The 144,179-nt window shown below is 41.0% G+C and overlaps 1 protein-coding gene across 1 annotated transcript; it reads right to left on the bottom strand.

Moving 5' to 3' along the window:
• Positions 1-8,732: 8,732 nt before the first annotated feature.
• celsr3 (cadherin, EGF LAG seven-pass G-type receptor 3) lies at positions 8,733-90,272 on the bottom strand. Its single transcript, XM_036532664.1, is given in 40 exon segments — positions 8,733-9,505; positions 9,853-10,747; positions 10,834-11,028; positions 13,840-14,013; positions 15,577-15,671; positions 15,898-15,995; positions 16,251-16,370; positions 18,763-18,889; positions 19,327-19,406; positions 19,773-19,885; positions 20,881-21,055; positions 21,274-21,480; positions 44,135-44,261; positions 48,523-48,690; positions 49,929-50,103; positions 50,293-50,442; positions 50,925-51,111; positions 51,939-52,148; positions 53,332-53,426; positions 53,548-53,649; positions 55,887-55,950; positions 55,952-55,984; positions 55,986-56,054; positions 56,056-56,076; positions 58,108-58,234; positions 58,476-58,498; positions 58,500-58,612; positions 59,858-60,026; positions 60,564-60,674; positions 64,622-64,807; positions 65,485-65,654; positions 67,861-67,986; positions 68,187-68,350; positions 71,098-71,255; positions 71,370-71,458; positions 71,657-71,772; positions 74,515-74,737; positions 81,159-81,447; positions 84,205-84,542; positions 85,785-90,272. Coding segments are annotated over 40 exon segments (10,428 nt in total). The 5' UTR covers positions 90,103-90,272; the 3' UTR covers positions 8,733-9,477.
• Positions 90,273-144,179: the final 53,907 nt, after the last annotated feature.

Below are 144,179 nucleotides of genomic sequence, written 5' to 3' on the forward strand. Positions count from 1 at the left end.
ATGGTTCCATCGATAATGGCAAGTCGCCCAGGTCCTGAAGCAGCAAAGCAAGCCCAGATCATCACACTTCCACCACCATATTTCACTGTTGGCACAATGTTCTTTTTATCAAATGCAGTGTTCTTTTTGCGCCAGATGTAACGGGATGCATTTCTCCCAAAAAGTTCAACTTTAGTTTCGTCAGTCCAGAGGACATTTTCCCAAAAGCTTTGGGGATGATCAAGATGCTTCTTGGCAAAAGTGAGTCGGGCCTTGATATTCTTTTTGGTCAACAGTGGCTTTTGCCTCGGAACTCTTCCATGGATGCCATTTTTGCCTAGTGTCTTTCTGATGGTGGAGTCATGAACATTGACATTAACTGTGGCAAGTGAGTCTTGCAGTTGTTTAGACGTGGTTCTTGGATCCTTTTGGACTTCTGCAGCTAGTCTGCGCCGTGCTCTTGGAGTAATTTTGCTAGGTCGGCCACTCCTGGGAAGGGTCACCACTGTGCCATGCCTTCTTCATTTATGGATAATGGCTCTGACAGTGCTCCGCTGGAGTCCCAAACATTTCTCATAATCTTCTTTCTTGTTTGCTCTTGAAGCTCACTGGAACGCGGCATGATGATGTGTGTTCAGTATGGCCTACCTCATCTTGTCAGACAGGTTTTATGTTAGTGGTCTCCTGATTGGAAATGTCTGGCAGCAATCAGGCCTGGGTGTGACCATGAAATTGAACTCAGCATTCCCCAATAATAGGATTTATCACAATTACCTCACATTTTAACAAGGGGTCAATTACTTTTTCACAGAGGATCATGTAGGTTTGGATAGGATTTTTCACTTAACAAATAAAATCACAACAGGACAACTGCATTTTTTTAATACTTGGGTTATCTTTGTGTAATGTTTGAATTTGTTTGATGATCTGAGAAGGTTAAGTGGGACAAAGGTGCAAAAAGGTAAAAAATCAGTAAGGGGGCAAAAACTTTTGCACAGCACTGTAGGTACTACACTGCCATGTTTCCAGTCATCTGGTATTTCTCAAGGGATTGCTTAAAATAACTGTCAGAGGCTTGTAAACCACCTCTGCTAGTTCTCTGAGAACTCTTGGATATATTCCATCAGGGCCTGCTGCCTTATTTGTTTTAAGTTTTTGAAGTTTATCTAGTATTTCTACATCATTTAAATAAATTTCCTCTATAAGTCTCTGAGAACTGACTGCACCTGAAGGCATATGCGAAAACACTTCACTAGTGAAACTCTCCACAAAGTAACTGTTTAGTGTATCAGCAATAGCTTTGTTATCGTAAACCATAACCCCATCCTTATTTTTTATACCTCTTATTTCATCCTTAACTATCCTTGTTTGACCATAATATTGAAAACAAACGTTTAGCGTTCTTTGCATCTAGTGCAATCTGTCTTTCAAAACACCTTTTAGCTTCCCTTATTTTTTTCTTAACTTGAGCTCGCATATTACTGTATTCAATCTTATTACTATCTGAGCTCTCCAACTTGTATTTTCTAAATAATTTCCTTTTTTGTTTCAAACTGTTCCGTAGTGACTTATTCATCCACTGTGGATGCTTCTTTTTCAGCTTCCCTTTTCTCACTTGTGGAATGAATTTACGCTGTACATCCAGAATAATCGTTTTAAATATGCACCACATTTCTTTGACAGTTTTACCTCCTAGAAGAGGTACCCAGTTTTTATTCCTTGTATAATCACGCATCTTAATAAAGTCAGCTTGCCTAAAGTTGAATACTCTAGCATTGGAGAATGCAGACTTAAATTGCCAAAAAACTTCAAATGTAATTGAACTATGGTCACTTGTACCGAGTGGTTCCCCTACCTCAATACTGCCGATTCTATCAGGATTATTACACAGAACTAGATCTAGGATTGTGTTCTCTCTCGTGGGTTGAGTAACAGACTGTATCAAAAAACAGTCATTTACAACATCCAAAAACTCTTCCTCATATTTACCTTGACCTGACACAGCTTCCCAATTAATTGAAGGGTAAGTGAAGTCCCCCATTACTATTGTCTCACCCTCCTGACATGCTAGTTTAATGTTATCAAAGAGCATACTACTGACATTGCTGTCTGAGGCTAGTGGCCTATAGCATACTCCAACATTCAGACCTTTTTCATTTTCCCCCAATATCTTAATCCATATGTCTTCACTAACACCAAGGGGCTTCATTCCTGGTATTTCCTGAATATTAAGATTATCCTTTACATAGAGAGCTACGCTTCCTCCTCTTCTATTGATTCTATCTTTTCTTAGCAGCTTGTATACCTTTATGTTGTACTCATCCCCATCCCCTGCACCAAGCCACGTCTCTGTAATCCCAACCAAAGTTACTCATAACGGTTTCCAGATCGAGAATGTTATTTTTTATGCTTCTAACATTTAAACAGAGGAATTTCAGGGTACCACGTGTGCCTCTCCTGCCCTTCACCCCCACCCCCAACTGCTCAGAACCACCTCTATTACAGTGCTGCTCTGACTGATTCCTACACCAGGTTTGTAGCCACGTGTTAAACCTCCATACAAAGGCTTGCTTCCCTTTGCTTGCACGTGGCACTGGTAGAATTCCAGAGAAGACTACCGTGGAGGATCTGCTCCTAATCTTCCCCATTAGCTCAATAATTTTTTCTTGCAGAATCCCAAACCTATCCTTTCCTATGTCATTGGCTCTAACATGGACCATGACCACTGGATCCTCCCCCGCTCTGGCCAGGAGCTTGTCCGCGCTCTCCAGGAGGTCCAGGCAGGCAACAGACCATACGAGACTCCTTGTCGCGCGAACACACTATGCTATCTACCCCTCTAATGATTGAATCCCCCACTATCACCAACTCCCTTTTCTTGGAGGATGAGGCCACCTAGGTGCCCTGGGGCTCTTCAGTCCTCCCACTTTCAGGATCGTGGGCCAACTCGTCCTGCAGTGGCACGAAACGGTTGGTCACTGCAATCTCTGGAGATGCCGTCCCTCTTGGAATTTTGTGCCCCTTTCTATGCCTATGCCCTACTGTAACCCTCACCCTAGCTGGTCTTGGGTGAGCACACTATCTCTCTATAGGGCGTACTAATCAGTTCCTGGAACTCTAACAATTCAGGATTACAACTATTAGTGAAGTATCCCCAATGTGAAAAGCTGGCTGACACTAAAGGAGATACGACAGCCAGTACATTGCCTACTATACAGTAATTTTCATTGTTTTTTTTTGGATTATCACACTGACTGTATTATAATCTTACTAACATTAGTCTTAACTTACTAACTATCCAAACCTTTGGTCAGAAAATTGGTTTGAAGTCTTGATTTGTTCAGCTTAGCTGGCTAGCTAGCTTCCAACATAGCTATCATACAGCTTTCTTACGTTAAGCATTCAATATGGTAGAAAATACATGGTGGTAATCTGTAGCAGCAGATACCGGCCATTCATTGGATGTGAAGGAGCTTCTGCATGCTGTAGCATGGTCATCTAGTAATGGCCTTTAGAAATGATATTTGCTGGGGTGGATTGATGGTGTACCAGTTAAAATGCATGCCTCCAGACCTGTGTACTTCCCTTTGTGGTGAAAGTCATGGCTCTGAATCCCACAGGAGCTACACATTTCTGATCCCTCTGCTCTCTCTCTAGCATCCTTCATTCCCTATGAAAGAAAAGTCCATGTTCTATGTACATGTCCTATGTTTAACAGAAGTATTGCCTTTTGAAAACACAGTTCTGCTACAGATTGTGAAACCTACAATGCAGACACAGAAGGGAAGCCTGACAATCTGAGGAGCATTTCCATTATAGATTTAAAAATTTTCAGGCCATTTCATTGCCATTTTTGGGTGTTTCATAAAAAATTGGCTTTGAAATTTAAAGACCCAGGTAAGCTGAAAAGATAGCTCACTGTATACTACTTCAGATAATGTTGCACTGGATGCAAATCGAGGGTCAAAGGGTGATTTTTTTCCTGGTTATATATGAAACACCACTGTCAATTGTACTGTCAATTTGTTGGTGTCATTTAATCTACTGAAATCTGAATGCTGAGTGTTGTTCAAAGCTGGGAACAGAGTTTTTGGGCTCTGAGTGACTCCAAAAACCTTTTCAGGCATTCTCCTTTAAATTGAATGCTGAGTGATGTTGAAAACGTGGGGATCGCATTTTTGGGCTATGAGAGTGTTGCAAATTGTGTTTCTGATATGACTTTATGGTCCACTATTTTTAATGAAACAATTGCTCCAATGTTTCTGTTTATCACTTATTTAAACATCATGATTAATGATGTAATACACTTACATTAGACCACTCTTAATTTAATACTATTGAAAAGGGGGTGGGGAGGTGTCCCATTTTTCACCCAGCCAGGTAATTTGTGGGAAATATTTCTGTCTCCAGTGGCTGCTGAGGGGCACAGCTGGTTTATGAGTTAATAATTGTCCTGGATCATAGGGTTGATTCCCCAGCTTGTACCCTGGTATCAATTCAATTCAATTAAATTCAATTTTATTTGTATAGCGCTTTTTACAACACAAGTTGTCACAAAGCAGATTTACATTGTTACCAGGCCTGAGACTCCCTGAGAGCAAGCCTAAGGCAACAGTGGCAAGGAAAAACTCCCTAATTAACAGGAAGAAACCTTGAGCAGAACCAGGCTCAGAGGGGGAGCTCATCTGCTTCTGGCCGGCACTGGGCAGATAGAATTACAGAGAATACTTAAGTTGTATAATGTACTTTAAGACATTTGAGTTTGATAGACAGTAGTAATTAACAATAGAGTAATTATAAAATGTAATCCTAGAATGTCAGGTTCTTGGCACACAGTTGGCTTGATAGGCAGGGCAGCAAGGTAGCTGAACTGGAAATCGGGATGTGACAGTTGAGCTACAGCTCCAGGCAGGAGCCTGGAGCCGGGACAGGAAACAAATAGAAAACAGTGATTAGTGGATGTTAATTGCAGGAATGAAAACATAAAGGCATAAAGGCAAGCGGGGGGAGCAGAGGGGGGAAGAGAGATGCATATGTGTAATAAGGAAAAGTCCCGGCAGATAAGCAATATGAAAGCATACCTCGAGGACGAGAAGCCAGAGGTCAGCACAATCATGAGGGTGACCCTAAGGCAGTCAACACCAGACCACAGCCGGATCACCTGAACATAGAGTAACCAGGCCATGATGTAGTGACAGCAATGAACACCTAGTCCACCAGACACTAAAAGGCGGAGAGAGAGTCTGCTCCCCGAACTTTGGTGGGTTAATTGTTTCACAAAAGAAGGGCTCGGTACAAAAAGGCTCTACCGCCTAAAGTACTTTTACCCACTCTTGGGACAATGAGAAGTCCCGTGCTTTGGGAACGTAGAGTTCATTTTGGAGAATATGGGTGAAGAAGGTCCTTAAGACTTAAATGTAAGGAGAAGTATTTTGAAATCAATGCGGTATTTGATAGGTAGCCAGTGGAGAGAGACTAATACTAGGGTGATGTGCTCAAAGCGCTTTGTTCTAGTTAGAATATGAGCAGCTGCATTTTGAACCATCTGAAGGAGCTTTAGGGAGGCATATGCACATCCTGACAAGAGGGCTGTAATGTAGTCCAATCTGGATGTAACAAAAATGTGGAGTAGCTTTTCAGCGCTGTGTATTGATAAAAATTTTCCTGATTTTGGCTACATTCCTCAAATGAAAGAAAGCAGTCCTGGAGGATTTTTTTTATATGTGTTTCAAAAGAGAGCTCAGGTTGTTATTGTGACACCAAGGTCTTTAATGGTTGCACTTGAGGCCAGCGAGACACCATCAAGATTTAATGTAATATTGGTCAGTTTGCTCCTGATAGACTTTGGGCCAACAACCAATATTTCTGTTTTGTCCAAATTTAGGAGGAAATTATGGGCCATCCATGTCTTCATGTCTTTGAGGCAGGCTTCCATGTTTGATATTTCCAAGGAGACATCAGATTTGGCCGATATGTATAAATGGGCATCATTTCATCAGCAGTGGAAATTAATGTTTACCAATAATGTTTCCAAGAGACACCATGTATAACGAAAACAGCAAAGGTCCAAGCATGAATCCTTGTGGTATTCCATGCCTTACTCTGGAGCATTTGGAAGACTTATTGTTAATGAAGACAAAGTGATGTCGCTCTGACAGATAAGCCCTGAACCAGGATAGAGCCTTTCCGATGGTATTGAAGGCTGTACTTAGGTATAGGAGCACAAGTAGGGAGACACAGCCATTGTCATAGAAGAGAAGTAGGTCATTAAGCACTTTAAGGAGAGTGGTTTCTGTGCTGTGATGCGGTCTAAACCAAGACTGAAAGACTTCCAGAATATTATTGGACTGTAAAAAGGAGCAATGTTGCTTTGTTACCACTTTTTCTAAGATTTTCGAAAGGAATGGGAGATTTGAAATGGGCCTGTAGTTCGACAGGTCATTCAGGTCTAGAGTACCAGAGTGGGACCTGCAGCCCAGAGCAACATGACTGGCTGGCAACAACTGGCTGCATTCTAAGGGAAAGTGACACCGACAGTCACTCAATAGCAACATCTGCTGCCAATGGACACTTGTAGAGTTGTGGTTAAATTCAGGGAAAAGCACTTTCCTCCAAGTGTGTTACATTGTTATATTGGTAAATGTTTTAGTCTTCACACTCTTTTCATTTCATTCGAACACCCATGTTTTTCTCAGATTACTGAATAGTGTCTGATGCTGTTTCAAAAAGCATTTAAAACAAAGTCAACAATATATAATAGAAAAGGTTTATTACAATGAATAGCATTCTATGTATCCTTTCACCCTCCATATAATCCTTGTAGAACTCTTTCTTCCAGAAGGAGTTCTTCAAATGTAAAGGGTTTTTGATGGAACCTTTTGTCTTACAAAGAACCCCTGAAGAACGCTTTCTTCAACAAAGGGTTCTTTGAATGAAAATGGTTCTAGATAGAACCTTACCCCTGCAAGTAGAACCATTTTTCTAAAAGTGTGCAGAATCATATACCTGTAGAGCAGTTCTTTATCTCTTTGGGTTCACAGATCGCTTTGATAATGGAAGCTATGGACCCCCTCCTCAGAAAGATGCACATAAACACATTAGTATGTAATTAGTATGGAAAAGACTAAATTTTTACCGTAACATTTACCATGACCCGATGATTATACATTATTTGACAGTGTATAAGTAGTATTCCATACCATTGTACACTTTTTGGAGTGAAATATCTTAATAACATGATTTGATATTAAGATTTTTTTTCCGCAAAGGATATTTTCGAGGAAGGAAACTGAAGATGGTATAATTTTTAGCACCTAGTTCATTGAACCCGCGAGGCCCCTCCAGGGACCCCTTAAAAACCCTACAGTTGACGGACATTTTGGTTTAAGAGGGGATTGAGTGGAGTTGTACAAAGGGCCATGAGGAGGATTAGAATTCATTTCCTACATTTTACAAAGTTGATGAACTTTGTAAAAAAATAATGTATAACAAATCTATAAAAATGTTTTCAGTGTTAGAGTTACAATTAAGACATAGTTATCAAAAAGTTACTTTCTATGTGTAATGGGAATGCTATCATCCTGCTGTTCTGTTCATTTTAATCACTGAAAGCCTCAGGTAAAGTTTTCAGCCACATAATATTAAGAGTCAGCCATATAATATTAATGCAAGCAAATCCTACATCATGTATTGGACATGCTGAAAAATGTTCAGTTTTGGTTTGAGAAAAAATGAAAAGAAATATTCCATATTCCATTCCATATTCCACAGATGATGAAGACATTTTAATACATATAAATTAAGTAAACTTGTCTGTACACAATAAAGATAGTGGAATATACAGCTCCATCCTGAAGAACAATGTAGCAGTAGATGGACAAGGAGTTTTTTGGAAAAATGTAACATTTGTCATTTCATTACTTAAACTAAAACATTTACCAAATGTTTACTGGCCTCTTCAGTTTCTCCCATTCTATCCTTTCTTTGACTTTTCATTCACACTCATTCTTCCTCCATTCTGTTTCTCACCACAGTTTTTTCCTCAGACCCATCTTAATAAAACCCTTTACTCCTTCCTTTTTTTTCTACAAAATCTTTTATGTTTACACAGAATAAATACATAGGTATTTGAAGTTGTTTAAGACACATGAACAGAAGGACAGGATCTATAGGGTGGAGTGATATTCCCATGTTGTCTGTAGTATTTGATATGAATATAAATACTCAGCTGAGGTGGGGCTAACACTGGAGATACCCCAACCAAACCCCTTTCTCCATAGTTGCCCCTAACATGCAAAATTCAAAGCAATGTTCCCCTCAGATTGCAACCCAGCCTTTAAAGAGACAAGGCCTATTAAGCTGTTTAAAGTAGTGTACAGTATTAAGTATTTCAAAAAACAGAATGCCACATATAAGACAACAGTGTTTCGTTATTACTAAATAGTTTCACAAACTGCATTCTTGCATCTCTGCATCACAGTTGCCAGCTTGGTAATAGAAATGAAAATGCAGTTCTGTAGTCCAAATGCATCATATCTGCTTGTGTAAAATGACAATATCATCACAAACATAAGTTTTTAAATATTACAGCATCATTTTGCTTAATAGAATTGTTTTATTTTCCATATTTTTAAACTCTTTTTATAATGGATTTGTACTGAATACCCACTCTAACTTTGATTGCATTCAGACCAGAATTATGGATGAAAGTACAAATTAACAAAACATCCATACTGTCTAGGTATTTACATGCACAGTATTTATTCCAAATGCACCTCGTTTGTTCAATCTAAGGTTATGTGACAGCAGTGCTTTCACTCTCATACACGAAAAATGGAAACCACCACCCCAAGGCATTTGTTTGGCTCCAAAGACGTCATTGCTACGCTTGTTAGAAAGAGAGTGACATTAGCAATTACCGGCAAATCATTGCAAACACACACACACACAGTCCACAGTGCTGCCCTGGTGACAATGAGATCAGCTATACAGAGATGTAGTCAATAGATGGTTGTGCTGAGGTTACAGAAGGGTTATGCTTAAACAGCCATAATATGGTTACAGAGTCAGTGTAATGATTTTTAATAGAGGAAGCAGATGCCATAACATGCCTCTCTCACACCCTCATCTGGACAATTTCTTCAGATTTAAAAACAACACAATAGAAATGATTTTTTTCTCTGATGAAAAAGATACAAAATTTATATAAAAAACATATTTACATGTTTGTCTAAACTGATACCCATTTCCTTCCTGTCTGAAGCTCCAGGTCAAAAGTCACTAAGCTGAAGATGGTACCTCCCTCCTATCTTTTATTTTTCTATTTCTCAAAGCCAAACCCCCATCCGCATTCCTTGCTCCTTAATGCTCACTTCCTTTCAGTTGTGGTGCCCAGATGTCCTCCTAAATCGCAGAATGCTTAAGTAGTCTTGTGAGCTCTTCAGGCCCTGTCCTGCTTGTCACTTTGCTGTGCTTCTCACTGGGATACAAAGTGTGTCATCAAGACTGTGCTTCACTTCTGTTGACTCTGGACAAAGACAGAAAGACAGCAAGTCACTTACACAGGTGTCCAAGACATATGCAAGGATACAGAACATATATATTTACAACATAATTATGTTCGCATACATCGATCCAATAATAAACATACAACACCACACCACACATCCACACCCACCCACACATCCACCCACACACACAGAGGCACAGGCACAGACACATAACCAATTTCAGCTACTGGGTTCTATAAATACTTTTTATTAGAATATCCAACACAGGTGGTTGAAACAGGGTTTCAGAGGAACAGATGAAGCAAATAAGAACAGGAAACAAAGGATGAAGAGACATGGAAGAGTGAGTGGGAGCTGAACTTACTCAGAGTCCGGAGACATTTCGGAGATGCTGTGGGAGGTAGCAGAGTGAGGGGGAGAGGGGGAGGGTCCGAGTGGGGGGGGTGTGAGGGGCACGAGCACAGAGGAGCTGAAGGAGGCCAGGATGGAGGAGAGGATGTCCAGGTGCTCATTTGATGGGTGTCGACTGGGCGGGGCAGGTGAAGGATACCTACAGGGAGGGGCAGAGTCCAGCCTGCCACGTCGAGGGGGAGGGTCCTGAGGCTCCAGCTGTTCTGCAATGGGGGGTGGGGGAGAGGGGGGATGGGGCTGTTCAGGGTGTGAGACCTGGCGGGGGGGTAGAGTGCGGAGCCACTCTCTGCACGGAGCTGCCCCCCCACCTCCATTAGTCTCCAGCTGCTCCCGAGATCGATTGCTCCCCAGTGCCCCCCCCAAGTTTTCCCGTGAGGTCTGCCGTTGTGTGAGAGTGTGAAGCTGTGGGTGCACCACCTCCAGGTCCTCACGGGATGCATACATGGAGCAATCCAGTTTGTCCCGAGAGCTTGTGAGATTCTCCCGGGATGCTCGCTCCACACCTAGCTCACGTCTCCGTGGCAGCAGGTCAATGTTATCCCGTGAGCCGTGTTGACTAGGAAGGGCGTGCTCTAGGCGATCCCGCGACCCACCCCCTGTCTGTCTGCCAAGAGGGTCACGAGAGATCTGACGCCTTGTCAATGTATCTAAATGTTCGCGGGAGGAATAGCGGGAGGCAGGCTGAGATAGAGAGCCTGTTCCAGAGTACATGCGTCCATATGAGGCAGCTGGCACTGCCCGGTGACCCAGTGTAGAGGTTCTGTACCAGGAGAGCTCACTCGGGACACGGCCCATGGAGGAAAGACCCTGTAGAGCTGGGGGGCAGCCCAAACGATTCTTCAGAATCCCTAGAGGTACAGAAAAGGGAGTTACACACTGTGTGTGTGTGCGTGTGTGTGTGTGTGTGTGTGTGTGTGTGTGTGTGTGTGTGTACCCTTGCGGTGCCGGTGGGGCTGTGTTAGCCCACTCTCATCTCCACTGGTCAGAGCTGCATCAGGCTGGTTGTTGTTAGCAGCGTCCTTGCTGTAGTCAGCTCCTAGGCGGCGTTCTGATCCCCACTTCTGTAGTGAGTGAGCCTCACACTCCTCTAGTGCTGGCCAATAGGAGAGTAGGTCATTCCCATCTAGATCTTATACCCCCAGAAAGAAAAAAAAACTCTCTGGATCAAAAGTCATTGAACTCCAAGCAAATAATACAAGAACCATATTCGATTCATTCAATTTGTTGATAAGAAAATGCTATGAAAATGGTCACAGCACCTATTTGTTTATGAAGCAATCAAATGGTGAATACTAAATAGACCAAAAAATATGCTTAGCTTATGGCTTCACAAGAACATATACACTCAGTGACCACTTTATTAGGTACACCTGTACACCTGTTTGCATCATTGATGCAAATATCTAATTAGCCAATCGTCTGGCACCAACTCAATGCATAAAATCATGAAGACTGAGTCAAGAGATTCAGTTGCTGTTCAGACCAAACATCAGAATGGGTAGGAAATCTGATTTAAGTGACCGTGTGATGATTGTTGGTGCCAGACAGGGTGGTTTGAGTATCTCAGAAACTGCTCATCTCCTGGGATTTTTCACGCACAACAGTCTGTAGAGTGTATAGTGATTGGTGCGAAAAACAAAAAAAACTAGTGAGCAGCAGTTCTGTGGGCAAAAACGCCTTGTTAATGACAGAGGTCAGAGGAGAATGGCCAGACTGGTCCAAGCTGACAGGAAAGCAACAGTAACCCAAACAACCACACGTTACAACAGTGCTATGCAGAAAAGCATTTCTGAAAATACGACACGTCAAACATTGAGGTGGATGGGCTACAGCAGCAGAAGACCCCTCCGGGTACCATTCCTGTCAGCTAAGAACAGGAAACTGAGGCTAAAGTGGGCACAGGCTCACCAAAACTGGATGGTAGTATTGGAAAAACATCACCTGGTCTCATGAATCTCAATTTCTACTGCGACATGCAGATGGTAGGGTCAGAATTTGGCATAAACAACATGAATCCATGGATTCATCCTGCCTTGTGTCAACGGTTCAGGCTGCAGGTGGTGTAATGGTGTGGGGAACATTTTCTTGGCACACATTAGGCACCTTAATACCAACTGAGGATTGTTTAAATGACAGAGCGTACCTGAGTATTGTTGCTGACCATGTGCATCCCTTTATAATCACAGTCTACCCATCTTCTAATGGCTACTTCCACCAGGATAATGCGCCATGCCACAAAGCACACGTCATCTCAAACTGGTTCCAGGAACATGACAATGAGTTCAGTGTACTCCAGTGGCCTGCACAGTCACCAGATCTCAATCCAATAGAGCACCTTTGGGATGTGGTGGAACGGGACATTCGCAGCATGAGTGTGCAGCTGTCAAATCTGCAGCAACTGCATGATGCTATCATGTCAGCATGGAGCAGAATCTCTAAGGAATCTTTCTAGCATCTTGTTGAATCCATGCCACAAAGAATTCAGGCCGTTCTGGGGACAAAGGGGCGTCCTACCCAGTATTAGAGAGATGTACCTAATAAAGTGGTCACTGAGTGTATAGTTTGAAATACATACCATACCATAAATACCATGTAATAGTAGAAAAAACATACTTATTGTACAATTTTCATCATTTTTTCTGCTTAAGGAAGTACTGCATTGAAGCATTTCAGATTGTTCACAAATAAGGGATTCCAGAAAACATAAGGGTCACATTTATTCACATCCCTGTAATAATTTTGTAAATCCTATTCTGGAATGAATTGCACCAGATGCATCCGTTAGTGTTTTATAAGACCATTTGACCATTCCCCCGGCAGGTTTCTCTATGTTCTTCTGCTCTTTTGGTTTTTGTTTGTGAGCTGCTTTCTTAAATTTAAACATAAACATTTCATTGAACTCATTGAGTTTGAACTGTGTGGCAGAGGGAACCAAGTTTGGCTTAGTATATCGTCTGTTCCATGTTGGGAGTTCATAACTCCTTTTATCTTATCAAGGGTTCCAGGACCCACAGATGCAAAACAATCTCAAAATATAATAACCCCTCCACAATATTTCATAGAAGAAATGAGTTATTTTCTTATATTTCTTATACTTCTCCTTATTATGTCAAACTAAAAAGCTAAGGAGCACATCCACTATCACTATTTCCATGCTTCCCATTGTCATTCAGAGACAGAGTGGCAAAATTTCATTTATTTTCACATTGAGTCAATTCGCACAAGGTCTTATCTAGAGCAACATACAAAAGTACGTACAAGAAGGTTAAGTTAAGAGCAGCAACAATATTAAATCACTCAACCCAATAGTAAGAGTCACAACACAACATGTCATGTTCTGTTAGGTGCAACAGCAGGTGCAAGAGGAAGTTTGATGATATAACAAAAGTATTTGAGGATCTAGCATGAATGTTCAGTGTTGAGGTGGGTTTTCAGGCTGTGAGGTAAGATGGACAGTGATTCAGCAATTATGACTGTTGTGGGGAGCTTACTCCACTACTGGGGGACTGAGTACAGAACAGATGTGACTGAGAAGGTGGACCTTTCGGATAGGGATGGCAAGTTGACCAGAGGTTGCAGAAATTAAGAGTGTAACAATTTGTAGTGTGTTTTTTCTTGAGAAAAGCCTTCTCCTTGAAACTCTTAGACACTTTGCCTGTTTCTTTTTGACAATTTGTAACCTGAAGATGCCATTTTTTGGAACCACTCATTTCACAGCTGATGGTGGAAAGATAGACATGTATTCTCTTTCTGGAAGAGGCTAGCCTTAAGAGTAGCATTACCTTTCATCATAATGAATACTCCAGTAAAATGTGGTACATTTAAGCTTTTTGTGAATTCTTTTATAGCCACCTTCCTGCTTGTGGAGGTCAATACACGTGTGTGCGAGAGTCTGTGTGTGTTTTTGTGTTTGTGGGAGAGAATGAATCTTTGAGTGTACCTTTGGTGCCATTATGGGTGGGTTCTGTGAGCAGCCTCTCACTGTGATTGGAACGTTTGAACTTTCTTTGAATGCGACCACGGAGACGAACATTGTCCTCACTTTCAGAGGATGGAATGGACAGACTATGCTCCTCATCCTGAGAGAGGTCAGAGTCTGAGTCGGAGTCCTCACCTGAAGGAGGGGGGGGGGGGGGTGATAGGGAGCAAGGAAGGGTGGGGTAAAACATTTTCAACTCATTCATTCACTCACAATGTGAGTGGGTAATGTGAGTGAAGCACTGATTAGATAAAGTGTAAAGGCATGCAAACAAATGATGTAGGGCACCAAGCAGTTACAGCATCTATTTCTAGCTTTTTTAAACTCCAACAATATCTTATCAATAACAATATCATGACTTTCACTTGTCCCAAAAAACCTGTAGCACCATGGTAAATTTTGTGTTCAACCTTGACTGTCTTTCAGCCATCCAGAACATACTTACAACTAACAGGTTGGGGTTACAGTGGGTCAGGATGTCTCCTTTGATGTTGGTGGTTACAAAAATAGAAAAAAAACAAAGCTGGTGGTAGAGATTTTTCACACCTCTTTCATGGAACAGCCTATTGTCATATGCCAAATTATGTATTTTATTATGTGTTTTTCATGCTTTTTCCCTTTTATTTTTTGGAATGGTCAGTCAGACAATGTCATCTCCCACTGTGGCAAATATTGTATTCATGCAGGAGCATAAGGTGTTGTGAATGCAATCCTCTGATACATTCAAACACTGATACATTCAATTTGTTATATCACTGTGGGCTCCCGGTCATCATCAGCTGATGACATGGCTTGGATAAACTCCAGGCCATACAGTTCAGCTTGAATTTAAAGCAAAAAGCTATTTGGGAGCCCCACAATCTCAGCTTTTCAGTCTGGATTGAAAACCTGTCTTTCTAGTAGGTCTACACTCAAGATGAATGTTGAGGAGGAGTAGAGTGTCTTGAGGCTATGGTAAACTCCTTTTGTATGCTTCCAAAGATTATCTTTGCTGTGGCTACAGTATTGCGCTGAATTACATACGTCACCCAAATGGTTAACCTATCCTGGTTAACCTATTCTAACCACAACCTTCTCTCCACCTCTCCAGCCAGCAACTCCTTCTGCAACCTTGCCCCCAGCTTATTAATATTTACAGGGTTCAAAACATAAGATGTCTGGCCCATTGCTGCACTGTAAAACTCAGGACATCCCTGCCCTGGCTACTGCTGAATAGAGGGTCCCGCTGATGGCTTGAGCTGACCATGCCCTCCCTCATCAATCAACTGCCTCTAGATTTGGAATGAACCAATGAACTGATGCATTTTTCATGCCATTCCACCATTAACATTTCATTGTTTGCTAGTTGTGTCTCAACTGCATTTTTCTAGGGCCTTGCAATAATTTCCCTTTTTTCACAATTGGCCCTGGGTTTGCAGGTTTTTGATTACCTCTGGAAAATGTACTATAGACTACGTTCAGCACTTTGTGATAATATCCATTCTAAAAATGCACTATAACAAATTCAAATTGATTGATTGATTATACTGAGAATAGTTCATTGGAATTGTTGATACCAATCTAAATCAATGCAGCTTACTCAAATTTTCAAAATTTGACAATGGAAGAATATCACTGTCTTCTTACCTTCCATGTGGATTTATGGATAGTAAGTTAGTATTGTATTGTGTGTTTATCTTTACATGTGTATGCAAGTACCTCCATCCCGGTGGAACATGGCCACATCGAGGTCAGTGGCACCAGTGTGACTCAGCAGGTTCTGCTCCAGGGTCTGTCTGGCCAGAAGATTCTCTCTGCAAAGTGGGATTCAAAGGAATCAAAGCGTTGCAATTATCCCTCTGTGCCATTTATTTTTCTTTTCCACCCCTACCCTACCCCATATGCCTTAGGTGTAGATTTAATGGAGTAACATGTGAGTGAAGTGAAGACAGATTTCCTTCCCAATCAACCCCGCTCCATCTTAAAGCCATTCTGTACTAAGAGCATCATGTAACCTCAGCACCATTCCTGAGGACTCACCTTGCACTGCTGACTGAGGATATAGTGGAGGTTCCTAAGGTGATGCGATGCAATCCACTCTGTTCCAGCAAGGAAGCACTATTGTAGGGGTTTGGACCCTGGACATTTACAAGGGTGGCAGAGAAAGGGAGAAAGGGAAAGAGTGTTTGCCTCAGTGACCTGTTTTTCGAAGCTGGGAAAGTTGTGAGCATTAAGTTGACTGAAAGGAAGAAACACCTTTCAAAACATCAGATTACTTCATTGATGATGGGCAAATGAGCTGTGGTCAAAGCAAATGCAAAGTGGAATACAGGTTTATAAGGTGCATTGTGTGATGTAGATGGGGTGAAGTGTACTGTTGGATGCCAGCTCACAGTGATCTGGGTGGTGTGGGGTGGATCCTCAGTTGGACTCTTCTTTCCCATACACGAGAGTTTCCAAGCCTCTTGCACCTCTGCATTCAGCAGGCAGAACACCAGGAGAACCACCACACCCTGGAGACAAGACAAAGCATCACCACTCACACACACACACCCCTGCAGCACCATCATACCCTGGAGATAAGACAAAGTATCACCACTCACACACACACACTACAGCAGAACCATCACACCCTGGAGAAAAGACACAAACATCACCACACAGACACACATAACCACACTAAGAGATCTCCAACAGAATAAAATAGTTATAGATGAAGGAACTTCCTCCCTCCCTAGAGAAGAAGCACTGTATGAATCAGAGGACAGCCATGAACACTCTCTCCATGCCACACAAAGGTGATGCAAACCCCAAATGACTTGAACAAGGCACAGTGACACCCACATGAGTTCCAGGGTGTTGAGAGCAGAGTGATGTCAGCTCCCACTAATTTTCACTGAATGCCATGGATAGTTTCAAACCTGGGCTATAGGGCTCAGTCTGTGTTTGAAGCCACACTGCAAGCATGAAGAGGGAGTAATTTATGCAGTCTCATTTATGTAATTTATGACTCCAATGATGTGTAAGATGGTGTATGGAAGGACTCCAATAGTATGAGTCTCAAGATAAGGGGACAAAACAGAACCCTTAAGGAAAGATTTAAGAGGAAGGTGTTGAAGGGTCTCCAAACTTCAAATATGAATCATGTGCAAAGAACCTCTGAAGTTCATTTACATGCTATGGCAAACAAAAAAGCCATCTTAAGGGAGCACAGTTTTTAGTCTGAGCTCATGTAGAGGCTCAGAACAACAGCACTTTCAGTGCACACAGATACGGTTACTCACAGGCACAAAGCACACATTGTTCACATCAGTACACGTTTACAAAAGCTCCACCACTCTGAGTAAGGATATCAATAAGAGGCCATCTTACAATGAACAAAATTTACCCTGATCAGTTCAAAGAAAAAAAGCTCAAGATGGCGGCACGCACAGACACAGTGACTATGGGCGGCAGTGTAGCACAGTGGTAAAGGAGCAGGACTTGTAACCAAAAGGTTGCTGGTTTGATTCCCCACGGGGGCACCACTGCTGTACCCTTGAGCTACTTAACCCACAACTGCCTCAGTAAATATCCAGCTGTATAAATGGATAACACTGTAAAAAAAAAAAAACTGTAATTGATGTAAGTCGCTCTGGATGAGAGCGTCTGCTAAATGCCAATAATGTAATGTAATGGCTTCGAGCTCCCTGTGCTGTAACTTGTTTGAACAATGAACAATGACAATAAAGCTTTCTTATCTTATTAATTTTTCACTAATCTGTATACATGAAATTCACACACTGCATTTTAATTTGTTTATTTCATGTGTTGAGCTGCAAACAACTGTCTGTATTTTGCTTTAGAAAACTTTTTATATATGCTTGTGCAGGTTATGTTACCTTCAATATTTCCTCACCCCTGCAAACAAAGAAAAACTATGGTGACCTTCATAGCTTATGACTTTTACGTGTTTTCCATAAAACACAGTTAGATATTATTGATTACAGATATTATTGGGTACAGATATTGATTGGGTTAACTACCTTGCTCAATGGTACAACAGCAGTTGTCAACCTGGGAAGCAAACCTGCAATCTTTGAAGCCATGCTTCTTATGACTATGCAACATTACCACATGACACTGATCATGTACCATTATAGCAGTCTCTCTTTTTATCACTTTTGAAATGATTGCATCACTTTTAAACAGAATTTTACCTGTTCAAATGTGGGGGACAGAGGCTGGGTTGCATCTCATATTAACTAAATCAGACTTGAGTGTTTGACACTACAAAAGAGCTACTGACATGGAGTAAATATTATACTTTATTTATATCTATGGATTATATATCATATCTATATTTACTGAAGTCTTTTCAGCACAGACATGTTTTTCATAAAATGTAATTTTTCATGTTCTTTGAACAGCTGTAGTTCATTATAAATACAAACTATGAGTGGAATGTGGAACCTCTAGGTAGCTAAGGGTCTTCTGATTCACATGAGACATAAAATTTGATGCTGCAAAAGATGAGTGTAGAAAAGAAAACTGAGTTAAGACAATTTTTACAGGTTTTTACATTTCCAAAAATGATTAATAAAGTGGACAGCTAAAGCTATTTCAAGCCAAGTTCTATCAGAAGAAAAAGGGGTAAAGGTGAACATTAATGTAAAATTTTACAATGAGACTAGGAATGAATTTTTACACTTTTAGTTATTGCGTAATTTAATCGTTATTACTAGCATTTGTCTCAGAAGAAACCCTTATTTCAAGTATTCAAGGCATGACATAACGGTTGATACACTCTATGATCATACAGAAGATGCACACACACACATACATACCACCACCATCACCAGTACTGCCACATCTTTTAAACAAGACATACAGTCTCCATGCTCACACATTCATCCATCAAAGTACCTGCAGGCAACACAGCACAGTGTAGAGATAGTGGAAGGCCAGAACACTGTTATTGACAGCCATGAGACCAAAAAACCAGGTGGAGCTGGCTAGGAGAAGTAGTATTATGGCGCTGCGTATAGTGGGACTGTGGAGAGAGAAAAAGTGAGTGGGGGAGAAAGAAGATTAAAAAGGAGGGAGCAGAAAAATGGATACAGAGGAAAACTGACAGATGGATTAAAACAGCTGGAGAAAGAAGACAGGAATTTGTTTAAAATAATATCTGAAACAAAGCAAAGATATAAGATATTCAATATTTGCCAATTTAACAATGCCAATTTAAATACAATGGCAATTTAATTAGTTTACTGACAAACTAAAAACCAACACTGCATTAATTGCATAAACTATTAAATATGTTTCCTCTTTGCAGACAGCTGGATATGAATGTATTTAGAATGCAGTTCTGTATTCATTCTGCATGTACTGTATCAGTAGTTTTACAGAAGTAATTTCAGAAAGTTTAGGTTATGCGGTACAAAGATTATGTACACTTACTCTTATCTCTCCCTCTAAAATACTCACAAAACTGACTGTTTCTTGGTCTCCTTCTGTGTAGGACTGCAGGACATGCGCGCAACAATCAAAAACATCCCGCCATTCATCTGCAACACAAAGGGCAGCACTGAGACAGACCAACAGGGAGACAGAGGGCAGCACTGACACTAAGTAGTAGACAGACAGGGCAGCTCTGAGACAGAGCAGCAGACAGACAGAGAGCAACACTGAGACAGAGCAGCAGACAGATGAGGGCATCGCTGAGACAGAGAAGCAGGGAGACAGAGGGCAGCACAGACAGTGAGTAGTAGACAGACAGGGCAGTACTGAGACAGAGCAGCAGACAGAGAGCAGCAGGGAGACAGAGGGCAGCACTGACACTGTGTAGTAGACAGACAGAGGACAGCATAGGTAAGTTAACAAAAAACAGATGGAAAGACAACGAAACAAGCAGCCAGACAGACTAGCAGTACCACAATAACAATGCCAACGGGTCCAGCGAAGCTCCAGATGAGCTTGTCATGGATGGAAATCCAGCAGAAATCAGGGTTCCCATACCCCTCTGGATCTAGGCCCACAGCCAGACCTGGAGAGAGGAGGTGGTCACTTACTATCAGGCAGGCATGGTCCATGGTTGTATATTATGTATCTTGCTACCATTCGTTGAAAGTAACCAGCCATAATTGCATAATATTGGGGATGATTTTCCAGGAGTTTCTCTTCCACCTTTTCCTGGGGGCAGGGAATAATTTTCCCAACTGGCTGTGGGTTTTCTGCTTTGTTGAATACATCTAGAAAATCCATTATGCTACATGTACAGTTTTGTGACAATCTTGATTGTAAAAATGCTCTATAACAAATAAAATTTGACTGGCTGATTAAAGATTATCTATCAATATAAGCAATTAGTAACAGCTGCTTTGATCTTTTAAAGTATATTAAAAACTCAAAGACAAAATGTATGGACTATTAAGAGTAAACATATCATAAGGAGCAAAGAAGACTGAAAACACATGAGTTATCAGTCATTCAATAGACCAACATTTTAAAGAAAAGAAATGTTAAAAACACACACACCCAAATCAGTTAGGAAAAATGTTTTGCTCTTTGTATTAAGTTGCCACTACAAAGTACAGATCATCTAGTTTGCTAATATCTTCTGTATATTTTGAAGAGCATGATGCCAGAACATAACCAATAGCTCAGGTTTAGTACAACCACCACTGTGTTTCAAAATTGCTGAGCCAAGGCACAAAGCACCCTACACTGAGACAGACATCTGTGGACTTGGCAGTTGCTTCTTGATTATTGATGAAACTTATGGGCATCTGCAATGAATGTTTCAATGTGCCTTTATTTCACTGTGACTCAGTAAAAGCTGCATGTCTCAGTGTCAGTGGGACTATTTAGGCAAATAAAACCCTGACACTAGCACTGCTGTCAAAAAGGTTTGAATAAATGTTACCTTTTTAAAAGAACTGGCACCATTAGAATTAGGCCCAGTGTATTACATTGCATTTCTGAGTCAGTGTGTCTCAGAGTGTCTCAGGAGAAATATTTCTGGGAGTGTCATTTTAATACCTGTGATGATGGCTGGCACACCCCATCCTATAGCATGGTAGAACCTCATAGTTCCGTAGTTGATGTTACGTGCTTCCGTCTGCATGCGGTAGATGTGCAGCCCTTCCACAAACAACCAGGCAAAGGTGGCCATGAAGAAGTAATGAAGCAGGATTGCAATAACAGTGCAGAGGAACTGAGAGAGAGAGAAACACCAGTCAGCACGCAGTAACTACAACAGACACCAATCAGTTCACAGCTATACAGGGAGAGAGCTATACACCAGTCAACACACAAGAATGGACAGAATGACACGATGATCATTTCATTAACTTCTCACATAAATACACACACAACAGGCATAGAGACAACACACACACACACACACACACACACGCACAGACATACACAGACCTGCTGCTCTGTCTGGTTGATGCCTAACAAGAAGACGAGCTCAGAGAGGAAGATGGCAGCAGCCATGTTGGAGTGGATGCTGCGGGTGTTGGACTTCAGACCTCGGAGGCAGGAGAGGACTATCACCGTTAGCAGCAAAGCCAGCAGGGACACCGAGAGGGATGAGTATGTCACAACTGCCAGCGTCTCCAAATCCCCCTCCAACTGCTACTTATCGGGATAAAGAGAAGGGAGAGGGACAGAGTTATGGTGTATAGAGTGACAAATGTGGGGTTTATATAGTAACAGGTGTATGCGTTGATGGGTGTTAAGGTGCATAGATCAATGGGGTTACAGTGCATATTGTACCAGGTCTGGGTGGGTCTTGGAGAGTATACAGTGAAAGGGGTCAGGGTGCATACAGTGGAAGCTATTGGGAGTATTGAAAAAGGGGAATAAAGTTGCATTCAAATGTCTGAATCCTGAAGACTTCTTCAGAATATTTCTTTTTTGACTGCAGCACCTCCATGACAAAATCATCAAATGGCTTATTGGAATCTTTTCCAATCCCATTAAGGCCTGCAATCTTGGCATTCACCCAATCCTTGTTACAATTCTAAACCAAAGTCAATAGTTGGAAAAATATGAAAATGACAGGAAGTTCACCTCAGCTCTTAACTTAACCTGTATACTTACAGGAATATCACAATTTGAATACCTGTCTCAGTGTTGTAGCTATGTTGGTCTACTATACCTCAAACTACATGCACTCAGTGTTGTGCAAGTTCACACTTCACAAGAGGTAGCTCAAAGTTCAGTTCACACAGATTAAAATGAACAAGTTCACGTTCATAGTTCACAATTTTGAATTTTGAACAAGTTCACAGTCCCAGTTCATTTCTTGCATTTTTTAAATGAGCTGGTCCAGGATCTATTTTATGTGTACGTCTACATGCGCAGTGATTGTTACGTGGGATATGGGCAGTTGGTTGCGAGCTGTCAAGGTGTCTATCTGATGAGTTGCACTAACAAAAACATCTCAAGTATGGAATAATGCCATCCATGTTTATTCATCAAGCAATAACTTTAAAACAACCAAGGATTCCGAATCTCATGCAAACCTGAACAAGCTCAAGTTCACATTCTTTAGTTGCAAACGGTTATGTTCAAGTTCACCGTTCACCGAAAAAATGAGCATGTTCAATGAACGCGCTCTTTTAATGCATTCATGCACAACACTGCATGCACTCACTACTGAGCAGGTTGCTGAGGATCCAAACATTCTCTCTAACTGCCATATAGATACTCTAGGAAAAGGTTTCCTGTCATCCATATCAATGATCAATTCACCAACCACAGTAACATTTTCCATAAAAATATCCTTTTATGGAAATAAAGTTGCCAGCGTTGCTTGGCTGGATTAATTTGGTCCACCCCCACATTGGAGGTAATCTATATTCTCATGCTGTAATAAACAACTTAATCATACAGATGTATTCAGACAACAAAGGTTACAATTGTTTCCCTTCTGTACCCCGGTGATTTTATGATTTATCCATCCTGTTGTTATTCCATGTATGTTGCTGCTCTGCCAAATGGATTATGCTTAAGGTTTGATAAATAGTAATAATAGTAGAGGTGACAGGGGATATCCTTGTGTAGTGAGGGTGAATGGTTTGATATTGTCCTATTTGTAGTAACAAAAGCAAATGGGGAGTTATAGTTATAGAGGCTTTTGATCCAATTGATGGAAGTTCTGCCCAAAACAAAAATCTTTCAAGGCACAGAAAGGACAAGATGTTTTCATAGGGGATGGCTGCCTTAAATAAAACCAGTTTGATTAAGGCTGATTATTGTAGGAATAGCTATTGCTTTGCAGTTGATGTTAAGGTCAGAGTTTAAAAGACAGGGTAGCTACAGTAGAGTGATTTGTCCTTGTGTTTTTTTAAATGACAGTAATAAGTGCAGTGTTCATGTGATGGGGGAGTATAGACATTTCTCTAACATTGGCAACCACTCTGAAAATGTTAGTAAATCTGTACCGGTCTAATCCTAGAGATTATTTGGGATTCTCATCCCATTTGGCATGAGATTGGCCACATTTGAGTTTTTGGAGAGTAAGTGGAGCATATAAAGTAACAGGGTTCTTTTGTTAGGATGGGGAGGTCAATATTATTCACAAAAAAGTTCATAGTGTTTGTATCAGGAGAGTTCAACCGTTTGTATAAAACAGAGTATTATTCCTTGAATATTCCATTGATTACCTGTAAAATGGTAAATGGTAAATGAACTGCATTTATATAGCGCTTTTCTACTCATTTGAGTACTCAAAGCACTAGTGGCAGAGGCTGCTATACAGGCTTACCAACTGGCCACTGGGAGCTGTTGGGGGTTCAGTGTCTTGCTCAAGGACACTTCGACACTCTGCCAGGATGAGCCAGATTCGAACCAGGGACCTTCCAATCCCCAGTCGACTGCTCTATCTCCTGAGCCACTGTCGCCCCTGTAGGCTGCACATTATTGTTCTTTTGGCCCTTAGTTAAATTAATAGCTGTTTTTTCCATGTTGTTCTTTAATTGTTTAGTTTTTCCCCTAGCTCAAAATGTTTTTGTTTGGATTTGGTCAAGAACAGAGTTTCTTCCAATATGTACTCATTTAATTCATATTTGGCCTGGAGGAGATTTTTGTAGTTTTCATTGCTTCTGTTACTGATGATGATAACTCGCGGTCTTTAACTTGATCCTCACCATTTAGTGTAGTCCTTTGTTTTTTGCTGTGAATATTATGTGGCCTCTCATAAAGTTTTTACCTGCCTCCCAAAACACAGATGGAGTGCAGTCTTCAGTATCATTAAATTCTAAGAACACCTCCCATGCCTTTTGTACATGGTTAGTGAATGTATCATTTGTTAATAGAGAGGTATCAAGGTGCTATTGTGGGTGAAGGCCGTATGGTCATAACCTGTTATCAGATCATTTTTAGGGGTAATGATCTTAATGAGTTGTGAAGGGTAACTTGTTAAGAAATAATGCAAAATGAGGTTGGATTAGCTTTCTAACTAAAGAGTCTTTTAGTTTCCAGGTGCCTAGCCACACACTGAGCAATTACCTATTAGCTAGCTATAACATGATGAGTTATCTAGCTATTTATCAAGCTGCCTATCGATTAACTGATATTGAACTATCTGGTTAAAATAACTTGATACCTAGCCGTAATGCATGGCTGCCTACCTGGCTATTTACCTACCTACATAATGATGTAATAGTCAGACTGACTGCAATAACCAGCTATCTCACTTTTAATAATGACGTAGCTATAATGTATTGATTGCTTAGCTGATGAGCAATTTTCTCTCTTAAAATGCTTACAGTGACCAGCAACCAACATGTAACAGATTTGAGCAGTGCCTTTTCTCTCAAACTATTTTGTAACAGAATGCCATCGCTGACACACACTGAATACAGATGCATGGGGTCCCAAAGTGAACATTTTAAAACTCCCACCTCTCCCCCTTACTGTTTGTCAACTCACTGGCCAACTTGGTGATGGGAGAAAAAGTTCACAGCAAACAGCTTAGCTAGCATACGTTTACAAATCATACTTGAGGTTACTTAAACGGCCTACAACAATGACACTTTTATTATGTCTTCCCAGCTAGAGTTTGTATACCTTTAATTCGAAGGCACAACTTCACCCACATATGTACCTTTTTACAGGTAATAAGGGGTTTATTCACTGCAATCCACCACAGTATCCCTCTCAGTAGAGTTCTCGGCAGGCTGCCTACTCATGACCTAGATTAATATTTGTAGTCAACTGATTCAGAGTTGCTCATCTGTTTTGCCTTCCATCGTGAAGCAACACATAGACAGCACAGTTGAGGAGTATGCACTTTTGGCCACAGTTGTCCCTAGTTGATGAAGTCTTTCCCTCAGTGCCAACATCACCTCACGACAGCAGTCTTTGTCATCGAACTTCTTGCCAAATGTGCCCCAAGAACCAACCCTTTCTCAATGTCACTGAATTTTCTTCCTCTAGTCATATTAGCCAAAATAAAAGGCAGCTGGGCCTTCTCAGCATTTTTACACATGATGTTAAGCATGATTGGATATTAACTGCTCAATTAGCTACAGAGCCACACCTATCTGAAAGCATCTACTTTCAATATACTTTGCATCCCCCATTTACTCAAGTGTCTCATTCATTTTGGCAGTTACCTATACATGGCTTGTCAACCTGCATTTGTTTCCTTAAAAGTATATTGAGGGAGGAAGCATGCTAAGACTCCACATCTGAATGCAATGTAAGAGTGGGGCAAATAATATGACCCAGTTTCTTTGTCATGTAATTGTGCAGAATTGCACAAACAGTGACCACTTTACTAGGTACACCTGTACACCTGCTCAGTGATGCAAATATCTAATCAGCCAATCATCTGGCAGCAACTCAATGCATAAAATCACGAAGACCTAGTCAAGAGGTTCAGTTGCTGTTCAGACCAAACATCAGAATGGGTAGGAAATCTGATTTAAGTGACCGTGGGATGATTGTTGCAGCAGCTGTTCTGTGGGCGAAAACGCCTTGTTAATGACAGAGGTCAGAGGAGAATGGCCAGACTGGTCCAAGCTGACAGGAAGCCGACAGTAACCCAAATTAGGGCTGAATGGTATGGCCTAAAATTTATATCACGGTATAATTTGAAGCATGGACGGTAATTGTATATATCACAGTATATTCGTTTTTCTTAAAATTTCAATATAAATGCTTATAAAAGGGTAAAGCACTGGTGTGGCAACTGCATGGCAGCTACTACTGTACTCTTAACTCTTATATTTCATATATGTGTATTTTAAGTAGTATTAGTAAGAAGTATTTTAAGAATATTTATTGTGCAAAACTGCAATAATAAATAGAAAAAAATACAAAACCTTTTCTCAAGTAACTTCCATCTCTGAAAAACACTTTTTCATGAAATACAATAAAATCAAGCTGCACAAAGTGAAAATAAAAACTGACTCAGGGATTAAAGTTCTCCGTCGCTATGACGGATTTCCATCTGGATTCCAGAGAGGCCATGTATGAGATGAGTGTAGATCCGAATGGGAAAAAAGGCAAGGGGAGAGGGGGTGTTATGAGACTTAGGAATCACGCTACCAGGTGATAGGTAGCCGATTTGTATAGGCATACAATCTACGGTAAAATCAGTCTGTAATATATATATATATATATATATATATATATATATTATACTGACAAAAAAGGACAAAAGCATTTAGGACAATGCTATGCTTCCAACTTTGTGGCAACAGTTTAAGGAAGGCACTTTTCTATTCAACATGACTGTGCCCCAGTGCACAAAGCAAGGACTATAAAGACATGGTTTGATGAGTTCGGTGTGGAAGAACTTGACTGGCCTGCACAGAGCCCTGACCTCAACCCCATTGAGCACCTTTGGGATGAACTGGAACGGAGATTGTGAGCCAGGCCTTCTCGTCCAACATCAGTGCCTGACCTCATAAATGCTCTACAGAATGAATGGGCACAAATTCCCACAGAAACACTCCAAAATCTTGTGGAAAGCCTTCCAAGAAGAGTGGAAGCTGTTATAGCTGCAAAAGGGGGACCAACTCCATATTAAAGTATATAAGAACATATGATGACGAGAACAGGCCATTCGGCCCAACTAAGCTCGCCATTTCTTAATTAAAGAGTATCCAAAACTGCATCAAGTCTAGACTTGAACACAGCAAGGGTCTCTGCCTCAACTACATGACCTGGCAACCTATTCCATGTATTGATAACTCTTTGTGTAAAATAATATTTCCTTATATCAGTGCGGAACTTACTCTTAACTAGTTTCCATTTATGTCCTCTTGTTTTACAGACTGAACTCACCCTAAAGAATCTATTATAGTTAACCTTATTGATTCCTTTTATAAATTTAAATACCTCAATTAAATCACCTCTAAGCGTCCTCTCACTTAGTCTAAATAGGTTAAGTGACTTGAGTCTTTCCTCATAGCATTTATATTTCATGCCAGGAACTAATTTAGTTGCCCTTCTTTGAACCTTTTCTAGAGCTTCGGTATCTTTTTTATAGTGCGGTGCCCAGAACTGCACACAGTATTCCAGGTGCGGTCTGACTAAGGCAGTGTATAATTTCAATATAACCTCTTTAGATTTATACTCAATACTTTTGGCTATATATCCCAGCATCCTGTTGGCCTTTTTTACTGCTACAGCACACTGCCTAGATCCTGTTAAGCTTGGGTCAACCATTACTCCCAAGTCCTTTTCAAATTGAGCACATTCTAGTTTTTTTCCACCCATGAAGTAGTCTTGTCTAAGGTTCTTATTTCCTACATGCAAGACTTTACATTTATGTAAATTGAAAGTCATCTGCCAAGTATCTGCCCACTTTTGGATGCTGTTTAGGTCTTCCTGTATTACCTTAAATATGTATTTGAATGCAATGTCATTACAGTCCCTGTTGGTGTAATGGTCAGGCGTCTGATTACTTTTGTCCATATAGTGTATATATAGCCTATTGAAACAATCTGAGATGATAATATAGCCCCATGGTGTATTTAAGTAGGCTAATCAATTAATCACATCTCGGCGGACGCGCGCACATTCAACTTTAGTCTACACACAAGCCAACGTTAGATTAACACCAAAATATACATTTATAAACCCCCCAAACCCCCAAAGTACGAGAGTCTTAATGTCCAGCGAGCAATAGAAATAGTTCAAATACGAATCAAGTTAATCAAGATTGCAATCAAAGTCAAAGTTTGTGACGAAGACAGAGCGAGAAGTCACAGTTCAAAAAGGAGCAACCTGCAATCTCACCATTTCGACAAACGAGAAAAAAGCAATCCTTTTGCAACCACTCACATCTTCTGACTGAGAATAATCCACAAGGAAAGTTTATTCCAGCTGCTAAGAATCGTGAACCCGAACACTGTGTTCACCTGCATGTTCACAGTAATTTCCCCTCATCCCTAGCACTTGGCCTGTGAGGATGTCTTATCCATCTTCATTACACAATATCATAATAATCAGCTCATAGCACACACAATGTATAGCATAATTCAATAGTAATGGAAATAGAATAACACATTATTATTAAAAGAAAATAACATGCAGATAGACTTTTAGTGGGTAGCCATTACAGTGAGACATGGGGTTTTGAAGGGTTTTGTCACGTCGTTGTATGTAGGCTACATTTTGGGAGGTTAGGCTATTGCATTATGTGTGTGTGTGTGAGCGAGAGAGAATGGGTGCGCGTCTGACAGTAGCGCAAGCTCACGGTGTCCTGTAGCCTATACAGCCACCGGGCTCATGGTGTCCCAGACAACATTTTAATGCTTCAGAAAAGATTAATCTCTGTCAGGTCAGCAAAGATTTGTGTATGTAGATAAAGCTTAGTATCGTGCCTTTCTGATGAAGTTACACCTAGATGTGTGAGGGCTCTACTGGTTAGCACGGTATAGTCAAAATTCATACCGTAGTGCAAATTCATACTGGTGTACTTTCTATATCGTTTATACCGCCCACCCCTAACCCAAATAACCACATGTTACAACAGTGCTATGCAGAAAAGCATTTCTGAAAATACGACACATCAAAAATTGAGGTGGATGGGCTACAGCAACAGAGGACCCCTCCGGGTACCACTCCTGTCAGCTAAGAACAGGAAACTGAGGCTACAGTGGACACAGGCTCACCAAAACTGGATGGTAGACGATTGGAAAAACATCGCCTGGTCTCATGAATTTCAATTTCTGCTGCGACATGCAGATGGTAGGGTCAGAATTTGGCATAAACACGAATCCATGGATTCATCCTGCCTTGTGTCAACGGTTCAGGCTGCAGGGGAACATTTTCTTGGCACACATTAGGCACCTTAATACCAATTGAGCATCGTTTAAATGCCAGAGCTTACCTGAGTATTGTTGCTGACCATGTGCATCCTTTTATGACCACGGTCTACCCATCTTCTAATGGTTACTTCCACCAGGATAATGCGCCATGCCACAAAGCACACGTCATCTCAAACTGGTTCCAGGAACATGATAACGAGTTCAGTATACTTCAACGGTCTCCACAGTCACCAGATCTCAATACAATAGAGCACCTTTGGGATGTGGTGGACTGGGATATTCGCAGCATGAATGTGCGGCCAACAAATCTGCAGCAACTGCGTGATGCTATCATGCCAGCATGGAGCAGAATCTCTACGGAATGTTTCTAACACCTTGTTGAATCCATATCATGAAGAATTCAGGCCGTTCTGGGGGCAAAGGGGGTCCTACCCAGTATTAGAGAGGTGTACCTAATAAAGTGGTCACTGAGTGTATGCTTAGTTGTATTAATAAGAAAGCAGGGAGAAAGTGTTCACTAAACTATTAGTATCTGTGGTCCCTAAACAATTGCTGTGTGTTGTAGTATTTAATGTGAGTTGTATCTGGCACACAGGGCAAAGTTTCTTGTGTAGCAGGTGTGTGGCTGAGTTTCATGGAAAGAGAACCTTGGGGTATGTTTAATAATAATATTTAAATTATAAATGACATGAATTTGTAATTGCTGTTTTATTGATAAATAACTGAGAATGATGCAAGTCCAACATACAGGTATCCTTTATTCACTCATGATTGGCCCTTCTACTGAGCATTGTACTATGGAATTGTGGGTATATAATGCAGAATATGTAAGGCTTTGGGAGCAGTTTACATTGAGAAATTTTATTATGGCAGAAACTAAAGGTAAGGAAATAAAAGGATTGCCAGCCTTTTTTGGGAATTGCGTGTGAATGTTGTGTGAAACACAAGTAAAAATTGTTAGCATTGTAGTACTGGATAGATTAGATCATTTTCAATGCACTTTCTTGTTTTTGTTTTATTTTCTTTTGCTATTTATTTTTCTGGTTTCCCCTCTTTAACTAACCCTACTTTGCAATTACTCATCATACAGTCATTAGGCTCATCTCACCATGACGACCTCTAGACAATGGCAGAAGCACTTAGGCGAGATGAAAGCAATCCTCCCTTGCACTCACACACAGCCAGTTGCAATTTTTCACATTACCAGCCACACAGTGCAGTACAGCAGGTGAGCACACATTGGAGGATAGGTGCTATGCTGACATCTGAGCAACTCACAGGTTCTGGAAGAGTCACAGAGTGCTTGGGAATGATGAAGCAAGGACACTTTATTAGACCTTCTCTCTCCTGTCTCTGGCAGAATCCCCAAAGCTGCTGTGGGCTCCCAGTCATTGTCAGGAAACTGACAAGGCTGGGATCGCACCCAAACCAGCTTGTACTCAAAGCATGTGCCTTAGCCACTGAATTACTCTGGAGCCTATTTTCATTGCTCTAGAATTTGTCTGTTTGATTGTTTTTTTTATTGTTTTTTGTCTTTGATACAGTTTGTACTGACCTTAATAATACAATACTCTTTCATATTTTGCAAAGACTTTAAAGGCATGATCCTTATTAGCACTTCATTAGACCACAAGAAAGGGAAGCATACCAACCTGTTGCAATCTAACAAAATATCATTGTCACATGTGATTACCACTGAACAGTTTTTTGTTTAGTGATTTTAGTTTATATTTTTTCTTGTCTGAATATTTAAATGTATAAATCCCTATTTTTAATATTAACTACCTATGCACTGGACATCTATATACACCTAAGGATATGGTTTTTATATGTATTTGGGTTTAGAGTATTTAAACTGAGTATAGGTATTACAATGATGGATGACACACCACATGAAAAACAAAGGAACAGAATTCTTCAGAATTCAATAAAATCAAATTATATATTTTCATTAAAAATGTAAAACCAACCAGGCCTGAGGACACAACCACAGCAGAAGTTACTAATTCTGCTTTCCAGCCACACAGGACAGTACCGTATTCTAATCTTACTGAGTTTGCAAAGTACTCAAGGGAAGAATTAGTAGTTTGGCTTCAGTATTGTGTCATCTGAAGTTAAATAGTTACAGTCGCTAGGGTTATTATGGGCTATTCCACATAAGAGGATAGCCAAAGATAACCAAACTGTGAAGTTCATAGAAGCACATGAAATTCAGTGTCAAATATAAGGCATACCTACATCTTCCATCTTAAAAAACAGGGAAAAGACTTTTTCCCTGACAAAACATAAGGAAAAGGAATCTTTGAAAACATCTATCAGAAAAAAATCTGAAAAGGTTTTAGAAATGTATCGAAACACAATAATGTTCAAGTACAGACCTCTGCCAAATAATACCAACAGCTTTCTGGCTTTTCTGGCTTCTCTAAGATTAAGAAACATTGTCTAGCGTCCTATTATTGTATTACCAAAAAACCCCATATATTTAATACGGTATTTTCTAATTTCATTCCCTCATGAGGAGGGAAAATAAGCATAGGTGGACTTACCAAGCAGCTGTAGTGTTTTCACTAACATGAATTTTGTTTAAGAACTATTAAGTGATTCAATCTCATAATTCTGTTACAAATTTGGTAACAGAATTACCAAAACAACTAGAATTGTTGGAATTATTGCAAATAACTGGCTACAATGGAACACCATAGTAGTCACAAACCATAGTAGTCACAATGGTTAGTAATGGCCACTGAGAATGATGACATAGATGTTGTATACTTCTACTGGAAAAATAAGAAAGGATTTGTCTTCATCATTTAAGAGTGCACTGACATATATGGTGTGGTGTTCCTAAGACCCTAGGGTACTTCCAACACAGGTTGCAGACAATAAAAACATTTTCATTTTGCAGAAGCTATTCCTGATGCAAATTAGGATGAGAGTGGATGTCTGCACATGACATAGGACTAAGCATTTTTAACCAATTCTGTTTCATTTTTTGTGGCAAAAGAGTAGGCCATTTTTGTATCATAATGAATAAAAAGACATTGACAACCACACATATTTTGCTAACCCACTGGAAATCACATGATGGAGGATTGGGATGGATGAATTTAAAATGTGACATCATGTGAAATCAGGCCAAGATGACTTGAATTTTGCACTTAAATTTTGTTTGAGGTGTTTGGTAAGAAATGTTTTTAGTTTTATAATTGGTGTGAAAATGATTCAAATGTTCTATTCCTCTGCAAAAATGTCAAGACTTTTGAGAGCATGGACATCAGTTTGCAGAAATGTATCGAAATAAACTGTGAAAAACTAAATGATGAGTTTCCAAGGCAGATTCATGTTTCTTGAGTTTTACAAATTACCATGTCAATGTTTATTTTCATACTGGATGTTAAAGGAAGACATTACCTTGATGAGGGCATATGGTATATACTAGGCATGTGCAGACAGCCCAGTATTTGTATTTGTATCTGTATTTGTTGAGGAAGCAAAATTATCTGTATTTGTATTTGTATTTGAATAAAAGTGGAAATAGGCGTAACAATTCTGTTTTTGTTTTTATTACACTTCTAATTTTAGGATATTAAAGTGTTAATATAAGTGTTCTTGAGTCTGTCAAACTATAGATCTTGCTGTCTGAAAAAAGGAGAGTAGCCTAACAGGCTATGCAAATATCTCAATCCATGTCAAGTAGGGTTGGGCCGATGGACGATGGCTGACAGACATCATGGCACACCCTGCCACACACACACCTCCTTGGCTTTGTATTTCAAGGAGTGTCAGCCAGAGAGCGCAAAAATGAAGGATAGGTTTATTCTAATTATTATATTAGCTCCTTGCGCCTGATTTAACGGAAAAAATATCTAATTTAATCACACTATACTGCCCAGTGAAAGCACGTTTTAATTTAGGCGCAAACATAAAAATTATTTTTAAATCTACCCGGTTTGCACCTACCTCAGTAAATCAGGGGGTGAGTCTTTATTTGTATTGCAAAACCGAGGATTAAAACTTACCTACAGGGCGAACTCTCCCATTCTCTGCTATACCTGTCTTAAAAAAATAATTCCTAATCGTTATATTGTTATTAACCCTTTTTCACCATGTCTCATCTCACACATTTAACTATATTTCATGTTTAGGAAAAATATAATCAATGAATTATTAATATTATAATGACTACAGTCTGACTCTTGGTGATTTATGTTTTCATTAGCGTTATTAAGCTTCTCATAGTTTTCAGTTAGCATTTGCTATATTTTCTAACATTAAATCGCTGTTTCCTCAAAGATAAAATTAGCTAGAATTTTTCCAATCTAGTGTTCTAAACGCACCAGTTTTAGCATACACGCTAAACGGTAAATCACACCGGTGTGACCGTATGCACGAAAAAAACTTTGTCTTTTTAACAGTGGATTTACTTGAACTTTAAATATAATTCAACTGAAAAACAAATAAATAAAGTAAATCCACTTCACTTACTGTAGTTTATCAACTAAAAGAGACTTTTTCAAGTCATGTCTAACACTCCATTCTTTTTGCAGACATCCTTGAATCTTAATTTGGAGCAGCTATTTAACACAATTTTTGGAAAACATGCTTATGTGAAAAATTGAGTGAAAGTTTACTGTCACTCTGTTATCAAACTTTGCATCTGCACAGCTCTTTACGCTTTGTGCAATGTGCCATAACTACATACTTGAGAACAGATGGGAAGAGCGTTGCTTGCCAGGAGGTGTCTGCCAGCTTCTCAGAACCTGAGAAAACATGAAAACTTCTAGGGGTGCCAAGGGTGAAAAAAGTCTACAAAAACATGTGTATGGTAAAATCTTTATTTACAATATTATGAAGCTACTACTATCTTTTGATGAGAGAGAGGAAATGGCAAGCTGTAATGGTGATGGTGGCAAATTTGTTTTCGATTGGGATAGCGACAGCGAGGAGGAATTTTATAGCTTTGACAATGAAGAGCTGGAGGGGGTTGTACAGGGAATTGTGGGTGAGGATGAAGAGGAAGCAAGAGAGAGATAGAAGGCATGGTGTGAGGATGAAGGAAACCAGCAGACAAGGAGAGTGGAGTAGAATGTCTAGCCTGAGATGTTCTGAAAGAACATTGTGGGACTTCGCTAAAATCCCTTGACCTGGTAACTGGTGTATTGATGATCCTACAGATTACTTCTGTGGATGTTTTGGTGGAAACCACCCGACTTCAACAAGATATGTTTCTGTTGATTCAGATCAACCTGAGCCTCATGAAGAAGCCTAAAAATGTCAGACTACTGGAGCTCTGTCAACAAGTTATGACCTGGATGCCCATTTTTTCCCGTATGATGTCCCAGAATTGTTACCAAATGATTAAGATCATGCATTAATTTTAGTGACAATGCTTTATGAGTGGAAAGAGGTGAAGAAGGATACAACCCAGTGTCCTGTCTAACTTCAAGAATGAGCACTACCTGAAACTGAAAAGTTTTCAATCAACAAGTCAATGGTATCCTATCATGGCAGACTTTTTTCCAGGCACTATATCCCTGGCAAGTGCCACACGTTTGACAAGAAAAACTTTGTGTAGAGTGGAATTACATGTATCTGTGGGACATATTTAGATAGTGGTGGGGATAGTTGGGCATAGCACGGTTGTTGGCCTTCTGAGGAATGCAGCTGTGACGAGTTGTTTTTACCCACAATTTTTGTACTTTGCCTGCATGCAATAAACACTGTGTTGATTGCATGGAATGGCTGTCAATTTGATGAATTTGAAACTAAAGCAGGCAGAATCCCCAGTGTGTTATGAACGAGCTCTTGTGGTCTCTTTTTCAGGATATAGGCATAGTGACACCACCAAGCATAACAGCTCCACGACGACCAAGAGAGTGTGTTGTAAGGACCTCACTGGCCTTAGGGCTGTGAACAAGTCCCAACGTGTGGAAGATTACAGTCATTACATGGGTGGAGTGGACTAGGCCAATCAACATGCCAACAATGTGGATGTATTGTTGCAATAGCTTATTTGAAATACAGTAGCTTACTTGAATTATTACAAATCTATACAAATGACCAGGGGTCACGTTTATGGTTCTTTTTTTCAAATCCATACACACCAGAACCCATATTTAGACTTAAAGATTTAAACTAGATTTAAACACATTTTTACAAATTCAGCTGACCAGAGGTTATATTTTTCATACTCAACCCTGATGAAACTTCTTAGGCTGAAATAGCACTTGATTGTTTATATGTAAAATGGCACTTTTCCAAATTTGACAACCTATCATCACAGTTTTCCATTTTTTTCTTGATAGAGAGATACCTTGTAATAGTTACAGTTCTAACCTCTGCAATTTCCTGCACAATAGCAGAGTGCAACAATCTGATATTTACTTAGTACAGCAAACTGGATTTGTGTTCTCTACTTTTGGGGCTCTTGTTACTACATTCATATCGACAGTGAAACTGACACAATACAAAGCACTAATTGTTTGCTTTAGAAGTATATACATCTAGAGTTTATATCCTTTGTTTGTCTTGCAAACCTAACACAATTCACAATTCAGAGAGAATACGCAACCTGGACTTCAAGGAGTACATTGCTCGCACGTCACAGGCTGCCGATTCCTCCTCCACACCATCAGGAGGATTCGTCCGTTCCTGACAACATACGCGACGCAGCTCCTTATCCAGGCCACAGTTCTCCCTCGACTAGACTACTGCAACGCTCTCTTCGCAGGCCTCCCAGCCTGTACCACCCAGCCTCTCCAGCTCATCCAGAATGCAGCTGCCCGACTAATCTTCAACCTCCCCAAATTCTCCCATGTTACTCCCCTGCTTAAACCCCTCCACTGGCTTCCTGTCGCTGCCAGGAACAGATTCAAGACCCTGACCCTCACCTTCTCTGCAATCAACAGGACAGCCCCTACTTACCTCCAAGAACTCATCCAGCCCTACACACCAGCCTGACCCCTGCGCTCAGCAGCAACTGGACGCCTCGCTCCTTGCACGGTCAAGGCAGGAGGTGCTCGTTCTGCCAGACATCGGCATTTTGCCTACATCGCTCTCCAGTGGTGGAACGAACTCCCTGTCCTGCTACGGACAGCTCCTTCACCCCATTCCTTCAGACGGGGCCTGAAGACGCACCTCTTCAGACTCCACCTGGACTGACCCAGCACACAATTGCTGCCCCCCCCCAATCAGTGCTGTCGTAAATTGCTGTGCTTTTTAAATTGTTTCTTGTTGCCACCTTTACCCTGATGCTCATTGCGCCATTTGAAGTTGTTGAAGTTTGCTGTTTGAAGGTGTATCGTATTAGTTGCCCTATATGCTGTAGTTATACAAATCTGATAGTACTGTGTCCTCAAACAGACCTTGCTCTCAGCTGAGAACTGTCTCATTGTGGAACTGTACACATCCTGTCCCCGTACTGTCGCTATACTTACTGTATGCACTTTTGTAAGTCGCTTTGGATAAAAGCGTCTGCTAAATAAATAAATGTAAATGTAAAATGCATTGTGTATTTATTGTCCAGGTCTGTGCAACTCTCCCGAGTGGATATTGTTTGTTTTCCAAATTTGTTTACAGAATAGCATGAATGAATTTGTACACTCTTTGTTTTAATCTCTGCAATTTTCTGCACCATAGCAGAGTGCACATTGTTCATTCTTCATTTTACAAAATTGTAGAGTTTTATTTTCACCCATCTGCTTAGTCCTTATTTGTCAATGTTTGTCTGTCACAGCCAGAATCATCCAGTTGTAAATTTTCATTGTCTCAAGAGATCATTACAATGGGAGAAAATTTGTCAGTGTCAGATATCATCAATATAACCACATTCTTGTTCAGTTTAACTGAAAGCACTGAGTAGTAATTATTTTTGTTACAAATAATAACATTATTTGACTTTGTGTTTTACTGATAACAAGGGAAATGCTTTTTCACAAACAATGTACTGGCAGTTTTCAAACTGTTTATTACTGTCATAATGTGGTTATATTAAGAGGCATATGCCTTTTAGAGGTCTTGTTTCATGTTAACCAAAAAAATCACAAAAAATTGTGAATCATAAATATAAACATAACAAACATAAATATAAATAATAAATTATAAAGATGTTTTCATATTTACATTTAGAATGTTGGCACTGTCTGGGATGAGTTTTTCAGAACTCTCTGGCAGGTAGTGACATAATACTTCTAAATCATCTAGAGAAATGCCTTGTAAAACCTCAGTGTTAGTGAAAATATGGCTATTGAATATTAGGTCATTATCCACCAAGTCTAATGGTTGAATGAAATTTTTTACAGAGTACAGAAACCTGGACTTGTATTCTCTACCTTTGAAGTTCTTGTTAATACTTTCATTCAGAATGACTGCCATTTCAAAAACGTGCTGCCATTTAAACTCCTAAATGTTTACAGACCACACATAGTTTATAAGCCAAGTTTCTGAATGGCTGAGGTAGGATCGCATGGGATTTTAATATTCATATTGACAGTAAAACCGATCAAAACCAATGAAAATGGCCTTTATGTCTATTTTTGACTGTTGGTTTTATCCAGCACACAGCTGAGTCAGTCCCTTGTTGGAAACACGTTTGATCTCACTACCTCTCTTGGAATGGACTTGAATGAGTATTTTTCTGCATAATGTGGATTTTTCTGACTGTGATTGTTATAACGTTTGAAATTCTCTTCAAGTCTTTTACTACGCCACTCCAAAAGTTTAATTTTGCTTCTTTTTAGCCATTCAGATGTGGACTTGCTTCTGTGTTTTGGATCATCATCCTGACCTGTCCTGTGAACTTCAGGCTGCCTTCAAATCTCCCTTATTTAGCAAAAATTTTGAAAAAATTATGCCACAAGATGCAAAAACTAGTTTATGTATTTATTACCATGCAATTCCCTTTTTCTAGATGCTTGAACACCACCTTACATCCCTTGCAGCTCATTCAAAATACTGCTTCAAGAATCCTTACACTACTCCAGTGTTAGCAGCATGTCACTGGTAACCAGTTAAATTTCTGACTCCTTTCAAATTACTGCTCCATACTTATAAAGCTTTAAATTGACTTGTACTCATTCACCTGCATGATCTATTAATTCTATAACTCACTCAGATTACTCCATTCACAAGAGGCTGGCTTGCTAGCGGTTCCAAAAGTAGAAAAAAATTAATCTGGTGAAAGTGTGTTTACACACAGAGCTAAACAATTATGGAACAGCCTGCCGAATTGTGTTTGGGAATTGGACTCAATTTGTAAGACAATATTGAAACCTTTACAGAAAGTCGTATGGTCACACTGGGCATTGGGGAGGGGTGTGGCTCATGTCACATCCTCAGGTCCCTATCTGGTTCCTGTTCTTAACGGGGTGGGACAGTCTCAAATCACCTTCAGGGATTCTAACCTTTCTGCTCACCACCCCTCTGTTTGCTGCCATGGTTTCTCTTTGCTGAGGCTAAGTAATGTTACACTGCCTCATAAGTTACTGCATGCAAATTCTCTGGTCATCCCATTCAAACCACTTCATTCTCTCTTTTCTTGCTGTGTGCCCTCCCATCTGAGCAACAAGCCCTTTGGTAGCACAGCTACCAACTGTAACTGCCACTTTGTGCCTGTATTGTTACTGCATCATATCCTCACAGAAGGAGGGTCCCCATTCATGCCAGAGGCTAGTATTTCAATCCCCTGTCCACTTCATTGGCTGTGGAATGGAACTGTTCTGATAAACTCTCGAGATGAACTGATAAAAACTTCTTATGGACTATGCCAATGGCTTCCTTTTCATTATTATTGTACAGGAGTCTCTCGACCACCTTTTCCTGGGGTTAGGGAATCATTTTTGATTTTGAGAGGAGCAGTTTAGTGCAAATCAGGCAAAATGTGAATTGGGACGCAGTCAATAAGTGCCCATGATCTTAATAAGCTACTACATGAATTTTTCTGAAACAAAAAGAACCACATCAGGAGAAATATTGTGTCTGGTTTCAAAGCACTGAAATCTGAGCAAGCTTTAAAATTGTTGATGATGCAGAGTTTAACTAACTTAGCGACATAGAGGTGGTTCTGAGCAGTTGGGGGCGGGGGTGAAGGGCCGGAGAGGCACACGTGGTACCCTGAAATTCCTCTGTTTAAATGCTACAAGCATAAAAAATAAAATTCTCGATCTGGAAACCGTTATGAGTAATAGTAACTTTGATGTTGTTGGGATTACAGAGACGTGGCTTGGTGCAGGGGATGGGGATGAGTACAACGTAGAGGGATACAAGCTGCTAAGAAAAGACAGAATCAATAGAAGAGGAGGAGGCGTAGCTCTCTATGTAAAGCTGTGTCAGGCCAAGGTAAATGTGAGGAAGAGTTTTTGGATGTTGTAAATGACTGTTTTATTATACAGTCTGTTGCTCAACCCACGAGAGAGAACACAATCCTAGATCTGGTTCTGTGTAATAATCCTGATAGAATCGGCAGTATTGAGTAGGGGAACCACTCGGTACAAGTGACCATAGTTCAATTACATTTGAAGTTTTTTGGCAAGTTAAGTCTGCATTCTCCAATGCTAGAGTATTCAACTTTAGGCAAGCTGACTTTATTAAGATGGTGGTAAAACTGTCAAAGAAATGTGGTGCATATGTAAAACGATTATTCTGGATGTACAGCGTAAATTCATTCCGCAAGTGAGAAAAGGAAAGCTGAAAAAGAAGCATCCACAGTGGATGAATAAGTCGCTACGGAACAGTTTGAAACAAAAAAGGAAATTATTTAGAAAATACAAGTTGGAGAGCTCAGATAGTAATAAGATTGAATACAGTAATATGCGAGCTCAAGTTAAGAAAAAAATAAGGGAAGCTAAAACGTGTTTTGAAAGACAGATGCAAAGAGCAACTCTAAACGTTTTTTTCAATATTACGGTCAAACAAGGATAGTTAAGGATGAAATAAGAGGTATAAAAAATAAGGACGGGGTTATGGTTTACGATAACAAAGCTATTGCTGATACACTAAACAGTTACTTTGTGGAGAGTTTCACTAGTGAAGTGTTTTCGCATTTGCCTTCAGGTGCAGTCAGTTCTCAGAGACTTATAAAGGAAATTGATTTAAATGTTGCAGAAGTACTAGATAAACTTCAAAAACTTAAAACAAATAAGGCAGCAGGCCCTGATGGAATATATCCAAGAGTTCTCAGAGAACTAGCAGAGGTGGTTTACAAGCCTCTGACAGTTATTTTAAGCAATCCCTTAAAATTGGAGAAATACCAGATGACTGGAAACATGGCAGTGTAGTACCTATCTACAAGAAAGGAGGCCGGACTGAACCAGGAAATTATAAGCCTGTCAGCTTAACTTGTATCACATGCAAAATACTGGAACCCATCATTAGGGATAATTTGGAATTATTCCTGGAACGGAATGGTGTTCTAAATGATAGCTAACACGACTACTTCATGGGTGGAAAAAAACTAGAATGTGCTCAATTTGAAAAGGACTTGGGAGTAATGGTTGACCCAAGCTTAACAGGATCTAGGCAGTGTGCTGTAGCAGTAAAAAAGGCCAACAGGATGTTGGGATATATAGCCAAAAGTACTGAGTATAAATCTAAAGAGGTTATATTGAAATTATACAATGCCTTAGTCAGACCGCACCTGGAATACTGTGTGCAGTTCTGGGCACCGCACTATAAAAAAGATATCGAAGCTCTAGAAAAGGTTCAAAGAAGGGCAACTAAATTAGTTCCTGGCATGAAATATAAAAGCTACGAGGAAAGACTCAAGTTACTTAACCTATTTAGACTAAGCGAGAGGACGCTTAGGGGTGATTTAATTAATCAATAAGGTTAATCAATAAGGTATAAAACTATAATAGATTATTTAGGGTGAGTTCAGTCTGTAAAACAAGAGGACATAAATGCAAACTAGTTAAGAGTACGTTCCGCACTGATATAAGGAAATATTATTTTACACAAAGAGTTATCAATACATGGAATAGGTTGCCAGGTCATGTAGTTGAGGCAGAGACCCTTGCTGTGTTCAAGTCTAGACTTGATGCAGTTTTGGATACTCTTTAATTAAGAAATGGCAAGCTTAGTTGGGCCGAATGGCCTGTTCTCGTCATCATATGTTCTTATATTCCTATCAGAACCAAAAAGTCCGGGGAAGAAGGAGGAAGCATGCAGAAACATCATCCTCATATTTATGATGAAAATCTGTAGCAAATTTCATAAAGTGCAATTCAAAATTAATCTCAAGTTGGTTACATCAGGGAGAAAGACAAACTGTGAGCTGTCATAGACCTCCTTCACTGTCAAGATGGATGTGCAGTGGCATAATAGTAACTGTCTTTCTGCCTGAGCCAACAACAGCATATCCTTGGGGTTTATTTAACTGAGCTGTTAAGTGCCCTGTGCTGAGGACACTTAAGTCTTGCAGACAAATATGTCTCCAAGTGTCTACCGGGATTAACTGCCTTTTACCTCACCAGACTCAACAAAGATATCTTGCACTTGCAGGTACAGTGCTGTCCACAGATAGATTCGTTCATCTTATTTGTTCAACTTTTATGGACAGTAATATAAATCGCTTTTAATGTGAAACACGATCTCACAGGAAGTGATGTTGCAGTTTCACAACCTCTCACCCAACCAAGGACAGCTATAGTAAACAGGAAATGCCCCCCCCCCCCCCCCCCCCCCCGCAGTGATGCTAGTAAAAACTAGGTGCATTCCGTTGCTATCTCTCTTGCTACATACGTCCAAAGAAGACGGATGTATCTCCCTCTTGTTCCCTGAAGGCCACACCACGTGGACAGGACACAGACAGCTGAGCTGAAGGCCCTGTCCTGGCTTTGATTCTCCAGGATAGCGACGAATTGCTAGCGGAGATCAATAAAGCAAGAGCCGAGTTTCAGCGCCAGCGATCAGAGCAGCGCAAACTTGTTACCAGCTGGAGACAAAGGTGCGACCAGATCCATCTCAACGTGTTTCCCATGGAGAAAGAAACCCTCATCAGTGCCCTGGCTCCCCGACGACGGAACCGCCAACGAACCTGCCCACGGAACTGAAAGATTTGGACCTCATTTCATGAGCTACAGTAGACTGACTGTTAGCTACATTTATGAATGTTTGTACCTGCATGTGATTCAGATCATTATGAGGAATGTAACTATGTTTCGTTGATCCTAGCTGATTTGTCACACAGTATTCACCGTGCAGTGTTAGTTAAGATACCACACAGAGACATAGGGTCTTTGCATGTGTATCCTCTTGCTAACCCGTGGTACCTTTTAACCCGCACAGAATAACCCCGCGGTTATCAATCGTCTGAACATATCCTGTACCAGACAGACGTTATGTTCGCTAACACATGCACAAAGGCAACTCAAACTCACCGCCACACGCATGTTCTTTTGTTCTCTTTGAACACGTATGTTCTGGGAGCATGCACGCATATGTGCATGCGCATACAACTCACGACTCAGAACAAAGAAATGCACACCCTATGACGCGCTCACACACTACTTCAGTCATTGTATATAAATGTATTGCATTACTATTTTGATTTTATATTTCAATAAATGCATTATTTTTCCAAGGTTGTCTGTTGTAATGTTACACATGGAATGAATATCGCCAACCTCTGCTGATCAGAATTCTAAATACCTTCACCTCTTCAGTGTTATTGGTTTAGTTGGCTAAATAGATAATATTGTGATTTGATTAAGATTAACTATTGATGTGGTAATTTTGATTACGATCATTAATTTAATTATTGAAGAATTGAACTATTAATTCCAAATTAATAGTTTAGTATATTTTATGATACTGATATACAAAACGAAATTGAGACTGATATTTTCTTTTTACCACTATGGTAGATGCCAGCACACTCCTGTAAACCTATGGGAGTGAACACACTGGGGAACACGGTTTCCTGGATTTGTCAAACAGCTTGTGTCTGTGTGACTTGCATCCATTGAGGTAATGTCAATCACTGGGCATAATTCAGACAGCAGTCTGCATAGCTACTGGTCTCCCTCTGAGATAAACCTGACATTGGATCTGAGATTAGAGGTGGGTTCTCTGGATTAAAGGAGGGAGCTTGCAAGACAGTGCCTACCACTACAATGTCTGTTGCAATGTCGTACCTATGAAAAATGCTATTCATGTGGGGAGAGGGGGAAAAGGCATTAATAAAATATGAATATGGCTGGCAAAGCTTCTCTTGATTTGGCAAAACATTTCAAAATGTAATTTTAGATCACTGAGAAAGTACACTGATATGCTATCCCGCATGTCCCACAGACCATTTTCTTCATCTGAATATCCATCATGAATAACTGTAAACTCCCTAAAATTTCCTTCTGAAGGGTAGCTTTAAATATTAATACGACTGAACATTTTTCAAATTTCATATTTTATACATCTGAAAAACTATCAGGTTAAGTAACTAGCAACCATATTTACATTTTGTCAGTAGACGCTCCTAACCGGCACAACGTAGAAGATGAGTAGCTACATATTTATTTACACTGTTGACAGCAAGTAGATGCTCTTATCCAGCACAATTCCAAAAGTGAAGCACAAAGGGCATCCAGCAAAATGACACAAAATGTTACACAGACATGGAAACCATCATCCACACATGAACACGAGTCAGTGTCAAACACACAGGCTGAGACCATAAATGCAAACACAATGTACTCCTCAGGAGTGTACCATTCCAACACAACACCAACAAATTTCCCTGTGCTAGTAGCACATAATAATTATGTTATAATTTATGTTCTCCCTAGAGACTCCCACAGATAGATTACCAACTAGCAAATTAAGATCAGATATATGGTCAAAACAATTCACATAAAGCTGAACCTTTCATTGTCATTATGATTATTAATACATTCTAGGATACAAAACAGAACCACCCAGAGACTGATGCACTGATGTGTAAATTATGACAGGTGTTGTGGTGTATAGAATAAAGGTGGTTACAGTGTATATTGTGATGATCATACCTCACGCTGGGAGCTGTCCATCAGTACCCCAAAGGTGCCAAGCCTCTGACACTGGCAGCGCACATGAGTTGTGTTTCTGTATACAACACTGCAGTCCCTGACTGTCCAGCAACCCCCTACTTCCAACCTGCAGAGGGGGAAAGAGTAACATGAGCACATACACTGTATATTTTAGATATACACTCAATTTACACACAGTATATATGCAGGTACACACACATGCTCATATATTTACACGCACATGCTGTATAATGCATTGAGTCTCCTCAATATTTTTCCTACCCCTTATTAAATGGGAAAAAGAAACATGATAACAGAAAATATACATATGTTGGACATTTTCTTGTCCTCAAAAGTCCATTTGTAGGTCTGCATACTGATACCAGACAGCAGTCCCAGTTCCCAGCTTCGCTCTCTGTTCGCATGCAACAGACACCCAACACCTATGCTCTTCCATTTATTTTACATATCATGCATGACTACAGGTATACCGGCATTTTAATGTATGACCGTAACTATGTTTATTCAACCAAATTCTGACCAAATTCTTCTGTGCATTACAGCCGGGAAACATCCAGAAGCTTCCAGTAGCTTGTTAGATTTTTATTTAAAAATTAAAATATCATATTGGAAATGTTAAGCACATGTTAGGCACAGGAAAATGATTTGATAAGTACATTCTTTTTTGTCTTATATTTTTCTGTTATATCAAGTTTTTGTGGTGTGGATGAACATGGAAGAAAATATGTGAATGCAAACACCTACATACAAATATTTACAAACACAAGGGACACAAAAAATCACAATATAATGTTGATACATGCTGCACACAGAGACACACAGACAGTGTGTGTCGATAGACACAATCAATCCATCCGCTGGACCCCACAGCACGTTTTACTTCATCTTTTAGTTTGTTTTGATTGCATAAAAACAAAAAAAACACATAAAAATAACACAAATAACACCAAAACACCTACTGTTATCTGGCTGGGTAACAGAAGTGGCAGAAAATGTACATAATGGCGAGATAAGCAGTTAATCACCACCATGGGTAACTAAGATTTGTGACTAAACAAAAATCCCATTCCACAACATTGGTAAGCCCCAAGGCAGCATGAAAAATACTGAAAGGTTACCCTCGGTACCCTTCAAAAGACTACAACAGTGTGTTTTTTTTAAATTGTATTCCCACAATGTCCACACACTAATGACATAGTCTTGTGGTGAAACAGTAGTGTAGGGGGAACGTTAGTCTTCCTCACACGGGGTACCAATTATGTAGGGGACATGCCTATCACCACAGAGGCACCGGCCATTTTGGTGAGGATAGTTAACATTCCTCAGCGAACATAATAATTAATAAAATGAGGTCTTTTAAGCCTATTAGAACCCAGTTTGTCAATACAAAATTCAGATGAGAAGACGATGTAATTAATAAAACAAGTTTATTAACACAATGCAAACACTGACGAAACAACATAAACTAGAATATCTAAACAAACAGAACAGAAAATGAAGTAATGAATCAATCGGAGAAGGTTACTGTGAGACCGGACAAGACGGAAGGGGAAACGTGATGATAAGGATTTGTGTGTTTCGGAGTGGTTATCAGCAGCTAAGTCAAACTAGAGGAGATCATGAAGTGATAACTGTAGTTTGACACGCGCTGGCAAACATTAATTAGACGTGTGTCTAACCGTGCAAGTTACCTTACTTGACAAGCTTAGCTAAACTATGTGTAAGTCAATCTAACCAGTCTCGTAATGGTAATTGTAACGGGGAAAATTATCATTGTACCAGTCGCAGATATGTCTAATCACATCTCGTACAAGACCAAATCAGCTAAGCAATAAACAATACCAGTATTAAATAATAATAATACTCATCAAGCTATTGAGGAGGGCCAGTTCATCAGACTTTAGGTTATGAAAGCTCATTTGTGGCAGGCCTACTGGGAGGCCGCAGTCTGTTTTCCACTGGAGGCTTCTGGGTTTGTCGCCGAAGACAGAGACACATGCCGGAGAGATCCATTGCCTGGCCATCGTTGGGGAACAAATACGGCGTCCAGGTCCGTCACTGGAGGTCCGCTTATTCTGGCTTTCCTTGATAAAAGAAGCGCTACATATTACAAATGCCGTTGACACAGGAATGACGAAGAGATCCGGTCGTCTTCGCATTCAATGGGGTAGCTGTCTCTTCCGACAGCCTCCAACTTCGCGTCGGGGCATTTCGGTCTCTAAGGTTGAGTTGTTCATTGTCGAGGGTCTTCCAGAGCCGGTTGTGGATTCATAACAGGTCGTACTGCAAAGAGCTTGGCCATCCAGAGTTGAGGCTGAGTTCATGATGCAATGGCGGTGAGCTCAGGATGCATCGGTTTGATCACTGATCGAGGAGTCTTCCTCTTTCAGAGCTTGCTGATTTCAGAAAAAATAAGTGCATCTGTTTCCGGGGGAATCACCGGTGTGATTAGCTGTTTAGCGCGTATGCTAAAACCGGTGCGATTAGAACACGATTGGAAAAATTCTAGCTAATTTTTGCTTTGAGGAAACCACGATTTAACATTAAGAATATAGCAAATGCTAACTGAAAACTATGAGAAGCTTAATAACGCTAACGAAAACAACGATTCTTGTAATGTAGCCTAACACGCGCTAAAAATAAGTGCGAATGGGTTTAAAAAGTGCGACAACAGGCAACAACTAGAGTTCGCAAGCTAGCCTACCTCAAATGCTTCCAAGCCCCAAAGGTGTAATGCAATATATTACATGGAAAAATGGTATTATGAATAATACGTGAAGTGTTGTAGTTCTACAAATAAATGTTAGTAGACTATTGTGGGAGTAAATTGTGGATTTACGATATCATAAATATCAAGGGGACATTCTAAAACGCTTAACGTGGCTTAATGTTCCAAAACTGCGATCAGTGATCACCAAATTTCTCTGACATCACTTGTAAGAAACACTTCCTCCTGTCAAAAAATCAAAACCGGTGAAGTTCAAAATGTTCTAATCTAGCATTTCTGCTTTTTCCAATTTAATCAACGGAATTTAACAAAAGATCAGCTGCAGCTGAGTTAAGCGTATTTAATTTCAGTGATGAACGGAATAGCTTGATAGTCAACTAGGTTTTCATTTACAGATACAACCCGCATTATTTCATATGACGGTCATAACAAGATTCGTTCAAACAGACCTTTAAATGATGCGCAAACTTACATTTGCAAATGGAAATGATGTACGTATTTATTTGTATATAGAGCGGGGAAGTGAGATCCGATCACAAGTGGTCACTCGAGAGGCATGTGGAGACACATTTTAATGCCAGGTGTGAACAGACTGTCCACTTATGATCGGATCACCCAAGACGCATGTTAATGCCAGTTGTGAACAGGGCCTTAAACCAAGAACAGTGTCATGAAGCCCAACAATAAATGGCTTGGTGTTCTTTTATGGCCCGATAAGGGTGAGGGGTCATGCAGAGCCCAATCCTCTCCTTACCAGATGGCCAGGGCATATACATTCCGAAGATGCCAGGAGTAAGCATGGTAAATGACTTTATTTTGGTTGTAGATATGTATCCATATCCCTACAGTAGAAAGCTGAGATTTTCACAGCATGGTATTCCAAAAATATCACAATTATCGATAAAATACAATACCACCTGAACATATTGGTTTTAAAAAAGCAATCACTCAAAATGTACATCTAACATCAGTTTATTATACATTTCTTTGCCTGCTTTTATACTGCCAGACACCCTAATTTATTTGTAACCCAATGAGCAAATAAGTTCATGTTGCCTTGTAAAGCCACATTAAGCATGTGGGCAAAGTAATCAACTTTGCACCACAACTTAGCTGGCTAATATTTAAAACACCTCACTTGCAAGTTAGCAAATATGCCATATCGCTTATTTGTCCTACACTGGCACAATCCCCATGGACATGCAAAGCTGAGTTTGACATGGCCTCTTTTAGAAATGGTTTCAAAGCTTTCAAACGCATGTGTGGGCAGAAAATGTGAAGCATGCTTTGTACAAGAGAACTGTCAAGTGCACTTGCACAGTAGTAACAAATCAAACAAGTGAAGCTACATTTCAGGAACTCACAGAGAGTGTGTGGAAACAAATTCTTGGTCAATTTGCTCCATTGTATTATGCAGTTTTGTTACCATTTTGTCATAACCATTTCCTTTACCATTTTACCCTTAATGTAGGCTCCTCTCCACAGCACAACCACATCAATATGTGTCATCACAGATTTATCCCCATTGGGATGACCATCTCCCAGCTGTGTGCTGACTTACAGCAGTGTTCCAAAACAAACCCTAAATGTGCCTCTGGGTATGATGTCTAAGGGTGTTTCTGAGCCCCTGTAAACTCACGGGCTGCTGTAGTTCCACTGCACACACAAGGGTTTGCTACGGTTGGTGGTCTGCAGGAGACGAAACTCTAGCAGAAGAGGGGACTCCAGCACTCCCTCCAGGAAGGACTGATTATTGTAGACTGACACACTGATTATGGGAGAGTTCATCACAGGGTGCCTGGGAAGCCTGTTCACCAGAAAGAGCATGGTAAGACACAAACACACACGCACATACAGGATCAGAGAAAGTCTTGTCAGAAACAGAAAGAAAATGTTCAGAGAGAGCACTACATCTTTTATAACAGTTCTGACAGGTCTGTCAGTCTGAAAAAAATAAATTTTTTCCACAGCAGTAGACAAAATAATTCTACTGCTGTGGAACAGTAATTACTGTATACAAACTTTGGACTAAAATCAGTTCAAGTGGACATTTTTGTTTGGCCTTAAATGAGCTGAAAAGGCTTTAGATACCAATTAGGTACCTATATTAAATGCCTATACTTATACCTATTAGGTATGTCAAAATAGGTCTCAAAATATTAGGTCTCAAGATATTCAAATCAACTACAGACCCAGTTGCACCACTTGGCAACAAGTGTGCGGTTTGTTTAAAATGGAACACACAAAAATGCAACACCCAAATGAAACTGGAAAACAAATCCCTAAAATGTATGCTGGACAGAATTACCCCAATACCCTTTACTATTAAGATCCAAAAAACAGTCATCAAATTCTGCAACCAAGCAACCCCCACTCCTACCCTTATGTCCCTGCATTGCCAAGAAGTGAACAACCAGAAGAGTCCTGAGGCTAACTAACCTTTCCAACATACAACCCCCGGAGAGTAATACTTTGATCTAAAATTTGAACTAAATCATTAAAAAATAATGAAAAATGTATCATGAAAGAAATACCAAAAATCGCAAAAAACTAAACCTAGGCAGTATATGGTAGCAGACTATTTGACCACTGTGACTGATAGAAAACTGAGGAAAAAGTTTACAATGTACATACTGTACATATGTACTGACTCTGCCCCTAGACAGATGTGGAGACAGAAGGACACTTCTATCGGACTACAATCAATATTCAAATTTAACAGTAGTATTCTTCTTCCAAATTGTGAACCTTCTGAGCATCAAATATGTGGCCTCCTGACACAGGTCAACTGGAGGAACAATAATTAGGTTTCACACTGACTATATATTTGCTTTTTTTACCGTTTACATTTTATTTTTAAAATGAATTTTTTATAGTATTAAGAAACATTGCTGTGTTTTGTGCAGCCATGCCAGTAAAGCATCTTTGAACTGAACTGAATTGAGAAAGGGTGAACATTCAGAAACAGAGAGAACACAGTTAGAAATGCATGAGGTGAGCACAGTCAGAAACAGAGATCACGGTCATATACAGACACCTCCTGACCTGACTCCACGGCGGTCAGTGTGATACTTGGCAGGGAGAGCTGCGCCTAGGCTTCGATAGATTAGAAGTATCACAATGGTTACAGGTGGCTCTGGCAGTGAAAAAGACCGCTTAGGTACAGACATCTCTGCCGTCTGATTGGTCAAGACGCTGACTGGAGTATGGGGTGAAGATACTGCAAAACACAGATCAGAGGGACAGAATGAAGCGCATATATCTGTGTGTATCAGTGTATGTGTGTGTATGTCAGTAAGCATGAATGAGTATCACTGAATGTAAACATAAATGTGTCACTGAGCACACATGTGAGTGTGTGTGTGTGAGTGTGTGTGTGTGTGCATGCACATGAGGTATCATTTCTCACTGGAGGGTCGCTGAGGCACCAGTGCAGCAGGGGGTAGCACCACATGTGAGTGAGGGTCCCAGAGTGCCTGGCCACGAAAGAGACTGCTGTGGTACCGAGGGAAACGTCTGCGAACATGAGTGTGGTTCTCCACACGGTCCAGATTCATAACTGTAACACACAAAACAAAGTCAACACATTCACTCTCACACATGCACAACACAGAATCAGGGCACCGCACAAATACTTGTAAGAAGTCAAACGATTAAGAGGAATTCTTAAATGGAATCCAATTTACTGATAAGTAAATACTGCAGATCACAATATATGCACATGCTGGATACAGTAAAGCAGAAACGGAGAAATAGTGTCTATCTGAGGTTTAAACAGGATCAAAACAAGCAATTTGTCACTGTTTTATCAACATAACAGCAGGGACCAAAATCTCTGGAACCTTCTGAATACATCAAGGGCCCACAACCCGCGGAAAAAGACTTCAAGTCTTCAACTCAGATAGCCTCTGAGAATGATAAAGATCATCTTCAAAGAACAAACTGTATGGTCAATTTCTCTCGGAAAAGAGATTCAAAACAACAGCTATACACCAACATACAAAACAGTCACTCACAAATACACACATTGAAGAACATTACCAATATTGGGGGCCACAAGGGCCACAGGATTCAGGTAGGTCAGCTTCATGTTCTGTGCCAGAGTATGAGCATACTGCTCCAGCAGCTCTGCTAAACTAGCTGCACCCCGCTCACCCGCCCCACTCTGCCCTCTCCACAGTCCCACACTGGCAGGTCCTAACACCGCACTGCAGCCCCGCAGCACATTCTGACAGAGAGAGTGTAAGAGAACAGAAAAACAAACTAAGACGTATGAAGTAGAAAAAGAGATTGAAACATAAACTTCTCCGAACAGGTATAGGGGGAAAGCCTATAATACCACTAGCATCAAACAACAGATTTCTTCACTCAGACAGATAGCTTCAGTTTGAGTGAAGAAATCGGCTGTAAGCATGACATATTCTCAGACCTTATGCTTTGCATTTTGTCACTTAACAGACATGATAAATAAGTATCGTTAACTTCATTAAAAAAACCATTGCTGTTTCTGTTGTACACAAATGATTCTGTTATTGCCCACAATATATGTGCTGTCAGAAGTGGGCCTTGGAATGAAACACAGTATTTCAAAAAAGAACCAGATCTCAGGGATTTAAATTTGGATTCACACTAGGAAATCAAACACTGGAAGACTGCACAAAATTCGCAAATCAAGAAAGAATTGATAAAACAGGCAACTACAACTAGTTATCTGTGAATGAACTCAATGGACTAACAGGACCCCCAAAAACTAACATTCAAATGAACCTCCGAACTTAATATTGTTGAAATCATTTGAGTGTGCCAATCACTTGCCCTATAATGTTGCAAAGCAATAAAATGTCAATCAGTCTGACAGGAAGTCTCAAGCAGAGCCACACTCTGTTGTAGCCCTTGTTGTGAGTAAGTTTATTATTCACAAATATTGTCTGTTATATACAGACAACAAGGGCTGCAACAGAGTGTGGCTCTGCTCTGACTGTGGTGGCAGTGTACAAAGCAAAGTGATACTCAAATCAAACTCTCAATTAAGATATTGTTGAAAACTGAATTCACCTCGTTGAATTGGGCATCTTGCGTGGCTGTCAGGCTGAAACCAGTCTGTTGACTCTCAAAAGTTAGCAGGCGGGACAGGAGGCGTTCGGCAATCTGCAGGTCGCTGCCATAGAGACGAGATGTGGCCTCAGTGACATCACGCAGCTGATGAGCCAGTTTCTTCTCCACGATGGTACTGAGCTCTGTCTCATTCCTTTCCACTGACTCCAACTGTACATGCACGCACACACATACACACAAGCACATACTTGGTTATTCACCAGGTTGTCTGTTCAAGGTTTTAAATACATTTTCATTCCAGGATGACAATATGCTCAGAGAGTGCTCCACTTGCATTCTTGCAAAACTTACAGGAGGCAATACAGTAAACAAAGGTCAAACAAACAGTTCCACTCTTAACACAGTTATAACAACCTAACGTACATTATTTGGCTCGCAAGTAAACTAAAGACAATAAAGTTAACTAGTGAGTAAAGTCAATCACATTATAAGTGTGCTGTGTGCTGATGCTTCCTATGGCCACCATTACAGACCTATATAAAGACTGTATGATGAATTACACTACAAAAGCCTTTTTAGTTCAAACTGAGGTATCAATGTGGGCTGTTCTCCTGGAGGCGAAAGCAGTGACCTTTTGACCTATGTCCACTGTATGATTTATAGTACATAACTGAGTTTGATAATTTGCTGTTATGATGACAAGTCAATTCAGGAGCAGGAGACATACAAACTTAATGAACAGTGGAGTTTTACATCTTCCCATGAGCACTCAACTCAATTTAATGAGGTAACTGAGGCAGCAGTGTAGCATAGTGGTTAAGGAGCAGGACTCGTAACCGAAAGGTTGCTGGTTCGATCCCCGCTGGGACACTGCTGCTGTACCCTTGGGCAAGGTACTTAACCCACAATTGCCTCAGTAAATATCCAGCTGTATAAATGGATAACATTGCAAAGAACTGTAACCTATGTAAGTCGCTTTGGATAAAAGCATCTGCTAAATGAATAAATGTAAATGTAACTAACTGGCATACCTGAAATTTTAACCCTTTCGCATGTACGGTCAAACCAGTGTGATTAGCACTAGATTGGAAAGATTCTAGCTAACGTTAGCTTTGAGGAAACAGTGATTTAATGTTGCAAAGTATAGTAAATGCAGTGGTGAAAACTATGAGGAGCTTAATAGCGTTAATGAAAACATAAACCATGTAACGTGCGCTACATGGCATAGTAAGTCACATACAAAAGGGCTAAAACATAGCTCTGTGATATTCGTCCATCTTCATCCACATTCATCCATATTCATATGATATTCTTTCACCTTTTATTCAGCAATGTGCTTTATTTTGTGTTCCCATATTATTATTGTGTGCCAAAAGGAGGAAGAGGGGCTTACCAATGCACTGAGCTCGACAAATTGAGGGGAGGTGCAGTTAAAGAGGTCAGGATCCAGCCAGCCCCTCTCTATGTCACAATGCCGTATAGCTGCACCTGAGAGCAACAGAACAGACTGAAAACCCACACACTCTATCCTCTCTCTCTCTCTCTCTCTCTCTCATACACACAAGCGCACACACACACACACTCATGAGTTATTCGGCAATGTACTCACCCACAGAGCCTTTAGGACAAGGCACTGCTGCTGGAAGACTGAACTTGGTCCTGGGCCACCAGATCCCAGATGTGATGGTCTTGGGGCAGCTGTCATAGATGACTGAGGGAAGGGAATACAGTTTCATTTGTAAAGTACAGTAACTTTACAGCTGTGGCTCAACATTTTCTTTGAGTAGTGGACCACTTAACTGGTGGACACATTTCTACAAACCTACAAACTCCAAAATTCTTGGGAATAAACAAATTAATAAACAAACTGGCTTATTTTGCATTTTACTTTACTCATGATTACTAATTATTAAATGATTTACTTTAATTTATTTTAAGTGACTATATTTTCAATAAATCATTATGGAAAAAGACTTATTGAATGAACAACAGGGGCTTCAACACACAAACTCTACTGGAGGAATATGACATATACGAATGTGGTATGCTATAACTACGTATTTTGCTACAATGCCTTTTGCTTGTACTAAATGTGTGTTTAATGTTTCATTTGCAGTTACAGATACATGTATCACTTCAGATATGATTTAAAATACATGACACCAACAAATATGGAAGATTGAAGGATCATATTTCTGTTGTGCTGTAACAATACATGTAGGCTATACTGAAGCCATTTGTATCTGAATGAATCAAATTATTGATCATACAAATAAATCTATTTTTCTAGCTAAAGCATCTCCAATTAAAATAGGCTACAGAGTTGTAGACCTGAAGCTAACATCAATGCTATTTTTACAACATGATATAATTAAGTCAGGCAAATCAGACAAGCCAGATCAGACATCAGTTTGGCTTTGTTTTTTTTTTCAGATCAACAAGTGAGGGAAATACAATGTCATGGGTGTCATTGGAAATAGCATTAAATGCCTCAGAAAGTCTGAAAGCCCAGAGTATTCTGGATGTACAATAAGCCAGTTTTGACTTATTTTCATTGAAGGTTTTGCTGATATATGAGGTCTTTGGTGAAAATAACTTGCTATCTATCTACAATTACACACCTAGCTAGTTAGATGACTGTTTACATAGCTGCCTAGCAATAATTAGCTAGCTGACTATAATAACCAGCTAAGTAAATTATAAGTAGCTAGCTATAATAATTCTGTAGTCAACTCACACCTGTTACTTTCTGTAAGTTACATACTTCACCATGAACAGTGTTTAAATTAGTTATGATACAAGCTAAACTGATTGGCTATTTGCTCATGTGATTGGCTGATTAGTTTACCTCTGCCATGATTTATGGGTCTTGACAGATAATACAGTTTCATCTGTTCTTGTGTTTACTCAAGTTACTCAAGATAAGTGATGCAATGTATTAATCTATCTCATGTGTAAGTTGTTTTGGCTAAAAGCATCTGCCAAATGAATAAATGTAATGTACTTCAGTCTTTATGCGATTATACTTTATGTCTATATTCCCTATTCCAAGAAACAGTGCAGTTGACACTGCTCCATGGCCCTGATCCAGAGACATTGCTAATATGACCACTGTAACAGGGTTACTATACTACTGTAACTACTGTAATATTATGGCAAACTGTTTTAACATTTAATCCTTCTTGCTTTATCAATATCAGGCTTGTGGAATGCACCATGGAAATGATGGATTGCAACTTGTTGCTTGTTGATCGCATGACAGCTTGATTTGAAAGCAATACCAGTTACTTCACTATCAATATTGATCCTCCTTGATTAACAATAAAACAAATAATTCACAGAATAATTGACACTAACGCGTAAATAGAGTAAATGATTATGCTCGCAAAACACCGCAGTTTGTCTGTAGTTTGTGCACTATTGCGAAAGCTACAGCATGAGGTTGTTTAATTAACAAGGATGGCAATTTGAACGATTAAGTGGCAGGTAATCCCAAAGCTTTCTCTTAAATGTTTCACATTATAGCTTTCTTGTGTTACAAAATTCAAATTATAAAACAGCTAAATTTAGTTAGATCGATTTAAATTACTGAGAATAAACTTTTAGGCTAGGTTGAATGCAATGAACAATAACATTTAGAACACAGACCTCAAAAGCTGTGATGTGCCATGAGCATTTAATGTAATTTAAATCGATAAATGCCATCCTTGTTAAAAAATCTCACGTTGTAGCTTTCGCAAGCACACAAACTACAGACAATCTCCGTTGTTTCGCGAGCATAATCATTTACTCCATTTACGCGATTGGTGTCAATTATTCCGTGAATTATTTGTTTTATTGTTAACCAAGGAAGATAAAGGGGAACAGGTTGAAAGTAATGATAGATTTAAAGGCCTCCCCTGTTTCCAGCTCACCAGCCGCCACTGATATGTATATGTATGGACTCACCCTCACAGCCTGTCTGTGTGACCTCAGCAAAAGGGTTTATCGCACTGTGTTTACACTGACGACCCAATCACACCAGGCCGACACTGGCATTGACCACTATTCTGGGTCACTAGAACGTGAGAAGAACCCACAGGGTAGCAGATCACAAGGTAGGCAAGTGTCACTAGCTCCGAGGACCGGAATGGAACTCCTGTGGTGCCAAAAAGATGGACTAGAGAGACAGACGAAAGAGAGACAGTGTGCACTTCACAAAGAGATGTCATTTGACATCGTGATTAGGGCTGCTGAAAGTAATAAATAGTCATGAATAAGTATCCTGGTACAGTGTATCTGTTGTCTGGGCATTTTTGGAAAATGAGTTGGAATATGAGCAGTAATTAGCAGATTCTCATGCATCTTTTAGTAAATCCCTCCCCCTTGGTTTTTGTTTGGTGTGTAAAATCTCAACATACAAATTCACCTAGTTACTCTGATGTATAAAGTACATATTCTCTGTAAGTCAGCAGTATCACATAATAGGTCTACTATTAAAAATGTTGATATCAAAATGAACTTGAGTCACTCTAAAAAATTTGGGCGATACTGACCACAAAGAGAGTGAACAAGCACTATTTCAAAGCAAATATATCAAATGTTTACTAATTTTTGTGTAACTAAGCCCTGTGTTTTTTACATTTTATCTTTAGAGAAAAATATGGCCTTTCCACCATTATGGAAAGACACAGTTCCCTCCATATCTATTCATACCCCTGACTAAACTGAAAAAAAACATGATATAACAGGAAAAAAGTGCAAAATGGATCATTTTCCTGCTTAATTATTTAAATGTTATACTTTAAATAATAATAATTTTGCATGGTGCAAATTGTTTTCTTTTTCCAAGAAAGGGGGGCACATTTATTCACATCCATGTACTTAGCATTTTGTAAATCACCTCTAGAATATGCCTTGCAAAGACAAGTATATTATTTTAATAGAGACCATGTCTTACCCCAACACTTCTTGGTATTTGTGATTTGATGTGGTACATAAAGACCTTCTATATATTCTGCTAATATATGATAAGGTAAAATGGCAATGATTAACACAATTATGAGTAACACAAAAGAATTTTATTGACATTGCAGAGGTTTGCTTAGTGCTTATTCAGTTTGTGTCTGGTAATGTGACCTAAATTGGCTTAATTTTGATTTCAGTTATTTAAATAGTAGAACTATTTAGTGTTCACTTGATTACTGACTTGATTTTCTGTGCTGGCATCATTTATTCTAGTACTAAATTTTATTGGTTAGAATGACACTATACATATTTATTTACTGTGATGTAAAAGATGGGAATGCTGGCAATACGACATGAAACCTTCAATGTCTGTAAAAGCTGAAGCAGGACAGGGATGTTGTATATTTTTACATGTTACTATAAAGCTATCTAACAAGTTATCAATCTAGTTAACACAATGAAAATGAAATAAATACAATAACCTAGCTACAACACCTATCTTTGAAGAATAATTCTAAAAGTTACTTGCTAGTTAGCTCTATAACTAGAGCACTGGAAGATTATTAGCTATCAAGCAGTCTCAGGTAAAAAATTTCAATGATAGATTTTACAGAAAGAATTAATAAGCCAGCTAATTAATGAGCTGGCTAACAGGATGAAGATAAGACAAGCTAGATGCTGAAGGAGAAGAATACAATACTGTCAAATGGCTTTACTCCTTGTTTTTAATCAAACTGAATTTCATTAAATGGAGGGACTGATTAACAAATTATATTCTGACACTATGCTTCCATCCCTAAGAATTTTAAAGAGTACTTTTCAATGGCAAGATGTGCAAAACAGCATGGTTTTTAAACATACAGGATCTAGATGAAATAATGGAAACACCAAATGAAACAAGGCTAATATTTTTAAATAACTAAATCGCAATTAAAAAGGAGTTTTCATGTTAATGTCAATACAAATTTACAATATGATTCTGCTTTAAAAGATAATAAGATTTAAAATCAGCACTTCAATGTGCAACCTGAGAAATCTAACAGTTTTTGAAAGAGGTGAAATAGTTGGTACCCAAATTTAAGATGTGTCAGTGACAGAAATGGCAAAATTATTTGATGCGTCAAGAAGACCATGGTCAAAAATAATGATAGCAAAATCCAGGATGCTAATAAGTGTTTGAGAGAAACGTTGGGAGTACAGCACTGAAGGTGAAAAGGGGTACCTTGCAGAGGCAGAGACCACTGGTCTTGTTGCAGTCAGGATCAAAGCCTTTATTTGCATCACAGTGGCATGGTCCACATGTTGGACTACCCCACCACCCCCGAGGGCACTGCTGGTCAATCCTGTACACACACACACACCACACACACACACACACACACACACACACACACACACACAAAGTACATATACACACACAAAGAGACATTTACAGCTGTATGTCATCTAATACATTTAAATCCATTGTGCAAGATATCCATAGAATTTCCGTTGAATATGGCAACAATTTACATACTTTGATTTATATTACAGGTGATAAAAGGTGAGTAGGGGTGAATACAGTTATACAAAATAGTACTCACTTGTTATGGGCAGTACTGTCCAAAGTGGTTTGTCCCCACAGTCACAAATGTAGCCATAGGAGGAGCTGGGTTTGCGGTGACATTGTGCCTCATTCTCACACGGGTTCAGCTGGCATGCATCTGTGCAGCCCTTACCATAGAAACCTACAGGAGCAAACAGGACCCTGCACAATCTTAGGAACCTGCACACAGAGCTTCTATCATAACTACAGAAAACTGCACCACAGGTTTGGGTTTCTATGCTCACTCTGGATATTCTTTGGTAGACCACACCCAATCAAGAATGTTCAGAGAGAAATCAGAAAACTTGTAGCTTCAACAACAGTAGCAACACATTTTTCAGTGTGAAAGGCACTGAGCTGTCTGTTCCACACAAAACGAATCTGTGCTTTCACTTGCAGACATCTCTAATTGTAGAAACCTGTTCATAAAGACCCTTCTGACCATAGTCAACTGCACAGAGAAACACACTCAGATACCAAGCTGCACACATAGGCACATAGTTCTACAGAGTAAGACTGAACAGATCTCTCATGGTGTTTCCCCTGATACTTGCATGGCCTGCCCTGAACCTTTAAGGATGCTTCCCTGCATGGAATTTTTCATGTGTATGACAGAATCATACCCTCCAGTTCATGCTTCATTTTAAAATTAAAACCTAAAGATGTGAGGGAATAATTCACAACCTTCAGGTTAGTAAAAAAATTCATTTCACCTCTGGGTTGTTAGTTCTGGAGGCTTATCTTTAATGAATAATGCACTGATGAAAACTTTTAATATGATAATGAAGATGTGTTTGTTTTGGATAATGTCACAGGCTGTCTGCATCTGCCTTATTCCCATGTCTTGTGGCCCCGTCCTCCCTCCCTTTCCTCTTTCCCTTTCCTCCCTTCCTTTTTTCTTTCCTTCCTCTCTTCCCCTCTCTACCTCTAATCTACCTTGCCCTCTTTGTTTTTTTGATGTTTGAGCACAGTAAATGTTGCATTATCTATGATTACAATAACAAATGCATTTCATAAGTTTCACCACTAGTACCCATTCTACACCTGCCTGTATTGTTCCCAATATCCTCTTCCTTGCTACCAGGCCTCCAAGCTCATGAATTCTCTACCAGTGTTCATCTCCCAGTGCTCTCTCTCCATATTCATTCTCAGAAACATCTGCATCTCTTCACTCCATCCCCTCTTTCCCCTTTTCTCCCTTTCTTACATATGCTCATGCACATAAGCATGTATGTGCTTACCCATATACACACATACAAACACACCAACCTTGACATGCACACATAAACATGTACTTATTTACACACACAAATACATGTGCAGGCACCATCAGAAACATACAAACTTATAGATACACATTCATGCAAAAATATATACACACACGTACCTGGCTCACATACACAGGAGTGGCGTTCCCATTGATCAGCACAATGACTATGGGCAGGGCAAGGGGAGGAAGCACAGGGGTTGCCTACATTGCATCCCACCTCTACCTTCACAGCTCGAGTTGGTCGGGGCAGGGGAGGGGCATCAGGCCTAACCCCCAAACGTACACCCTGGTGAAAAAGAGATACACTCACTCATACAACTGCCTGTCTATCTTGTAGTGATAAAGAGCTCATAACCTCATCAAACTTACCCGACTATAGCAACCTCTGTACCTGAGAAGAATTGTAAAGCAAAGTGCATGCAATCCTCTGATACTGTTGTCACAAATTCAGGTTCAAACCCCAACCAAAGGACTGCCCAACAAACAATTATCTGAGCCACTCCGGAGCCCCCTGAGCAAGGTACTTAACTTGACTTGCTTCAGTTAATATCCAGCAGAATAACTGAAAATGTAAAAACTGCAAGCAAGGTAAGCTTCTCTGGATAACAGAATCTGCTGAGCAAATGTAGCATAATGACCATCACAATCCATTTCAGTTGCGTACGTAGCTGAGTAAATGTAATTTAACACATACACATAATGTCTTATATGTTTCACACACAAACACACATGCACACACCTACTTGCATAAACTGTTATACAGGTTAAAGAAATGTTTAAAGGGGCTGTGATGGGCATGACTGCTATGGTAACTGTGACTGACCTGGATGCAGCCCTTCATCCCATTCTGTACCTCCCCTGCTCCCAGAACTCCACCCACATGCAGGTGTTTCACCTTCAGACTATGCAGTTCATTACCCACAATCACTGTACCCTGAAAGAGAGAGAGATAGAAAAGACTATGCATTAAAGTGGAGACACACACACACACCCAACAGCTGGTCAAAAATGTTGGTGGCCAACCATTGCCTGTACATTATTACATTTACATGAATGCCATTGACAGTCTTACCCAGAGCGACTTACATTATATACTTAATTTTATCCACTTATACAGTTGGATATTTACTGAGATACTTCTAGGTTAAGTGCCTTGCCCAATGGTACAGCAGCTGGGCCCCAGCAGGGAGTCAAACTGGCAACTTTTTGTTTACAAGTCCTGCTCCTTACCACTATGCTACACTGCCACCCACTGCAGTGTTCACCATGTAGTCTGTACTCTGTAGTTGCAAACTTTCTTTTCCTGAAGAAATATGTAGAATTGGCATCAGCTGTCAGAGAGAATATTTCAATTTCAGAGAGTCTGTCAGAGTGCGGGGGAAATCCCCACAATAGGCTCACTTTATGACTCACCCAAAAAGCTGTTAGCTACCTGCTATCGACAAAGTCTCATGTTCACATATCCATTATTTACAAATTGTTCACAACAAATATGGATAGAAAATGACATTTATACTTGTACTGTACTGTCTTGGTCTTATTTCAATCAGCCAAGAAGTGCAATAATGTAACTGATAATGTAGCAGACTAATGAACACGTTATGTATTCAAAAAGCATACGGTGAATTTTGTCTCTCTTTTACAAGATGTGAAGTATTTGATGACCATTTAAAATCAGCATATTGAGAAACACTGCTACAGAGTGTGTGAAAGAATGGTTGCAGGTGAAATCAGATGAAAATGTATTGATTATTGTGACGCTCATAGGCGTCATTTATGCTGGGAACACTGGGGACACCACTTTTTGTCGTGGCCCATTTCGTCCCCACCACTTTTTGAAAGCCGTTAACGTTATAGAATCGTTGTTCCCAGCACTTTTCAAAACAAACTGATGCCTATGGTGACGCTCAAGTGTCTTGTACCTTGAGGCCACATCACCTTTGTGCCAATAACCGCAGTAATGCACACTCTCCTGTGCTTTGATTCACATTGATTCAATTGATGATTCATTGATTCAAGTAATTTGGGACAACAAAGAGGTAAAGTTAAATCAATCTTCCATAAGTAACATTATATGTGAAAAAGATATTTCAATAAAGGTGCAATGCTCAAAACATTACCCTGAGAATTACGTACCCATTCATTTTTCAGTTTTATCTATGTCACAATTTAATTACATTACAGCATTAACGTTTTCCTATTTATTTTAAACCCAAATGCTGTTACCCTGATATTAATTTATCATTATATTTTGGACATATGTATGTGTGTACGTCCATAACAACTGGTGCACTAACATAGCGACTGTAGCCAGTCACTGTTCTCCGGACATGGAGAAAAGCAGTGCTCCCTAAATTCCACCAGCATGTAAAGTGTGCTACCAGAGGAGCTAACACACTGGACAGGGTCTACACCAACATCAAGCTGGGCTACAGGGCTAGACCACTACCACACCTGGGCCAGTCTGACCACATGTCCCTGCTCTTACCACCACCAGGACTGTTAAAACCTGGCCTGATGGAGCCTCTCAGCAGCTGCAGGACTGCTTTAACAGAAACAGCTGGGACATTTTTGAACACCAGGACCTGGAGGTGTTTACAGACACTGTCTTGTGTTACATAAAGAACTGCACAGACATTGTCACAGTGGATAAACACATCCAGGTCTATCCCAATTGGAAGTCCTGGATGACCAGGGAGGTTCAGCGGCTGCTAAAGGAGAGGAACACCGCCTTCAGGTCTGGCGACAGGGCTCTCTACAGCACGGCCCGAGCCAACCTGAAGAGAGGCATCAGAAAGACCAAGGCGGGCTACAGGAGGAGGATCGATGACCACCTGGACAGCAACAACAGCAGGCAGGTGTGGCAGGCAGTCCAGCACCTCACCAACTTCAGGTCCGGCCTTGGAGCTGAAGGTGACGCCTCGCTGGCAGAGGAGTTAAACCCCTTCTTTGCCCGCTTTGAGGTGGAGTCACAAGAAACAGCCATGCTGCACGCGGCGGCCCAACACAAATTCAACTTCACCCTCACTGTGGAGGAGTGTGAGGTGAGGTGCACGCTGAGGGCCATTAAACCGAGGGAGGCTGCGGGCCCTGACGGCATCTCCGGACGCGTGCTGAAGGACTGTGCAGACCAGTTGGCTGGGATCTTTACTAGGATCTTCAACAGGTCCCTATCCCAGTCTGTCATTCCATCCTGCCATAGTCCCTCTGCCCAAAAAACCCTCCATCATCAGCCTCAACGACTACCAGCCAGTAGCACTCACCCCTGTGGTGATGAAGTGCTTCGAAAAACTGGTACGGAGTCACATCATATCATTTCTACCCCCCGCCTTTGACCCACATCAGTATGCATACAGGGCTAACAGGTCTATGGAGGACGCTGTAGTCACAGCCCTTCACGCTGCGCTGACCCACCCAGAGCAGCAGGGGAGCTACGCTCAGTGTTCAACACCATCCTCCCCCACAGACTGGTGTGTAAACTGTTGGACCTGGGTCTGCCTTACTCCACATGTCTTTGGATTAAAGATTTCCTGACGGGACACACACAGAGGGCTATAGTAGGCCCCCATAGCTCTCAGCCTCAGCACCGGCTCCCCTCAGGGCTGTGTACTGAGCCCCCTGCTCTATACCCTCTATACACATGACTGCACCCCTGTCCACTCCAGCAACACCTTTGTCAAATTTAACGACAACACCACAGTGGTGGGGCTCATCTCAGGGGGCGATGAGTCTGCCTACTTGGACGAGGTGGAGCGGTTGTCAGTGTGGTGCAGAGACAACAACCTGCCCCTGACCATGTCAAAGACAAAGGAGTTAGTCATCGATTTCAGGAAGGAAAAACGGACATTCAACCCATAATCGTCGGCGAGGACTGTGTGGAGAGGGTCACGGACTTCTGTTTTCTGGGGGTCTACATTGAGAGGGACCTGACCTGGGGCATGAACACCACAGAACTGGTAAAGAAGGCACAGCAGAGACTCTACTTTCTGAGGGTCTTCAGGAAGAACAACATCGCCCAGAGACTGCTGGTGTCCTTCTACTGTTCCACCATAGAGAGCATTCTCACTTATTGCCTCGGTGTGTGGTTTTCCAGCTGCACTGTGGCACACAAAAAAGAGCTTCGGAGGGTCGTCAAGACTGCTGAGGTAATCATTGGGTGCCCTCTCCCCACTCTGGAGGACCTACATAGTTCCCGCTGCCTCAAGAGAGCCCATAACATCATAAAGGACACATCCCACCCTGGTCATTCTCTGTTCAAACTGCTACCGTCAGGCAGACGGTATAGAGCCATTAGAACAAGTACAAACCAACTCAAATACAGTTTTTATCCCACAGCTGTACAAGCTTTAAATGCCAAAAAACATAATGTTCACGTTCACTGTGCAATAAGGGATCTGTGCAATTAATGCTCAGGGTTCTTCACTCTGCAACAAGGGATCTGTGCAATCTTTCTGATCTGTGCAATTTTTCAGTGTAGATATCTCTGTGTGTTTTTACTTGTGTTCTACCATTTTTACTTTTTATATAGCCTTACTTTTAAATTATTTTTATAGATTATTTTACTAGCTTTTTTATTGATCTTTTGCACTGTTAAGGATTGCACTCAAATTTCGTTGTACATGTTACAATGACAATGAAGAAATTCTGATTCTGATTCTGATTTTATTTCTTATAATGTGGGTTTATTTAAGTGGGTGGGGAGTGCAGTGAGTTGTTCCCATTTTAAATGGGATTTGCTCTAAGATCATGTGTCTCTCAGTCTCTCTCTTTGTATAAATGCATCTGTGTTTCTCTCAATGTCTACCTCTCTTTGTATAAGTGTGCCTGTGTTTCCCTAGGTGTCTCTTTCTATGCCTCTATGTTTCACAGTGACTCTCTCACCTGGAAAAGGCCAAAATCAAGACGAACAGTAGCCACATAGCGAGTTTCAGAGCCACTGCGGACATCTCTCAGCTCCAACTGCAGGTCGTGCCAGCGTCCATCACTCACTTGAACCTGGTCCAGACGCAGACGTGCTGCTCGTGTCGACCCACGACTGATCAAGAAGAGCAGCTGACCCCCAGCCAGCTATGCAATAACAACAGAGTCAGTCATCTAACATTCACTGAAACATTTACTCACAAACAGACTGTGTGAAGGCCAGCATGCAATGGGAAATGTGTTCTAAGTGTGCATCCTATTCAGTATGTGGTGGCCGGAGGGTGGAGGTCAATAGGGGACTTTTCCATTATAGGAACTTGAGACAAGGGGAAATAAAATCAAGAACCATGGACTGCAAACCAAAACTCCTGAATAGTTCCTATTTCTGTTTCTTTCTAACAGGGCCACTCTTGTCCCCTGCCAGGCTTGCCAATCAGGGTTGACTGAGAGGCATAAATTGATGGCAGACAATCCACTGGTAAAGAATGCAAATTTTAGTTTTTGCAGAAGGGAACCTCTAAGGTATAAATGTGTCACCTAACCGTATCAAGTATTTATCTTTGATCTGTCCTGTGACTGCCTAGTTTACATGTGCTCATCTTGCTAGCATTTTAGAAATGCTGTTCAGTTGACCATTCCTTCACCAAGTGTTTAAACTCTTGCTAGAGCAAGTGGTTCTTAACATGGAAAGACATGGAAAAGCAAGCTGAACCAGAAATCCATATGCATATCAAATGCTGGGTTCTTGATGCTAGTGGTAAAATTAAATTGACCAGTTTGAGTTGACTCAATCAAAGGTCAGTTTGTGAACAATGTGCACAGACCTGGAATAACAAGCTGGTATACTGTCCAGCCTGCGCCTGCAGCAGCACCCCCTCTCGCCCCCTAGTGCGGAACATCAAGCCCAGGTACCAGGGAGTGGAAATTGTGACATCATTTTTCAGGTCCCACCAGAGGGCGCTGTTTCCCCGGAAACGGTGAGGGTGAGGCATCACTGAGAGAGTGACATTGACAGAGTGATTGGCAGGTGAACCATAAATATTAGCTTGGAGCAGAGAAAGGGAGGTTTTAAGAATAAACATAAAGTGGACTTTTGATGACACAGCAGTTCAACAAAGAAAATCTGCGGTGCTCCAAGCTTTTATTAAATCCAAATCCTATGCATTTTACTTATAAACATCTGGAAGTGAACTAAACACTGGAGATATTGTCAAACCTTGACATGTCATGCAAAAAAAAAATTCAACTCTACCCACTCCCATTCATTGGGAATATGGTAGAAACAAAAATAATAGTGAAAACGTTTAGTATAATTATAATCTGTAAATTCAGATTTAACAGAAAGTATCACATGATGTATCACAAATAAAAGTCACGGTAAAGGATATGTGAACAAAAGTGTCTGAACCTCACGCCACTTTACTGGAATAAAACTATTTAAATAAATCATTTTGGACTTTGAAGACAAAACCTCCAATCAGAAAAATAAAACATGAAGATTGCAAAGTGGTGTAATTCATAATCACATGTGGAAGCATGGCTGCAGTGCCTAGAGAACTACATCAAAATGAACATGCTATGCATCTTCACGAGTTCCTGAAAGCAGAGTAGGGTCTTTCTATGAACTTTTATGTTAAGGAGATTATCCATAGATTGTTGCCCATGCCACATGTAGCAGACAATGTGAAGATTAACAGAGTACATAGTAGAGCCCTGCAAAACAACTGGGACCCACTGGGTCATAAATATTTTTGGTTACAGAGCAAAGTCACTCAGCTACAGGCATGCACAGAAAAAGACTAAAAATAATATTTCTTATTGTGTCAAGATGTTCACATTCTGGTATGAAGTTTACTTTTAATCATGTACAGGTCCCTTGGTGGAAAACTGAGCCTGTGTTTCTACTTGCCTGGATTGAATTCTTAAAATTTGTTGAATTTCCCCTCTTAGCGTGCATTACTCATCAATATTCCTCTTACTTTGAATGAAAATCCTTGAACAGCAGTATGTTTCCTTTCATATAAATATAACTAAAGGTAAACTAAACTAAAACTGAACTATTTTATTATTCTTTATTTTATTTATTTATTGCTTATTCATTATTGTTCTTAACATTTTATGGGGGTGATACTGGTGTATGTATTTACTATTTACTCTGGACATCACCCTGGTTTCTGTTCTTTTATCTTAAAAGCATTTCAGCTGATGAATCTGATGTGGGGTATGAAGAGTTGTTTTTTGCTCAGTCCTGTATTACATTTCAGTGCACCGACTCTGAAGGTCTGTCGCAGTTAAACTATTTTAATGGAATTATACTTGTTACATTTAATCTTTGGAGCTCAGAAAAATGAGTGAAACTCAGAAAGACCTTTCAGAGTGCTTGCGAACATAACTCTTATCTTTCTCTTTATACTGTATTTAACATTATTAATGATTAGAGCACTAATTTAAATACATAATGCTTTTACCACTTCTGTGGTCAGAATTTGCCAGACTCACAACACCTGAATGCCTTAAAGTCAAAAGTCCTCAATTCTCTCCAAATGGTAAGGTGAAAAAACACAGGACCAGGTTTCATGGAAGAATTTGCTTTGGAATAGTACTTATCCGGTTTGTGTAAGTCTCTGTCACCCAAATAATAACGTTTGTAATTTTATTCTATGTAATTTTAATATGTTACATAAAATTGTATTTTAATATATATAAATATAAACATATATAATATATTTAAGCTGTATTTTAATAGCTATAACTTAAATGGCAGATCTATTTTCACATATGTTTATTAACTTCTAGAGAATAAATACGTAGCACATGTGAGTACCTTGGTATTTATGTATGCTATAAGCATTTCTGTGGAAATGCAGTTTACAAAGGACAGATAAATTTGCAGATATTTGAGAACCCTCAGTGTTATTTGAGATACTGTAGATCTTTGGCTTTATGCCAAAGAAGGGGAACACAAGACTGGTACGGAAGGGGAAATGATCTTGTTTTGCTTTTCTCTGTGTAACTTAAAATTACAAATGTGACAATGTATTATACAGAAATAAAATAAAATGTATAATAGCAAAAGAAAAAATAAACAAAGTGTTTCCAGTACACACCTGTTTCAATGTGTGTACTTAAAACAAAGTACAAGTTTACACTATGTGCCAGTGTGTATCTGTGTATATGTGCTACTGATGTGGGTGTCTCACCATGGCTGCAGTCCTTCCCTCCAAATCCTAAGGGGCAGTCACATGAGAATGTTTCCCAACTCACTCGACATGTCCCTCCATTTTGACAGGGGTTTGACTTGCAGAAGGGAAGCTTAGCACTACAACCTATCAGAGCAATCAAAACAGAATTACTCCTCTGACATCATATCAAAAACTCTATAGCACTGAATGGGAGTACACTGAGAAAGGAGTACAATTACAGAATGATAGCAAAAGAACTTATAGTTCACAGCTCTAAAAAGGCACAAACACTCAGAAACAGGATAAAGACACAGACTAACAGGTAGTGAAGGGTAAGTACTAACCAGGGAGGGTACCATTGTTAGCGATGTAGCCAGCCAGATCCAGAGGACGGTTGTCGATGTGAAGGTCCTTTATACAGCCAATAAACTCTCGAGTCACAAAAGGGAAATTCTCTTGCAAATTAGGGACTCCCCCCAGAAACAGGGGTCCTGTAAGATCCAGAGACCTAGCAGAATGCAAGAAAAAAGATGACTCAATTTGGGATGAAAATTCAGGGGTAGGTTTGAGCCATATTGTAGAGGGTAGTACATTAGTAGTAGATAGTAGATAGGTAGTACATGTTTGAGGATTATGGAGTAAGATAAGTGGTCCTGGGTTAGTAGTGACCTCAGTATTATTATTCATACCCCCTAGTTTAACAGGAAAATGAAAGGACTCTGACTGACAGAATTCTGATGCTATATTTTCTTTGGAGGACAGGCTATCATCTGTTACCACACCCAGGTTCTCAGTGGCTGGCACTGGATGCTGAAATTAATCATGTTGTCAATGGTAAATGCAAGGTCCTACAGTAATGAGGACATTTCTGGTATACTGTATAGTGCAGTTTGGTTCTGGAGAGACTGAGCTTGGGATGTTTGCTGCTCATCCAATTTGATATATCATTGAGGCATGATTTCATTGAGGGTATGCTGTAATGTGTGAGGCAATGAACTTGTCACTTGGTAAAAAATAGGTGCTGTGCATCTGCTTAGCAATGATTACAGAAACCTTCGGAAGAAGTGACCAAACCCAGATATTCTCTATATAGGGAGGAGAGGAAGAGATCAATGACAGATCACTATAGGACTCTTGTGGAAAGGCTGTAAGCCTGTGAGTCATGCCATGTTACCTGGTAAGAGCAGTCAGAAAGATCACTTGCAGGCAATGCTTGAAATGGCAAATTCAGCTAGGGTGGCCAAGAAGATCTAATGGTCAACAAGTGGCACTGAATGTAGCAGATCAAATAAAGAGAATTCGGATAGAGGACATAGAAGCAGCTGTAGCCAACTGCCTCAGTTACAAAGAGAGGAGCAGTTTTGGTTGAGTGACCTGCTTTGAAACCAGACTGGTTAGTATAAAGTAGATCATACGGAGCCAGTGTGATAGCTGGGTGGGTACAAACTGTTCCAGAGTTTTCAAGCAGAAGTGGGAGGAGAGAGGCAAGTCTGTGATTCTGGATCAGACATGGGTCTTAGGTTTCTTAATCAGTGTTTTGATTTGTGCATGTTTAAAGGCAGTCGGAACAGAGCCAGGCAGTCTGGGAGGGGTTCAATAAGGAGGGGATACACGGAAGGAGAGATGGTGCAGATACCTGCAATACTGCATGGGGTCCTGAGACCACATAATTAGTCTATTGGTCTATATGTCTCGAAGATGTCTCAAAGCTTGATGCAAAAACACTGAGTGGGGTCAGACAGAGGTGGGGCTGGGGAAGTGTCGGTAAGGAGGGGTAGGTAGACAACAGCTTTGTAGGTTATTGCAAGGTGCCTGAATTTTGGTTTGAAAGTAGGAGGTTTTAGTAGAGGAGACAGAAAAGGAAAATGCTGGTAGGAAGCACTGATATACAGTCAAAAGTGTGGGCAGGTGGACATAGTGAGTTAAAAGTGGATAAAAGTGATGACAGCAATGAGGATGCTGCAATGCCCATAGATAGTTGCTTCTGTTATTAAGGGGGAGGAAATCAGCTATATTGCATATGTGGTGGAAGAGAGCATATTTCAAATGTGACAGGCCCCAGTGAGAGCAGAAATGAGAAGGAGAAAAAGTAATGGTCAGCCAGCTGAAATGGGGGTCACTTCAAGTCAGCTGGCAGTGCAGCTTAGTGAGAGAAAAAGGTCAAACTTTATGCCAGCCTTGTGTTTAGAGGAGGACTGAACTAGAGTGAAACTGAATGAGTGAAGTCATAGTAAGAAGCCAGCAAACTGAAGGTTTTGTAAATGGCTATTGAAATATCTTAGTAGGATCATAGGGGTATCACCTCCTGTGAGAGAGCTAACGAGGAAGACTTAGTCATCAAGAAAGCTTCAAAGCAGCTCTTATGGGCAACAGACGAACACAATAAGCAACATGTAGGGATTTGTGATTGAAAAAGCATTGATACTCAAATGCTGAGATGGAGAGATGGGACAAGAGGTATGACTGAGATTTGCCATGAGGTAGAGATAAGTATGCCAGTGTCACCACCAGCATTGAGGGTGGATGCTGTTCTTTCACCAGAAGTTATACATTAGTTAAACACTACTGCCAAGAGAGATCAGGTAGTAAACAATGGAAAAAGAATGTTTGAGAATGAAATTGGCTGATGAAGATTTTAAATATTATTCATTTGGACAGCACTTCCTTGTTGCTTACTAAGAATCATTGGTATGGATGTCATGGAATAAGGAAAGTTACACCAGGGTTTTTGTGGCTACAACAGTTTGATCTCTATTGTCTATAGGTCATCGGGGTGTGAATAATTATGGAAGCCACTCTGTACGCACAAGTGTGCATACTAAAAACAGATTTCAGCAAAGTCTGGCTCAGTAGGAGAAATGCTGAAATTAAACTGCAATAGCAATGAAAACTATGCTCCAGCAGAAAAAGTGAAGACCATAAGGATCATTCCAGATAGCAGAGTGACACACACAATTTACACTATTTGAATATTTTACAGATAGCAAATGTTTAGGATGAAGGAAAAGTTCAATTGGGACTCGACTTTGCAATGAATGAGAGTGAAACTTATGTTTAATTAATGTAATCTTTTACCATGTGACCTTGTAATCACTATTATCTTGGAGATCCTGCAACCCATTCCTGCTGTTTACCAGCAGCAGTTGAACCTAAGGAGCCTATCCAAATGTTGAACCAAATTGTGATTTTAAGCCATGACCCTGACCACTGCTTATACACACTGTGCAAGGCTGCTCATGTCCCTGTGTGACTTACTTCTTGGAACTCCTCTGCTTGCCTTGGGCCGCACAGCTGTAGTTTCCAAGCTGATGACCAAACCTCAGAGCCATAGCTGTGTCACAGTCATCCACACTGACTACTGCCATCTTTTCATCTGATGGACCCTTCCCCTCTCCACTGATGCTCTGCTTTGGCTGTGTGTGAGAGAGAGAAACAGAAAAAGGTTGTGAGCCCACATGCATATGCTCACTTACACACATATGCTCAGGTACACACACCACCACAGAAAAACGCATTGACTGGTGCACCTTATTGTAGTAGTGGATGTGAATGGTGTGCCAGTCGCCATCGCTCACGCCTCCTGGTAGGTAAGGGTTCACCTGGGTGGATGACTCACCTGGACACACATAGGTGAAACAATAATTTTAACACAGACAAACACAAACACATATACACAGACACAAGCTCACTGTTCTATCTCTCTCTCCTTCTCTCTCTCTCCCTCTCTCTCTCTCACACACACACACACACAGGCATGCACATACACATACTTGCACATACACATACAAACACACATACATATGCACATACACACCTGTGGAGTATGTGAGCTGCACCTGCCCGTCAAGGATCTCCAGTGCCAGGAAGTCATGCTTCTCATTAAAACGGCCATTATACAGCAGGAGGCCTCTGCTCTCTAGTGTGGCAAATCTGAAATACACATACTTGCCACATGAGGGAACATACTGTGTAGTAACACCCTGTCCAGGACTGTTTAACTTCAATGTGTTTAACTTCCATGAGTCAGAACCACAGTGTGGGTCTCATTCTATACAATGAAGTAAAATTCCTACTGCATAAATGACCTAATTTTGTTGTCAGCCACAGAATAAGTATTTACAGCCAAAACTGGCTCTGCTGGGGCCAGCCAAACCTGCTCAAACCTGAGAACATCAGTAAAGATGAAACATGCTAACATAACAGTTATTTAAAGTTCAAGGTATCTACAAATGTAGCTACATTTACATTTTGTCATTTAGCACACACTTACCCAGTGCAACTTCCACAGCACTAGAGCATCTAACAAAAACAGCAAGAAATATTGTACAAGACAGAGACAGTGTGAAACAGTGCTGAGATCACCAGTGTGTAGCTACAATTACAAAATAAGAACAGCATTACAGAAACCAAATTTAGGTCTAAGATGCTAGTGTGAAATAGGGTACAGAACTTGTAAGCATAAGGTGGCAACTTCAAATTGTGGATGAATTAATTACATGAAGATTAAATGTAAATTTAGAGGAAAGTTTATTCTGAGACGGAAAACAAATATAAATCCTGAGAGCCGATATAAATCCTGCATAGATGGTTAAATGACCCATGTCAAGAGTAATGAGAAAAACTCAATATATCCAAGGTCAAAACAGTCGAGGGTATATATATTGCTGAAATGGGGCCCCGGAAAAGCCAACAGTAACATAGCAACTATTGATAGCAAAAGCATGTTATTTATTGAGATAAATACGGCTTTGTGCACATACAGCAGAAGACTACCCACAATATAACTGACTGACTGGCTGATGAATGTTTCTCATTTTTAAAGTAAAGTTTCTCGGGTTTTAAGTGAAATTAGTTATTAAGAAGCGAACCAAGCATTTAAACATTCATACCTTGCTTATTTTATGACCATATGAATAGCTTGCAATGTTTACATCAGGGACAGCACTGACCCCCCCAGCACAACATTTTACAGTTTCACCTATTTGTCAGGAATGGCTGAACATTACTTTGAAAACAGGCAAAGGTGCTATACAAATGAAGACATTACTTGTCTCACTTATATTAATTTAATCATCTTTTTGCTGACTTACCATGACCTGAAGTTCAAATTGTCTAACACTGACCTTTTCCACATCCCATCTAAGTCACCTCCCTTCAATCACTGTTCCCTGGATGACCCTGGAAAGTACTATGTTATGCTTTCCATACCACCTGGGGGTGATGATTAATCAATCATCAGAGTTTACATTAGGGCTGGGCGATATAGCCGTCGCGATATATCGAATAGCTATTTATAGCGCAATAACAGCTGTCTCTGGTATATGGCGTTAAGTTTTTTCCGTTACTGTGATGATGGGTCCATGGCCGTACCCCATCATCCCATCCTGGTACTTTACAACTGCGGTAGTTCTAGCAGCCACAGTACATTCTGATGGCGGCGGCAAATGGGGACTAATATATTTAATTGCCTTCTGCAGTTGTGAGGGACTTACAATAAAAGAAAACAAACCCACTTCCCCAACATGTCCCTTATTTGTTACAGCAGCATGTCGTGCGGTAAAATGTTACGAGCTGTTTCCAATTCGGTGAGTGCACGCGTCGGCTGCGGATCGCAGAAAAGTTCCTTAATCAGTTATCGCAGATTATGTGAACTTGTTGATGAGAACGCAGCCGTTAACTATACGCCATAAACTGGTTTTACCCATGTAACCTTGGTTTCCTCATTTTAACTTTGCAGCACATAGCCAAGGAGGAACTGGCTTCTTTGGCAGCGTGCAGTCTTCAAAGGGAACACACACCCCACTCCCGTGCTGCTTTAAGCACAAAGAGTGCGTGCACTGAAATTACCTCGAGCGGGGGGAAGGTGTTTCCCGGCAAAAATATGTATTTTATATTGCAGGTAATATGATAGGATTCTTGCTTGTTGTATTCATGATAGCTGCTGTAATGTATGATTGTTAGAATACAACAGTGAAACAGTTTGCTGTATTAAAACGTTAAAAGCTTTATTCTGGGGTAAGGACAGTTTTGACTGGGAGTGGCTCCAGCACTCCTAAGGTATAAAAGCCAGTCGTGGTCTCATTGAAGGGGGGGCTGTGTATAGACAGGGCCATGTTCGTGAACCCTGCGAGCCGCTCACTGTAAAATTTTGATGCAAGCTAGGCAGCTGGTAGCTGCCCTAACCTGCTTTTAAGTCGCTGTAAAGCAGAGTTTACTTTGTTTGTGTTCATTTTTGATTTATGGACTTTGAGTTGATTTCTTCCTTTTGCCACATCGCCACCTGCCTGGGAATGTGTTTTTCCTTTGTGTTTTGTTTTTTAACGCCACATACCGGGGATAGCTGTTATTGTGCTAAAAATAGCTATTCGATATATCGCGATGACTGTATCGCCCAGCCCTAGTTTACATGCTGTCCAGACTACTACACTCTGCAACCTCAGGACACCTGATTGTCCCTCACCTAAGTGGTCACGCACCAACTACCTGTTCAGGTCACAGTGTAGTAGAATGAGCTTTCCCTAGCAGTTACTAGTCACCTCCCAAGTTTGAAAAGTGCTTTTCTTCGATGTTGAGGATGAAGTGAGGCTACACTGCCCCCAAACTATTGTGTGCTGATGGAAGGGCCAATGATGATCAGTAATAACTCTAATTTTATTTTTATGTGATACTCACGAAAGGGAGACGGTGAGGTGAAACCTCTGGCGGAGACCGTGGAACATGATGAAGGATTTGGGAGGGAAGGAACGTGTGGTGACAGCACAGTCAGGGCGCTCATACCCCCCAGCAGGGCATTCGCAGTGGAAACCCCCCTTCGATTCCTCCCGACATGTTCCTCCATTCCGGCACACCCCCAGAACACAGCGACCGTGTTTGCTGTCCCATTCACAGTTCTCTCCTGGGGAAGAGAGAGGATTACAGTGACACACACAGGCTTGGGGAGTAACGGAATACGGCGTTACGTAATTAGGATACAAAAAAGGTAACTGTATTCTGTTACAATTACAGAAAAAAGACGTAATCAGATTGCCCATACATTTAGTAAGAATAGGGATTATTAGCAGGATTACAATTTTAAAATACATAAAGAACGATATACTACCATGCCCATGCGCACACATTACAACACTTAACGAGTCTCACAACACCACTCTGGTCTCGAGTCTGGAATCTTGCAGTTGCCAATTCATTATCATGGCCTCTAGTGAAAAATATGCTCTCACTGGGTGGAAATTTCACCATTAGTTTGTCTTTAAAGCAGAAAAGGGGACCAACATCACAGTACAGTGCAAGTTATGCCTTACAGCTGTGAAAATACTGTCATCATCCCAGGACTCAACATATAATTTTAAGAAACAAATATAGGTAAGACCAACCGCTAATGTTAACTACACAGAAATCCAGTTAGCTAAAGTTAACGTTTGATAGTAAAGTAATTGAAAGCTAAATTAGCTAGCTAGCTACTTGCACATTCAACTGAAAAGTACAAATACCACTTTACAAAGACAAATCTAGCTAGCTAGCCACAATACAAACAAAACAATAAACGTAACTAGCTAGCTACTATCACATTCCGCTGACAAATACAAATATCACCTTGCAAACAAACACACAGCTATCTTAGCTAGCTAAAATAAAAAAAACAACAATGTAAAAAGCTAGATAGCTTGCTAGCTAATTTGGCTTTCACGCACTTTCCTCAACTGTCATATTACTAATAGCTATCTGGCTAGCTATCAGACTAATACAGCCTCATCACATCTCTTCTGACCAAATAGGCTAGTTCATTTTACCACAGACACTGCAAGCAACCTGTTCTGACAACTTTAGTACTGTTAGCTAGGTAGCTAGTTACCAAATTAACATTATAGTTAGTAAATTCGCATAGTTACTGCCAGTGTGCGAAATACCCGGTGGCAATCAGGGGGTCCCCTACCCATACCTGCCAACAGTCAAAATACGGGAGGTTTTTTCGGCGCGGGGTGTTGGATAGTAAATAATTGTATGTAGTGTAGATTGTGTTTCATAGGCGATCTGGCGGCTTGGGTAACGTCAGACAAACATGCAAAACATATGGATCCGTGTATGACGATTAATCATAATAAAGTTTGCCATGGGAAAAACAACAAAACGGGAGGGCGCTGGGAGATGGCTTTTGACTCATTGCAATGAAAAGCAAATACATTATTTTGTGTTTACATCCAACTTTGTACGAAAAATAATATCAGCCCTATGTTGGAGACAATGCAGAAATTTGCTGTGATTTCAAAACCGGATTACTCGACAAGGCTTCATCACACAGAGAAATAACTAGTATCATTGGAAAGGGTAGCCTAGGTTCTGCTGTTTATTTTGATATGCGATAAGTAGGGACTTCTTGACTTATTCAACCGAGAAGCAGGAGTGTGAAAATGGGTGAAGAAATTAGTAAAGATATTACTTTGCAGAAGTTTTATCTGTCTGTCCTCATAACGTGATTACTTAGGTATGCACAAATATGTGACTAGCATTACAAAGCTCCGGTTCCGCCGTTCTTGTGATATGTGTTCCATATCTATGCAATGACAAGTTCGTGAGTAGGCTAATTCAAACAAGAGTAATGGGTGTGGAGATGAATGCAGAGCTGTATACAGATTGTAACTATGATTAAATTTGATGTAAATTAAAAATTATTTTTCTCGCCAACACTTTGTCACATAGACAAGCAACTAGCATTGTTAGTGATGAATACTTCGTGAGCAATTCAACCGAGAAGGGATGTGAATTTGGACGCAAGCTGTGTCTGTTGGGCTTTAAGGGTTAAAAGACATTTTTAGTGACAATTGCAAGTGACAATTTTGCCGTTGAGGCTTTCAGGGGACCCCGAGACCCCCGTATTTCGCACCCTGGTTACCGCTATTAATCTAAACGCACATTCGCGTATAACAAAGGAAGGAATACAAACAATTAATAAACCTAACAAGGAACATAAACAGTATATTAGGCTAAACAATTTCACTAGCACATCCAATCCAATTCAAAAGTAACGGAAAGTAATCAAGTTACGTTTAATATTGTGATACTTGGATTAGGTTATTGATTACATTTTTAACAGGTAATTAGTAATTGTATTGGAATACATTTTTAAAGTAACCCTCCCAACCCAGGTTTTCACCTCACTGAAAACTTCAAGTCTCATCCTTAAAGAAGAGGAGAATAGCAGCAATGGTGTCACTTAGCTATAATGATGAGCTTGCTATTGCTGATAGTGATGAATGCTAAAGACGAACTTGCAAGTTAGCTGCTATAGCGATAGCTGATAATGATGATTAGCCACACTCTAGCCAGCAAGGTCGGAAAGCGGGAATGAGAAAGCTCCGTGGTTTCATGGGATGTGTAGTTTTTAGCCCGTAGTTGTACTAGCATATAAGATAAAATATTAAATTACGTAAAATTTAGCTCAAAACAAATAAATCAATTTATAGGCTAGCTAACGTTAGTCTATTTTAGCTAAGCTACCTGTGTGAAGTCTGTAATCATATTAGCAGCATCTGGCATTCTAATGAGCAACTTTCATAACATTTCTACAAATGTTTGTCTAGAGTACTTCTATTCAAATGATTCAACATATTATGATTCCAAGATCCAGTAACCTATGTTTCCATGTTTCTAATTACAATACTGGAATAAGCCTGACTGAGTTGTTTTACAAACAATCAAACAAAAGGCTCCTACTGGCTGAACATAACCAGGTGCCAAGTGCGTTTTCTACCCAACCATAGTAACTGCGTCCATAAGTGATATCATCATGGTAAATACATGCTGTATTCCTTCATCCATCAACATTGCTGTGAAATTCCTCAAAATGGTACAATACTCTGAAAAGATGTCCCTGAAAAGCATACAATATTCAACTCATTCTTCTATAAGCCATACTGTAACATAATACATTGCCATAATTTCATACCAGTCTGCGTCGTTAGGTCCGATCATTCGGGGCTATAGCCCCAAATATTTTAAGCCTAGCCCCGAATATTTTTGCCCTGAGAAAGGGGGTGTTTATAGCAAAACAACAGAGCAGAGCAGAACTTGACTTGCAGTGTCCAAAGGTGTGATAATATTTATTTATTATAAAGGTAGATATAACCTCATCAACTTACTGATGCTGATCTCCCTTCAAAAAAAAGACAAGCCCCAGGCAAACTTGACTTAGCACCGGATCTTTTCAGTAGCTAGAAACATCCCTGGCTGCATGCCTGTTTGACATGTCCCATTGTCAGAAACATAATACTGAGGTGATACATTTACAAAATATGTGCTTCACCCACAATAAGATAAAGATGTGATGTATGTATGGAAAACTGTAATAAATTTATAGCACTTTATCTGGAATGTGGTTATATTACTTACCTTTCTCTTATCTAATGACATGAACATATGGTTATAATATCATTTTCACCAGCCATAAGATTGTAAAGTAGCAAAAGCATAGCATGGATATATATAAATTATATGTCTAGACTATTAAATTACACTATCACATCCCTCTTCCCAGTACACAACCTCTCAATTGATCATGAACAATTATTTTAAAATTTGAATTCTGAATATCTTCTACTGAACTCCACACTTATCATGTATGACATTGCGCTCACAATTGACTCAACAGTGAATAACATAAGCTCATTCACATGTTTATTGTCATCATTTTATTGGCTTGTAAAGGTCATATTCATTTTTTGTAGCAGCTTTTCCTTAGCACTTTAGAAAGAGCTTAGTACAAGGATTATACATATCAAATTTTGTGCTGGCTGACTTGCTGGTTCATGAGGACTTACAATTTGAGGGTAAAAAATTATGTTGCCACCTTTGTAAATTGATTGACATATTATTTAACTTTTAAAATTATTTAACTTTCCCTTCTCAACCTAAATAAATCATTCCAAATGGGATCAATGTATGAAATTTCATATGAATCAGAAGTACTGTTAATAAGAAAGAGAATTTTTTTGAAACATTGAAAATTCTCTTAAAAATGTACATTTTCAAGAGCTTGTAGATTCTGTTTTTCAAAGGATTGATTTCTCATTTGGAACACAGTTTGGGTTTGGCATTGTCATTGTGAACAGGTAGTTTGAGAACATCGCAAATTCATTTGCTTACAGTGGTCATGTGTTTTTTTTCATGTAGCTACATAACTACTGAAACTTAGGTAGAGTTTAGTACAGGGATTGTGAATACCAAATTTTGTGCCAATTGGTGGGATGGTTCTTGACGAGTTGATATTGAAACATTTGACAGCAAATCCAAGATGGCCAACAAGTCATGAGACATTTTTGTTCTTTTTGTAGACAAAGGGAAAAAGGCAACTGTGATGTTTCAAGTCTTGTCAGTCTTTTACTTTGTATCAAGGGCATATTGAGAATGTGTCATAAAATCCAATATGTCAGCCAAACAATGTGATGTGGACAATCTTAATACTGAGGAGACTTCCCATATGACACTATAAGCTACATGTCTATGAGTTTTTGAGCAACTGTTTACAATTTCTAGTCATTTAAAAAGTATGTCTGTTCAAAAGTGGGGAAAATCGCTTTTTTCATTACCTTTGCAAATTGATTGGCATGTGGCTCCCAGATTTGGCATATTAGGTTTTTGTTAGCAATTTAGTGAGAGTACCCCATAAGGACTATGTACAATAATTTTCTGGCTGAAACATTGATTGCTTCATGACTACAAAATGGTGCAAACTCACATTATAAATAAAGCTTGTCTGAACCTGTGTATGTTCATACAGCAAAAACCTTCTAGAAGAAGGAGAAGTTAGAAGACATAGTGTTCTTAACGGCCTTTATGCATATATCATTGGCAAGTTGTGCGTTTGGTGCAAATTCATTAGCCTAAACCAGGCCATGGGCAAAAAATGCACAAATTGACAAACGTGCATATTAATTGACATGCCACAGCCATGATATTTCACATAGCAACTCTTCCTTTGCAATTTAGATTAAGGTGCCTACATGAGTATTTGTACCGATTTTTATCTTAGAAAAGCAATTGGTATTTGAGAAGTTGATTTTTGAACCTTTTATGCAATGTTACAAAATGCTTTATTTTAATAATGTGTGGCTGAGGGTTCATGTCACCTAACAGGTGCAAAAATGGCATGAATCACCGTTATCTATGCCTGACTATAAACTTGTACAGGAACAATTTTCTGTCGGACACAAAGTTCTCCTCATAGCACTTATACAGTATAAAGCACTTACATTGGAATTCCATTGGAAGTGACAAATCTAGTTGTGCCAATACTGTTTACTGTTTTGACACTAGTTGTGTCAAAAATTATGACAAGCTACTTTGTTGAAAACAGAATTAACATAACATATAACATTTTTTTCAATTTACATTAAATAATTTATATATTTTGTTTCCATTAGCAGCAAAGCTCTGAAAGACAGCTGGTGTGAAAACCTCTTCTTGTTAGGGAATTTGAAACAGAATGAGTCAGGAGCATGAGATGAATAAGTGCTCCATATCCAGTGCAGGGAATGTTCCACAGATAGAGAAGTCCACAGAGCTGCGCTATTAAATATTCATATCATTTGTGGACAGACTCTTTCTGAATTCTTGAATCCTGTATTTGGGCTCTCCCCCTTGGATTAAACAAGCATTGTGAGATACCACCACTGTCAAGTGATCTTAAAAATTCTAGCTTGTATCTCAAACCAATTTTCCATGACTCTTTTTGAAAGAGTTTTAATTTAGTTGTTTTTATGTTAGCACATTTAACTTTGATGGAAAATCTCTTCATATCAAAACTTACTTGACAGAAATAGTCAAAAACATTCTCAGGCATAAATATATTCTCTGACTGGGTATGAACCGCATACCTCAGCCTCAGTATGTGGCAAACTGGCTATTGTAGAGTTTTTCATTCAGAATGCTGTAGTCTGAAACCAAACAGTACACATGGTTCAACAGCAATTCCAAGGTAATTTGAACATGTATATTTGCACACTGTATGTATCATACCGTATACACTTCCTATAGTTTCTCATGAACATATGAAATACAAATGCAATATACTATATTGATAGATATTTCACGCTAGTCCACTGAATTGTAAAGTGCCGCATGGATACCCTATGTTTTCATGGTTATACAGTATGTCCTGAAGAAATGTCCTGAAGCTACAAATGTAAGACTACTGTGTCATACAAAGTAAGACACACAAACAGATTCACAGACTGACTGAATGAGAGACAGACACACCAAGAGACACAAAGACAATGAAAGATAGAGGGGCATTAAATAAGCATACTGGGAATTTGACTAACCTGTGTAGTTTTCACGACAGATACAGGTGTACCCTCCCTCTCGGCGAGCACACACACCCCCGTTCAGACAGGGGTTGGAGTAGCAAAGGTTGATCTCAGTCTCGCAGTAATCTCCAGTGAAACCAGCTGGACAGCGACAGCGTAGGCCAGCAATCGGGTGTATTGGCCGGAATAGGATGGTAGGGGAGGAGATGAATGGGGCGGAGCTATTGAAGCGCAATACGGAGATGCACTTCATGTAATTCTGACACGGCTCACGTAGACACACATTGTCATCAAATGGAAGCACCTGTTGGCAAATAAACCAGCAATCACATCCTCTCATATCATTTGTATTTTTCTCATAACAAAGAGCATATAATATTAAGACAAATCTTTTGACCATAACCAGATATTTAGCCCTCACTGCTTCATATTAAAATGTCTTTCTCTGTCAGTGTTGAAGCTGTACATCTGTTCTGTTGTTCTTGTTCTTTATGAGCATTGTTGAAGAAATTTCTGGCCTCTGCTCCAAAAAAAGAACATCCATAGCTAGCATAGGATTGGAAACAGTGCTGGACCTCCCATTACCAACTAGAACCTTCTTGATTGAGAACAGAAGGATCACAGGAACTGAAAAGCTGGTTATAATAAGTCTTAGGAGTGTCTTAGGAGACATCTTTCTATTGTTACCACTGAAAACAGTGTTGCCCAGATGCATTGTGAGCAGACAGTGCAGTCAGCAAACTCCATAGTGCAAGTCATTCACACATGTGCCCTTTTCTACCACCTTAACATCCCATGCTGTCAACTTTGTCTTTGACTTCACTCTGTTACTAAATGTTATATTCCAATAGAAAATTTTGTTCTAATTAATGATATAGTTATGAACTACTTTTGAACCACAACCTGAGTGCCGATTCACAACCGCTGTCCTGAAAATAGACTACATCATGAGTGTATTCATGGGGGCTGCTCAAAAAGCAAAAGGGACTTTGACTTGCACATCCATCAATCGTATTACTTCATCAGACATGCTAAATATCACTTTCAGGCTAGCTGGCTAATCACTAACATATCTTCCTGGACAGCTGTCATTCTTTTAACATTGATTTGCCTACACGTTTGTAATTTTTAATTATTTACTTTATGGTACTGTGCCATAACTATATAGGTTGATATAACTTATTAGCATGTATGATGCAAAATAAATTGTCTGGCTAGCTAGCGAATGATTTCAGGAAACATCACAAATTTAAAGTTAGCTGGCTAGCTAATTTGAGAGTGATTGTAATTTTAGCTAGCCAGTTAGTTACCCAAGACACACTTGGCCATAGCCTCGATATTCTTGGGTGTGATTTCTCAATTAGGCCACCTGGCTAGCTAGCACTGAAGAAGACAGCTGACTATCTTAGTTTGCCAGCTAGCAGGGTAGTTTCCATATTGACGAGAAAATCAGCTATACATGAGTAGGCAAGTCGGTGAAGTCAGTAACATTAAAAGCTAGTTAAGCTGAGGCTTAACATGTTGTGTATCTAATGAAGTAATACATACTGTTAGAACATGTTTAATGGAGATGTTAGTCTGAGTTGTCTTCTCTTTGGGAGCCTGCAGGTATAACCAGGCCTCTTATAAATATTCATGAAGTCATCTTTTTCAGAAGAGCTTCTGGGATTTTGGAAGTGGACTGCCAGTTGTTAAAATGTCTACACTCCTTCTAATCCACAACTGTTCTCCCAAAGTTGGAGGTAAAGGGATGATTGCCATCTCCTATAGAGGAGGCAACCTGTCAATATTAAATAAATAAATTACTATTAAATGTAGAAATAAATTTTGAAATAGTAAAATAACTAAATATATGCATAATTGAGTAATTGAATAGATGAATAAATACATGCATAAATGCAAAATGCTTGAGAATAAGCGCCATCATGAAAAACAGAATTCAACATTTATGAAAAATGTAATTACTTCATTAATTATTGACTTCCTTATACAATTACTTATATATTTACTAATTCACACCACACAACTGTACTATGTCAATTAAAGTAGTAAATGGTATCAAATAAGCAGCTGATCCAAATGATATATATTAATATTAATATTAAGGCTGATATTAAAGCGATACTAGACCACCAGCCACCAAGTCAAGTTGCTATGCACTTATTGCACTCACATTTGACCAATTTAGCTGACTTGTTTCCTTATGCGCTTTGCAGCTTTTTACCTTGCCAAAAGTCATGCTTCTCACCTAGCCAAAGGGCTGTTACTACTAGGCCAATTTTATGGCAAGATAAACATTTCTCTTATACCTTATTTGTATTTTACAGACATAACAGGACACCATTGCCAAAATATTCAGGGAAATAAGGATGTCCTAATAACCACATAACACATCCATAACATAGGTATCCAATAGCTACCTTGAGTGCTGTTGCATAATAAACAAATAAATAATGACATGATTAAGTAAATTGATAAGTACGGCAATAAATAAATGCACAAGGCCTATTGGTAAGCCTTATTGCAAAGAAGAGATTAATTAATTTTGGCTGCCTCCTCATTTAGCTAAACATTCATTTTCAAACTCATTGAGCCTAGCTAGCTGAATAAAATACTGCATAGGGTACTGTAGCTAACGAGTCAGCCTTGTGAGCTAGCCTGTAAGTTCTTTGGATCAATTGCTAGATTTTGCCAACAAGCTTTGATTTACAAGGTGCAGTCTTTGCTTATAATATCAATCATTTTAGAGATCTCTGGACATCATACTCCATACTGACATCTGTGTGCATGTAAATTTGTGTGCTGTTGTTTTTTGTGTATGGTGTGTGTGAACATATGTGGGTGCATGCTTGCATGTGTTTGTGTATCTATGTGTGTCAGTGCAATGTGTGCAAAGTTAATGCTATCACATTAAACACAATAGCATAAATTATCAGCAGCTGATGGGTGATCCTTATCCTTACAGTAAAATCAGGTTAAGGCCAATTATCAATTTAAAGGTAAGTTTTCAACCTCTGCTACGTCTTGCCTCCCGTGTTATAGTTAACTCAGGCGTCCTCACCTCCATCTGAGCCAGAGAGGTGAGACGGGGCCGGTTCAGGTACAGCTGCTCCTCCAGTGCCTCCGAGGGGAAGAAGTGCCCCCCTGGCAGGGCAGCTGAAAAACTGACATTCAGGACACCTCCTGCCTCACCATCCGGCTGGATATTGAATACAAAGATGTCCTCTGGTGGAACAGAGAGCACGGCAGACACACCCTCTAGAAAGTGACCCAACAGCGGGGACAAGAAATGCTCCTGGGAGATGTTCTGCAGGCGCACGGTGATGCTATTGCTTAACATGTCCTCTGTAATGATCAGAACCCTGAGAACACACTGCGCTGACACACTATGGATTCCATCTGATGGAAAGAAGGAAAGAAAGGGAAAGAGGAAGGAGACAGCAAAAGGGAGAGGATTCCAAACTGTTATGATAGGATCAATTTAACGTCAACCAAACAGTATAAAATAATCAACTTAGCAATGTTCATCTCACTTTCACTGTTCACCGTCTCTCACTCAGCCCGGAGCCTCAATTTATAGACAGTATATTTACTTCCTACATCCCCTCCACACACAAGCTTGCGCATACATGTGACATGTGACAATATCCATTGATAAATTATGTATATTCCATTAGTCCCTTTGTTAGGAATGAAACCTATCAATGAATTCAAAAATAATCATTCACAATAAGCATGAAAATAATACATGTTATCTGGTTCTCTGCAAATTCTTATTTTTTTCTATACTTTTCAGGTGGCTGTTTGTGAAGTGAAGCTCATATTCCAGTAAAGATGTCAATGCAACTTATATTATGATTGAACCATTTTAACAATCAGAGCAAATTATTCTTTATTTAATTTCCCCTTTATTCTTGCGCAATTGTTGAAATGAGTGAGCTGAAATCAGTTTGTGAGAAGGATACTGATATATTTTAATAATGACAGGTAAAGATTCTGTTCCCCAGTATGGACAATTGCTCCTCTCTTCACCTTGCTGCAGTCATTATGTTGAATTTAAAAAAAATTCTTATGTTATTATGGATGTGCTGACCTCAGACACGAATGCATGCCCACACACACATACAGCAGAAGAACGCAGAAATATAGATACACATATTTGTGCACACATATCATCACACAAATGAGCATGTACACATATACATGCACACAGACACACACTTATAAATACATTGAGTCCAGTTGCAATTCAGCACTCCCACTGACATCGGAGGGGGGGGGGGGGGGTGTGGAGGGGGTGGGGGTAAGAGGGTGTGGAATGGGGAGATGTGAATGGGAGGGGGGAATGAGGGGAAGACACAAGGGAGAAGGTGGATTAAACACACAATTTCTCCTGCACCACAAAAGTGGGGCTGATGAATACAAAATGTACACAAAAAGCATGTAGTATAGCAGGAAGATCAGCATTTCACCACTCAACAGCTACCCCCTCAACAGTGTAACCGTTACAGTACCAGTTAACCCACTGATATCCCCAAAAACACCACACAGCTATCATAAGTTTTCTTTCAATGTGATTCCCCACACTTTGCAACAGCCCACCCAACCCCAGTCTCCTGTCCCACTTCAGTGCAGTCTTACCTGTGACAGTGACCATCATATTGGCAATGAGAGGTCGATTGTTGTCCAGTTTGCGGCTGAGCCGAATCTCTCCACTGCTGTGATTGAGCAGCAGGAGGTGCAGCTCATTTCCATGCTCAATGGAGTAGTGCAGTCGGTCCGAGACATCTGGGTCATGGGCGGGCACTCGCCCAATCACCCCACTTGGAAAGCTGTTGGAGCGGTTTGACACAAAGTTGTTAAAGATGATCTGGAAGTCCTGCAGCAAAGGCCCATTGTCGTTCTGGTCTACCAGTCGGATCCTTACTGTGGCACGGCTGACCAGGGGGGCAGATGTAGCCTGCACCACAATTACATACTCAGAACGTGTCTCATAATCCAGGTCAATAAGCGAAGTAAGCTCCCCAGAGAAGATATCCATCTGAAAGATCTCTGGAATGTTTCCCTCCACAATCTGGTACATGATCTGAGCATTTGGACCCTCATCTGGGTCAGTGGCTGTGATCTGCGCCACCACAGATCCCACTACACTGTTCTCCTTAACCAGAACCTCAAAGTCATCAGCTGGAAAGACGGGTGCATTGTCATTCACATCCAGCACCGTGGCCTGGATGTGCACAGGAGTACGCTGAGGGGGCACACCACGGTCAACAGCATAGGCTGTCAGCTCATAGAATGGCACGCTTTCACGGTCCAGACGCCGGACGGTGCGCACAATGCCTGAAGTGGGCTCAATGGTGAAGTCACCATCTCCGTCCTCACCATTTTGGAAAGTGTATTGTACACGACCATTGGCGTGTGCATCGCGGTCAGTTGCAGAGATCTGCAGCACACTGGTGAAGGGTGGAGCATCCTCGCTAACTGTTCCCTGGTACCGTGGGCTTAGGAACTGGGGTGCATTGTCATTCACATCATTCACATTCACCTCCACATAGGTAGTGTCAGACTTTTGTGGGATCCCATTGTCTCGTGCAGTGATGGCCAGTGTGTAGGTCATCTGGTCCTCATAGTCAAGCTCTGTGAGCAGTGTAATGGCACCACTTGCAGGGTCGATTCGGAACTGAGGTATGTTGTCCTCCAAGAAGTAAGTGATGCGAGCATTCTCTCCAACATCCTCATCTGTGGCACTGATAACTACAACTGTGCTGCCCGGTGGCCGATCTTCATTCACACTCACAGAGTAGTGTGCACTCTGGAAGACAGGCCGGTGTGTGTTAGCATCAGTGATGTTTACATGTACTTGACAAGTGTCATGCAGCGTACGGTCAGAAGCAGTCACAGTCAAGATGTAACGACGCTCCTGCTTGTAGTCAAGCGGCAGAGCCAATGAAACCAGCCCTGCCCCACCTGCTGTACTTATAGCAAAACGGTTGCGTGTATTACCACCTGTGATTTGGTAGGTGACAGCACTGTTGACATCACGGTCAACAGCGGTCACACTGATCACACTAGTGCCCACAGCTGCATCCTCATTTAGACGAACAAAGTACTCTTTCTGAAGGAATTCAGGCCGATTGTCATTGACATCCATCACTGTAATGGTGACACTGGCAGAGGCTGAGAGGGGTGGAGCTCCATAGTCTCTGGCTTCCACTCCAAAGAAGTAGTGCTCCACTGCCTCCCGATCCAGCTCAGAGCTTACAGTTACCCAGCCCGTGGCCGAATTAATCACAAAGGGCGTGTCAGGACTCGTGCCTATCAGGCGGTACTCTAGTCGGGCATTATCCCCTGAGTCTGTGTCGATGGCTTGGATGTGCAAAATTGAGTGGCCTATAGGGGCACTCTCAAGTACTGTGGCCTGGAATGGAGTAGAAACAAAAATGGGTGGGTTGTCATTGACATCAGTCACCTGCACACTTACAATGCCTGTGTTATTAGACAGTGGTGGGCGGCCATTGTCTTGTGCCCGCACCCTTAGAGTGTACTCCCGCTCTGCCTCAAAATCCAGGGGTGCAACCACCTGGATCTCCCCTGTGACACTGTCAATAGAAAATTGGCCCCGGCTGTTTCCACTGATGATGTTGTAATGGACTGCTGCATTGCTGTCTTTGTCACGGTCAGAGGCACTGACACGCAAGATATCTGAGTGCGGTCGCACATCTTCACGAACGGCGACCACATAGCGCTTCTCGCTGAACTGGGGCACATTGTCATTCTCATCCAACACAGTGATGTAAACCCTGACTGTGGAAGAGCGTGGACCAGGCTCCTTTCCCTGGTCACTAGCCTCCACCTGCAGGGTGTAGCGCTCTGTGCTCTCCCTGTCCACTAGGCCACGTGTAGCAATGAGTCCTGACCGGGGGTCAATCTCAAAGGCTGCCCTTGCAGCTGCAGCATCACCCACAAAGCGATAACGGATGTTAGCATTGGAAGAGGCATCAAGGTCAGTGGCACGCAGCTGGAGAATGGGGTAACCCTCCTCCACATTCTCACGTATGGTCTCACGATATTCACTCTGCTCAAACACAGGTGAGTGGTCATTGCGGTCTGACACTGTGATGGCTACCATGGTGGTCCCAGAGAGGCGTGGTGAGCCATGGTCCACTGCAGTCACACGGAAGTAGTGCAGGTCCATGTGTTCTCGGTCCAGAACCTGTGTGGTTGTCATCAGGCCAGTGGTGGGATCCATGTGGAAGAAGTCCATAGACCTACTGTTCATGAGTGGTGCCATGCTGTAGCTGAGACGCCCAGCCTCCCCAGAGTCAGGGTCTTGTGCTGTCATGGCAATCACAGAGGTGCCTGGTGGCTGGTTTTCTGCCACCTGCACCTGATAGTTATACTGAGAGAAATGGGGGTGCCTGTTTGTGGCCCGCCGGGCCCGACTAAGGGCACCTGACAGATTCTCCTTCTCTGTGTTCCTCTCTTCCTCTATCAATCTCTCCTCATCATTCACAGACATCTCCCCCTCACCTCCACCTCTCTCTTTATGCACACCTCCCTCTCTCTCTTCATCTTCCTTTCTGTCTGTAATCTCACCCCTCTCCCTCCATCTGCCTTTGTCCTTTTGTTTTACTCTCTCATTCTGTGTACTATTGTTGTGGTCATCCTCTACCTCTCTTTGCACAATCTTATTTATCCATTTCATTTCCTTTGTTTTTTCTCGAACCTGCCACTCACTCCCTGTCTGTCTTTCCCTCTCTCTGTCTCCAGCCTGACTGGTTCTCAACCCCCTCTCTCGCTCCCTTTCTTGTCGACCTCGCCCCTCGGTGTCGCTGCCCAGCTGCTCTTCCTGTTGACTGACGCTAGTGTAATGTGAAGCCTCTAATTCACCGGGTTTTAATTGCTGGGGCACGAGGTCTAGATCGGTATTTAAGAAATTGCGAATTATGCTGTTCGTATCGGCGTGGTAGCCCTCCGAAGGGACCTGCTTCGGCTGTGACAGCAGGGAATGTTCACATGGAGGCGCTCGCTGCTGGCCGTCTACACCCAAACCTGCATCGCTCAAATTGTGGTCATCAGTATCTTCTTTGTATTTTTTGTTGTTGTTATTGTTGTTGTTATTGTTATTTGTATTCCTCCAAATTATTATGTCTGAATCTGTAGCCAAATCCGAGGATTTTTCCAACAATATAGGAAACACGCTCATGACGGGAGCTGTCCATTGCGCTGGAAGTTCTGACTGGCTTGAGTCATCAAAGCGATCCAACTGCACCCGAACGTTGGATCGTGTGGTCAGATTGAACGTAAAAGTTACAGTGTGGCTTATTGTGGTGACATCATCAGTAATATCAGTTTCGATCACAGCGACGAGAGTCAACGGTAGAGTATAAGGAACAATAATGGTAGACGTTCTGAGCTTTATGGGGGTGTCCATAGAGTGAGAGAAAGGATACACTACAAAGGACTGAGTTACAGCATTACCAGTAGACATATAATGGGCGGTTCGTGTAGCAGGAACAGTGGCAGGCTTTTCATTGATTTCCTTTGTGATAATTTTGTAGAGATTAAAGAGCTGGCTGGTTTCCGAGGTGGGAGGGATCTGGGTATCTAGATTACTCAATGTCGCGTCATATTTGGGACACCTGTAGTGGGCTACAAGCCAAATTATTACGGGTTGAATCTCTCGGAGTGACTCTTCGGTCGGGACAGATCTACCCGCCTTTACCCAAGACCGTGGTCTCTCCACCAGACTCCTGCGGTCAGGCCGAGAGACAAAAAATCCCTCCCCCCTCTCTGTAGCTACTTCGATATCGCGCTTTGTTTTTACACTTAAAAAATGGGTCTCGTTGATCAGATTAAATCCAATAGTTTTTTCTGGCTGCCTATTCTCTCCCAAGCCATTGAGACCGAGGCGACCCTGTCGATGTGCACAGTCAGTACACGCGACAATGCGTTTCATTATAAAGGGAGACTCCAAGCAGCCGCTCGCACTGTCTGACGCTGTTGAGGATACAGAGCACGGGCAGGGCCCGCTCTCAGTGTCACCAGCTGAGACTATCGAATAATTACGCTCGCTGACCACATCAATATAATTGTAACTGCCACAATTACGGCCATTATTATCGCCAGTGTCCACCTCACAAACGGTCGAAACCATATAATATAAATTCGAGTAAAACTGGCACATTAGATGCAGTCGAGGATTCTCCTCTACTACGGGACTGGGCCAGCGACTGGACATGGGATAGTGGGCGCTGGCCCGTGTAGCGACAAGCACCGTGCCACACACATCGCTTTCACTTCCCCAGCGCTGGCCACTCATAAAGACTCTCCCTGTGGCTACTTTAGCAAACGGGGTAAGCAGCAGCAGGAAAGATAACTCGATGTACGTTCTAGTCCTTTGCACAGTCGGCTTTTTTGCAAATCGTATTGGGGATGAGGGAAAAGGTAAAACAATGCCCCTTCCCCCGCGGTTCCTCGTACCTTGCTGGAGTAGACTGCATGAAGTCCATGGCAGTTGTCCTCTCGTTGGTCTTTGTGCATCTCCACTTCCCGTACATAATAGGGTTGACTCGCACGGGTTTAGACACGGTCCCTGTCGACAAACGCTGTCGACTGGACAAATCAAACAGTGGGCGGATTGTAAAATCCACCATGGATGTTTCTCTGAATCGACTCCTGCTAATACCACCAGTTCACTGCGATCGGTCGCCCTCTTGCCAGGTTCGGAGCCAGGGTACGAGCCCAAAGTCCGGCAGCAGCGGGCCTCTCCCCTCTCTAGGCCGATGACAAACAAAGAGCTGATAGGTAGAATGAACAGGAGTTGAAAGAGCAGTCGGAATCCCACTAGCAGTGCAGCCATTAGTCTGGTAAGATCCCTGCTATCCCCCTTTTCTCCCCGTCTCTTTTCCTCGCTGATTGTACGTGTCTCTCTCTCCTGTTCCCGGCTAGGTTACCAACTCCACCGCCACCGCCCGACACCTTCCCCTGTGCTCCCCCGTCTTTCCGTGGGCCCGGGAAGGTCGCATTTACTCGCTGTGTTCAATTGGACTCAGACTAGCAACGTCAGGGGCGCAGCATCTCTCCCTTTCATTCATCTCCAACATGGCTCTCAGCAAACCTCATTGGTACCATCCATCCTCACACTACAATCCCTCCCCACCCTCCCCCAGCCATCCGCTCACTATTTAGAGAAACATAAGAGAATGGTTTATTCCAGTGCGCAGGACCGCTACACTTCGTATCACCGCTCGCCAGAGAAATGCCCATGTCCAACGAGACGCTTTTAACAGTTGTATTCATTTACTACAATTATTATTTTCACGAACAGAAACCACAAAGTACCATTCAGATTGTGTATATTAGGAGAACGTGCAACCAATGATCTGTTTACTGGATCTGCCATTCAGGACCTCAATGCTTAATCTGAATTTGTCCCAGCAGAAATATTTTACAGTGGCGAGGCACATTTTAGCCGTGCTTACAAGAAATATGCACGTAACCATTTTTAAGCGTCATTGCATTTTCAGGATTCCTTCCTCCTTCTGTCTTATCTTCATCCCCTTCCATTCATTCTATTTAAGTGCTATTATTGTACTGTCTGTGCCCATTTGGGGATAGATATAAAATAAAGTTGCCTCCCAATTTTTGAGAAAAGGTGCTTAGAGATTTCACATTTCTATATCCAAACCACATAAAGTAGGATATGACAGAGGTTACCATGAGTGTAGTGTGCGTCACCAGATGTGCTTTTGAATATAACAATCAATGCTAGCCAAGAATCAAAATTTCATGTAATCTCACCGGGGCTGCAACGCGCTTAAATAAATCAAGGAATCAAGTAATTTTAGAACCGCCGAAAATGACCGCTTTATTAATGTATTCGTTTATTTTACTTATAGACCTATACGATTCTGACATTTAACTTCTTCGGTTTGTGTGATTTGGATACATTATACTAATATTCCGTTATTATTATTACCGGTATCGTATAATCGTAGCTGTAACAGCCCTAGTACTAGTGGTAACCTATTTGTTTGGCATATGCCCTGCAGTGTTGAAGCAATTCTTTTAAAACTTTTGTGTTTTATTTTCCTACATGGAAAGGGCAAGCTCATGAACAATAATTCATTTGCATGCATAAATTTGGTCATATTTTAACGATTTTTAATTTTATTTTTATTGATTTTAAGTATAATTCTAATAATATATAGCTTCAGAGTGGGATTAACCTACTTCAGAGTCTGTGAAAGGTATATCAACATGCATATATCACTATATATGTGACTTCACTAATATGAGTGGTGTAAAGGGGGACTGGATATTCTGCCTACTCCAATCCGTTGGACGTGCAAATTAAGCTGAATTTCATTAAAACTGTGTTTTCATAGACAGTTTTATTATATAGCCTAAATTAGATTAAGCCTGGTAACAACAACAACATACATGCTCAAAAACTTATAATTCACTCAGTTACTGTAAAAATGTGTACTACTGCGTAGAAACAAGACAGTTGTTTCCTGGTGATGTAAGTAGAGGCATGACCACGTTACATTGTCACAGGAATTTATATTAGTAGAAATACAGCAAAAATGGCGTTTAATACAGTATTTTGATTTCGACTACAGTTGACTGTTCGTCCAGGATATCAGTTTAAGTGGCTATAATTGTACTCAAGAATCATTCGAATTCCACGATAGGCTATCTCGTGAAATTATGAGTAGGCTACTTAATTTAACAAATTTAATTATTAAACATTGCACTGCATTGTCTTGAAATGACAACTCGGTGATTTGATAAGTGTTCTTCTGTTTGAAAGGTCTGGATTTATTCTGTTATGATGCTGAATTTATGAGCCCCAGCTCAAAACGTTCGCCATCCTTGGAATCCGTTGCTTTAAGGACCATCTTATTTCATTACCAAGATATAAGACCTGTTATGCAAATCCAATCCAACGGTCTATTTTGAGAGTTTGTTTGTTTGTTGGTTTTGTTAGCAATACTTGTCTTTCTCAAATGAGCACTCCTGACTCGATTGACTGTCCTCATTCTGAGCACAGCCGGCAGAAGGTACACATCTCTACAAGAGATGATATGATGTGATTCATTTTTGCTACTTCAACGACATCATGCGCTCGGCCGTAATTTAATCTGTGGAAACTGATGCATAAAACCTTCTTAATTTCGTTATTCACAATTGAGGACTGTCGCATTGCCATTAGACTAAATCAGTGCCTGGTTTAATGCAACCACATTTCTCGCTGGACAGGACCACGGACAGCGGCAGCATTTAAACCGCGCCAAATAACATTTGAAGATTTGAATCAGCGCAAACCTATGAGACAAGCATTTCACAGTGATACAACTGGGAAGTAAAGTAAAGAACTGATATAAACACAATGCGTACCATACGAGCGATAGTTTTATAAACTAAAATATATCAGCGTTTCATACTATTGGATAATCGGGCGAGGAGCTGGTCCCATGCATTCCACTTTATTGTGGATTATTTTTCCCTCGTGTCCATCCATTGTGTATCTGTAATTTTCAATAAAAGAAACAGCACCAACAATTATACTCAGCATGATTTAAAATGATTCATCACAGCCTATTTGAATATTTCGATAAACAGGTTTATGTTCATATATAATATCTTCTTTACTTCACTGAGATCAAAGAGCAGGTACGGATTCGAGCAGTGGGTGACACCTTCCTCCTGCACGAATCTCAGGATCAATATCCGCTCGCCCCACACCGGATTCTCTTTTCTGCCGCAGACCGCCAGGACACAGCTAGTCGGCAATATTAGTTACCATGGGAACGGGGAAAGTGGGGGTTGGGGAAGGGGGTATTTCTTAAGTCTTCTTGCCTGTTAGCCACAGACACACTGTAATTACACGCTCATGTCCCTCCCCTCTCTCTCAGTCGAGCTCACCCCTCCCTGAAGACTCACCGGCAGGGGGTTTACAGTGCGTTGTGCATCTGGCTGACTCTGTAATAACGGGCTAATACATATTCAGAGGTGGGTGTGCGAGGACGCACATGCTTTGAAAAACGCCTATTGTTATCGGCATTCTAAATTTATTCGCAAGAGCCTCAATACTGTCACTTAGTGAAACCGATGGAGACATATGGCGGCGGTAGCAGCTGCACAGCGCGTGCGGATGCTTAGATGTTTGTTGTAATGGCGCGGGTTCCGTGTGAAAGTGCCACGCTACGCCACAGAGCAGCTACGATGCCAAACCCACTCTGTGCACAATCTGCTACGTGGAAATGCTACAATAGAAGGTATACGGTGAATCCGTTTTATTAAACTCGCACAACATACTGCTCATTATCTGTACACATTTGTGCACTTGATAGTGTGTGAAAGTGCCACGCTACGCTAAAACGAAGACAAAGCAATCATGATACCAACTCGCACCACGCACCGCCCGTGATACATACCTTAATACACAGACATTTTGATATACCTTATTTGACATACCTCTGCACGCAGACGCACACACACACGTAACCCCGACACAGGAAGGGACTGCGTTGACAATGATGTCACAAGTCATTTTGGCAGATTATGTGATTATGAGGCCTGGATGTCTGGTTATTGGATTCAGACATGGAGCTCTGGCAATTTGATCATTTTAATTACGTTTCCCCAAAGCAACACAAACCCGTATTGACTAAAATCAATGGAATCCAAACCATAACACTACATCACAAACAACATAAGTGCATATAAAGTATATCTATACTGTGCCTATACAGTGATGACATACAATTTACATGCTACTGTTTGGCTGGGGGGCTTATTCTTATTTCAGTGTGGGCAAAAATTACTGTTTTCTTTCAGGTAGAGGTCGAGAGTATATGTATGTGTGTCAGAGTGAGATAAAGTGTATGGGTGTGAGTGAATGTTCGGGTGGGGAGTGTGTATGTGTGTATGTGTGTGTGTGTGTGTGTGTGTGTGTGTGTGTGTGTGTGTGTGTGGGGTGGGGGTGGGGGGGGGGGCTGAAGGGTTTATGGGCCAGCTGTGCATAGCGTCCTAGTCAGCCACTGACCCAAATCACTGAGAAAAAGAATGAGAGAGAGGGCAAAAATGAGAGAGGGAAACCTCACTCCAGGCTGACAATTGTATGAAAAGAGAATATGAAAAAATTGATAACATTGCTGGATACTATAAAACTATACTATGAAATTTTTGCTAAATTAAATAAAAGACAAAGCTTGACTGGAATATCTCTAAGCTAAGCCATACCTAGAGCCCTGCTTCTGAGTCCAACTGAAAAGAATTACAAACATCAACAGGAGAACGAACCAGTCCTCCTGTTGAAAGAGGGACATAGTGTCAAAGATCTGGCGGTGTCCTGCTCCAGGCCACACAGAAGACCCAGGGCAGAAATCTAGCTATACCCAGCACACGGAGAGCAAGGCCAGAGATCCAGGCATACCCAGCACACAGACAGAGACAAGCCACACAGAACTTCCTTCTGTGCCCAACGAATGAGCTTGACAAAGATTGAATGTAACTCATCAATATGAAAGACTGTGAATGTCTTTAGTACCTTTTCTCTCAATTATGCTAAATACCAAAAGATATTTTGTGTTTATGCTAGTATTACTATTTTTAACAATCCCTATTCGCCACACTTCCACATACATTATATTCATAAATATTGTGTTTATTTCTTTATGAAACTGTTGTCTGATTATTCAGTAAGATGACTGACTGTAAATTTAATTTCCTATCCTTTCATATATGAATTATTCATCATCTGAAGAAATTCTTTGCATGTTTACAGCAGAATGAATTACTAAAATTGTGCCCTGATAAATGGATTATTTATATTCAAAACAAGAATGCAATACCCACTACAATAAAACACAATAACAAGAAATTAAAGCACCTAAATACAATTTCTTAAAAGATTAAATCATGTGAAAACTAAAAAAATGGTCAAAACATGATTTTGCTGTAAGTTGCAAAAGGCGTACATGAAAGAATAGAACACTGGGATACTGTGCTGGAAACTGCTGCTAGGACACAGTGCTGGTAACTTATATTGGGACACAGTGCTGGTTACCTGTGCTGGTGCAAAGTGCTGCTCACCTGTACTGAGACACAATGCTGGCAACCTGTACTGGAACACGGGGCTGCTAATTTGCACTTGGATGCTTTGCTGCTAATTTGTATTGGGACACAGTGCTGCTAATCTGGACTGGCATACTATGATAGTAACTTGTTTTTGGATACTCTGCTAGTAATGCTGGGACACAGTGCTGGCTACCTGCAGTGAGACGCTGTGCTGGTATTGTGTAATGGGATGCTGTGCTGCAATCTTGTTCTGGAAAGAATGCCGGTAACCTGTACTGCACTAGGACACCTTGTTGCTAAACTTTACAGGGACACAGTGCTGCTAATATGTACTAGTACAGTTTGCTGGTAATCCGTATTGAGATGCTGTGTTAGGAACAGCTGCTGTGACACATACTGGTGTCCTGTCCTGAGGCAAAGTGCTGCTAATCTGTGTGGAGACATGGTGCTGGTAACCTGTACTCGGTACTGTAATAGGACATGCTGCTGGGACAAAGTGTTATTAATTTGTACTGGTGTACTGTGCTGATAACCTGTATTGGGACACAGTGCTGGTAACCTGTAATGGGACACTATGCTGGTAATCTGTACTGGGATATAGTGCTGGTGAGCTGTACAGGGACACAGTGCTCCTAACCTGTACTGGGACACAGTACTGCTAACCAATATTGAGAAACAATTCTGCTAATCTGTGCTGAGACACAATGTTGGCATCTTGTACTTGGACACTGTGTTGGAAATGTGTAGTGGGACACCGGTAATGCTAACCTGTACTGGGAAGTATGTACCCTGTATTGGGATGCTGTGATAGGACCTGCTGCTGGAACAGTGCTGGTAATCTGTACTGGATTACTGTGCTGGTGAAGTGTAATGGGACAAAGTGTTGCTAACCTGTACTGGGACACAGTGCTGCTAACTTGCACTTGGACGCCTTGCTAGTAACCTGTTGTGGGACAGAGTGCTACATAGTACTGGTAACGTATTCTGGGATATTGCCCTGGGACTGCATTTATTTTGTTTTCTGTCATCATTTTTTACACATATTGCACGTTTGCAATACCACTAAGTAAAGGTTGCAAAGTGTATATAATGTAAATAGCTGGTGTTACATGAATATCCCTGGAATTATTGTGGTACCTTCTCCACAGCCCCCTTCACAGTCCCCTCCCCCAAACTCTCATGCTGTCATTTGTTGCTATGAGAATCCAAGCAGAATATAAAGCTCTTTAAAACACAACAATATCTGTAACCTCCCCCTCCCTCCACAACATCAACATAGAATCACTCAGCTCTCATGGGTATCCCTGACCTCATTCACTCTGCTCTTCTCCCCTCCCCCATCTCTCTCCTTTTTGAATCATGATAGGTTTGCTCACAGCCATTGCACTATGAACTGCCCCTTTCCCTGTCCTTCTCCACTCTTTCCATCCCTTTTTACTTTCCTATGCACTCTTTCATATTGATTTACTGTATGTTCATTTATGTTTTTCTCTCCCTTGTTGCCTCTCTTCCCTCTATTGTCTCTGTCTCACACTGGCTGAAGGAGGATGACTGACACTTAAGCACGCTCTGGCAGGGATGATAAGAAGTGGGTGGTTAGTTAAAGTGGTTCCAATTGGCTGGTATTTAGCATTAGATATATGACGTAAGGCCTCCACCTTGTGGCAGTACTGAAAAATTACATGGCCCTGATAAATCTTTAAGACCTGTCACCTGTTTTTCACACTGGGGCGTATTCTCCCATGCACATAAGTCAAAAAGGTGCACAGCTATACAGTTTTCAGCCTACGCGTATTCTCCCCTTGACTTAAGTCTATGATTTGCGCGCCATGAAGCCAGTTACGCGTTTCGGGCGGAGCAACCCCAAAATCTGGGCGTTTCGTATGTAAGCGCCATTTATGCCTATTTTGCCCTTGACTTACGCGCTTTTCAGCTACGCGCTTCTCAGGGCTGTAGTAAGTCGAGTGCCACTACATGGCGAAACACCATATTGCCTTTTAAGTTGGCTGTAGGCCTACTTTTAACATTATACATGTACAAATAAAGTTCAAAATTTACTATATTTGCGTAAAGGAGGGAGGCCCTTTGACTGAGTTTTCATTCCCTGTCCACGTGAAAGCCATGCAGACGATCAGCCAATCAGAACGCAGTGTACGACAGCGAGATGAAAGGGAAAAAACAAGTTAAAGCTGGACGCAAAGTGGCGATAGAGAGAAACTGTTAAGTTTAATGTATAATTAGCGAATTATATACCTTTCCCTGTGTGCATTCATGACTGTAAAACCACACACGCACAAACCTGCAAGTTGGTTGAGCCTATCCCAATACAAAGTAAACCTTTAAAGGATCAGATGTACCCAGTCTCCCGGTGTTCTGACCGACACTCTGTGGTGACGGCCAACCCCCACCCTTGAACCAGTACACACCCTCACCCACAATTTGTGTGTCATTATGTTTAAACTACAATAACATTTCTTTTAACCCTACATTACATTGTTAAACAAAAAAAGTTTTACATCACATGGTGTTGTGAACAAGCCTGGTAAATTAGTTCAATTAGAATAAAACAAATATCAATTAAGATGAATAGTGTGTTACCCATTCATTAATCAATTTATCTATTATAAAGTAGGCTACTTTGGAAGAGTCATGATGAGTGATTACTAATGAATTTTTAATAATAGGCTACTCAGCATGAGTTCAGGCGTGGATATTTGAACATGCATTTTGTTGCCATCACGGGGGTGACTGGGACACAAACGCGGACCACGGGATTTTCAGGTTCCAGGCGTTTACTGAAATCGGCAGGCAGGTCATATAACCAGAGACAGGCAGGGTTCGAAACACAGAAGCAGCCCGGGGGCGAATCCAGGATAAGGAATCGGGGCAGACAGGGTCAGGAACCAGGCAGGCGAGTAGTCAGGCGATCGAGTCCAAGCGGCAGGCAGAATCGTGGTCAGGAAGCAGGCAGGATCGGCAAGGCAGCAATACTAAGGAAAACTACGGCAGGGACGAGACAGGTAGAAACACTGAAACGAACTAGCAACAAGACAGCGACACACAGGGTAGATATAGGGATGGAGATGGGATGCAGGTGGGCAGGCAGGCAGGTGAAGGCGATGGGGAAATCAGGCGGGCGGGGACCAGGCGGGGAGCGGGGCGGGGCTAGAACACGAGGAAAACAAAAGCACCACAGCTAAGGGGGCGGAGCTCTGACAGTTGCACCTTTTCCTCAATAGTGCGTTTCTATTTACTCTTTTGTGCATACGGTCACACCAGTGTGATTAGCCATTTAGTGCATATGCTAAAAACCGGTGCGATTAGAAAACTAGATTGGAAAAATTCTAGCTAATTTTCGCATTGATGAAACAGCGATTTAACATAAAAAATATAGCAAATGCTAACTGAAACTATAAGAAGTTTAATAACGCTAATGAAAACATAACAAACCATGTAAGGCAACACGTGCACTACATAGTGTAGCCAGGTAGCATCATCTTCCCTTTTCACACCTGTTTTTGTTCAGTCTGCCGGTAATCAATTAGCATATTTGACAAGCTCTCTGTGTATAAAAGACCCAGGTAAAACCTACCTGAACGTCTGCTTCCAGAATATCCACTCCTGCTCCTCCATTGTTGGAAAGCTTGATTTTGCAGTTGCTGCCGGCACTGTTGGTACATTCCTCTGCTACTAATCGTCAGCTTCATCTGCCAAGCCGTAATATTTCCTGGCGTTCGTCTTTGTGTGTTTGCCACATTGTGGGTAGCAAACTGTTCCAGGGGAATCGGTATTGGCATGCTGCATTCTGATCAAGCTACTGTTTTGTCTCCGCCATTGTTTCGCTCATGTTTTCTTAATGTTAGTTAGCCCATATCGGATAGCATATTGAATATTGTTCGCTTGTTAGACAGCCTTTACAGTGCATTGTATCCCAATAATATCGTATGCAGCATTGCCAAGTGTGCGCGGCATCTGTGTGGGCTGTGTGATTTTATGTAGCGCAGGGTTACGCTGTGCACAACTTTTGGTGACCGTGTCTAGCAAACTTTCTTTGTTCTTCTACTTTGTTTGCCTTTTGTATTGGTTTGTGGGTGGGCTATTTGGAATTGTGATTTTTGCTTAGTTGGAAGTATAGCCTGGTACCAGCTGGTATGTAATCTGTTAAGTGTGCCTATTGCCCAGCGAACACATTTTTTCCCTCTTTATTTAAAGCTGCAGCTGAGTGCACCTTTTGGGGAGGCTAGTCACTGGGTGGTGGTATCCCTTCACAGTGTGGAGTCTCTGGGAGTGCCCTGGTTTGTTTCACCCATTGTGTGTGTGTGTGCGCATGTGGCTTGGGACCTGGGCACGCCTTCCAATTAGTCTGTCTCCACAAGGTAAGCCTTAGTCCTACTGCTGAACATCTTTTCCCGTAGCTACAATGCTGGGCAATTGTTTCTCTGTGAGAGTGGAAATGTGTTAACCTTCGTCCGGATACATTTTTAAACAAACTATTTTTGTAGTAATGAATTTAACTATGGCTCTAACTTTAGTCACATCGGTGTGATTAGCCGTTTAGCATGTCTGCTAAAACCGGTGTGATTACAAAACTAGATTGGAAAAATTTTAGCTTTGAGGAAACAGCGATTTAACATTAAAAATATAGCAAATGCTAACTGAAAACTGACGCTTAACGCTAATGAAAACATAACGAACCATGTAACACAACACGCGCACTACATAGCATAAAAAATAAGTTATGTGCAAATGGGTTAAGAGTGAAATGCTGCCGCACTTTTGAGGTCTTTGATCCTGGTGTTGCCATCTCTATTCACTCCAGGAAAGCAACGTAGTTTAGGCAACATGTCTGAGCATTCTGAGTCAGCACGAAAAACACACGCGATGTCACCAACTAATCGACAAATTTGTTGGCAACTAATTTGGTCATTGATTTTAGTCGACTACGTTGATTATTCATTGCACCCCTACTCTATAGCCTACTACTGAAGTATTCTGTTTGAGAATGTCGTAAATTTTCATATATAACGTTAGCTTGTTTTGCTGATCAGCTGTTTTCACTGACATTGCTGAGTTAAAGTTAGTATCAGCTAGCTAGCTCGTAATACTGGTGGGAGAATTATGTGCTTATGTAATCTGAACATTCAAAATATCACCGCTCAGTGAGCTATGCTGACAACCAGGGACCAATTTCTGTGTCAACTGTTGTGTTAGCTTGCTGGGCACTAACGTTAATATAAATGTAAATTTTTAGCCCGAATAATTGGCTGTAAAAAAACAGTACGACTAACCCATAGACATAGCTATTTATTTTTACACAATCTGAAACTGATGAAGCTGTGGTGGTAGGTCAGCTACCTGGAGAGTAAACAGTTACAGCGTACATTTGCCTTCTTCAGTTGTTTAATATTGAGCTGCTACATCCGTTAACACGTCACAAAAGAATCTTAAACATACTACATGCTAGCTTTCAGACACTGTTTGAGAAGGCAGCAGAGATAGTTGAAGGCTTCAACTTGGTGCCAATTGAAGTCCCAAAGACTAGACAGCCACCAAAACGTTTTTTCAGGACAAAGTGAAGAATATAAGCCACAGTCTGTAAAGGACCATTACAGAATTCCGTTACAAAGTGCTGGAAGTGGTTGACTTAGAAGATCGATTCCAACAAGGTGGGCTTTTAACATTAGAGACTGGAAAACACACTTCTTACTAGAGAGAGAAATCCTGCAGTCATAGATACATACCCAGAGTTGAGCAGACAATCCCTGTCAGTGCAGCTGCCCATGTTTCTGTCAAATTTGAAACTTACCCATTTGAAACAACTTCAGAGGCTGCAAAGTTTATGCGAGGGCTACTGGTAGAGGTCTGGCCTTTATTTGATCAAGTCGAAACCTTGTTGAGGTTAGTTATAGTGGTTCCCATTTCTTCCTCCGAGGAAGAGAGAAGTTTTAGCTCTCTTCAGAGACTAAAGACATGGCTCAGATCTACCATGAGTCAAAAAAGACTCAATAGTGTGGTAGTGTGTCGAAACAGCATATACTGAAAGAGCATTCACTTAGTTTGTGAAAATGTTTTGTACAATAAAATTGAACCTTATTTCAAACCATGCTGATATTGTTTTATTCTTCAATCAAGATATATGCTCCTTTAAGGACTGGGATTATGTATATGACACAAAATTCATAGCAAGTTGTGTCCCCCTCAATATCAAACTCTTTCCTATGCCCTTGAATATGTCTGCACCTGACCACATGTTCTTTTCATATATTCTTGGAAGGTAATTTATGAGAATTCCTACATAATGATTGATTTATGTTTTCCTCAGACCAGGGATGAGTAGCATCTCTACTACATGTATTTGAAAACCGTACTTGAAATTTATTTGTATATTTTGCCAATTGTATTTGGGCTTGAAAAAAATCTTGATTTAATTCATATGATACCTGAGGTGTGTGGTTTTTTTTTTTTTTTTTTTTTTTTTTTGTTTTGTTTACTACTTCCTGGTATCCTAGACCCCCCCCCCCCCCCCCCCCCACCACCACAATTTTGACAGACCTCTCATTTTCCTATAATGTCTCTTTCAAGTTCAAGTAAACACAGGTAAGGCTTTCTGTCATCATCTGCCATCATCTCTAGCTAGCTAAATCCTGCCCTAGGGCAGGGTTTCTCAAAGTCCGGTCCTCGATCTGCATTCGGACCGACCCAGCCCATACCTCGTGTTATGAATACAATAATACATTAAGTGTAACGTTTTCTGTTTTGAAATAAAATTTCTATTGATCAATAAATTGTTAGTGACGTTGAATATACAGTGTAGCTGGAGATCATTCACAGTGATCCTGTCCCCAGATGAATGTGGTTTTAATGTGGCTGATTTCCCTATTGTTGACATTGTTGTCATGGTGACGTTAACTGCTGGAGAGTGTTGTGTTGTTGTGGCCGAGTTTGTGCATTAACGTTACACCGGAAAATTTGCTATCAGCTCCTAAATCGGAGATACAGAATGTGCCTCATTGTCTCTAGTACACGATTTCTACAACTAGTGTAAATGTAGTTGTAAGCTTAACAAATATAATAATACTGATTACTGTTATTACTGTAACTCCATGCAACTGACAGTTACCGTAACACTTTGTGTAACCACAATTAAAATAATATTACCGACGTTTAGCAATAATATACTGTTACTATTCCTAATTTCCATGTTTGCAGAGAGCACTCTGTCATCCTACTGGTCAACTTCGGAACACGTCAAAAAATTCTGACATGCTAGACTTTTCGTCGAGGTGTCGTGGGGCGTCCCAGACACCACATCGCTGTTCGTTGATTATGTCAAGTTACAAGATGTGTTCGTCGTTCAACGTCATTCTGGATGTTCACATTCGGGCCCGGTGCTGGAAATTTGTCGGCTACGACAAAATTGTCAAAATCGGGCTGCAATCGTGTAGTCTGAACCCGGCTTACTGACACATTTTTTCAGTTTGGTACATGTGTAGACATGAATGGAAAAATAAGACGAGAATCAAAAAGGCAAAATGGGCCTGACATTAATGTTCGCATTACACTAAACAATTTAGGCCCCGTTTACACTTGGTTTTAAAATGTCTTGGGCGATCGGATCACAAGTGAACAGCACTAAATACATGTGTAAACGACCACCAAGACGCATTGTGATCCAATCACTCAAACCACTTGCCGAGGTGGTCTGGGACGCATTTCACCACATATCTTTTGTAGTGTAAACGCTAATGCATCCTGAAATTGTCCCCGAAAAGGACGTAACAGGAAAATACATTATCAATGCAGGATGTGGCGGATGTTTTGGTGACAGCGTGCCCACCTTCGAAATAATGCTTTTCTAACATTCTTTCCTTTTTCTTCTTGTCCTGCACTCTTTTGCAAGTCACAAATGACTTTGTCCTCCTAATCTCAACAGTTGGAATAGCCCGGACATGTATATTAGTTCTTGAAACATTTTTGTTTTCTTAGCTAGCCCGTGCTAAACAAATGTGGTGACAGAGACTGACATAGGCGGGGTGATGTAGGCATTAATGAAATCTGAACACAAGTGGTCAGCTGGACCCCTTTGAGACGCATGTTAGACACAGGCGTAAACGGCGATGTGTCTTGGCTGTCCACTTGTGATCCGATTGCCCAAGACGCATTTTAAAACCAAGTGTAAACAGGGCCTTAGACTTCATTACTTCAAACAAACAGAACAAGCTCAGTGTTGTCTAATTAATTTTGTGTGTTACGGCCTGAAAGTCCACCAGCGTTACAATAACAGAGAGGACGAAGCTGGTCATAACGTTAAGCCACCACAATCATAATCAAACATCCACTTGAGCAAAACCAGTTACAAAAGGACAAACAAAAGTTCATTTACAACAGCTAAGTTAAGCAACATAACAATAACATGTAACGACATATATGATATAATATACATACAGAGTAGGTTTCACGTTGTCCTTACACAGAAAGGCCACAAAGTCACACATTAACAAGTATGGTTAAGTAAATCTAAGTAAAACAACAAATTTGTCGCTTATTAACAGGAAAACTACAGGAGATAATTATCAACAAAGAGTTTAACCAAGTAGAAGAAAGCTAACGGCTAAAGCTAAATTTGCAATCAAGTCCACAAGAAAGTCTCCAGAGAATGTGCTGAGAATGTCCAACGTGCCGATGTAGATTATTCATTTTATAGGCTGGCATCTTTTAACTTTTGCTGCTCGGCGACAGTCAGGTGTCCTCAGATGCTGCATCTTCTAAACACATTGTCGGGCTATGACTGTAATCCAACTTGTTTCTTCACGACGATCGTCAGTGCATCCAGCTGTTCTGCATCTTCTAGTAGCATCTCCTGGCATTCTAAATTCCAGCTGCAAAAGAAAACAAACACAGCGCCAAAATAGAACACAGTGGCAGGAAAAATGCAAAAGTAAACAGAGGAACATAACATTGTGTAATTTGGCACTTGGCATGTTTTTACATCTAATGACCCATAATTATTTTTGTTTTAGGTGGAGACAGCTCAAATTACTGATCTGTGGTCATTATCTTAAACACGCAGAGGAGTTAAAAAAAAATTCCCATTCCTATCTCAAGTGCTATGAAAGGAAATGTAAATAGACACAGGCACATTTTATGTAGTGATTCCAAAGTTGAATATTCAACACCGACATACAGGATAGATTTTGTTGATAGCTGTTAGAATTGCAGTTACCACTAAATTTGTGATTTTTGTTTTAAGGTGCCAATATAATCTTTATTACGCAAAATGAAATGTGAAATAAAAACAAGATTCTGTGAGCATAATAGCTCCATCCACAACAAAGACAAAAAGTCCCCTGTTGCTCACCACTTCAACTACAACAATAATAAAAGCATCTTGTCTCTAGGATACCTGCAGGTTGACCAGATCTACTCTGGAATATCTTGTAATCTCCTTGGTCTTCCACATGAGGTTGCTTATGTTATTGTCTAAGGGGTAGAATTTCCTCTATGTAGGAGAAGGTGGATGTTCTACTCTGAACAGCTCATCACTGACAAGGCTGGAGATGAAACATGTTGTCTGATCTCACTGACTTTTCTAGCACCAGCTGAGGTTAACTTCTGCTGCTCTGTTCTAGGATCCACAACTCCACAGAGCTCAGCTGTCTAAGTAAGCAACAACATTATTTCTCTTTGTAAGAAAAACTACATTTTCTAAATTGGTAATAGGACAAACTGAATTGCTACTATAGCCTTTCTCTTATTTCTGTCCTTACTCTCATCTAGAAAACCTAGGAAAAAAAAGGTTCCTCAGTGTACAGAACCACAGGCTTACCCTATCTTACCCAATTGTATTAACATCTATATAAACCTGTTCAAACTGCATGGTCACATAATTTGTCGTATAGCTGTTTTTCCCTATAAGCGGCCTATATATCATGTAGGTCTACAGAAATTTTATTTTCTGGACCACATTAACCAAAGCCTTACGGTTCAGGTTCTTTGTATTTTAGTAGATGTATTCATGTATTCTCCTTGACAATACATGATCATCAAGGTAAGTGACTTGGAAAAATACTCAGGATTACAGGAAGCAATATAAAACAATTTAATGTATCACTATGCGTTGCAATACACAATACAGAAAAGAAATACAGGCTATACAGAACAGCATGTATTTGGTTAACAAAAATGCAAACTATTATTTTAAAATGGATTGTTTTGACCCATTCATTGTTCCTATTGGTCAGGTTGCACTCCACTTGTGACAATATGCCCTAATGTAACACAGTGCACTGGTAACCCATTCAGATAACTACATATGTGCTCTACAGCAATATCCACAGAACAACAATTCACTGTCAATCTCTGTAAGTGGCCAAGAGGCAACCATCCCTTGAGGGCAAGACACAGTGTAGGTAACCGTAACTTGGCCAACAAGTAACATCTTGTTGGCCAAGTTACGGTACTTAATGGGTGCTCTGAGCCAGATGTACCACCCGAGTCATATCAATATTCATGATATGCTATAGGTTTGCATGCCATATTGCTTTGCAAGAGTAGGGTGGGCCCCACCCCCAAAGATAAAGAAGCAACATGTGTCCATGAGTACCATTTATGTCAAGTTCACATCCGTATGGATAGGTTCGTGCCTCAACCACATACAACTAGCTCCAGTTTTAAAAAGAGGTACGATCCTTTTGTATGGCACAGTTTTAAATTTTTAATATCAAAAATGTCAGAAGCCAGAGCAAACAATTATTACAAATATCTAGAACATGGATTTCTTAGAATGTACATTCCAATTTAATGCACTTATAATTTCATGCAAATTAACCCTTGTGTTGTCTTAAGGGTCAAAAGTGACCCGCCACTATGACTGTATAAAGTCAACTTGACTTTTCCTAGAGTGACCCCAAAATTAGAAAAAGTGAAACATCGCCTTTGTTCATATTTCCATGAAAGCTGTACACCACCAGGTCCCTCACACATGACTCAAGTTCACAGACAAAATAAAAACAATTTCAGACAAAATAAACATTTCTTGAAAGCATTGTTTACTAATGGGGAATGCAGTCAGAGACTATAAAGGTGCTACAGATGACAGTACCCCTAGGTCTCTCTTTGCTGAAGCCATGAGTGCACATTTCAGTGCCCAACAGGCCATAGATCTGATTTTTTTCAGATGTCCAGGAGGAACAAGAGAACAATGATTTAGGAGAGGAGGAGGTATCTGAAGAAAAAGATGGGGAAGAATACAACCCAGAGCACGATGCATCATCCTCAGATGAAGAAGAAATCCCCCAAGCTGAAAGAGAGATATTTTTGTCAAAGAACAGGAAAATAACATAGTCCTTGTCACCATATGACAACCAGGGCAGGATGGCAGCACAAAATATCATAAGGATGACTCCAGAACCCACAAGACATGCAGTTGCCCATGCCCAGGACATCACCTCAACATTCTACGTGTTCATCACATCGGCCTTCAAAAAAATCATCCTGGAGATGACAAATTTGGAGGGTTTCCGTAAATATGGAGACAACTGGAAAACGATGGATGAGATTGACCTGCGTACCTACATAGGGCTGCTAATCTTAGCGGGTGTGTGTAGGTCCCGAGGCGAGGCTACATGTAGTCTCTGGGATGCAGAGAGTGGAAGGGCGATTTTCTGTGCAACGATGCCACTGAAAGTCTTTCACACTTTTTCAAGAATGCTACGATTTGATAACCCTGAGTCAAGACCTGCAAGACATGTGAGAGACAAACTGGTGGCCATAAGAGAGGTCTGGGAGACGTGGGTGGAGTGTTTGCCATACCTCTACAACCTGGGCCTGAAGTAACAGTGGAGGAGCAACTGGATTCATTCAGAGGTCAATTTTTATTTTCATATGTGTAATGTAAATGATTTTCCCTGTTAATTTTATTATATATTGCTGTAATATCATTGATTTATGTGATTGTTTTCTGTGACACTGATACTAATTACTGATAGCAATCTCTTTTGTCAAAAGGTTGCTGTCCTTTCCAGCAGTATATTCGATTCAAAAACTTTATTGTCATTGTGCAAGCACAACAAAATTGCAAGTGTTTCAGCCTCCAACGGTGCATTTATATTCCAGTTTTCACACATACTTACAAAAAATAAGCAATTTAAAATATTGTCCAAAAAAAAAGAAAAAGTACAGAATCCAAACAAGTACAAGATATGAAATGTAAACCGTATAATGTATATGCCTACAATGTCTTGTGCTGTTTTCACAACATGCTGGAGGGCTTTTTTATCAGCTTTGGTGCAGCTGCTGTACCAGGCTGTCACGTAGTTTGTTAGGATGCTCTCTGTGGTGCATCTGTAAAAGTTGACAAGCAGCTTTTTGGGGAGTTTGGCTCTCCTTAGCTTCCTCAGAAAATAAAGGCATTGCTGTGCTGTTTGACTTTGCTGTTCATCCATGGTTTCTCATTTGGGTACACTCGGATCCTTTTGCTAACAGTAACAGTAGTTAAGGTATAACAATATAGATGAAGTGTACACCTCCAGGTCTGTCTGATGGGCAGATATATTCCATTCTGTGTGTTCAAAACAGTCCTGGAGTTGAGAGATGGGTCCCTCAGGCCAAACTTTAACTGCCCTGCTGGTCAGCTTAGCACTGTTAGCAAGGGCTTTGTGTGCTGGGACAAGAAACAATGAGAGGTGGTCTGACTGTCCAAGGTGGGGGTGGGGTATGACCCTGTAAGCGTCCTTTATCTCAGGTGTTTCTCCCCCTGGTTGTGCATTTGACGTGTTGGTAGAATCTGGGAAGAACATTTCTGAGGTTCATTTGGTTGAAGTCCCCAGCAATGATAATAACTCCATCTAAGTGTGTGTTCTGTTGTTTACTGATGGCGTCATACATGTGTGCAAGCGCTAGCTTAGCATTAGCCTGTGGTGGTATGTATACTGCCATGGCAACAACAATCGTATATTCCCTGGGCAAGTGAAACGGTCGACACTTAAGCAGTAGATATTCAATTCAATTCAATTCATTTTTATTTGGATAGCACTTTTTACTACACAAGTTGTCACAAAGCAGCTTTACATTGTTCCCAGGCCTGAGACCCCCTGAGAGCAAGCCTAAGGCAACAGTGGCAAGGAAAAACTCCCTATCAGGAAGAAACCTTGAGCAGAACCCGGCTCAGAGGGGGAGCCCATCTGCTTCTGGCCGGCACTGGGCAGTTAGAGACAAGTTATACAATGTAATTTAAGACATTCAAGATTGATAGACAGTAGTAATTAACAGCAGAGTGATTATAAAGATGTCTTCTAGGATGTCCGGTTCTTGGAACGCAGTTGTCTTTGATGGGCAGGGCAGCGAGGTAGCAGGACTGGAAATCGGGATGAGACATATTCTAGGTTCGGAGAGCAGAATTTATCGATTACAGTCATGTTCGTGCACCATGGGTTTTGTATGGAGCGGCTCTTAGCCGGGCTAGCAAACCAGCTTGCTTACCTCGCTTCTGTTTCCTCTCCGTGCACCGTCTGCGTCACCTCCCCCTAGGGATAGGGATCCACGTTAGTCCCGGTGGTCTGAGAATCTCCTGTGGTATTGTTTTTTTTTTTTAATTTTCCATTTTCTCCCCAATTCCCCGAATTTTGGAATGCCCAATTTGTCATAGATGTTCGGTCCCATTGAACAACCCTCACTGGCAATCCAGGAGAGCGTGGACAAGCATGTGCCCTCCTCCGAGACACATGATGTCAGCTGCTGCTTCTTTTCGGACTTCAGTCCACAAGCCAAGATAACAGAGAGATGAGTCGGACGAAGACATAGAGACATAGAGAATGCCTGAAAAGGTTTTTGGAATCACTTCCAGCCCAAAAACTCTGTTCCCAGCTTTGAACAACACTCAGCATTCAGTTTTCAGTAGAATATCAGAAACGCTGTTTTCAACATTCTCAGAGCCAAAAAATGCAATTCCCACATTTTCAACATCACTCAGCATTCAGTTTAAAGAAGAATGCCTGAAAAGGTTTTTGGATACACTCAGAGCGTATAAACTCTGTTCCCAGCTTTGAACAACACTCAGCATTCAGTTTTCAGTAGAATATCAAAAACACAATTTTGAAAACTCTCAGAGCCCAAAAAGTCAGTTCCCAGCTTTCAACAACACAGCATTCACTTTCCAGAAGAGTACCAGAAACGCTGTTTTCAACACTCTCAGAGCCCAAAATCGCGATTCCCAGGTTTTAACACGATTCAGCATGCAGTTTGAAGGATATTGCCAGGAACGCTATTTGAAACATTCTCAGAGCGCAAAAACGTGATTCCCACGTTTTCAACATCACTCAGCATTCAATTTAAAGGAGAATGCCTGAAAAGGTTTTTGGAGTCACTCAGAGCCCAAAAACTCTGTTCTCAGCTTTGAACAACACTCAGCATTCAGATGTCAGTAGACTAAGAGAAACACAATTTTCTCACTCTCCAAACCCAAAAACTCTGATCCCATCTTTGAGCAACACACAGCATTCATTTTCCAGAAGTGCATCAGAAACGCTGTTTTCGACACTTTCACAACGCAAAAACGCGATTCCCGGGTTTTAACATCATTCAGCGTGCAGTTTCAACGATATTGCCAGAAACGCTGTTTTCAACACTTTCAGAGCACATAAACGCGATTCCCGGGTTTTAACATAATTCAACGCGCAGTTTCAACGATATTGCCAGAAACGCTGTTTTCAACACTTTCAGAGCGCAAAAACTTGATTCACAGGTTCTAACATCATTCAACGTGCAGTTTGAAGTATATTGCCAGAAACGCTGTTTTCAACACTTTCAGAGCGCAAAAACTTGATTCACAGGTTCTAACATCATTCAACGTGCAGTTTGAAGTATATTGCCAGAAACACGGTTTTCAACACTTTCAGAGCGCAAAAACACGATTCCCACGTTTTCAACATCGCTCAGCATTCAATTTAAAGGAGAATGCCTGAAAAGGTGTTTGGAGTCACTCATAGCCCAAAAACTCTGTTCTCAGGTTTGAACAATACTCAGCATTCAGATTTCAGTAGACTATCAGAAACACAAATTTTCACACTCTCCAAGCCCAAAAACTCTGTTCCCAGCTTTGAACAACACTCAGCATTCAGATTTCAGTAGACTATCAGAAACACAATTTTCACACTCTCCAAGCACAAAAACTCTGTTCCCAGCTTTGAACAACACACTGCATTTATTTTCCAGAAGTTCATCAGAAACGCTGTTTTCGACACTTTCACAACGCAAAAACGCGATTCCCGGGTTTTAACATCATTCAGCGTGCAGTTTGAAGTATATTGCCAGAAACGCTGTTTTCAACACTTTCAGAGCGCAAAAACACGATTCCCACGTTTTCAACATCGCTCAGGATTCAATTTAAAGGAGAATGTCTGAAAAGGTTTTTGGAGTCACTCAGAGCCCAAAAACCCTTTTCTCAGCTTTGAACAATACTCAGCATTCAGATTTCAGTAGATTATCAGAAACACAATTTTCACACTCTCCAAGACCAAAAACTCTGTTCCCAGCTTTGAACAATACTCTGTAAGGGCTCAGGCAGGGACTCAGTCGCAGACCAAGAGAGCTTCAGGTTGCAGGCGGGTTTATCAATGACGGCAGGAAAGTAGCAAAACCAAAAGCAGGCAGGGTCGAAAACCGGAAGGCAGTCCGTGGACAAAAACAGGGTCAGTAACAGAAGCAGGCAGGATCAGGAACCGGGCAGGCAAACAATCAGGCAAAGGGACAAAACGGCAGGCAGGAAACGAAGACGAAGGGCAGGCAGAGTCAGGCACGGAGAATACAGAAATCCAAAAAACTGCGGGAACGAAACAGGTACAAAAACGCTGAGACGAACTGGCAAACAAGACAGGAACAAGCAGGGTAGAAATAGGGCTGGGCTGATGAGGAGATGGGATGCAGGTGAGCAGGCAGGCAGGTGAAGGTAATGGGGCAATCAGGTGCGCGGGACCAGGCGGGGAGCGGGACGGGGCTGGAACACAAGGAAAAACAAAAGCACATGGACAGGGAAAAACAAAAACACCACAGCTAGGAGGGCGGAGCCCTGACATACTCAGCATTCAGATTTCAGTAGACTAAGAGAAACACAATTTTCACACTCTCCAAGCCCAAAAACTCTGTTCCCAGCTTTGAACAACACTCAGCATTCAGATTTCAGAAGTGCATCAGAAACGCTGTTTTCAACACTTTCACAACGCAAAAACGCGATTCCTGGGTTTTAACATAATTCAACGCGCAGTTTCAACGATATTGCCAGAAACGCTGTTTTCAACAATTTCAGAGCGCAAAAACACGATTTCCACGTTTTCAAAATCGCTCAGCATTCAATTTAATGGAGAATGCCTGAAAAGGTTTTTGGAGTCACTCAGAGCCCAAAAACCCTTTTCTCAGCTTTGAACAACACTCAGCATTCAGATTTCAGTAGACTATCAGAAACACAATTTTCACACTCTCCAAGCCCAAAAACTATGTTCCCAGCTTTGAACAACACTCAGCATTCAGATTTCAGTAGACTAAGAGAAACACAATTTTCACACTCTCCAAGCCCAAAAACTCTGTTCCCAGCTTTGAACAACACACTGCATTCATTTTCCAGAAGTTCATCAGAAACGCTGTTTGACACTTTCACAACGCAAAAACGCGATTCCCGGGTTTTAACATCATTCAACGTGCAGTTTGAAGTATATTGCCAGAAACGCTGTTTTCAACACTTTCAGAGCGCAAAAACTTGATTCACAGGTTCTAACATCATTCAACGTGCAGTTTGAAGTATATTGCCAGAAACACGGTTTTCAACACTTTCAGAGCGCAAAAACACGATTCCCACGTTTTCAACATCGCTCAGCATTCAATTTAAAGGAGAATGCCTGAAAAGGTGTTTGGAGTCACTCATAGCCCAAAAACTCTGTTCTCAGGTTTGAACAATACTCAGCATTCAGATTTCAGTAGACTATCAGAAACACAAATTTTCACACTCTCCAAGCCCAAAAACTCTGTTCCCAGCTTTGAACAACACTCAGCATTCAGATTTCAGTAGACTATCAGAAACAAAATTTTCACACTCTCCAAGCCCAAAAACTCTGTTCCCAGCTTTGAACAACACACAGTATTCATTTTCCAGAAGTGCATCAGAAACGCTGTTTTCGACACTTTCACAACGCAAAAACGCGATTCCCGGGTTTTAACATCATTCAGCGTGCAGTTTCAACGATATTGCCAGAAACGCTGTTTTCAACACTTTCAGGGCGCAAAAACACGATTCCCACGTTTTCAACATCGCTCAGCATTCAATTTAAAGGAGAATGCCTGAAAAGGTCTTTGGAGTCACTCAGAGCCCAAAAACTCTGTTCCCAGCTTTGAACATCACTCAGCATTCAGATTTCAGTAGACTAAGAGAAACACAATTTTCTCACACTCCAAGCCCAAAAACTCTGTTCCCAGCTTTGAACAATTCTCAGCATTTTCTTTACAGAAGTGCACCAGAAAGGCTGTTTTCAACACTTTCAGAGCGCAAAAACGCGATTCCCACGTTTTTCAACGATATTGGCAAAAACACTGTTTTCAACACTTTCAGAGCGCCAAAACTCGAATCCCGGGTTTTAACATCTTTCAGCGTGCAGTTTCAACGATATTGCAGGAAACGCTGTTTTCAAACTTTCGGAGCGCAAACACACGATTCCTGGGTTTTAACATCATTCAGCGTGCAGTTTCAACGATATTGCCAGTACTACTATTATCAACACTATCAGAGCGCAAAAACGCTATTCCCGGATTTTTACATCATTCACCATGCTGTTTCAACGATATTGCCAGAAACGCTGTTTTCAACACTTTTAGGGCGCAAAAACACGATTCCCACGTTTTCAACATCGCTCAGCATTCAATTTAACGGAGAATGCCTGAAAAGGTTTTTGGAGTCACTCAGAGCCCAAAAACTCTGTTCCCAGCTTTGAGCAACAAACAGCATTCATTTTCCAGAAGTGCATCAGAAACGCTGTTTTAAACAATTTCACAACGCAACAACGCAATCCCCGGGTTTTTACATCATTCACCATGCAGTTTCAACGATATTGCCACAAACGCTGTTTTCAACACTTTCATAGCGCAAAAAAGCGATTCCCGGGGTTTAACATCATTCAGCGTGCAGTTTCAACGATATTGCCAGAAACGCTGTTATCATCACTTTCAGAGCGCAAAAACACGATTCCCACGTTTTCTACATCGCTCAGCATTCAATTTAAAGGAGAATGCCTGAAAAGGTTTTTGGAATCACTGAGAGCCCAAAAACTCTGTTCCCAGCTTTGAACAATTCTCAGCATTTTCTTTACAGAAGTGCACCAGAAAAGCTGTTTTCAACACTTTCAGAGCGCAAAAACGCGATTCCTGGGTTTTTACATCATTCACCATGCTGTTTCAACGATATTGCCAGAAACGCTGTTTTCAACACTTTCAGGGCGCAAAAACACGATTCCCACGTTTTCAACATCGCTTAGCATTCAATTTAAAGGAGAATGCCTGAAAAGGTGTTTGGAGTCACTCATAGCCCAAAAACCCTTTTCTCAGCTTTGAACAACACTCAGCATTCCGATTTCAGTAGACTATCAGAAACACAATTTTCACACTCTCCAAGCCCAAAAAATCTGTTCCCAGCTTTGAACAACACACTGCATTCATTTCCCAGAAGTGCATCAGAAACGCTGTTTTCGACACTTTCACAACGCAAAAAACGCGATTCCCGGGTTTTAACATCATTCAGCGTGCAGTTTCAACGATATTGCCAGAAACACGGTTTCAACACTTTCAGAGCGCAAAAACACGATTCCCACGTTTTCAACATCGCTCAGCATTCAATTTAAAGGAGAATGCATGGAAAGGTTGTTGGAGTCACTCAGAGCCCAAAAACTCTGTTCTCAGCTTTGAACAATACTCAGCATTCAGATTTCAGTAGACTATTAGAAACACAATTTTCACACTCTCCAAGCCCAAAAACTCTGTTCCCAGCTTTGAACAACACTCAGCATTCAGATTTCAGTTGACTAAGAGAAACACAATTTTCACACTCTCCAAGCCCAAAAAATCTGTTCCCAGCTTTGAACAACACACTGCATTCATTTCCCAGAAGTGCATCAGAAACGCTGTTTTCGACACTTTCAGAGCGCAAAAACGCGATTCCCACGTTTTTCAACGATATTGGCAAAAACACTGTTTTCAACACTTTCAGAGCGCCAAAACGCGATTCGCGGGTTTTAACATCATTCAGCGTGCAGTTTCAACGATATTGCCAGAAACGCTGTTTTCAACACTTTCAGAGCGAAAAAACTCGATTCACAGGTTCTAACATCATTCAACGTGCAGTTTGAAGTATATTGCCAGAAACACGGTTTTCAACACTTTCAGAGCGCAAAAACGCGATTCCCACGTTTTCTACATCGCTCAGCATTCAATTTAAAGGAGAATGCCTGAAAAGGTCTTTGGAGTCACTCAGAGCCTTAAAACTCTGTTCCCAGCTTTGATCATCACTCAGCATTCACATTTCAGTAGACTAAGAGAAACACAATTTTCTCCCTCTCCAAACCCAAAAACTCTGATCCCAGCTTTGAGCAACAAACAGCTTTAATTTTCCAGAAGTGCATCAGAAACGCTGTTTTCAACACTTTCACAACGCAAAAACGCGATTTACGGGTTTTTACATCATTCACCATGCAGTTTCAACGATATTGCCACAAACGCTGTTTTCAACACTTTCAGAGCGCAAAAAAGCGATTCCCGGGGTTAACATCATTCAGCGTGCAGTTTCAACGATATTGCCAGAAACGCTGTTTTCATCACTTTCAGAGCGCAAAAACACGATTCCCACGTTTTCAACATCGCTCAGCATTCAAATTAAAGGAGAATGCCTGAAAAGGTTTTTGGAATCACTGAGAGCCCAAAAACTCTCTTCCCAGGTTTGAACAACACTCAGCATTCAGATTTCAGTACACTATAAAGAAACACAATTTTCTACACTCTCCAAGCCCAAAAACTCTGTTCCCAGCTTTGAACAATTCTCAGCATTTTCTTTACAGAAGTGCACCAGAAACGCTGTTTTCAACACTTTCAGAGCGCAAAAACGCGATTCCTGGGTTTTTACATCATTCACCATGCTGTTTCAACGATATTGCCAGAAACGCTGTTTTCAACACTTTCACAACGCAAAAACGCGATTCCCGGGTTTTTACATCATTCAACGTGCAGTTTCAACAATATTGGCAAAAACACTGTTTTCAACACTTTCAGAGCGCCAAAACGCGAATCCCGGGTTTTAATATCATTCAGCGTGCAGTTTCAACGATATTGCCAGAAACGCTGTTTTCATCACTTTCAGAGCGCAAAAACACGATTCCCACGTTTTCAACATCGCTCAGCATTCAATTTAAATGAGAATGCCTGAAAAGGTTTTTGGAATCACTGAAAGCCCAAAAACTCTGTTCCCAGCTTTGAACAACACACTGCACTCATTTTCCAGAAGTGCATCAGAAACGCCGTTTTCGACACTTTCACAACGCAAAAACGCGATTCCCGGGTTTTAACATCATTCAGCGTGCAGTTTCAATGATATTGCGAGAAACCCTGTTTTCGACACTTTCAGAGCGCAAAAACGCGATTCCTGGGTTTTAACATCATTCAACGTGCAGTTTCATCTATATTGTCAGAAACACGGTTTTCAACACTTTCAGAACGCAAAAAGTTGATTCCCACGTTTTCAACATCGCTCAGCATTCAATTTAAAGGAGAATGCCTGGAAAGGTTTTTGGAGTCACTCAGAGCCCAAAAACTCTGTTCTCAGCTTTGAACAACACTCAGCATTCAGATTTCAGTAGACTGTCAGAAACACAATTTTCACCCTCTCCAAGCCCAAAAACTCTGTTCCCAGCTTTGAACAACACACAGCAATCATTTTCCAGAAGTGCATCAGAAACGCTGTTTTCGACACTTTCAGAGCGCAAAAACGCGATTCCTGGGTTTTAACATCATTCAACGTGCAGTTTCAACTATATTGCCAGAAACACGGTTTTCAACACTTTCAGAGCGCAAAAACACGATTCCCACGTTTTCAGCATCGCTCAGCATTCAATTCAAAGGAGAATGCCTGAAAAGGTTTTTGGAGTCACTCAGAGCCCAAAAACTCTGTTCTCAGCTTTGAACAACACTCAGCATTCAGATTTCAGTAGACTGTCAGAAACACAATTTTCACACTCTCCAAGCCCAAAAACTCTGTTCCCAGCTTTGAACAACACACAGCAATCATTTTCGAGAAGTGCATCAGAAACGCTGTTTTCGACACTTTCAGAGTGCAAAAACGCGATTCCTGGGTTTTAACATCATTCAACGTGCAGTTTCAACTATATTGCCAGAAACACGGTTTTCAACACTTTCAGAGCGCAAAAACGCGATTCCTGGGTTTTAACATCATTCAACGTGCAGTTTCAACTATATTGCCAGAAACACGGTTTTCAACACTTTCAGAGCGCAAAAACACGATTCCCACGTTTTCAACATCGCTCAGCATTCAATTTAAAGGAGAATGCCTGGAAAGGTTTTTGGAGTCACTCAGAGCCCAAAAACTCTTTTCTCAGCTTTGAACAACACTCAGCATTCAGATTTCAGTAGACTATCAGAAACACAATTTTCACACTCTCCAAGCCCAAAAACTCTGTTCCCAGCTTTGAACAACACACAGCATTCATTTTCCAGAAGTGCATCAGAAACGCTGTTTTCGACACTTTCACAACGCAAAAACGCTATTCCCGGGTTTTAACATCATTCAGCGTGCAGTTTCAATGATATTGCGAGAAACCCTGTTTTCGACACTTTCAGAGAGCAAAAACGCGATTCCTGGGTTTTAACATCATTCAACGTGCAGTTTCAACTATATTGCCAGAAACACGGTTTTCAACACTTTCCGAGGGCAAAAACACGATTCCCACATTTTCAACATCGCTCAGCATTCAATTTAAAGGAGAATGCCTGGAAAGGTTTTTGGAGTCACTCAGAGCCCAAAAACTCTGTTCTCAGCTTTGAACAACACTCAGCATTCAGATTTCAGTATACTATCAGAAACACAATTTTCACACTCTCCAAGCCCAAAACCTCTGTTCCCAGCTTTGAACAACACACAGCACTCATTTTCCAGAAGTGCATCAGAAATGCTGTTGTCGACACTTTCACAGCGCAAAAACGCGATTCCCGGGTTTTAACATCATTCAGCGTGCAGTTTCAACGATATTGCCAGAAACGCTGTTTTCGACACTTTCAGAGCGCAAAAACGCGATTCCCGGGTTTCAACTATATTGCCAGAAACACGGTTTTCAACACTTTCAGAGCGCAAAAACGCGATTCCCGGGTTTTAACATCATTCAACGTGCAGTTTCAACTATATTGCCAGAAACACGGTTTTCAACACTTTCAGAGCGCAAAAACACGATTCCCACGTTTTCAACATTGCTCAGCATTCAATTTAAAGGAGAATGCCTGGAAAGGTTTTTGGAGTCACTCAGAGCCCAAAAACTCTGTTCTCAGCTTTGAACAACACTCAGCATTCAGATTTCAGTATACTATCAGAAACACAATTTTCACACTCTCCAAGCCCAAAACCTCTGTTCCCAGCTTTGAACAACACACAGCACTCATTTTCCAGAAGTGCATCAGACACGCTGTTTTCAACACTTTCACAACGCAAAAACGCGATTCCCGAGTTTTAACATCATTCACCATTCAGTTTCAACGATATTGCCAGAAACGCTGTTTTCGACACTTTCAGAGCGCAAAAACGCGATTCCCGGGTTTTAACATCATTCAACGTGCAATTTCAACTATATTGCCAGAAACACGGTTTTCAACACTTTCAGAGCGCAAAAACACAATTCCCACGTTTTCAACATCGCTCAGCATTCAATTTAAAGGAGAATGCCTGAAAAGGTTTTTGGAGTCACTCAGAGCCCAAAAACTCTGTTCTCAGCTTTGAACAACACTCAGCATTCAGATTTCAGTAGACTGTCAGAAACACAATTTTTACTCTCTCCAAGCCCAAAAACTCTGTTCCCAGCTTTGAACAACACACAGCATTCATTTTCCAGAAATGCATCAGAAACGCTGTTTTCAACACTTTCACAACGCAAAAACGCGATTCCCGAGTTTTAACATCATTCACCATGCAGTTTCAACGATATTGCCAGAAACGCTGTTTTCGACACTTTCCGAGCGCAAAAACGTGATTCCCGGGTTTTAACATCATTCAACGTGCAGTTTCAATTATATTGCAAGAAACACGGTTTTCAACACTTTCCGAGCGCAAAAACACGATTCCCACGTTTTCAACATCGCTCAGGATTCAATTTAAAGGAGAATGCCTGAAAAGGTTTTTGGAGTCAGTCAGAGCCCAAAAACTCTGTTCTCAGCTTTGAACAACACTCAGCATTCAGATTTCAGTAGACTATCAGAAACACAATTTTCACACTCTCCAAGCCCAAAAACTCTGTTCCCAGCTTTGAACAACACAAAGCATTCATTTTCCAGAAGTGCATCAGAAAAGCTGTTTTCAACACTTTCACAACGCAAAAACGCGATTCCCGAGTTTTAACATCATTCACCATGCAGTTTCAACGATATTGCGAGAAACCCTGTTTTCGACACTTTCACAGCGCAAAAACGCGATTCCCGGGTTTTAACATCATTCAACGTGCAGTTTCAACTATATTGCAAGAAACACGGTTTTCAACACTTTCCGAGCGCAAAAACACGATTCCCACGTTTTCAACATCGCTCAGGATTCAATTTAAAGGAGAATGCCTGGAAAGGTTTTTGGAGTCACTCAGAGCCCAAAAACTCTGTTCTCAGCTTTGAACAACACTCAGCATTCAGATTTCAGTAGACTGTCAGAAACACAATTTTCACCCTCTCCAAGCCCAAAAACTCTGTTCCCAGCTTTGAACAACACACAGCAATCATTTTCCAGAAGTGCATCAGAAACGCTGTTTTCGACACTTTCAGAGCGCAAAAACGCGATTCCTGGGTTTTAACATCATTCAACGTGCAGTTTCAACTATATTGCCAGAAACATGGTTTTCAACACTTTCAGAGCGCAAAAACGCGATTCCTGGGTTTTAACATCATTCAACGTGCAGTTTCAACTATATTGCCAGAAACACGGTTTTCAACACTTTCAGAGCGCAAAAACACGATTCCCACGTTTTCAACATCGCTCAGCATTCAATTTAAAGGAGAATGCCTGGAAAGGTTGTTGGAGTCACTCAGAGCCCAAAAACTCTTTTCTCAGCTTTGAACAACACTCAGCATTCAGATTTCAGTAGACTATCAGAAACACAATTTTCACACTCTCCAAGCCCAAAAACTCTGTTCCCAGCTTTGAACAACACACAGCATTCATTTTCCAGAAGTGCATCAGAAACGCTGTTTTCGACACTTTCACAACGCAAAAACGCTATTCCCGGGTTTTAACATCATTCAGCGTGCAGTTTCAATGATATTGCGAGAAACCCTGTTTTCGACACTTTCAGAGAGCAAAAACGCGATTCCTGGGTTTTAACATCATTCAACGTGCAGTTTCAACTATATTGCCAGAAACACGGTTTTCAACACTTTCCAAGGGCAAAAACACGATTCCCACGTTTTCAACATCGCTCAGCATTCAATTTAAAGGAGAATGCCTGGAAAGGTTTTTGGAGTCACTCAGAGCCCAAAAACTCTGTTCTCAGCTTTGAACAACACTCAGCATTCAGATTTCAGTAGACAATCAGAAACACAATTGTCACACTCTCCAAGCCCAAAAACTCTGTTCCCAGCTTTGAACAACACACAGCACTCATTTTCCAGAAGTGCATCAGAAAAGCTGTTTTCAACACTTTCACAACGCAAAAACGCGATTCCCGAGTTTTAACATCATTCACCATGCAGTTTCAACGATATTGCCAGAAACGCGGTTTTCGACACTTTCAGAGCGCAAAAACTCGATTCCCGGGTTTTAACATCATTCAACGTGCAGTTTCAACTATATTGCCAGAAACACGGTTTTCAACACTTTCAGAGCGCAAAAACACGATTCCCACGTTTTCAACATCGCTCAGCATTCAATTTAAAGGAGAATGCCTGGAAAGGTTTTTGGAGTCACTCAGAGCCCAAAAACTCTGTTCTCAGCTTTGAACAACACTCAGCATTCAGATTTCAGTATACAATCAGAAACACAATTTTCACACTCTCCCAGCCCAAAACCTCTGTTCCCAGCTTTGAACAACACACAGCACTCATTTTCCAGAAGTGCATCAGAAACGCTGTTGTCGACACTTTCACAGCGCAAAAACGCGATTCCCGGGTTTTAACATCATTCAGCGTGCAGTTTCAACGATATTGCCAGAAACGCTGTTTTCGACACTTTCAGAGCGCAAAAACGCGATTCCCGGGTTTTAACATCATTCAACGTGCAGTTTCAACTATATTGCCAGAAACACGGTTTTCAACAGCTTCAGAGAGCAAAAACGCGATTCCCGGGTTTTAACATCATTCAACCTGCAGTTTCAATTGTATTGCAAGAAACACGGTTTTCAACACTTTCCGCGCGCAAAAACACGATTCCCACGTTTTCAACATCGCTCAGCATTCAATTTAAAGGAGAATGCCTGGAAAGGATTTTGGAGTCACTCAGAGCCCAAAAACTCTGTTCTCAGCTTTGAACAACACTCAGCATTCAGATTTCAGTATACTATCAGAAACACAATTTTCACACTCTCCAAGCCCAAAACCTCTGTTCCCAGCTTTGAACAACACACAGCACTCATTTTCCAGAAGTGCATCAGAAATGCTGTTGTCGACACTTTCACAGCGCAAAAACGCGATTCCCGGGTTTTAACATCATTCAGCGTGCAGTTTCAACGATATTGCCAGAAACGCGGTTTTCGACACTTTCAGAGCGCAAAAACTCGATTCCCGGGTTTTAACATCATTCAACGTGCAGTTTCAACTATATTGCCAGAAACACGGTTTTCAACACTTTCAGAGCGCAAAAACACGATTCCCACGTTTTCAACATCGCTCAGCATTCAATTTAAAGGAGAATGCCTGGAAAGGTTTTTGGAGTCACTCAGAGCCCAAAAACTCTGTTCTCAGCTTTGAACAACACTCAGCATTCAGTTTTCAGTATACTATCAGAAACACAATTTTCACACTCTCCCAGCCCAAAACCTCTGTTCCCAGCTTTGAACAACACACAGCACTCATTTTCCAGAAGTGCATCAGAAACGCTGTTGTCGACACTTTCACAGCGCAAAAACGCGATTCCCGGGTTTTAACATCATTCAGCGTGCAGTTTCAACGATATTGCCAGAAACGCTGTTTTCGACACTTTCAGAGCGCAAAAACGCGATTCCCGGGTTTTAACATCATTCAACGTGCAGTTTCAACTATATTGCCAGAAACACGGTTTTCAACAGCTTCAGAGCGCAAAAACGCGATTCCCGGGTTTTAACATCATTCAACGTGCAGTTTCAATTGTATTGCAAGAAACACGGTTTTCAACACTTTCCGAGCGCAAAAACACGATTCCCACGTTTTCAACATCGCTCAGCATTCAATTTAAAGGAGAATGCCTGGAAAGGATTTTGGAGTCACTCAGAGCCCAAAAACTCTGTTCTCAGCTTTGAACAACACTCAGCATTCAGATTTCAGTATACTATCAGAAACACAATTTTCACACTCTCCAAGCCCAAAACCTCTGTTCCCAGCTTTGAACAACACACAGCACTCATTTTCCAGAAGTGCATCAGAAATGCTGTTGTCGACACTTTCACAGCGCAAAAACGCGATTCCCGGGTTTTAACATCATTCAGCGTGCAGTTTCAACGATATTGCCAGAAACGCTGTTTTCGACACTTTCAGAGCGCAAAAACGCGATTCCCGGGTTTTAACATCATTCAACGTGCAGTTTCAACTATATTGCCAGAAACACGGTTTTCGACACTTTCAGAGCGCAAAAACGCGATTCCCGGGTTTTAACATCATTCAACGTGCAGTTTCAACTATATTGCCAGAAACACGGTTTTCAACACTTTCAGTGCGCAAAAACACGATTCCCACGTTTTCAACATCGCTCAGCATTCAATTTAAAGGAGAATGCCTGCAAGGTTTTTGGAGTCACTCAGAGCCCAAAAACTCTGTTCTCAGCTTTGAACAACACTCAGCATTCAGATTTCAGTATACTATCAGAAACACAATTTTCACACTCTCCAAGCCCAAAACCTCTGTTTCCAGCTTTGAACAACACACAGCATTCAGATGTCAGTAGACTGTCAGAAACACAATTTTTACTCTCTCCAAGCCCAAAAACTCTGTTCCCAGCTTTGAACAACACACAGCATTCATTTTCCAGAAATGCATCAGAAACGCTGTTTTCAACACTTTCACAACGCAAAAACGCGATTCCCGAGTTTTAACATCATTCACCATGCAGTTTCAACGATATTGCCAGAAACGCTGTTTTCGACACTTTCAGAGCGCAAAAACGCGATTCCCGGGTTTTAACATCATTCAACGTGCAGTTTCAACTATATTGCAAGAAACACGGTTTTCAACACTTTCCGAGCGCAAAAACACGATTCCCACGTTTTCAATATCGCTCAGGATTCAATTTAAAGGAGAATGCCTGAAAAGGTTTTTGGAGTCAGTCAGAGCCCAAAAACTCTGTTCTCAGCTTTGAACAACACTCAGCATTCAGATTTCAGTAGACTATCAGAAACACAATTTTCACACTCTCCAAGCCCAAAAACTCTGTTCCCAGCTTTGAACAACACACAGCATTCATTTTCCAGAAGTGCATCAGAAACGCCGTTTTCGACACTTTCACAACGCAAAAACGCGATTCCCGGGTTTTAACATCATTCAGCGTGCAGTTTCAATGATATTGCGAGAAACCCTGTTTTCGACACTTTCAGAGCGCAAAAACGCGATTCCTGGGTTTTAACATCATTCAACGTGCAGTTTCAACTATATTGCCAGAAACACGGTTTTCAACACTTTCAGAGCGCAAAAACGCGATTCCTGGGTTTTAACATCATTCAACGTGCAGTTTCAACTATATTGCCAGAAACACGGTTTTCAACACTTTCAGAGCGCAAAAACACGATTCCCACGTTTTCAACATCGCTCAGCATTCAATTTAAAGGAGAATGCCTGGAAAGGTTTTTGGAGTCACTCAGAGCCCAAAAACTCTTTTCTCAGCTTTGAACAACACTCAGCATTCAGATTTCAGTAGACTATCAGAAACACAATTTTCACACTCTCCAAGCCCAAAAACTCTGTTCCCAGCTTTGAACAACACACAGCATTCATTTTCCAGAAGTGCATCAGAAACGCTGTTTTCGACACTTTCACAACGCAAAAACGCTATTCCCGGGTTTTAACATCATTCAGCGTGCAGTTTCAATGATATTGCGAGAAACCCTGTTTTCGACACTTTCAGAGAGCAAAAACGCGATTCCTGGGTTTTAACATCATTCAACGTGCAGTTTCAACTATATTGCCAGAAACACGGTTTTCAACACTTTCAGAGGGCAAAAACACGATTCCCACGTTTTCAACATCGCTCAGCATTCAATTTAAAGGAGAATGCCTGGAAAGGTTTTTGGAGTCACTCAGAGCCCAAAAACTCTTTTCTCAGCTTTGAACAACACTCAGCATTCAGATTTCAGTAGACTATCAGAAACTCAATTTTCACACTCTCCAAGCCCAAAAACTCTGTTCCCAGCTTTGAACAACACACAGCATTCATTTTCCAGAAGTGCATCAGAAACGCTGTTTTCGACACTTTCAGAGCGCAAAAACGCGATTCCTGGGTTTTAACATCATTCAACGTGCAGTTTCAACTATATTGCCAGAAACACGGTTTTCAACACTTTCAGAGCGCAAAAACACGATTCCCACGTTTTCAACATCGCTCAGCATTCAATTCAAAGGAGAATGCCTGAAAAGGTTTTTGGAGTCACTCAGAGCCCAAAAACTCTGTTCTCAGCTTTGAACAACACTCAGCATTCAGATTTCAGTAGACTGTCAGAAATACAATTTTCAAACTCTCCAAGCCCAAAAACTCTGTTCCCAGCTTTGAACAACACACAGCATTCATTTTCCAGAAGTGCATCAGAAACGCCGTTTTCGACACTTTCACAACGCAAAAACGCGATTCCCGGGATTTAACATCATTCAACGTGCAGTTTCATCTATATTGCCAGAAACGCTGTTTTCGACACTTTCAGAGCGCAAAAACGCGATTCCTGGGTTTTAACATCATTCAACGTGCATTTTCAACTATATTGCCAGAAACACGGTTTTCAACACTTTCAGAGCGCAAAAACACGATTCCCACGTTTTCAGCATCGCTCAGCATTCAATTCAAAGGAGAATGCCTGAAAAGGTTTTTGGAGTCACTCAGAGCCCAAAAACTCTGTTCTCAGCTTTGAACAACACTCAGCATTCAGATTTCAGTAGATTGTCAGAAACACAATTTTCACACTCTCCAAGCCCAAAAACTCTGTTCCCAGCTTTGAACAACACACAGCACTCATTTTCCAGAAGTGCATCAGAAAAGCTGTTTTCGACACTTTCAGAGTGCAAAAACGCGATTCCTGGGTTTTAACATCATTCAACGTGCAGTTTCAACTATATTGCCAGAAACACGGTTTTCAACACTTTCAGAGCGCAAAAACGCGATTCCTGGGTTTTAACATCATTCAACGTGCAGTTTCAACTATATTGCCAGAAACACGGTTTGCAACACTTTCAGAGTGCAAAAACACGATTCCCACGTTTTCAACATCGCTCAGCATTCAATTTAAAGGAGAATGCCTGGAAAGGTTTTTGGAGTCACTCAGAGCCCAAAAACTCTTTTCTCAGCTTTGAACAACACTCAGCATTCAGATTTCAGTAGACTGTCAGAAACACAATTTTCACACTCTCCAAGCCCAAAAACTCTGTTCCCCGCTTTGAACAACACACAGCATTCATTTTCCAGAAGTGCATCAGAAACGTTGTTTTCGACACTTTCACAACGCAAAAACGCTATTCCCGGGTTTTAACATCATTCAGCGTGCAGTTTCAATGATATTGCGAGAAACCCTGTTTTCGACACTTTCAGAGAGCAAAAACGCGATTCCTGGGTTTTAACATCATTCAACGTGCAGTTTCATCTATATTGTCAGAAACACGGTTTTCAACACTTTCAGAGGGCAAAAACACGATTCCCACGTTTTCAACATCGCTCAGCATTCAATTTAAAGGAGAATGCCTGGAAAGGTTTTTGGAGTCACTCAGAGCCCAAAAACTCTGTTCTCAGCTTTGAACAACACTCAGCATTCAGATTTCAGTAGACTGTCAGAAACACAATTTTCACACTCTCCAAGCCCAAAAACTCTGTTCCCAGCTTTGAACAACACACAGCATTCATTTTCCAGAAGTGCATCAGAAACGCCGTTTTCGACACTTCCACAACGCAAAAACGCGATTCCCGGGTTTTAACATCATTCAGCGTGCAGTTTCAACGATATTGCCAGAAACACTGTTTTCGACACTTTCAGAGCGCAAAAACGCGATTCCAGGGTTTTAACATCATTCAACGTGTTTCATCTATATTGCCAGAAACACGGTTTTCAACACTTTCAGAGCGCAAAAACACGATTCCCACGTTTTCAACATCACTCAGCATTCAATTTAAAGGAGAATGCCTGGAAAGGTTTTTGGAGTCACTCAGAGCCCAAAAACTCTGTTCTCAGCTTTGAACAACACTCAGCATTCAGATTTCAGTAGACTGTCAGAAACACAATTTTCACCCTCTCCAAGCCCAAAAACTCTGTTCCCCGCTTTGAACAACACACAGCACTCATTTTCCAGAAGTGCATCAGAAACGCTGTTTTCGACACTTTCAGAGCGCAAAAACGCGATTCCTGGGTTTTAACATCATTCAACGTGCAGTTTCAACTATATTGCCAGAAACACGGTTTTCAACACTTTCAGAGCGCAAAAACACGATTCCCACATTTTCAACATCGCTCAGCATTCAATTCAAAGGAGAATGCCTGAAAAGGTTTTTGGAGTCACTCAGAGCCCAAAAAGTCTGTTCTCAGCTTTGAACAACACTCAGCATTCAGATTTCAGTAGACTGTCAGAAACACAATTTTCAAACTCTCCAAGCCCAAAAACTCTGTTCCCAGCTTTGAACAACACACAGCATTCATTTTCCAGAAGTGCATCAGAAACGCCGTTTTCGACACTTTCACAACGCAAAAACGCGATTCCCGGGATTTAACATCATTCAACGTGCAGTTTCATCTATATTGCCAGAAACGCTGTTTGACACTTTCAGAGCGCAAAAACGCGATTCCTGGGTTTTAACATCATTCAACGTGCAGTTTCAACTATATTGCCAGAAACACGGTTTTCAACACTTTCAGAGCGCAAAAACACGATTCCCACATTTTCAACATCGCTCAGCATTCAATTCAAAGGAGAATGCCTGAAAAGGTTTTTGGAGTCACTCAGAGCCCAAAAACTCTGTTCTCAGCTTTGAACAACACTCAGCATTCAGATTTCAGTAGACTGTCAGAAACACAATTTTCACCCTCTCCAAGCCCAAAAACTCTGTTCCCAGCTTTGAACAACACACAGCAATCATTTTCCAGAAGTGCATCAGAAACGCTGTTTTCGACACTTTCAGAGCGCAAAAACGCGATTCCTGGGTTTTAACATCATTCAACGTGCAGTTTCAACTATATTGCCAGAAACACGGTTTTCAACACTTTCAGAGCGCAAAAACGCGATTCCTGGGTTTTAACATCATTCAACGTGCAGTTTCAACTATATTGCCAGAAACACGGTTTTCAACACTTTCAGAGCGCAAAAACACGATTCCCACGTTTTCAACATCGCTCAGCATTCAATTTAAAGGAGAATGCCTGGAAAGGTTTTTGGAGTCACTCAGAGCCCAAAAACTCTTTTCTCAGCTTTGAGCAACACTCAGCATTCAGATTTCAGTAGACTATCAGAAACACAATTTTCACACTCTCCAAGCCCAAAAACTCTGTTCCCAGCTTTGAACAACACACAGCATTCATTTTCCAGAAGTGCATCAGAAACGCTGTTTTCGACACTTTCACAACGCAAAAACGCTATTCCTGGGTTTTAACATCATTCAACGTGCAGTTTCAACTATATTGCCAGAAACACGGTTTTCAACACTTTCAGAGCGCAAAAACGCGATTCCTGGGTTTTAACATCATTCAACGTGCAGTTTCAACTATATTGCCAGAAACACGGTTTGCAACACTTTCAGAGTGCAAAAACACGATTCCCACGTTTTCAACATCGCTCAGCATTCAATTTAAAGGAGAATGCCTGGAAAGGTTTTTGGAGTCACTCAGAGCCCAAAAACTCTTTTCTCAGCTTTGAACAACACTCAGCATTCAGATTTCAGTAGACTATCAGAAACACAATTTTCACACTCTCCAAGCCCAAAAACTCTGTTCCCCGCTTTGAACAACACACAGCATTCATTTTCCAGAAGTGCATCAGAAACGTTGTTTTCGACACTTTCACAACGCAAAAACGCTATTCCCGGGTTTTAACATCATTCAGCGTGCAGTTTCAATGATATTGCGAGAAACCCTGTTTTCGACACTTTCAGAGAGCAAAAACGCGATTCCTGGGTTTTAACATCATTCAACGTGCAGTTTCATCTATATTGTCAGAAACACGGTTTTCAACACTTTCAGAGGGCAAAAACACGATTCCCACGTTTTCAACATCGCTCAGCATTCAATTTAAAGGAGAATGCCTGGAAAGGTTTTTGGAGTCACTCAGAGCCCAAAAACTCTGTTCTCAGCTTTGAACAACACTCAGCATTCAGATTTCAGTAGACTGTCAGAAACACAATTTTCACACTCGCCAAGCCCAAAAACTCTGTTCCCAGCTTTGAACAACACACAGCATTCATTTTCCAGAAGTGCATCAGAAACGCCGTTTTCGACACTTCCACAACGCAAAAACGCGATTCCCGGGTTTTAACATCATTCAGCGTGCAGTTTCAACGATATTGCCAGAAACACTGTTTTCGACACTTTCAGACCGCAAAAACGCGATTCCAGGGTTTTAACATCATTCAACGTGTTTCATCTATATTGCCAGAAACACGGTTTTCAACACTTTCAGAGCGCAAAAACACGATTCCCACGTTTTCAACATCACTCAGCATTCAATTTAAAGGAGAATGCCTGGAAAGGTTTTTGGAGTCACTCAGAGCTCAAAAACTCTGTTCTCAGCTTTGAACAACACTCAGCATTCAGATTTCAGTAGACTGTCAGAAACACAATTTTCACCCTCTCCAAGCCCAAAAACTCTGTTCCCCGCTTTGAACAACACACAGCACTCATTTTCCAGAAGTGCATCAGAAACGCTGTTTTCGACACTTTCAGAGCGCAAAAACGCGATTCCTGGGTTTTAACATCATTCAACGTGCAGTTTCAACTATATTGCCAGAAACACGGTTTTCAACACTTTCAGAGCGCAAAAACACGATTCCCACATCTTCAACATCGCTCAGCATTCAATTCAAAGGAGAATGCCTGAAAAGGTTTTTGGAGTCACTCAGAGCCCAAAAACTCTGTTCTCAGCTTTGAACAACACTCAGCATTCAGATTTCAGTAGACTGTCAGAAACACAATTTTCAAACTCTCCAAGCCCAAAAACTCTGTTCCCAGCTTTGAACAACACACAGCATTCATTTTCCAGAAGTGCATCAGAAACGCCGTTTTCGACACTTTCACAACGCAAAAACGCGATTCCCGGGATTTAACATCATTCAACGTGCAGTTTCATCTATATTGCCAGAAACGCTGTTTGACACTTTCAGAGCGCAAAAACGCGATTCCTGGGTTTTAACATCATTCAACGTGCAGTTTCATCTATATTGCCAGAAACACGGTTTTCAACACTTTCAGAGCGCAAAAACACGATTCCCACGTTTTCAACATCGCTCAGCATTCAATTTAAAGGAGAATGCCTGAAAAGGTTTTTGGAGTCACTCAGAGCCCAAAAACTCTGTTCTCAGCTTTGAACAACACTCAGCATTCAGATTTCAGTAGACTGTCAGAAACACAATTTTCACACTCTCCAAGCCCAAAAACTGTGTTCCCAGCTTTGAACAACACACAGCATTCATTTTCCAGAAGTGCATCAGAAACGCCGTTTTCTACACTTTCACAACGCAAAAACGCGATTCCCGGGTTTTAACATCATTCAGCGTGCAGTTTCAATGATATTGCGAGAAACCCTGTTTTCGAAACTTTCAGAGCGCAAAAACGCGATTCCTGGGTTTTAACATCATTCAACGTGCAGTTTCAACTATATTGCCAGAAACACGGTTTTCAACACTTTCAGAGCGCAAAAACACGATTCCCACGTTTTCAACATCGCTCAGCATTCAATTTAAAGGAGAATGCCTGGAAAGGTTTTTGGAGTCACTCAGAGCCCAAAAACTTTGTTCTCAACTTTGAACAATACTCAGCATTCAGATTTCAGTAGACTGTCAGAAACACAATTTTCACACTCTCCAAGCCCAAAAACTCTGTTCCCAGCTTTTAACAACACACAGCATTCATTTTCAGAAGTGCATCAGAAACGCCGTTTTCTACACTATCACAACGCAAAAACGCGATTCCCGGGTTTTAACTTCATCCAACGTGCAGTTTCAACTATATTGCCAGAAACACGGTTTTCAACACTTTCAGAGCGCAAAAACACGATTCCCACGTTTTCAACATCGCTCAGCATTCAATTTAAAGGAGAATGCCTGGAAAGGTTTTTGGAGTCACTCAGAGCCCAAAAACTCTGTTCTCAACTTTGAACAATACTCAGCATTCAGATTTCAGTAGACTGTCAGAAACACAATTTTCACCCTCTCCAAGCCCAAAAACTGTGTTCCCAGCTTTGAACAACACACAGCATTCATTTTCCAGAAGTGCATCAGAAACGCCGTTTTCTACACTATCACAACGCAAAAACGCGATTCCCGGGTTTTAACTTCATCCAACGTGCAGTTTCAACTATATTGCCAGAAACACGGTTTTCAACACTTTCAGAGCGCAAAAACACGATTCCCACGTTTTCAACATCGCTCAGCAATCAATTTAAAGGAGAATGTCTGAAAAGGTTTTTGGAGTCACTCAGAGCCCAAAAACTCTGTTCCCAGCTTTGAACAACACACAGCATTCATTTTCCAGAAGTGCAGCAGAAACTCCGTTTTCTACACTTTCACAACGCAAAAACGCGATTCCAGGGTTTTAACATCATTCAGCGTGCAGTTTCAATGATATTGCGAGAAACCCTGTTTTCGAAACTTTCAGAGCGCAAAAACGCGATTCCTGGGTTTTAACATCATTCAACGTGCAGTTTCAACTATATTGCCAGAAACACGGTTTTCAACACTTTCAGAGCGCAAAAACACGATTCCCACGTTTTCAACATCGCTCAGCATTCAATTTAAAGGAGAATGCCTGAAAAGGTTTTTGGAGTCACTCAGAGCCCAAAAACTCTGTTCTCAGCTTTGAACAACACTCAGCATTCAGATTTCAGTAGACTGCCAGAAACACAATTTTCACACTCTCCAAGCCCAAAAACTCTGTTCCCAGCTTTGAACAACACACAGCATTCATTTTCCAGAAGTGCATCAGAAACGCTGTTTTCGACACTTTCAGAGCGCAAAAACGCGATTCCTGGGTTTTAACATCATTCAACGTGCATTTTCAACTATATTGCCAGAAACACGGTTTTCAACACTTTCAGAGCGCAAAACCACGATTCCCACGTTTTCAACATCGATCAGCATTCAATTTAAAGGAGAATGCCTGAAAAGGTTTTTGGAGTCACTCAGAGCCCAAAAACTCTGTTCTCAGCTTTGAACAACACTCAGCATTCAGATTTCAGTAGACTGTCAGAAACACAATTTTCACACTCTCCAAGCCCAAAAACTCTGTTCCCAGCTTTGAACAACACACAGCATTCATTTTCCAGAAGTGCATCAGAAACGCTGTTTTCCACACTTTCAGAGCGCAAAAACGCGATTCCTGGGTTTTAACATCATTCAACGTGCATTTTCAACTATATTGCCAGAAACACGGTTTTCAACACTTTCAGAGCGCAAAACCACGATTCCCACGTTTTCAGCATCGATCAGCATTCAATTTAAAGGAGAATGCCTGAAAAGGTTTTTGGAGTCACTCAGAGCCCAAAAACTCTGTTCTCAGCTTTGAACAACACTCAGCATTCAGATTTCAGTAGATTGTCAGAAACACAATTTTCACACTCTCCAAGCCCAAAAACTCTGTTCCCAGCTTTGAACAACACACAGCATTCATTTTCCAGAAGTGCATCAGAAACGCCGTTTTCGACACTTTCACAACGCAAAAACGCGATTCCCGGGATTTAACATCATTCAACGTGCAGTTTCATCTATATTGCCAGAAACGCTGTTTTCGACACTTTCAGAGCGCAAAAACGCGATTCCTGGGTTTTAACATCATTCAACGTGCAGTTTCAACTATATTGCCAGAAACACGGTTTTCAACACTTTCAGAGCGCAAAAACACGATTCCCACGTTTTCAGCATCGCTCAGCATTCAATTCAAAGGAGAATGCCTGAAAAGGTTTTTGGAGTCACTCAGAGCCCAAAAACTCTGTTCTCAGCTTTGAACAACACTCAGCATTCAGATTTCAGTAGATTGTCAGAAACACAATTTTCACACTCTCCAAGCCCAAAAACTCTGTTCCCAGCTTTGAACAACACACAGCACTCATTTTCCAGAAGTGCATCAGAAAAGCTGTTTTCGACACTTTCAGAGTGCAAAAACGCGATTCCTGGGTTTTAACATCATTCAACGTGCAGTTTCAACTATATTGCCAGAAACACGGTTTTCAACACTTTCAGAGCGCAAAAACGCGATTCCTGGGTTTTAACATCATTCAACGTGCAGTTTCAACTATATTGCCAGAAACACTGTTTTCAACACTTTCAGAGCGCAAAACCACGATTCCCACGTTTTCAACATCGCTCAGCATTCAATTTAAAGGAGAATGCCTGGAAAGGTTTTTGGAGTCACTCAGAGCCCAAAAACTCTTTTCTCAGCTTTGAACAACACTCAGCATTCAGATTTCAGTAGACTATCAGAAACACAATTTTCACACTCTCCAAGCCCAAAAACTCTGTTCCCCGCTTTGAACAACACACAGCATTCATTTTCCAGAAGTGCATCAGAAACGCCGTTTTCGACACTTCCACAACGCAAAAACGCGATTCCCGGGTTTTAACATCATTCAGCGTGCAGTTTCAACGATATTGCCAGAAACACTGTTTTCGACACTTTCAGACCGCAAAAACGCGATTCCAGGGTTTTAACATCATTCAACGTGTTTCATCTATATTGCCAGAAACACGGTTTTCAACACTTTCAGAGCGCAAAAACACGATTCCCACGTTTTCAACATCACTCAGCATTCAATTTAAAGGAGAATCCTGGAAAGGTTTTTGGAGTCACTCAGAGCCCAAAAACTCTGTTCTCAGCTTTGAACAACACTCAGCATTCAGATTTCAGTAGACTGTCAGAAACACAATTTTCACCCTCTCCAAGCCCAAAAACTCTGTTCCCCGCTTTGAACAACACACAGCACTCATTTTCCAGAAGTGCATCAGAAACGCTGTTTTCGACACTTTCAGAGCGCAAAAACGCGATTCCTGGGTTTTAACATCATTCAACGTGCAGTTTCAACTATATTGCCAGAAACACGGTTTTCAACACTTTCAGAGCGCAAAAACACGATTCCCACATTTTCAACATCGCTCAGCATTCAATTCAAAGGAGAATGCCTGAAAAGGTTTTTGGAGTCACTCAGAGCCCAAAAAGTCTGTTCTCAGCTTTGAACAACACTCAGCATTCAGATTTCAGTAGACTGTCAGAAACACAATTTTCAAACTCTCCAAGCCCAAAAACTCTGTTCCCAGCTTTGAACAACACACAGCATTCATTTTCCAGAAGTGCATCAGAAACGCCGTTTTCGACACTTTCACAACGCAAAAACGCGATTCCCGGGATTTAACATCATTCAACGTGCAGTTTCATCTATATTGCCAGAAACGCTGTTTGACACTTTCAGAGCGCAAAAACGCGATTCCTGGGTTTTAACATCATTCAACGTGCAGTTTCATCTATATTGCCAGAAACACGGTTTTCAACACTTTCAGAGCGCAAAAACACGATTCCCACGTTTTCAACATCGCTCAGCATTCAATTTAAAGGAGAATGCCTGAAAAGGTTTTTGGAGTCACTCAGAGCCCAAAAACTCTGTTCTCAGCTTTGAACAACACTCAGCATTCAGATTTCAGTAGACTGTCAGAAACACAATTTTCACACTCTCCAAGCCCAAAAACTGTGTTCCCAGCTTTGAACAACACACAGCATTCATTTTCCAGAAGTGCATCAGAAACGCCGTTTTCTACACTTTCACAACGCAAAAACGCGATTCCCGGGTTTTAACATCATTCAGCGTGCAGTTTCAATGATATTGCGAGAAACCCTGTTTTCGACACTTTCAGAGCGCAAAAACGCGATTCCTGGGTTTTAACATCATTCAACGTGCAGTTTCAACTATATTGCCAGAAACACGGTTTTCAACACTTTCAGAGCGCAAAAACACGATTCCCACGTTTTCAACATCGCTCAGCATTCAATTTAAAGGAGAATGCCTGGAAAGGTTTTTGGAGTCACTCAGAGCCCAAAAACTTTGTTCTCAACTTTGAACAATACTCAGCATTCAGATTTCAGTAGACTGTCAGAAACACAATTTTCACCCTCTCCAAGCCCAAAAACTCTGTTCCCAGCTTTGAACAACACACAGCATTCATTTTCAGAAGTGCATCAGAAACGCCGTTTTCTACACTATCACAACGCAAAAACGCGATTCCCGGGTTTTAACTTCATCCAACGTGCAGTTTCAACTATATTGCCAGAAACACGGTTTTCAACACTTTCAGAGCGCAAAAACACGATTCCCACGTTTTCAACATCGCTCAGCATTCAATTTAAAGGAGAATGCCTGGAAAGGTTTTTGGAGTCACTCAGAGCCCAAAAACTCTGTTCTCAACTTTGAACAATACTCAGCATTCAGATTTCAGTAGACTGTCAGAAACACAATTTTCACCCTCTCCAAGCCCAAAAACTGTGTTCCCAGCTTTGAACAACACACAGCATTCATTTTCCAGAAGTGCATCAGAAACGCCGTTTTCTACACTATCACAACGCAAAAACGCGATTCCCGGGTTTTAACTTCATCCAACGTGCAGTTTCAACTATATTGCCAGAAACACGGTTTTCAACACTTTCAGAGCGCAAAAACACGATTCCCACGTTTTCAACATCGCTCAGCAATCAATTTAAAGGAGAATGTCTGAAAAGGTTTTTGGAGTCACTCAGAGCCCAAAAACTCTGTTCCCAGCTTTGAACAACACACAGCATTCATTTTCCAGAAGTGCAGCAGAAACTCCGTTTTCTACACTTTCACAACGCAAAAACGCGATTCCAGGGTTTTAACATCATTCAGCGTGCAGTTTCAATGATATTGCGAGAAACCCTGTTTTCGAAACTTTCAGAGCGCAAAAACGCGATTCCTGGGTTTTAACATCATTCAACGTGCAGTTTCAACTATATTGCCAGAAACACGGTTTTCAACACTTTCAGAGCGCAAAAACACGATTCCCACGTTTTCAACATCGCTCAGCATTCAATTTAAAGGAGAATGCCTGAAAAGGTTTTTGGAGTCACTCAGAGCCCAAAAACTCTGTTCTCAGCTTTGAACAACACTCAGCATTCAGATTTCAGTAGACTGCCAGAAACACAATTTTCACACTCTCCAAGCCCAAAAACTCTGTTCCCAGCTTTGAACAACACACAGCATTCATTTTCCAGAAGTGCATCAGAAACGCTGTTTTCGACACTTTCAGAGCGCAAAAACGCGATTCCTGGGTTTTAACATCATTCAACGTGCATTTTCAACTATATTGCCAGAAACACGGTTTTCAACACTTTCCGAGCGCAAAACCACGATTCCCACGTTTTCAACATCGATCAGCATTCAATTTAAAGGAGAATGCCTGAAAAGGTTTTTGGAGTCACTCAGAGCCCAAAAACTCTGTTCTCAGCTTTGAACAACACTCAGCATTCAGATTTCAGTAGACTGTCAGAAACACAATTTTCACACTCTCCAAGCCCAAAAACTCTGTTCCCAGCTTTGAACAACACACAGCATTCATTTTCCAGAAGTGCATCAGAAACGCTGTTTTCGACACTTTCAGAGCGCAAAAACGCGATTCCTGGGTTTTAACATCATTCAACGTGCATTTTCAACTATATTGCCAGAAACACGGTTTTCAACACTTTCAGAGCGCAAAACCACGATTCCCACGTTTTCAGCATCGATCAGCATTCAATTTAAAGGAGAATGCCTGAAAAGGTTTTTGGAGTCACTCAGAGCCCAAAAACTCTGTTCTCAGCTTTGAACAACACTCAGCATTCAGATTTCAGTAGATTGTCAGAAACACAATTTTCACACTCTCCAAGCCCAAAAACTCTGTTCCCAGCTTTGAACAACACACAGCATTCATTTTCCAGAAGTGCATCAGAAACGCCGTTTTCGACACTTTCACAACGCAAAAACGCGATTCCCGGGTTTTAACATCATTCAACGTGCAGTTTCAACTATATTGCCAGAAACACGGTTTTCGACACTTTCAGAGCGCAAAAACGCGATTCCTGGGTTTTAACATCATTCAACGTGCAGTTTCAACTATATTGCCAGAAACACGGTTTTCAACACTTTCAGAGCGCAAAAACACGATTCCCACGTTTTCAACATCGCTCAGCATTCAATTCAAAGGAGAATGCCTGAAAAGGTTTTTGGAGTCACTCAGAGCCCAAAAACTCTGTTCTCAGCTTTGAACAACACTCAGCATTCAGATTTCAGTAGATTGTCAGAAACACAATTTTCACACTCTCCAAGCCCAAAAACTCTGTTCCCAGCTTTGAACAACACACAGCACTCATTTTCCAGAAGTGCATCAGAAAAGCTGTTTTCGACACTTTCAGAGTTCAAAAACGCGATTCCTGGGTTTTAACATCATTCAACGTGCAGTTTCAACTATATTGCCAGAAACACGGTTTTCAACACTTTCAGAGCGCAAAAACGCGATTCCTGGGTTTTAACATCATTCAACGTGCAGTTTCAACTATATTGCCAGAAACACTGTTTTCAACACTTTCAGAGCGCAAAACCACGATTCCCACGTTTTCAACATCGCTCAGCATTCAATTTAAAGGAGAATGCCTGGAAAGGTTTTTGGAGTCACTCAGAGCCCAAAAACTCTTTTCTCAGCTTTGAACAACACTCAGCATTCAGATTTCAGTAGACTATCAGAAACACAATTTTCACACTCTCCAAGCCCAAAAACTCTGTTCCCCGCTTTGAACAACACACAGCATTCATTTTCCAGAAGTGCATCAGAAACGCCGTTTTCGACACTTTCACAACGCAAAAACGCGATTCCCGGGTTTTAACATCATTCAGCGTGCAGTTTCAATGATATTGCGAGAAACCCTGTTTTCGACACTTTCAGAGAGCAAAAACGCGATTCCTGGGTTTTAACATCATTCAACGTGCAGTTTCAACTATATTGCCAGAAACACGGTTTGCAACACTTTCAGAGTGCAAAAACACGATTCCCACGTTTTCAACATCGCTCAGGATTCAATTTAAAGGAGAATGCCTGGAAAGGTTTTTGGAGTCACTCAGAGCCCAAAAACTCTTTTCTCAGCTTTGAACAACACTCAGCATTCAGATTTCAGTAGACTATCAGAAACACAATTTTCACACTCTCCAAGCCCAAAAACTCTGTTCCCCGCTTTGAACAACACACAGCATTCATTTTCCAGAAGTGCATCAGAAACGTTGTTTTCGACACTTTCACAACGCAAAAACGCTATTCCCGGGTTTTAACATCATTCAGCGTGCAGTTTCAATGATATTGCGAGAAACCCTGTTTTCGACACTTTCAGAGAGCAAAAACGCGATTCCTGGGTTTTAACATCATTCAACGTGCAGTTTCATCTATATTGTCAGAAACACGGTTTTCAACACTTTCAGAGGGCAAAAACACGATTCCCACGTTTTCAACATCGCTCAGCATTCAATTTAAAGGAGAATGCCTGGAAAGGTTTTTGGAGTCACTCAGAGCCCAAAAACTCTGTTCTCAGCTTTGAACAACACACAGCATTCAGATTTCAGTAGACTGTCAGAAACACAATTTTCACACTCTCCAAGCCCAAAAACTCTGTTCCCAGCTTTGAACAACACACAGCATTCATTTTCCAGAAGTGCATCAGAAACGCCGTTTTCGACACTTCCACAACGCAAAAACGCGATTCCCGGGTTTTAACATCATTCAGCGTGCAGTTTCAACGATATTGCCAGAAATACTGTTTTCGACACTTTCAGAGCGCAAAAACGCGATTCCAGGGTTTTAACATCATTCAACGTGTTTCATCTATATTGCCAGAAACACGGTTTTCAACACTTTCAGAGCGCAAAAACACGATTCCCACGTTTTCAACATCACTCAGCATTCAATTTAAAGGAGAATGCCTGGAAAGGTTTTTGGAGTCACTCAGAGCCCAAAAACTCTGTTCTCAGCTTTGAACAACACTCAGCATTCAGATTTCAGTAGACTGTCAGAAACACAATTTTCACCCTCTCCAAGCCCAAAAACTCTGTTCCCCGCTTTGAACAACACACAGCACTCATTTTCCAGAAGTGCATCAGAAACGCTGTTTTCGACACTTTCAGAGCGCAAAAACGCGATTCCTGGGTTTTAACATCATTCAACGTGCAGTTTCAACTATATTGCCAGAAACACGGTTTTCAACACTTTCAGAGCGCAAAAACACGATTCCCACATTTTCAACATCGCTCAGCATTCAATTCAAAGGAGAATGCCTGAAAAGGTTTTTGGAGTCACTCAGAGCCCAAAAAGTCTGTTCTCAGCTTTGAGCAACACTCAGCATTCAGATTTCAGTAGACTGTCAGAAACACAATTTTCAAACTCTCCAAGCCCAAAAACTCTGTTCCCAGCTTTGAACAACACACAGCATTCATTTTCCAGAAGTGCATCAGAAAAGCCGTTTTCGACACTTTCACAACGCAAAATCGCGATTCCCGGGATTTAACATCATTCAACGTGCAGTTTCATCTATATTGCCAGAAACGCTGTTTGACACTTTCAGAGCGCAAAAACGCGATTCCTGGGTTTTAACATCATTCAACGTGCAGTTTCAACTATATTGCCAGAAACACGGTTTTCAACACTTTCAGAGCGCAAAAACACGATTCCCACGTTTTCAGCATCGCTCAGCATTCAATTCAAAGGAGAATGCCTGAAAAGGTTTTTGGAGTCACTCAGAGCCCAAAAACTTTGTTCTCACCTTTGAACAACACTCAGCATTCAGATTTCAGTAGATTGTCAGAAACACAATTTTCACACTCTCCAAGCCCAAAAACTCTGTTCCCAGCTTTGAACAACACACAGCACTCATTTTCCAGAAGTGCATCAGAAAAGCTGTTTTCGACACTTTCAGAGTGCAAAAACGCGATTCCTGGGTTTTAACATCATTCAACGTGCAGTTTCAACTATATTGCCAGAAACACGGTTTTCAACACTTTCAGAGCGCAAAAACGCGATTCCTGGGTTTTAACATCATTCAACGTGCAGTTTCAACTATATTGCCAGAAACACGGTTTGCAACACTTTCAGAGTGCAAAAACACGATTCCCACGTTTTCAACATCGCTCAGCATTCAATTTAAAGGAGAATGCCTGAAAAGGTTTTTGGAGTCACTCAGAGCCCAAAAACTCTGTTCTCAGCTTTGACCAACACTCAGCATTCAGATTTCAGTAGACTGTCAGAAACACAATTTTCACACTCTCCAAGCCCAAAAACTCTGTTCCCAGCTTTGAACAACACACAGCATTCATTTTCCAGAAGTGCATCAGAAACGCCGTTTTCGACACTTCCACAACGCAAAAACGCGATTCCCGGGTTTTAACATCATTCAGCGTGCAGTTTCAACGATATTGCCAGAAACGCTGTTTTCGACACTTTCAGAGCGCAAAAACGCGATTCCAGGGTTTTAACATCATTCAACGTGCAGTTTCAACTATATTGCCAGAAACACGGTTGTCAACACTTTCAGAGGGCAAAAACACGATTCCCACGTTTTCAACATCGCTCAGCATTCAATTTAAAGGAGAATGCCTGGAAAGGCTTTTGGAGTCACTCAGAGCCCAAAAACTCTTTTCTCAGCTTTGAACAACACTCAGCATTCAGATTTCAGTAGACTATCAGAAACACAATTTTCACACTCTCCAAGCCCAAAAACTCTGTTCCCAGCTTTGAACAACACACAGCACTCATTTTCCAGAAGTGCATCAGAAAAGCTTTTTTCGACACTTTCAGAGCGCAAAAACGCTATTCCTGGGTTTTAACATCATTCAACGTGCAGTTTCAACTATATTGCCAGAAACACGGTTTTCAACACTTTCAGAGCGCAAAAACGCGATTCCTGGGTTTTAACATCATTCAACGTGCAGTTTCAACTATATTGCCAGAAACACGGTTTTCAACACTTTCAGAGCGCAAAAACACGATTCCCACGTTTTCAACATCGCTCAGCATTCAATTTAAAGGAGAATGCCTGAAAAGGTTTTTGGAGTCACTCAGAGCCCAAAAACTCTGTTCTCAGCTTTGAACAACACTCAGCATTCAGATTTCAGTAGACTGTCAGAAACACAATTTTCACACTCTCCAAGCCCAAAAAACTCTGTTCCCAGCTTTGAACAACACACAGCATTCATTTTCCAGAAGTGCATCAGAAACGCTGTTTTCGACACTTCCACAACGCAAAAACGCGATTCCCGGGTTTTAACATCATTCAGCGTGCAGTTTCAATGATATTGCGAGAAACCCTGTTTTCGACACTTTCAGAGAGCAAAAACGCGATTCCTGGGTTTTAACATCATTCAACGTGCAGTTTCATCTATATTGCCAGAAACACGGTTTTCAACACTTTCAGAGGGCAAAAACACGATTCCCACGTTTTCAACATCGCTCAGCATTCAATTTAAAGGAGAATGCCTGGAAAGGTTTTTGGAGTCACTCAGAGCCCAAAAACTCTGTTCTCAGCTTTGAACAACACTCAGGATTCAGATTTCAGTAGACTGTCAGAAACACAATTTTCACACTCTCCAAGCCCAAAAACTCTGTTCCCAGCTTTGAACAACACACAGCACTCATTTTCCAGAAGTGCATCAGAAAAGCTGTTTTCGACACTTTCAGAGTGCAAAAAACGCGATTCCTGGGTTTTAACATCATTCAACGTGCAGTTTCAACTATATTGCCAGAAACACGGTTTTCAACACTTTCAGAGCGCAAAAACGCGATTCCAGGGTTTTAACATCATTCAACGTGCAGTTTCAACTATATTGCCAGAAACACGGTTGTCAACACTTTCAGAGGGCAAAAACACGATTCCCACGTTTTCAACATCGCTCAGCATTCAATTTAAAGGAGAATGCCTGGAAAGGTTTTTGGAGTCACTCAGAGCCCAAAAACCCTTTTCTCAGCTTTGAACAACACTCAGCATTCAGATTTCAGTAGACTATCAGAAACACAATTTTCACACTCTCCAAGCCCAAAAACTCTGTTCCCAGCTTTGAACAACACACAGCATTCATTTTCCAGAAGTGCATCAGAAACGCTGTTTTCGACACTTTCAGAGCGCAAAAACGCGATTCCCGGGTTTTAAACATCATTCAGCGTGCAGTTTCAACGATATTGCCAGAAACGCTGTTTTCGACACTTTCAGAGCGCAAAAACGCGATTCCCGGGTTTTAACATCATTCAATGTGCAGTTTCAACTATATTGCAAGAAACACGGTTTTCAACACTTTCCGAGCGCAAAAACACGATTCCCACGTTTTCAACATCGCTCAGGATTCAATTTAAAGGAGAATGCCTGAAAACGTTTTTGGAGTCAGTCAGAGCCCAAAAACTCTTTTCTCAGATTTGAACAGCACTCAGCATTCAGATTTCAGTAGACTATCAGAAACACAATTTTCACACTCTCCAAGCCCAAAAACTCTGTTCCCAGCTTTGAACAACACACAGCATTCATTTTCCAGAAGTGCATCAGAAACGCAGTTTTCGACACTTTCACAACGCAAAAACGCGATTCCCGGGTTTTAACATCATTCAGCGTGCAGTTTCAATGATATTGCGAAAAACCCTGTTTTCGACACTTTCAGAGCGCAAAAAACGCGATTCCTGGGTTTTAACATCATTCAACGTGCAGTTTCAACTATATTGCCAGAAACACGGTTTTCAACACTTTCAGAGCGCAAAAACACGATTCCCACGTTTTCAACATCGCTCAGCATTCAATTTAAAGGAGAATGCCTGAAAAGGTTTTTGGAGTCACTCAGAGCCCAAAAAGTCTGTTCTCAGCTTTGAACAACACTCAGCATTCAGATTTCAGTAGACTGTCAGAAACACAATTTTCAAACTCTCCAAGCCCAAAAACTCTGTTCCCAGCTTTGAACAACACACAGCATTCATTTTCCAGAAGTGCATCAGAAACGCCGTTTTCGACACTTTCACAACGCAAAAACGCGATTCCCGGGATTTAACATCATTCAACGTGCAGTTTCATCTATATTGCCAGAAACGCTGTTTGACACTTTCAGAGCGCAAAAACGCGATTCCTGGGTTTTAACATCATTCAACGTGCAGTTTCATCTATATTGCCAGAAACACGGTTTTCAACACTTTCAGAGCGCAAAAACACGATTCCCACGTTTTCAACATCGCTCAGCATTCAATTTAAAGGAGAATGCCTGAAAAGGTTTTTGGAGTCACTCAGAGCCCAAAAACTCTGTTCTCAGCTTTGAACAACACTCAGCATTCAGATTTCAGTAGACTGTCAGAAACACAATTTTCACACTCTCCAAGCCCAAAAACTCTGTTCCCAGCTTTGAACAACACACAGCATTCATTTTCCAGAAGTGCATCAGAAACGCCGTTTTCTACACTTTCACAACGCAAAAAACGCGATTCCCGGGTTTTAACATCATTCAGCGTGCAGTTTCAATGATATTGCGAGAAACCCTGTTTTCGAAACTTTCAGAGCGCAAAAACGCGATTCCTGGGTTTTAACATCATTCAACGTGCAGTTTCAACTATATTGCCAGAAACACGGTTTTCAACACTTTCAGAGCGCAAAAAACACGATTCCCACGTTTTCAACATCGCTCAGCATTCAATTTAAAGGAGAATGCATGGAAAGGTTTTTGGAGTCACTCAGAGCCCAAAAACTTTGTTCTCAACTTTGAACAATACTCAGCATTCAGATTTCAGTAGACTGTCAGAAACACAATTTTCACCCTCTCCAAGCCCAAAAACTCTGTTCCCAGCTTTTAACAACACACAGCATTCATTTTCAGAAGTGCATCAGAAACGCCGTTTTCTACACTATCACAACGCAAAAACGCGATTCCCGGGTTTTAACTTCATCCAACGTGCAGTTTCAACTATATTGCCAGAAACACGGTTTTCAACACTTTCAGAGCGCAAAAACACGATTCCCACGTTTTCAACATCGCTCAGCATTCAATTTAAAGGAGAATGCCTGGAAAGGTTTTTGGAGTCACTCAGAGCCCAAAAACTCTGTTCTCAACTTTGAACAATGCTCA

This window comes from Megalops cyprinoides, chromosome 7 (genome assembly GCF_013368585.1).
Source record: "Megalops cyprinoides isolate fMegCyp1 chromosome 7, fMegCyp1.pri, whole genome shotgun sequence".
Lineage (NCBI taxonomy): Eukaryota > Metazoa > Chordata > Actinopteri > Elopiformes > Megalopidae > Megalops > Megalops cyprinoides.